A 103,900-nucleotide genomic window follows, 5' to 3' on the forward strand; every position below is an offset into this window, starting at 1 on the left:
CTAAGTAATGTAAGAGTATATAACAACCTAGAAAAAAAGTATAAAAAATTAAGTTATTATATTATCTATACTATATTATAAAGCAGATTTCTCTGTCTAAAATTTTAAGTTTCAACATTCACTTTCCAAAATGCCCCTTTTATAAATTTTATATTACCAAACACCATTTCTCTCTCCTCAAATCTCAACCAATCATCTTTTTTCTCTCTGCTCCATAAATCATTTACTCCTTCAATTCATTCAAAATCTTTTATCTCACAAACCGTACATCAATAAATTATAAAAAATTATATGGGTGTTCTTAAAATTTCATGCTCTTTAATTGGAGATGTCATTCGATATACTTTCGACGAATTTTTAAATCTGAGGGCGGAACCCGTACGGTTAAGGCCTTTGGGTATCACACTTTATGACTTATCACCCCACCATCTCACCGCTGCAACGCGCGGGTACTTATTCTCGTTTTTTTAAATGGAGTTTTTTACTTTACTTCATTTTGTGAAAATATTATTAATAACTTATTAATTTAAAAAATTAAAATATAACAATTGACGTAATTTATAAAAGTTTTTGACAGATATTATGATATATTATGTATAAAGAATCAATAGAACAATAAATTTAAAAGATATGAATCCACTCTTCATTACAGGATATAGAAAAAGTATTTTATTTTTTAAAGTGTTGAAAAATATGTAATAATTTCACTTAGCACCCCGTAAAATATTTTTACCTATATTACCCACTTAACATTAATGATTAAATTACACTATCAATCATTTATCTTTGTAAAATATCTACATTAACCATTTATGTCACTTATCTACACCACTCAACGACTCATCTACCACCAACAATCGTCCTCACCATCACTCCGTCGCCACCACAACTACTGCCACATTGCACCGGTAATGTGCTAGTTACGAAAAAAAAAGCATTTTCAACAAAGATGCTAATAACATTACTTAATTGAATCTTGTCTCTCAAATTAGGTGAGAGACAAGATTCATATTGATTATAGCATTCTTAATACCTTTCTAAGACCGGATATTAATATTAGCCCCATGCAACGTCATATTCATAGACAGATCTAGTTATAGGCAGTGTGGGCAAATACTTCTAACCCAATTTTGGTACAATGTATTTTTTTAAAAGTATATTTGAAATTTTGTTATATAGAAAAAGTAAATATACTTAATACTTACAACGTGTATAACTAACGTTCTAAATTTACCTCATCCAAATAACTTGTCTTTCCTATTCATATCACCAAAATTTCCTTTCAATACTAACTACTAAGCCAAAACAAATACCTTCCAACATCACTAAAGTTAATATTAATCTCAGACCTACCATTTAAATAAGAGAAAAAGAAAAACAGAAGCTACATGATGTTCATACAATACAAACCACCCCAATACGAGTCCAATAGTAGTCGCACACTAGCATTGGCTGGAATATACTATTCCAATACGATGACATGTATTGGACATTGGGAACCCTCTTACGTTGTGGTAATCACAGGTGTTGCTTTCTTTTTCTTTTTATTTGTTTGAAAAATAGTCTTAATAGGTACGATCACAATCAACCGAAAACCCTAACTATTTTCTCTTTGGCGTCAAACTACCTTCGGGAATTCGCTAATAAACCTAAACCCTTTTTAAATCCTCCGTCAAGAAGTCTCATTAGTCCACGAAGTGAAAGGCATAGTTTGGTGCACAATCAATATATATAAACAGATAACATTTTCGTTGTAGTGATTATTTTTTTTTACGGGTTTTGTTAAACATAACCCTTAGGACTTCAGTTAAGATGCATTAAATAGTTGTATACTTACAATAAAATTTAAATGGTGGATTTTTGATATGAAAAGTATAAATTTTTATGGATGTCAAATATAACCCTAAAAGTTGCATTTAACATTTTCTTTTACTTTTACTCTCTAAACGGTTCGAATATATATTGAACTAGAGTGGTGTCCGCGCGTTGCAGCGGCAACGGTCTATGACGCTTTAGACACCGTAACGGTTTATAGCGTTCAGTTTGCTTTCATGAGATGCGTCAATGCAGGATCTAACCATATATATCGTTCTAAAAATAAGTCGCGTATTAGGTGCAAAAAATAATGAAGTGCAAACACTAACCATGAAAAATAACTGTTGGTGCATTTCCGGGTGACAACATCATTATAGAAGTTTGTCTAGAGTCTATTGAATATGTACTTGCAATAAACGTTAAGTTTTCGCGTATAATAAAGTCAACCTCGAATTGGTCAACACGTTGACTTGGTCGAGCTCGATCTAGTCAAGCTCGAGTTGGGCTCGGTCCATGAAATTCGAGGTCCGTCAAGTCCATTAAGTTTTAGTATAAATAGAGATTAAACCTTATGTTTAAGGTTAATCTTCCAGTCGTTTTGTTTTTCATATTTTAGTATGTAATATAGATTAAAGTAAGTAAAGGTTCGTTCCACGGAGACTAATAAGAGCTAGCGAGTTTTAAGTAATTTAGAAAGAGTTTGGTTTTTAAAGACACCACGTCATCTTGATTTTAAATTGAAAGTTAGTTAGATTGAAAGAGTTAGAAATTCCGTAGAATTTATCGAAAAGAGATTTGTTTTAAATCAAATAGGATGAGAAGATCATCCACTTCGACTCCATGATACACATTATTTAGGTTGCATATATTTAAAGAACCAATTCAATTATGTTGATTTTATAACCGAGAACTAACAAAGACTCACCCCGTACCCGTCAAGTTCGTTACTTTATAAAATTCCCTTAATTAACTAGTTCCATTACTAAGACCGGTACCCCAAGACGCCTTTTATAACTTGCCTAGCCAATCAATTGTTTTGGGTATTTAGATAACAATTGTGTCTATTGATTGTACCCAACCATTAACCCGTTTACCCTTATTAACTATCAATTACTTCCTACCGTACCCGTCATGGAAACAATTGCTTCTAACCAAGCAATCAAAATAACTTCTACACAACCTAGTTACCACTAAAGTTATGCAAAAACTATCCGCAATTGAGAGTTAAATACAAAGAATTAATAAGCTAAATTTACGACACAACGTTAAATCAAATCAACTTGAGTTCAAAAGATTTATGCAACCATTATTCAATGTATCACTTCATCTCAGTGGATGACGAATTATTTAGCTACTCATAATCAAAAACAAAGTACAAAGAGTAAAAATATAGAAGAACATATTATACCAATGTGTAGAAAACAAGTAAACGCTAAGAAAATCAACAACCGAATGCCTTGAAGCTCACGAACAACCCCTAGACCTTGATGGACGAAAAAGCTGCTGAGAATAACCCCAAAGAACCCTAAAGTCGACTAGAAGTGATTGTGTGTCGAATGGGAGGGTTATGGTCTTGTATTTATAGAGTTTGCTAGAGGTCTTCACAAACCGACCTACAGGTGCGACGCACCAAGCTTCAGGTGCGGCGCACCTGGCCTTGCTACCAAAATTGAGTCTGCCCGATATGCAACGCACCACAGGGTTGGTGCGTCGCACCTCCCTGCTTTCCAACAGCTTCCAACTTTCTGAATAGAAAATGCTCCGCACCTCTTTACATGGTGCGACGCACCTGCCCTGTTTTCAGCCAAAACTTGTAGTTTTCATTCCGTCTTTACTCGTATACGTCCACGAACCATCCTAATGCATCTTCTAGTCTTCCAAAAGCTTTTTCTAACCATTTTACCTGTTCTAAGCCTGAAATCACTAACAACACCATCAAAGCATCGAATATACATATAATTTACACATAATTAAGCTTAAAACGTCTTAGAAATGATATGGGAATATGCATATAAATGGACATATCAGTTTCGACAATGATAAAGGTGGTTACATTTGGTTTTTGGTCCAATCAAGCTTCATACGCTCCATTCAAGCTCGAATAAGTCAAGCCAAGCTCGACCGGGTCGAGCTCGACCCCTCCTAGCTCGACCTAGACCTTACTCCAAGCTCCAAGCTCGACCAAGACCAGTCAAGCTCGACCAAGACTAGTCAAGCTCGACCAAATTCTAGTCAAGCTCGACCAAATTCTAGTCAAGCTCGACCAAATTCTAGTCAAGCTCGACCAAGACTAGTCAAACTCGAAATAATTTTGTTTTGACCATAACTTTCAAGCCGTAACTCCGTTTTTGACGATTCAAGCGGCCATGAATTCGTAAATGAGTTTATTTTCCAATGGTTATGGGAACATCACTTGAACTCGACCAGGTCGAGCTCGACCTCAAGCTTGACCTCGACCTCCTACTAGCTCGACCAACCTTCTGATATTTTGTGTTCGAAGGTTCGTGCACTATATATATACGTATCTTTTGTTCGAGTAAAATACGTTTTAGAATTTTCAATCTTGATTACGTTTAGGTTCTGAACTTGTCTAAATATTGAACTTGTAAACTCTTTTGAGTTTAGGTTTGATATCTATTAATCGAGTTTTGGACTTGTAAACTTGATCAACTTTGGATTCTAATTTATCACTTTTCGAATTGTCAAGAACTTGTAAATTTGATTTAGTTTTGGTCTATGCTTGTTGGTATATTTAACTTGTAAACTCTTTGAGTTTTGGTTCGAATTCTGTAATAAAGCAATAGACTTGAAAACTTGATCAACTTTAGGTTCTAAATTTAGACAACTCGAATCAATGATGGCTCGAGTTCTATCCTTTATAGAAGATTCTAAGAAATCTTAGAAGGAATTCAAGACCATGCCAAAAAGGTTGTTCTGACAAGGATCTACTGGGTTATCTCTTGATTGTATATATAAACGACCGTGTCATGATGTTGTTATGGCAATGAGCTACTGTGTTATCTCTGAATTGCATATGTGAACAACCGAGGGATGAAGATGAGAATGAGAGACATATTGTAACAAAAAACAAACATATAGGCTGTTTTAAGAATTTTGTAGAGAAAAAGGGGGGGATAAAAATTCAAACCTTCCATGTTTTCTATGCAAAATTCTTGGGTGTTCGTAGCAATGAAGATCATGGTGTTTCGTCAGGGTTTAGTCATGGCATCTTTCTGGTTTTGAATCCGTGTGACATGTGTCCGACCTAATTTTTGGATCAAAGGCGCCTGATTTAAGATTAGGTGATTCAAATGAATCAGATGAAGATTGAAGACCGTGTTTGAAAATCCAAGTAAACTGTTCATGATCTTTGCTTAACATGTGTTTGGGATTTTGTCGAAAAGCTTTTGTGATAAAGTTAATCCTTTGTAGCCGAGTAATTGAAAATCAAACCTTTATTTAATGCCAATGATGTAGAGATGATTAATCCGGTGACTAGTGAAGAGGTTGCAGATTAAGTGGTTCTCTATGTATTTTGGAGATGCTTACCTTGAGAGGGAGATTTGATATGAAAGACTTTAGGTGATTGGTGGATTCATGAAGATACAAGACAAAGTCAGACACTATTGGTTGAAGACATGGATCTTGTGAGTGTTGCATATCTGAAATTCAAGTTACAGAATTTCTTATCATTGTGAGAGCTGATTAAATTCGATTCTGATTGTTGGAGATTCAACTTCTTTAACGTATGTCGGTTAAGCTTGAAGATCAAAATAGATTGAGCGATGTTATTCTGCACAATATTTGGAGTGATGATATCCGAATTGCATGAGGAGGCAATGATGTCTGTATTACTTTGAAGTGATGATGTTTGGCGTGATAATATTGCTTGGAGCTTAATTTGGATGTTATTGTTCAGGGGGAGAATTACAATTTGAGTATTGGATTTGTTAATTGTCATTAGGATACAAAGATTTTGCAGTTTGGAGATCAAGTCTTACCAAAAGAATACATAATATTATTAGTTAATGAAAATTTGTTGATTGCATATTTTTTAACTAATGATTGTCATAAGTGATAGCAGTAGTCAAGGAGTGCTTGATTGGGCATTTTCTGTTACTATTTCCATGCCTTACAAGTGAAGACTTTGAAGATCGATGAAAACTTCTAAATGCTGATGTCAAGGGGGAGTCTGTTGGTGCATTCCCGGGTGACAACATCATTATAGAAATTTGTCTTGAGTCTATTGAATATGTACTTGCAATAAACGTTAAGTTTTCGCGTATAATAAAGTGAACCTCGAATTGGTCAACACGTTGACTTGGTCGAGCTCGAGTTGGGCTCGGTCCATGAAATTCGAGGTTCGTCAAGTCCATTAAGTTTTAGTATAAATAGAGATTAAACCTTATGTTTAAGGTTAATCTTCCAGTCGTTTTGTTTTTCATATTTTCGTATTCTGAACCTGGTATTTTACTTGTAATTGCATTTACTGAAGTAATATACGGTTCAAGTTTATATTCACATTTGTGTTCTTGTTGTTGATTGCTAGTATATAAGATTTTCCGCACTTATACATTAGATACATAATCTTGTTTGATCCGGTGGCAAAGGGACTTTCAATAACCACTTACAATTGTAGGGGAGGAGATCAAGACAATTAAAAAAATAAATAGTCAAAGATTAAAACTTAATATGAATATACAAAGGACATAATTGGTTCGTAATTTTGTGAGTTATAAAAAGGTAACTATTGTTTAAACATTTTGTAATATAATTTATGATAATTAAGATATTTTTTCTTATCCGTAACAATACCTTCAACAATAGTTTTAGAGTTAATGAGGATTTTATAACAATAGGAGTTTTAGGTAATTGTGGGGTTTTTTTATTAAGGGTAATTTCGGAATTTCAGGGATAAGGTGTGTGAAGGTAGTTTAAATGTAAAGGGTATATTAGGTAATTTAAAGGTATAGAGTTAAATAGAGGAGGGATAGTTTGTTTATATAGGTAGTATAAATTAAATAGACCTTAGTCTTTTATTCGAAAGACGTAAAGGCCTCTACAATCCGAAAAACAGAATAACAAAGTTTGGGTTAACTGAATACTAGGTAGTTTTTATTGTAAAGAAATGCTATGATTGCGTTTTTACAACTGAATAATATAAAGTTTTCAATAATGCAAATAGTACTTTACTAGGAGTTAGGACCACACAACTCTTTAAAAAGGTTTTCAATATATAGGAAAATTGTTGTGTCAAGTGGAACTTTACTAATTACTAGATAGAAGCAAAGTCTATACGTATATTTATATTTATATACGAACACGTCACCCATGCAATGCAGTGGTGGTTATGACAGCGACGATGTGGTAGTGATGGAGACTGTTGATTGTAGATGAAACGTTAAGCAGTGTAGATAATTGATATAAACAGTTAATGGTAAGATTCTAAAATATAAAGGATTAATAATGTAATTTAATAATTAATGTTAAGAGGTAGTGTAGGTGAAAATATTTTAAAGGTGTTAAGTGAAAATATTACATTTTTTCATCACTTTCCAAAAGTAAAGTACTATTGTTTTTTTTTTAATAATATACAATAGTATAGAAGTATATATATAGATTATATGAATAAGTTAGTATATATTTCATTTTTTCAATTTTTTAGCTTATATTTCATTTACCAGAAAAGGTACTCTGTAATCCTTTTACTTCTTTTTCTTTTTCTTAGGTAAATGGTTTCCTCTCCCAAAAAAAAACTATCATATAAAGTCAGGCACATATTATTTTGCTTCAAATATGCTATAACATATTAGATAATGTAACATTAAATTGGACATATGCTATGAAGGGAAAAACATGTGCACAACATTTAATTAAATTGGTGAAAAGGACCAAGAAAACGAGGTGTGCACTTTATTAGTTAACCTTCTTTAGATTTCTTATAGTCATAGGAGCTTATATATTTTTGAACACTAAAGTACTTAAATTCATAATAATTACATTAATGTTTATGATCTTTTAAATATTATACATACATATATTTATTTGTTGTATTAGCAATTAAACTAAGAAAATAAGATGTAACTAATAACGAATTTTTAATGACGGAGAGTAGAAGGCTCACATGCATAAATTGCATAAATATATATAAAATCACTACATATATAAACTAAATAAATCAAATAAAATAGTAGGAGTTTTGCCGATATGCGAAATGATGGAGTGCGGGTGGGACCTTTTGTGAGGCGCGTTACTGTGTCGGTGATGCCTTTACTTCCTTTGTGAGCATTGCCAACGTGTCATATGCCAAAAGCCTATCCATTAGGGTAGAGGAGCGTCTCGCTACCCCTCCCTTCCCTGATTTTTCTTCTTTTCCTCGCCTAAAATTAGGAATGTCTCACCACTCCTCCCTCTCCTCATCCTTTTCTATTTAATTTAATTTCTATTTATATTTAATAGCTAAAATTTTTATTTAATAAATTAAAACTAGTCCAATATTAAAATAAAACAAGAAAATAAAACACCAAACTACAAACTTAAACGAAACGATAACAAAATACATAAATAAACTAGCGATCGAGACCCATGATGAATGTACGATGAATATGGTCAATGAGATCCATCTAAAGATCTTCGTGAACGTTTGAGTCATGTATCTCTGCTAGTCGAGTATCTGATGGCTGTGGCGTAACCGGGGAATCTGGAAACCTGGAATATAGTCAGGACATAATGCGACTCAATACGATTGTCTATGTTTGTATACTTTCTTGAAGGGGAGGCAGTATCGCGAACATCTTGTTCAATCGCATTATGCGCCATTGTGAAGGGATTAATATATCGTTCCGTCTCATCGGATGAACTCGAATCCGATTGGATATTTGGGAGTGTTGGGTGTAACACCCATCATTTAAAAACATGGATTTCCAAAAAACTTTCGCCTAACAACGTCAAAAAAGCGGAATTAAACTTTAAAAGTCTAAACCAGCAAAATCTGTTTGGTTTTATATATTAATTGGTGTTACCAGCCATATCATCAAAACAATTAAACAACCGACAACATTATCAACACAAGTCATTATTATCTAACATAAAACAAATGTCTAAGGCGAGTTGCACTATGGCTAAACTATAGCCAGCTTCAAGATCATCTACCCATGCCTCACATCTTCTCACATCTACCTGCTCACTGTTGTTAGACCTGAGGGCACAACACATTTTAAAAGAGCAACTGTTAGCTGACGAATTAGCTAAGTAAGATAACACATAGTTTATAAATCGTTTGTCCATTTAAAACATTATATAAAAGTCATATTAAGTCGTGAAGGCACATATCATCAAATATATCATCTCACATACATATCATACCATCGACATCTTTCATATCAGGATGGGTCATCCTAAATGTGCCTAGTCATCTTTTGCATCTCCACATATCACATCTAAACATCTTTATAATTGTGACATAAGTCACGCATCTCATATAACATTTGCATCTTTATAAGTGCGACATAAGTCACACCCGACTGGATGGACAAACCTTACGGCTGTACATCATTGTCGTTAAGGAATGACAAGCCAATCCCGGAGTAATCCGTATGTTCAAGACAAGTGGGGCGGGTCAGACCTCCCGTATTACTCTTCACATCTTTGACCATGTTGCAAGGAGCCACCCAAGCAACCACATCTACGCACTTAGCCGGGCAATGGCAAGTATGGGTTAAGCTTAACAGTTTCATCTAAAATTACGAGCTCGGTTTCACATCTCATATAGTTTAGGTGTTCATATTACCTAAACATTATCACATATGCTTCTTAACGTTTGGGCCCTTAAACGTGCACGTGTCATGACAACTTAATAAGTCTAGTGAACTAGATAAACAAGCCATGTAGTCATGCACATTTTACATATCATCAACCTATAACACATTTCAGTTCATCTCAAGACATTACATAGCATATCATTACATCACATACATTGTTACATCACGTACATCATCATATATCATTATATATCGTATATCATTACAACATTGCATATCATCTATCATCTCAGATCGTACATCATTTCATATCATCTTTCGTATCATATTATATATTTTTCATTTCATATCATCTATCATCTCATCGTTGCAAATCATCTATCATCTCATATCATATATCATTTCATATCATATCATCTATTAAGCATACATAGAATCTCATATCAGTACATATTATCGGGGTAGCATTTCAGGCTTGAATATGCATCTACATAGCCCATATCACCTCCGTATAATCTTGAATACCCATAAGCAAACAAGATACCATTAGGGGAAGTTATTATATGAAAACTATGTTTTTATTGAACCCTCAGCGTGTCAAAGTAGTGTATCTTACCTCGTTGAAGAGCACAACAAATGATAACGTAAGTTATCGAGCTTTGCAAGTATTTTCGACTACCTATAATCAACATAGGACCGATTTATGAGTATAACGAGGCTAGACTGGCCTACGGTCTAAATACGTGTCGCATACCCTTTAATTTCCATCATTCCAGATAATAGTCCATTTTTGACTATTACCCCTGGTAAGTTGTTTCTTTTTGTCTACTTCAAGACTATTATCCCAGGTAGTTAGTGTCTTTTTGTCTATTCTCAACTTTTGTCTATTTCTAGACTATTACCCCAGGTCAGTGTTGTAAATCTCGGCCGAGATATCGGATCAAATATCGGAATCGGCCAGTCCAGGAGACGGGGATGGCTAGGATCGGTCAAATATCAAGTCAACGCTGGTCAACGTTAAAACTCATTAGATCGGGTCAGATATCGGAATATCGGTCAAATATCGGGTCAAAGTAAAAAAAAAAATTTGTTTTTAAAAAAATAAAATAAAATCTATATTCTCAGAATATATCATATATTTATATTTATATCTATTTATATTTCTCAGAGTTTATGAGTTTTTAATATATATTTAAACTTTTATTAGATATATTTCCATAAATTATTATTATTATTCACTATTCACCCAATCCGATATCTTCCCTATATCCCCCCGATTTTTCAAAATCTCCTGACTCCCTACCTCGCCGATCCGATCCCGATTCCCGAGTTCTACAACCTTGCCCCAGGTAGTTAGTCTCTTTCTGTCATTTTTTTTTCCAAAAATGGGTTTTACACCAAAAAGAAGACTCTTTTAAGACCTTAATGATGAAATGAAATCATTGATTAACTCCTACTTGATTTACATCACAATAACAAACGTTTTAGGTTACCGAATCGACAAAACGGACGATTTTCAATAGATTAACACACCCTATGGTCCAGATCTGATATGACACCCATAATGACTCCATTATATCATAAAAATATTAGTAACAACAAGATTATACCTTCCGGAATCTCCAACACACCAATAGATTGCAATAACGGTTACCGGGTAACCCGAAATCAACGATTCTAGCAACGAAAAGCATATAATCGATCAAGACCAGGTATGAACAAATTGAATAGATGGAAATGATTAAAAATCAGTAATGATTGCAATCTATACCTTGAAAATGATTAGAAGATTGAAATATAAGCCCTAGATCTCTCCGAATCGACCTGAAATCGATGGAATTGAACAAGGAATTGATTGTGGCACAAGAGGGCGGTTAGGGTTCAAAGAGAAAATGATAATATCAGTAGTTAGAGGCTAATGACCATCTTCTACACCCTAATCCCGTTTTTTAGTTTAACCCTATGTCAAAACTAGTTCCTAAGCCTCCAAATGACTCATATTTAGCTCAAAACACCTATAGAGAATAGTTACAACTCGTTAAACACTTCAAGCACCTATAAAGGCACATAAATACACCTTAAACACATTAGTATATCAATCACTAAGGCATTAAAGCCTTAGACATATAGCACATTAAACACTTCTAAGCATTAAATCTCCCAGAGACTTAACGGACACACAGTGTTGACTTAACGACTCAAGTTAACCGTTAATTAAAAAGTTTGGGATGTTACATTGGGCCGTTTTCAAAAATATAGGATTTTTGAAGAAAGGATTCATAATTGTTTTATGATAAATATATGTGTATATATGATGGGAAAAAGGAATATAAGGTTGTCCGACACCTAAGCTTAGGTGTGGAACCCCTCACATACTAATATTTTATTATTTATTGTTTAATGAATAAATGCATGGGCCCCCATGATTTTTATGGATTAAAAAAATACAATATGTGAGTGTTCCACACCTAAGCTTAGATACCTGACAACCTTATATTCTAATCCCCCATATATGATAATATGTGTGTGTTGCTGCTGCTCTGTTTGAAGAAAAAAAAAAAGAACAGAATGAATGAACCAAAAAAGAAAAGAGAAAGAAGAAAGAAAAGAAGAAGGAAGGACGATGTAGTTGTTGCATTATGGGTCTCTATTGTTTCTTTTCTTTTCTTTTTTTTAATCGGGTAACGGTCAAAAGGAGCGACAACCAAACCGGCATCATGGTCACTAATTCGCTCCCCACCCTACCGATACTCGGGGGTCGGCGCGGTGTTCCATCCGGTACCTATCCAGTATAGATTTCTTCCGTAGGGTGCTCTGCTCACCCTTATTAAAAAAAAACCATTAAAAATACAGTGACAAATTAATTATATATAAATGGGATTTTCCAAACAAATCGCTTAGAACAATGACTAAGCTTTATTTTTTTTAAACAACAAATTAGTTATTAGTTTTTAGTAGTTAACATTTAAGACACGATTATGATATCCAAATGAATAGTATGCGGCATGAACGGAACCTCATTAAGACCAAAGGAGTTGTAGCCCCTCCAAAATTTAGTTTATTATATCTAGTTTTATTTATATATTTATAATTTATATTATAAAATGTAATAAAAACTTAGCTTTAACCACTTAAAATAGATTTTTTTATATTTTATCCCTTTCAATAAAATAGTTCAAGTCTCATCATTGGTAGACGGAACTTAACCACGCATGTATAGGATGGAACTTAGGATTCTTGAACCCCCCCCCCCCCCATCCCAATAACCAACTCCTACAAATGTAAAAAGTAGGATTCGAACAATCGAACCAGTTAATTGAACCCTAACATTTCCATTTAAATCAACGATAAAGTATAAATTTGTATGTAAACATGCTAAATGAAGTGTTTATTAAGTGATTATGTTTTATATATACTTAGCTTATATATTGCTTTATGGGAATTGTTTATAAGAACCTAAATTTTCTTTTTAAATTTAATAGATTTTAGTTTCTTAGTTTCAAGATTAACTAAAATAAATAAGTGATTACTCGTTATTATTTTTGTGAGTCTGATAAAAAAGTAATGGATGATTATTAAACTGTCACCCCCATTAATTGTCATTTGAAGGAAATGTGATGATTTGATAACCATGTTGTTCTAACTTATGTGCAATTGTGCACTAATCATCTACAGTATTTTTTTTCGAAACGTACAGTATCTTTTTTAAGTATGTGTTTCTGACTAATTAGAATATATATTAATCAGTTGTTAATTAGAAGAAAGAAACTGAGGCTATTGACATTGCACGGATTGTTGGTGAGCGGTGGGTGCAGGGCCACAAAGGAACACCACCGTCATTAAAAATGGTTGAGATCCTCTAAAGTTATTTATTTCTTTATTGGTAAAGTTTTTAATTCTAACTCTTGAATTAAAATCAAAGGTTAAGATTCAAAGATGAATCTTGACCTTTGATTTCAATCCAAAGGGGAAATCAACTTTAGAGGATCCATATCCCATTAAAAAATAATGCAGTGTGATGTTGGTGGTTCAACCACTCATTTCCTCCAAGTGTAATTTTCTTTCTTTTTTTTTTTCTTGTCATAGTATTTATAAGGTATAATATGGGGATGAGATTCACTCAACTTACTGAATTTAACTAGTTAAGTTAGAGAGATTATTTACTCTTAACCCTTGATATTATTTCAAGAGTCAAGATGACTTTAATTTGACCCCTCAAGTTATTTTCAATTTGAGAGAATATTCATCAGTATGTAGTATGAGTGGTGAATGAGTAGTGAGTTATTAACGAAAAATGAATTGTGATATGAATGTGAGTAAATGAGATCGCATGAAAGCATAGATTGAAAGTAACTAAAAAATTGTGAGAAATGAGATGATAACACTTTGAGAATCTATGTTCACAACTTAAAGTCAAACATAGTTAAAACGAACCGACATAGTATGTTCTAGCAGTTTTTTCGTTTGCATACGTATACACTAGTCGACCAAATTACACTCACCTAAATTGTGTACTTATTTCTACGTGCTCATTGTGGCATATTAGTCTCAACTTTATAATTTAATTTTGTTCTTTTAAAATATTCGACATGCCATATAATGATTTTTAAAATCTTAATAAAACTTGTTAAAAAAATAACAATAATCAAGTCTAAATTGTATAAATGCTAACTGCCCTTTTCGTCATCAACATGTTATATTGAAGTTTCTTTTGATAGCAAATATCCATAATCCATGTGAGCATTAAATTTAAAAATGTGACAATTCTATATGAGCAACCATCTTGGCTAAGATATGAATTATTGTTTGTACATGGTACAATATACACATGTTTGCTTAAAAGTAGGGCTATTATATATGGTCATAATGAATACATGTCTAATCCAAAAAAGGAACATAAAAAGATTTCATATGGTTTATACCAGAGAATAAAGTGTGATCCGACCCATCACTTTTCCCGACGATGTCGCCCCGGAAAGTCAAATAAGACAAAACTGGCAGCTAACAACCAGCATTAATTACGCTGACTTTTGACCAGACTTTCCGCTGCGACATCGCCGGGGAAAGTAATCTCGAAAACCGCGATTTGAATTAGATCGTCTGTTCTCCCCTTATCACTTCACCTCTTTCTTTCTTCCTTCCTTTACCCCATTTTTCTGTCGACTCCCACCCAAAAAAACCCCAAAACCCTCTCAAAAATCAAAAATTCACCCCATTTTCTTCATTAATTCCAGCCAACTTTCAGCGGCGACTTTGCTTACCACCATCCCCACCTCTCTTTTAAATACCAAACAAATCTCAAACCAAAACCCTATCTTCAAAACCGGCCGTCACTTTTTCGGCGACTTTTTCCGGCGTACGCCAATTTTTGGTATGTATTTTCTGATCATTACCCTTTTTTGTTTGCTTTAATTTGTTTTTTATAGTTTTGGTATATGTTTATGTTTGAATTTTTATAGATTTGTTAGGATTATTAGTATTGTAAATTGATGTGTTAAGATTTGTGGTTTGTAATTGTTGTTATTCTTGTGTTATTGGTACAAATTGTTAGTGTTAATATGTTAGTGTTGTCAAAAATCCTCAATAGTTTAAGAAAAACTTTATTAGAAAAAAATTTGTACAAAAAATAAAGTATTATGTAGAAAAAAGTTAGAAAAGATAGGTAAAAAAGATTATATAGAAAGAAATATTTTGTATGAAAATAAGTATAAAAGTTGATTATATAAGTATAAAAAACAAGTTTTGACAAACTTAAAAAAAATATATAAAAAACAAGGTATAAGAAAATAAAAAAATAAAATAAAATATATATAACTACAGTAATTTATATAAAATATATATTAAAAATGAAGTATAAAAGTATATATAAAAAATAACTATAAAAAGATATATATAAAACTAAGTATAAAAAAGGTATTAAAAATTAATATAAAATACTTGTAGAATATATAACAAAATATAAGTACGGAAAAAAAATATAAAACAAGTTTGAATAAGTATATAAAATTATAACTTTTACGTATAAAAGTAATAAAAAGCTAAGTTGTAATTTATGAAAAATGTATATTAAAAATGAAGTATAAAAAGTATATATATAAACATAACTATAAAAAGATATATATAAAAGTAACTATAAAAATGTTGTAGAAAATGTAACATTTTAAGTACGAAAAAAGAAATATAAAACAAGGTTACACTAATATATAAATTTTAACTTTAAAAATATACGTATAAAAGTAATAAAAACATAAGTTGTGTTTAGTATAAAATGTACTTAAAAAATGAAATATAAAAAGTATATACAAAAATAACTATAACATGATGTATATATATATATATTTTGCTTGTTAAGAAAATATAACAAAATTTAAGTACGGAAAAAAAAAGTTTAAATAAGTATAAGAAATAAGTATAAATAAATATATGAAATTATAAGTATATGAAATTATAACTTTCAAAAAATACGTATAATTGTTGAGTTTAAACAGATGTTGTACATAGTATAAAGAATTATGTGACAATTTACCTTTATCGTATTATTGTATGTATTATTAATATGGGTATTTTTTGTAATTTACAGTATAAATGGCTACAGTTCATGGTGGGGATGGTGGTAACGACTCACCACGTAAATCGTGGGTGCGAAAAATTTGGGGTTGCGCCGGGGACGGTGGTAAGAAATATTGTGTTTATATATATATATAATATATATATATAATTTATGGACTTCATGTGATATGCGGTAAATTTTTTTATTTTGTAGCACCTAAAAAAGGTCGGGGGAAGAACAAGGCACTAAACCTGGAGAAAGAGTTTCAAGAACATGGTCGGCTTGAAGTTGATTTTGACACGAAAAGGTTTAAGACGTGGCACGCAGTGGGGGATTCGGGGTCTATGTTTAAGAGTTATATAGGGACATTGATTCGTGGTAGTGGGGTCCCTATGAATTACGACTCATGGTCGGATGTGCCAACGCAGGATAAGGCGCTCCTAGTTCCAGCCTTAAATGTACAATCTCTATAATATTATATTCTCAAATTGATATTTTGTAAAAACTTGATATATTGCTAACTATTACTTAAAAATTACAGGAACGGTTCAAATTGGATCACTTCATCGATTTGGACCCCAATGATCCCATACGAGGAGCATTTGACAATATGATCAAGGCTGATGCGCAACATATGTATCGGAACTGGAAAAGCGGATTCAAATCAACCCACTTCGATAATAAGGGGGGTTTAGAGAAGATTGCAGAGTTGGAGGGAGCTGTTCCCGAGGGTATGGAGCCGGAGGACTGGTCTGCTTTGTTGCGCTACTACCAGAGAGAGGACCGTGTGAAAAGGGCCAAGACCAACAAGGATAACCGGGCCCTCCAAAAACTTGCAGGGACACACGGTCGGGAGTCGGCATCTCAGTATGCCGACCGATATGCGGTAACTTGTTATGAAATATTTACTTGTGTTTACAAATACATAATCCCTAAATAATTGCTATTTTTATGATAATTTGATGTATGTGCTTACAGCGAGCTAATCAGGGAGTCGAACCTGATCTGGTCGAAATGTATGGCAACAGACACAAGCATGCAGATGGGTCATGGGAACACCCGGCAGCTCAAGCTAATTATGTAAATTTCTCTTTTTAAGTTATTAGTATTACTTATTAGTTTTGTCAACCTTATATATATATATAAGTTATATTTTTAGCATTACTTATCCGTTTTAGTTTTACTTAATTCATTTTATGAACCTTATATATTAGTTAAATTTTTAGTATTACTTATTTATTTTATCAACTTGATATGCTGTTTTAACACGTTTTTCAGGAGAAGCTAAAGAAGAAGAAGGAGGATGCTGAACAAGACCCCATCCCGACACCACATCCAGATCTTTTTCTGGCTACATTTGGAAACCGGTCGGGCCACCGCCGTGGCCTAGGGAGGATCGTTCGGGGTGTGGGAGACATAGAGTATGACTATACTCATTTGACCCAGCCACATGGTACACCTCAGCCATTTGATCTCAACTCCACTCCTCCGCAAGAGCCTTGGTTTGATCACGATACTATATTTAATTGGTCCGGTCCTGCACAGGCTCATGGCTCACAACATGGTCCTACCTCTACCTCTGGCTTGCAGTTTGCTGTACCCTCTCCGTTCTCTGTTGCATCTATAAACTTGGGTAGTGATTATATAGATTTGGGTAATGATGATGATGAGGACAATGATAATTAGCCATTTCATATTACTGTTTGCTTGTTATAAACGGTACTCATTTCAACATGTGTGTTAATTCTTTTTGTGTTTTTCTTATAAATTTATATTTTGCAGTGTTGAGATATAAACATAATATAAATAATATTATCAATTATCGGTTGAGATATTAACATACAAACATATAAACTTTTTAAACCACATAACAAACAATCAAAAAATGAATAATCATCCACAATACAACATTAAATTTTTATTATACCTAACATATATACAACATCTAATGAATTTAGTCATTTATAACAATAGGAGGCCCGGATGAAATCTTTGGGCAGTTTGCATCTATCCATTCTAGATACGCTTGTTCTCGATGTGCGTACATTGATGCCACTGCACGCGCAGCGGGGGTTGCGTAGTAATTCCATTCTGGATTCATGTAAGCTATTGGGTACTCACCTACTAATTCAACTGCAATAAAATGGGATTCTTGACTTACAAGAGCAATAGTTATCGGTTGAGCCAACCGTAATTGATCCAAGCCAGTTTGCATCGGGAACACTGTGCGGGAGTCACGTAGGCTTATGCAATTGATTATTATACCCAGCTTATTGGCCAGGAGGATATGGAAAAAAACTTTACTCATCCAATGGTCTTTAGGTCGCCATTTTTTATAATAAGATGTCCGTAGCGCCTCTAATATGCGTGGGCCCTCGGGCCCATACATTCGCATGTACCCATCGAGGTCAGATTCAAACTCATCGAGCATCTGCGTACGAACCCACTCCGAACCATATCCCTCGTCTAGCCCCAAAGCAACAGCGGTAGCTCGAAATCCACAACTACCATCTCCATCGACATTCTGTGCGCCTACAACCTAAGGTCGAATGTACGCTGGTAACTCTGTTAGTGCCCATACATAATTTTGAGACAGCCTGGCGTTCCTCACTTCCGCAACATACCCAACCTAACTGGCCTCTGACTCTGCCTCTGCCTCTGACTCTGCCTCTGACACCATCATTGGAGAATATACAGGTGCATACGTAGGTTGTGTCGGTGGTGCCCGGAACAAGTCATCAACAAAGTTGGCATACGACTGCTCATACTGGACCCCATAGGTTTGAGACGGGTTCTCGAATGTATATTTTTGTTGGTCCCAATCACATTCGTCACGCAGGGTGCCGAATGTATATACATTTTCGACCCCATAAGATGGGAACAGGTCCCCAAAGAAGTTTTGTGTCTCGTTGACCCCAGAAGATTGGGAGGGCTACCCAAAGAAGTTTCGTGTCTCGGGGACACGACATGATTGAGACGGCTCGTACATACTGTGTCGCGCACCCTGTGGGTCATCTATAAAGTCAGGTGTGCTTGCGAACCGTGATTGGGTGGGCGCATACTCACTTTGTCTGGCGGGCTGGGTGTCTCTGTATGTGGACGCTCCGGAGTAAGGGTCGGTGAAGGGAGGAGTCATGGGGAGCTCTTCAGGCCTTAGTCGGCTAGTCTTGGATTTCCGAAGTGCAGGTGGGTTTTTGTTCAGATCGGGCACCTACACCATTAAGAATTACTTAAAATCAGGTATTTATTAGCTTTTTCTTTAATCAACAATGAAGTATATGATGTAATTGGTCTACCTTTGGCGGCTTTTGTTTCGACCCGACTGGTCTTCCGCATGTACTCTTCTGAATGAGAGGATCTTTCACTTGTGTCTTACCCGGCTTAAACATGTCCTTTATCTTCGACAACCAATGTTTCCGTTGGGCCTTGGGTTGCTCAACCAAGAAATTGGTAAGATTACCTACGACTTCATGTACAGCTTCTACATCGTCTTCGTCTTTTACGTATGTCACCGGTGTTAAGTCAAGCTTTCTCCAAAACGGTTCTATCACATTTGGCTGAATACGAGTCTCTGCATTTTTTGTATATCAATATGTATATGACATTATGTCTTTACGATGAAAAAAAAGGTAATAAAAGATACTAACCACGCTGCATGTACTCGGCAATCTTGCAAGCACATGGTAACCCACAACTAGACTGAACCTTGCACCCGCATTTTTTTAACTGTCTTTGAAGTTGTTTGTCTAAGCGTACGATTTCACCAGCCATGATGTCCAAAGCTTTATGTGAAACCTCTCCCAACAGGTCCTTCATACAGTTGTAGTTATGTTTATACAACAAGGTTCCCTTGCTGTACCCCAGTTGCCCCCTTATTTCTGTCTCTTGACCGATAAGGACAGAATCAACACATTGCAGGATTCTAGTAAACTTGGATTTCCCCCTCAACTCTTCCTTCAGCAGGTGGTGCTCGACCTCGACTCTGTTTGTGGTGTGCTTCTGATAGTTGAGGTGTTCATCGACCTAATATGACACAAAATACTCTCGGTACGGGGACAACCAATTATCGTTCAGGTACTTGTATACGCTAGGGAAAGCTGCCATATTATTCTTTAACTCCTTCTCGTAAGAGTTAAACTCGTCAAGAGTCCGAGATTGATAGACTCTTTTCCACCAGACGTTAAGCCGTTCAATGTCAACTTTTTTCAGCCGCAATGTCGGTTCGCAGTGTTTGGATATGTTTTGCCATATGTGGAACCTACACAACAGATGTTTCGCTCCCGGCATAACAACCTTCAATGCTCTCATCAGGGCCAGCTCTCTGTTAGTTAGAACTACACGAACGGCAAAGCCTTCAACAAGGGTGGACTTGAGACATTGTAACACCCATTGATAATTCGCCTCCTACTCGTTTACGATAAACGCATATGCTAAACTGAAGGTCTTACCCGTTGAAGTCACGCCCACGATCTCAACTAGCGGCATGTTTTAGATGTTGGCCTTATACGTGGAGTCTATTTCAATTACCCAGGGAAATGCGCGACATAGGGTCATTGATGTTGGATGCATGAAAAAGAGGTTCTCCAACCGTCCATTTATACTATTTGTAGTAAACTGGTAAAAGTAATTTTTCTCTTGCAGCAGTGAGAACATAACCTGTGAAAAGTGAACAAGATATAGTAAATATGTCACTTCCAACAACGTAGTACATAATCACCAATTTGATGTTTGTACCTGCATTGGAGTACGCCCTTCTTGGCCCGACCTCCGTCTCGATTTCAGAAAGTTTTTAATGTCTCCTCTTCGAGTCAGGTTTCCCGGAAATTCAAGTTTGAGGTTTAGCAGGATCTGACGTGGGTACAAACCGCGATCCGATTGGTTTCCCACATATTCCTTTTCTTCATCCGTCATCCGTCTCGCGTATGCATTCCCATGCAGATCGGTAGTTGGATGATGATTGTGTCTCCAGTCCTTTACAGTTACCCTCCAACCACCATCATACCCGGGCTGGCCTTCCAAAGTAAAGGGACAGCCTATCTTGTTGGTCCGTTTGGGTGGCCCAAGTGACCTCTTATCGGGTTGTCCACTGTGGTGACATATTAGTGTCACTTTATTGACCACCTTTAACTTGTTTTTGTTCGACCGCCGTATGACTAGAACATAACCCAACCCCATTGATGGTCTTTAAGCCCACTCCGTCAGTTCTTCGACAGAAGCGAACACTTCCTCGGTTTCTAAGTCTCCAGCTTCGCAGTCAAATTCCCCGTCCGCATCAGGGCTCTCAAACACATCATCCGGCACTTCAATACGTACATTTTCTGGGTCTGCTCAAATATCCTCCAAACTATCCATCTGAAACAATTCAAGTAAAACAAGTCAACATCTATTTCAGTCGGGATACCCTTCAACTCTTGCTTTGTTTACATTAAGTCCAAAATACACAATGATTCACAATTGAATTTTCATATTTTAATATAACTATCGTTAATGATTTACTATCGTCATTTATTAAAAAAAACCACCAACATAACTGATTGATTTAATTTAATTGAAAAAACAATCATTCATAAATGAAAATTAGTACTATCATATATAAATTGGCTCCATAATGACTAGGATTGAAATAATTTCGATTTACAGGTAACATTAATCATATTTTGGCTGGAAGCGAAGTAAAAAATGACTCCATTATAATAAAGATTGAAAATACAACAAAGTAAACATAAATTCGATTTATTGTTATTTAAAAGTATTTAACTTAGAAGGGATGTTTTTTAATGAGTTGGTGTAGCTAGTTGGCTAGACATAATATTTATATCTATATCCATAATATATATATGTTTACGTAAGATAGATACATGTTTACGTAAGATAGATATATAAAGGTAGAAAAGAGTATGGAAATATATTACTAATAATATATATATATGTATTATTAATAGTTTTATACTATATATAAACATTTATATTATAAGTGTATGTACGGATATATTTTGTAAAAATGAAACCATTTATACTATATATAAACATTTATATTATAAGTGTATAATAAACATTTATATTATAAGATAGATACATACCTGAAGATTAAGACTTGCAGGAAGAAGCGAATGTTGTAAAAATGTTGTAACTTTTTATATTAATGTATCCTGAAAACGAAAGCGAATGTTGTTTTGAATAAGCCTTTATATACTGAAAATGAAAACGAAAACGAAAGCGAATGTTGAAAATGATCAATAGAAAACGAAAGCGAATGTTGAAAATGAAAGGGAAGAAGTCTTTATATATTGAAAATACAATGTTTTATCTGCAGTGTTGTTTTGTCTTTATGGGACTATCTGCGGCGACATCGACAACGACATTTCCTGTCGACTGTTACATTCGATGTGACTTTTGTCTTATTAAACTTTCCGCAACGACTTGTCCTGATCAGAATACCCTTTTTTGAGGTTGACTTACCCTCTGCCTACTGCTTGGTTTCCAAGTCCATCTTTATCCCTATTAAAAGTTGGAATTCCTTGTATTCAAGAATCAAAATGAAATTTCTACTGCCACTTGTCGTGATTTCGACTCATTCTGACTTTTTCATTATGCCTCCAAATGGGGTTCACATTACAATGATAAAGTATTTTCTCAATTAATTGAAATAATTTATAACAATGTATGTTTTATCAAACTGTATATTAAACAATAAAATATATATACTCGTCGTAAATGGCTAAAAATTATTATAACTTTCTTACCATCGTTTCTCGATTAAGCGATAAACAAACTGGCCAGTTTCGTTGATTGTGAACAATACAACGAACCCGACTCTAAAATTAATCAGAGAAGTTCTGTAGTAGCAAAAGTGAACTTAATTTATCTTTATCAACCCAAATAGTATATGATAAATTGAAAATACAAGAAAAAACGTCCGTGACTATGACTTATATGTAGATCAAAGGCGGAATCAAGATTTGATATTAAAGGGGTCGCGGGGTTCATTGATCGATTGGAAAGAGCTAGAAGCGGTACCAGAAAAAAAATCCCGAAGGGAGCAAAAATAAAAAATCCGTGAAAAATATATATAGAAGGGGTCAAAATGTTAAAAACCTATATGAATTTTTTAAAAATCAATGAAAAATTTAAAAATACATGACAAAATCTAAATTTTGAGAGGGGCATTTGCCCCCTTTGCCCTCATGTGGTACCGCCACTAGAAAGAGCCAAAAAAAAAATAAAAATAGCTAATTTAGTTTATGAAATGAAAATAAACAGAAGTAGTAAATCGTTTTGGTTAGAGGGGACCAGACACTTGTTAGCCCTCCTACCAGCTCCCTCAATGTAGAGGCATGTTTTTGGAGTTTTATCCATTTTGTAGAATGTAATATTAACCAAGGTGTCATTTTAATTTTTTAACATACAGACAATTTAGGGTACGAAAGAGTATGTCCAGACATACCATGATTAATGTTTATGTTGTTGACTCCTTAACGTGTAGCAAGTACGGGTCGAAATCATTGGGAGACAACAAATTATAAAGAATGACATATTGACGTTACATCCCATATTAATTAGTTTTCGAATACATGTCTTCTAATCGACATGATTATATTTTCAACATAAAAGGTTCGTATGCTACCTTAATTTTACTTTAATTTATACCTATACTATTAGCAAACTTTTGTCACTAAAACAGATAAAATAACGACTAGCCAGATACAGGGGCGGTACTAAAGGGGGGCAAGGGGGTCCAATGCCCCACTCCATATTTAAATTTTGTCATGTATTTTTAAATTTTTCATAAAATTTTAAAAATTTTCTATAGGTTTTTAACATTTTGCCCCCTTTTAGATTTATTTTTCATAAGTTTTCTAAGTTTGTCCCCTTTAAAATTTTTTCCTGATACTGCCTCTGGCCAGATATAAGATTTAATGGATTCATGCGATTTCTTAATTTTAATTATACGACTAGATCGTATGGAACATGTGTAACCGATTTTTGTTTTTAGAACAAAGAACATAATATATTATTAAAATGAGCCTCTAACAAGACTCTGAAGAGCCCAAAACAAGAAGTCCAGAGTAATCGATTCTTACTCAAGAGTTTTTAAACAACAACAAATGATAAATTTATCAAAACAAACAACAAAACATTACAAGATATCATGTATTATGACATTTGATCTACATGATCGGTAAATAAATCATTGAGGGTGTTTTTTTTTTTTTAAATTTCTTTTTTTGCTTATACATGTGGTGTATGTGTTAGTAAATTCTTGTAACTCTGAACGGAAAAGTCGATGATTCAATATGAATATATTACGTGTATTAATCATTGATTATTATTATTATTATTATTATTATTATTATTATTATTATTATTATTATTATTATTATTATTATTACATGCGTGCATGTACTAATTAATGTACTATTCAAGTTGATTATCGTTAAATTTTGATTCCCTTCTTTGTATAACGAAAAAAGGATGGCTTTAAAAGAGACACCCTTTATTGTTGAAAGCACAACTTAAGACATGTGTTACCCACTCAAAATACAATCTTTATTATGCAAAATCACTAGAAAAGATAGAGAATTTGTAGAATTAAATGTAAGTTTGATGAAATTGTCTTCCTTCAGAAATATATTATGACATTTTGTCCTCTGATCAAATGTAGATCCTCCATAAAGAATGAATGATTAACATTTCTCTATAGTCTTAAAAATTATATCAAGTACAATATTGATTGCATATATAATATATTATCCTAAATGTTTGTAAAGAGACATATGAGCCATGTATAAATTTAATGAACAATGTAAACATTGTATTTGATTTTGATAGAGTAAAGTCGGTAAAGAAGAAAAAGACAAAAAAAAAAAAAAAAGGGAAGGAAAATAAAAGAGGAAAGGCACAAAAATTCTGGAAAGAAAATGGCCGAGTTGTCTTGGGATCAAAAGTCAATAGAATCCATCCATGATCCCATACAATGATTTCTTCTCTATTAATACTATTTTAAATTTAAATAATCTTACAAATAATAATATTGTAAGCCAAATTGCATAAAACTTATATATAACATTTAATTTATTTTTGGAAATAACTAATTATTGCTAGTACCTTTGTGAAGCTACCATTGATAGTGTAAAATTTGTAACAATGGTACTTGCATGTTACTAATTAGAAAAAAGAATTCGTGATTTGTTGATATGTTGATTTCATTATCAATAGCTCAAGTTATAAATAATGAATAATAAGATCTGCAATTTAAATTTTAAGAAATATACCTATTTGTTTTTATAAAGCATGTTTTTTCTTAACCTTAAAAATGAAACTAAAAAACAAAACTAAAACAAAATAAGTTAATAATTAGATAATTAGCTATAGAAATTGAAAGTTTTGATTAAGTATATAATTAAACTAGTAAATTACATTTAACGTGTAGCAGTACGTTAGCAATTTTCAGTAGTGAAAATTTTAAAGGTTTAAAGGAAATATCTATATTATCTATATTATATTATAAAACAGATCTCTCCTTATTTACATTTTAAAGTTTCAATATTTATTTTCACAAAATGCTCATATTTCAATTCTGTATTTATCTAACACTTTTTTTCTCTCCTCAAATTTCAACCAATCATTTGTTTTCTCTCTCCTCCATAAATCATTTATTCCTCCAATTCATAAAATCTTTTATCTCAAAAACCGTACACCGACAAATTATATAAATTATATGGGTGTTCTTAAAATTTCATGCTCTTTCATTAGAGATGTCATTCGATATACTTTCGACGGATTTTTAAATCTGAGGGCGGATCCCGTACGGCTAAGGCATTTGACTATCACACTCTATGACCTATCACCTCCATCATCTCACCGCCGCAACGCGTGGGTACTTGCTCTCGTATTATAAATCAAAAAGTTTCTATCTAAATTTTAAGTTTCAACATTTACTTTCTCAAAATGTTTCCTATCAATTATATATTTACTTAAAATAACTATATTACTTTTTTTCTCTACCAATCATTTTTTCTCTCTCTCCTCTATAAATCATTTATTCCTTTAATTCATTCAAAATCTTTTATCTCAAAAACCGTAGATCGATAAATCATAAAAACTATATGGGTGTTCTTAGGGTGGACGGAGTGGAGTAGGCACCGGACCGGTACCAGGCCGGTTCCTGATGGCATACCGCGCCGACCCCCCGGTACCGGATGGGTGGGGAGGAGCCTGGGCACAGTGGTGCCGGTTTTGCTGCTGCTTCTTGTGACCGTTGGCTGCTTTTCCAATGTGTTTTTTTTTTACTGAAACCAGATCGATGGATATATATATATACTATATATATTATATATATATATATATATATTAAGTTGCAGGCTTTGTAGTTTGGAGAAGACAAAGTCAAAGAAACAAACATATATTTTCAATTTCAACCCTGAAACTTTTAACTATTTACTAGAATGGTCCAAAGTGTGTTCTTTTTTTGTTTTCTATACATTAAATTATTATTATTATTATTTATATTATTAATATTTTGATTGGTTTATAAAATTAATTACAGAAAAAATTAATTACAGTTATAAAAAGAAATATTAGTTTTATATTAAAGTTTTTTTTTTAAAAAAAGAAAAGAAATATTAGTTTTTGAAATACAAAGTAAATTAAATAGAAAAAAGGTGGGGAGGGGAGGAGAGGGGTGGCGAGGTGCTCCTAGCATTAGGGGAGGGGAGGAGAAGAAAAATCGGGGAGGGGAGGGAAGGAGTGGGCAAGCTCTCCCCCCACCCTTAAAATTTCATGTTATTTCATTAAAGATGTCATTCGATATAGTTTCGAAAAATTTCAAAACACAAGGGCAGAGCCCTACGTTTAAGGCATTTGGCTATTACACTCTATAACCTATGACCTGCTATTAGGGGTGAGCAAAAACTGATCCGGAAAACCAAAAACCGACAAACCCGAACCGAAAAAACCAAAAACCGAACAAAATCCATTGGTTTGTTTTCGTTTTCTAAAATTCGAATGGATTGGTTCGGGTTTCGGTTTCATATGTTAAAAAACAGATCAAAAACCGAACCGAACCAAAACTAATATACTTTTATGTATTCTATATTTCTATCATATTACATTTATATTTATTACTTAAATTTTATAAATGTGTTAATATTATTTAAATTTTTTTGTCTTTTTAGTGTACAAATCTGTATAAATTATATATTTTAGATGAAAACGTACAATAAAAGCAATTTGTTTTATAAAAGTTATACCAATTTTAACACCTAAAGAATATAACTAGTTAATAAAAAACATCTCTATATTTTAGTTTCTATATTATATTTTTTTTCTTAAAAATTGAAACTTAAATTTATAACATAATAAACAAAAAAAGTAAAAAAAAATAATTATAAAAAAACCGAAACCGATCCAAACCGAACCGGAAAACCGACAAAACTGAACCGAACAAAAACCAAGTCCAATGGTTTTTGTTTTCTAAAAACTGAATGTATCGGTTCGGGTTTTGGTTTTAGGCAAAAACCGACCCATACTCACCTTATCTCCTATGACCTATCACACTCTATGACCTATCACCCCATCTTCTCTCCACCGCAACGCGTGAGTATTTGCTCTCGTTTTATATAATGATGATTATCACAAAAGTCCACATTTCAAAGTTCAAACTATTGATTCTAAATATGGATTATAAACTATTTTTTTTTTTTTTAATGTTTCAAAAGATATATATCATGTAAATAAATTTCAGTTTGATTCATGAACGGTGTTGGAGCAAGTGTTAGGATTGTAGTGATTAACTATGTACAACTTTATACTTCCGAGAATTCATGTTCCGTTACATGAGATCTCCTAATCCTAACTCCTAAGTAAGTATCTTTGGAGTGAATCGAAATATTACTGAAAACTACAACAAACAAATTAAAAAAAACACACACACAAAAAAAAAACCAACCCGCACTAGGCTGCTATATAGAATAACTTGTCATCTTCAGACAACCCGAACATAGAAAGCCTTTTTTGGTTTACAGCCCGTCTTATAGTTATTAGACGTTAGTACGTTACGAATAATCTATGAGTAAGTTATATGGCTCGAAGTTGAATACGTTAGTATTTGTATAGCTTGTAAAATCACAATATAAGCTTTGATCGACTAATCCACGAGTCCACCGTCATACAAAAGTTGAATCATCTATATATATCTATATATAATTAAAAGTTCCATCATGATAGTGAAAAAATTAGATTATCTATCTATTTAATATATATAGTTTAGTGTAGATGTATGTTGGTATTGATAATTTGGTACCCCAAATTAAATATCTAAATAAATATAAATTAGAAGTATTAATATGGGCTAAGTATATATAGCTTAAGTCGTAAAAAAAAATGACACTAATGTATTAAGAGAAGGATATAATACTAATTGAATGGTTTGTTATAACGCGTATGCTAATTAAAACGATATCACTAACTAGCTTATTTTTGATAATTAAATTATTAGTGTCATAGAACATGAAATTTAAAAACTAACGTGAATATGTATAGCGTTGGTTAAGAAAGATATTAGACAGCATATAAGGAATTTAGAATTATGGACTTTAAAAACAAATGAAGTAATGTTAAATAAATATGGAATGAATTGAATCAAAAGTTACTAAGGGATATGTATGTATGAATCAATAACTGTTAAGATAATAATAATTATTATTAGTGAAAAGAAAGAATTCAAATCGATTGGGTGTAGGTTACGACTACATGTATTCCAAATTTATGAAGCCAAATAAATATACTTTGTAACTACAATCATAAGTTCTATACAAATATTAAATCTTCTTTTAGTTTTTCTCATCTTGCACGGCTTGCGGCAGTAGACAAATTGAGCACAAAGGCAATTTGTGTTAATAAAGTGAAACTAAATATTTAATCAAAATTGGAAAAACTTGGTCATATAAATCAAAGAGACGATCAAATTAGATAAAATCAAATCCTCTATTACTCAGCTACAATTTATTTTATAGGGTCAGATTTTGTTCCCTTTTATTCATCCATCAAACCCAACCTTAAGATATATATAAATACACATCGATCATAAGTTTTCAGCACATCTTCACCATTCGAAACAGAAACTACACCATCGTACGTCCCACTCTTCCGTTGACCGCAAATCCTTGATATATTGATCAGAAAGTTAGAAACAAGAGTCTATGTTTAGATCATGGGTCAGAAAGTTCGTAGCTAGATCTGCTTCGGGTTAAGCTATCACCCTTGAGTTGTTTCTTGTTCGTTTAGAGATCTATTCGAGTTCATTTACGAGGCCCATCTTTCATCCATCGAGATCAACTCATTTAAATATCTACCTTGTGTTTATATAATAGATATAAAAAGTATACTAATAATGTACGTATGTTTTGTGGTAATCGATCTATAATATTGATACAAATTCGCGAAACAGAAAACAAAAACTTTTCGATGATGGCATAAAACAAAAGTTCTTCTTTCAATTTAAGTATAATAAGACACAAGACGTTATATAGAAATGGATCGAGAAAAACTTGATCAATAGCTAAACGATTAATCATATTACTGTTAGTTTTCGATGTTGCAAAATAATGACAACCTTTGTAACGAGTTTTCCGCATACGTACATACAAGTAAGAAAGCCAGTCAACCATATGACAAACTTTATCATTTTAATATATGTTTTAAACAAGTTATGGTTATTAACCATATTAAAGAAAATAAAACCTATAAATCTAAATAACTAATTCTTATAGAATTTCTTAAAGTATATTGATTTTAGTTAAAATTATTTTAATGTAGATTTTGTTTGCTAATCTTGGTGGAGTACACCGACTTTTGAAAGTTTAGACCTTTATTAAGGTACGGATATTCTAAAGGTAATTAGGAGTTTTTCGGTCCAATATTTTCTTTCAAGACTTTTATTTGTTATATATGTATATATTATTGTACGGATATTGTAGTTGGTCTTAGGATCCTTCCGGTAAAATCTTTTCTCTCAAAACTTTATTTGATTAAATGTGTATTTATTTTTTATAAAAGTTGCTTGTTATTTGAAAAATTAGTTGTTTGTTATCCTTTGTATAAATATTGTGATATCCCTGACTTTTGACGTACTAACGAGGTTGCCTTCAGAAATATTTATTTGGGAATCATAATATTTTATTCTTTATAGTTGTATCAAAACCATCTCTTCAAACCCGATTTGAGTATGGTCCCGAAAAGATGCGTTTGGTATATTACATTTGGTGCGATGATTTGTACACTAATATGTCCCTTCAATATTCGTTGGCCGAAATAATAATACAGTCGCTTATTATAAATCATATTAATTGGCCCCAAAAGATTAATACGGTCGCATTTTGTGATTTATGATATGTCCCTCAAATATTCACTGGCCACGGAAATTAATACAGTCGCATACTATGAATCATATTGATTGGTCCGAAAATTTAAAAGTGACTCTATTGAAATTTTGCAAGAATTGGGTGGATGGAGATGTGGTTTTAAGTTAATATTTTAGAATGTCTCGAAATATATGTAATTATTATTTATTTGTCCGAAAACTAAGTTTGTCATTTGATATATTTAAGTATATATATATATATATATATTTATATAAGTCGATCAAAATGGTTTCTTAAGATATGCATATAAGAGTAACCTATCCATGGAGGTCCCATGGGCGCGTTATTGTGACACCGATGAAGTGGCACCGGCCGTAGCGGTGTATTTGATTTGATCTACGACGTCTCCTTTTGATTACCGGGTAGTGGTATGCGCACTTTGATATTTTGATAGGAGGCGTATGGATCGGTCCTAGGCATTTTGTAAGTTTGACGGTTTGCGTTTTCGTAGTGTCATACGAAGCGTTCGAACCTTTGACAAGTAATTTTGTTTGACTCTTATGTGCATTATTTTATGGAACTTGGTTTTATAGTCTAATTTGATTTGTTAATGTATAAGGTATTTGTGAACTATGCGTATGTGTACTTTGATTTGAAATAAGTTTGTTAAGGTAATAAGTTCGTTCTTTTAATATACGTCTCTGCATTTGATATTATATTTCAGCTTTTGTCATATCCGTTTACTGGGCTTTTTGCTCAGCCGTATTCCTTTTTCTTTCTTATACGGCAGGTTATCAGAAGGGCTTTGAGATCGAGAAAGTGTGTAGATAGAAGTGGATTTAGCACCCCTGGCTTTAGAGTTGTATTTCAAGCTTTAGAAGTATTTATTTTAGTTTATCAGGTTGACTTTAGTTTGATTTTGAATAAGATTAACGCCTTTTTGCCTTTTAATTCTTTTGATATCATTTTGTATTGTTTAGAAAATTTCAAATTATCATAAGAAAAAACCGCTAAATAAAAGAAACGTACAAAATAACCCTTGAAACCCGGCCGTGCAACGCACGGACCTTCACTCTAGTATAACATATTAATTAATTTAAACGTAATAAACCATATAAATAAACTGGATTAACAATTACATAAATATTTTTCAAGTGGACCATATATAATCATATTATACTAATAATATTATTGAGAGATCCTACGTTAAAGCTGAGTTGTCAATTGCATCATTAGAAGCCAACAGTTGACTCATGAACGATGTTGTCTACGCGGTTTCATACTTTGTTTCTTCTGCAACTTTTTCTCTTCTTACTTTATATCATATCATGTATTTTTGTAATGTAGTTCAGTCAACTGTTATGATAGTTTCATTTTAATTGGTCCCAATTCTCCTCAAGACCTCAAATATATATGTATCGATTGTTCATGGTTGGCTATTCTTTGACTTTTATTTGACATTCGATGTCGATATCTTGATGCAACTGTGACTCTCATATAAAAATAATCTCTCATTTTGTGAAGTTGATACGTATAAATCTAATTGGTCAAAAGTGAAATGTGACAGTCCATCCAAAGATAACATTTAACTTTGATACAAAGACCGAAAAAATCTGCTGTGATTATACGGCTCTAAAGCCTCTAATGTATCTTAATAAGGTCAAGATAAATGGGTGAAACAATTATTATTACTATAAACTGTTGGAATAAACATGATTCGATTCGAGTGATAAAACATCCTCAATCGTCCTGTGGAACCTGTAAGAACATTAAAGCATAATTGCTATTGATTTCGGGTTCCCATAACAAGGTGATTGAGTAATAATGTGATGATAAATTCGGCTGAAACATGATGCACGAATTTAGAGAGGAGAGACACACGAATTTGTGTGGGATTATGTGTGTATGATTAACCTTAACTTAGGGATAATTACCCTCTATTTATAATGAGAGTAATTACACATTCAACCCTTTAGTATTTATACATTCAACCCTTCTGGTGTTTAATGTGTGTACCATTAGTCCTCTTAGTTACAATCACTTAATGGGAAACCCTATACTACGTCTCTAAGAGTAAATACGCCTATCATATATTTACTTAGACATAGGGATTTCAGTTATTGTCAATTATCATATCAGGAATGATACATGATCAGTGACGATCACACTAACGTGGTTCCAACATAAACAAGACTATACTTTCACATCGTAGAGTGTTTCATTTCATTACATGATCATCAGACCGTAGGTAATCACCCCTCAAAGATCACGTTTTTGTCTTTTTGGGTTGGAATTTTCTGATGTTCAAAATGAACGCTAAAATTTTCGTGAAAGTAAAATTCTAAGTGTGGGCCTTTTTATGTATCTACGCTTCACAATCTCGACACATCGAACAAAAAGTTCGACCAAAGTCTGCCTTTGTCAAAAAGGAAAAATCTCAACCTAATTCCACTTCGGCTTTGAGCCTAAAATCAATCTAATGACAAAGAAAACGTGTTCCTGGAAGGAGACAGGTTCTACATTGAAATGGGCAACACACTTGACTACTTGACTGGTTTATCAAGACAGACCAATTCTCGCAATATGCTTCTTAATCATTTGTAATAACCCAAAGGGTTTTGGGTTGAAGCTCACAATATGGTTTAAATCACTTCATAAGACATGGGCTATTTTCATCCTAAAAAAGGAGTCTTTTCTTTGCTTTTGTGATTGAAAACTTAGTCAACAACAATTATACCCACCCTTGGTTACTCTTTCTTTTGGGTAAGAAAATGAGGCCAGCAGGACTAGAACCCCTTAAGGTTACTTACAAACAGGTGATAATCAATGAGATCGATCCTGCTCAAACCCCTTAAGGTTACTTACAAATACGTGATAACCAATTAGATCTGTTGAAAAATGATTTTAATTTTCATTCTTAGCTTTAGTAGTAATAGAAAGTGTTCAGGTCAATAATGATTAGTTAGCTGTGTTGATATTGGAAGTTGCATATAACGGAGTTGATATCTATAAAGGATACATTACAAAGCTGGCGTCGTCAAGTCAATTAAGAGGGTAGTTGGATGTGTTATAAAACTGACCATCACAACTTGAAGTTTCAATAATCAATTTAGCAGTGTCCAGAAGGTATGTTTTCAGATAGCCAAGATCATTGAAATTTAAGAAGCAATAAAGAGTTGCTTTCAAAGGCAACTTATTTAACAGAACAAATGTAGAACTTCCTACACCTAAAACATACACCCTGTCACCATCTAACTTGGCCTCATATAAAGTAAGAAATAGAAGACATTAATCTCAAGAACTGGTCAGGAAATATATAGTTGGCTCATTAGATTATGGTTGTCATAATCCCTGAAAGCTTTAATATAGGATACACACTAGGATGAATGAGAAAAAGTAGCAGCATTATATGATAAAAGCTTGATAGTAATTTATAAAAATGAGTATACATTAAAAACCTGAATTAGGTCCTTTCAGTAGTGGACTCTACAAACCTACCCGAACTATCTGGTTTTCTCTTAAATCTTGCAATAAAAAACATACCAAATGTTTCACTCATAGGTTATATCTCACATTCCATTTGCCATTAGCATCAGCACTAAATGTCCAATTGTTTTCCCTGAACTGTACATATGGAACCTGCAAACACAAATTTAGTAAAGAAATGAGTTTTCCAAGATGTAACAAGCTGCAAAGGAGCTTTGACATATTGCAAGATCTAATTATATTACGAATCCTATTACGAGGCAGTACGAAGATATGCATACGTTAAAAGGGTGAGAGGTAAAGGTGGCAAACTGAGCCCATTTACTTGACAACAGGTTGTTTTGGGTTATAAGTTTCACATGCAACTGGTTATATAGTTTTAAAACTGCCAAAAATGCAAAGTGCCAAGCGGGTCAAACGGGGTGAAACTGATCCACGGTGTTTGCAATTGTTTTCAACCTCTTAAATCACTTTAGTCAAGCGAATTAGATGCCACTGTGAAAACGTATTTTAAGTCTTATCTAATAACTAGATATATAACTAACAGAAAAATAATTTAAAGGGGTCAATCAAACCCAACTTGTTTTGATCTGCATGAAAGGCTAACAAACATGCCAAACCCTCCATTTTGCCACCTCTGATAACTAGTGCATCTGACTCATGTGATGTGAAGCAACAAAGCATTAATGATCAATACCTTGTCCACAATTTCATAGCCAACTTTAATTCTTAAGTCTTGGTCTTTCTGAAAATCTAGAATGTTCCAAACCAATTCAGCTGCTCCACTTGGTGTTGGCTGTCAGAAATACAGGAGAGTATAAGAGAACCAAAAGTCCAAAACAATATCTAGAAAAATCCCTTCATGGTAAGTTAAACAATTGCGTCATAGTTTATTTATAGGGATTATGACAAAACACTTCTATTTAAAGATGACAACAATCCTCCCAAAACAGTACTACCAAACACCAACCTGCTTAAACTCTTTGTCCAGATTGCAACGTCCCTTAACTACGAAGTTGACAAAACGTTCCGGTGTTAGTGGAAATGCTTTTTTCCCACGCACAGTATAATGAAGCTTTTCCCGTCTATCATACTGTAGCCCGGCTCCAATCTTCGCTGACAGCTATAAACAGTGCATATAATGATCAAGATCCAGAAAACATAAATTAGGTAAGTAATAAAAATACAATTTCATGTCAAAGTTAGTTAAGTTCAGCAGACATAAAACAAGGTAAGATGTCGCACTTCAGGGGGAAAGTATCTCAAGAGTGCACTGAAGAAAGTCGGATATCCGACCTTTGTATCGAGTTCTCCATTAATCTGCAAAAGGGCAACAAACTATAAGAATATATACTAATCTTACGATAATGACCGTCAAAGTTTGAGCTGAAACAGTTATATGCTAAATAGTCGGCTGATATGCACTGATAATAGATAAAAAAAAATCAAGGAAGTTTCAAAAAATGTATCTGGAATTCTGGATGACTAATTAGCTAATAATAAACAAATACATGTCATGAATATAAAGACAATATATCAATTTGTTAGCACCTAAGTGTACTCAGAGTCTCAGATTACCTGACCTTCAACAATTTAAATCAGCATTCAACCCCAAATATGTTTACTACTTCAGGTTGCAATCCAGCCAGATATCAAGGTCCATCTATTCTATACATCTGATAAAGCATTCACTTTGGGGATACCCAAAATTTTAAGGCAATGGTCTTGAAATTAAAAATGGAGAATCCAAACCCCATCATCTGCTAAAAAATTTCAGTTCCTGGATCTCACAGGCCTATAACCGAATGCTATTATTCTTCCCACTTACTATTTAAAGAAACCCACAGCTAAATATATAGACACTAACACATGATGAGATGGGTCCAAGGGCCTGCTGCAAGCCTCACAAATACTAGATCCCGTTATTCACAATAAATAAACCCTACTAAAAGTTCCAAAAAAAAAACTTCTACCATAGAAGTGCTCAAATATCAAAAGACTAAATGTCTATACGAAAGCTAGAAGTAAGCTAAAAATAACTGGAGTGCAAATGTGCAATAGTTCACACAATGTCAATAGCAAACAAGCAATCATCAACATTGTTGAGCGTGATTTAAGTCATTAGACCATGTGGAGACACAGGTAACATATGATAATAATTTATAGATAATTGAATGACTAATAAGTACCACCTTGAATTTTGTTTACGCATAAGGCACTTTGCATTATGCATGAATCCTTCATGTAGATAGACGGGCAGTGTTACTATAACGATTTATATATATTTGACTAATCAGTACCATTGCAGATTTTAATTTGCGTATAAAACACTATATATTATGGAAAAATCCTTAATATTTGCAAAACATAAACATTTTTTATATTCTTACAGGTTATATTCATTAGTATTAGGTTTATTATATTTATTTCATATACTTTGTATACTTGTATTGTAGTAACATTAACATCACATGGTTATTAACATAACTATATTGATATTTGTGAAGCAGATATTTAAAATTAATCATAAATATAAATATATAATTTTAATAATTGTCTAGTCAATTAATAGATGTAAATGTAGTTTTTATAATGTGAAACAAAAAAGAAACACATCACATTTAAACATATTAGTGCCAACTTCTCAAGGTTAATAAAAGTCTACTAAAAATGGTTATAAACTAATAAGCTTGGTTTTAAAATACAAAGACGCACATAAGCGACAAGGTCCATTTCAGAAGCGCATAGTGCAAAAGAGGCGAGCTTTTTGTACACAAGGTGCACACTTATGAAATAAAATTTATAAACTACGAGTATTTATATAGTATTTATAACACAGAAAATACCAAAACACCATCATTAAGAGCCTCGTATTAGTCCAGCTTTGATCATATTTGGTTGTTTGTAAAGAAACCCCCAAAAGATTGTTGGCATCGTTGAGGAAGAAGAGAGAAGAGATAAATCTTGTTGAGAAAGAAATGGAAAAAAATTTACTTATTAAGGAAAAAACTCATGTTGTGTACAAAAAGCTCTAAGGCTTGCGCCTAGGTGACGCTTAAGTCCAAAAAGCGAGTCCTTTTTGTACACCCTGCGCCTTAGGTACCAAAAAGCTCAAAAGCTTGCGCCTAGCGCTTAAGCGCGCCTATGGTGCAGTTTTTATAACCAAGTAAATAAGTTCAAAATGAGTATAAACTAATAAGTCAAAGTGTGAAAATGATAAAATGAAACACGCATTTGCATTAATTTGCCCTGATAATAACAAAATGAAGAATAACAAACTGTTATCTCTACACCCAAACTAAATCAAAAGAGAAAACTACAAAGATATTTCTTACCCTAAGCAACAGACCATTACATAGCGTATTGAAAATTACATTGCGTTTTAAATGTTTCCAAGATCAGAGAACACATTTGAAGATAAAGTTTATTAAAATATAAAAAGTTAGTTTTTCTTTTTTAAGAAACATGGGGTCATTATTAATTTTGAAATTTTCTTTGGTTAGGAGAAAGAATAAGAAGTTTGTTTCTATATTAATTGAAACAAAATGGGGAAATCATTAATTGTTTGAGGACAGGGATTCCAAACCACTCTTTCCCCTTCGAAAGAGCGTTGTTGAAGCTACGTTTATCTATACTATATTATAAAGCAATTTTCCTCTATATTTTAACATTGAACTTTAATTTTCAATATTGATTTTAAGTTTCAACATTACTTCCCCAAAATGTCCATCCTATCTATTCTATATTTACCTAGAATAACTATAATACCCTTTCTATCTCTTCAAATCTGAACTAATCATTTTTTTTCTCTCTCCTCCATAAATCATTTTATTCTTCTAATTCATTAAAAATCTTTTATCTCAAAAACCTTACATCGATAAACTATAAATTATATGGGCGTTAAAATTTCATGCTCTTTCATTAGAGTGGTCATTTGATATACTTTCGACGAATTTTTAAATCCGAGGGCGGAGCCCTACCGGGAGATCACCCCATCACCTCCATCACCGCCGCAACGCGCGTGTACCGTTCTCGAGATCTTTAACGGAGCAAAATAAGTTCAATTACAATCATATACGAGCTTATTCAAGCTCTCAAGCGTAACTAGAAAACTGGTGCTTTTTTCTTCTTCCAAATAATAACCAAACAATACTCAGAGCATCAAGCTATAGCAATAATAAACACTCGAGTTTACGCTCCTACAATAATAAATACTATTAAACGAGCCGAGTCCAGGTTTCCTCCAGTTAACATCCGTAATTAATTTGAATATTTAACAGCTTGATGTTAAATTAATTACCTAAAAGTTGGAATATATAGGGATGTAAAATGTTACAGAAATGATACAGTAAACCCTATTACAATATACAACTATAATTCATATATAAAAATGTAGGATAATAATTATAACTATATTTATATTAAAAGATAAAAAAAAAAAAAAAAAAAAAAAGAAAAAGAAAAAAAGAGAATAGTAGGTAGGTACCTGAAGGCGAGTGTTGGAATCGATACGGAAGTGTTGTTTGGCGTGAATTTTAAGGGCGGAGGTATCGCCGCCGCCGAGGTATCTACCGATGGTTGGTTGTGACTTTTTGTTGCCGCCGCTGCCGCGGTTGATTGAATTCACTCTCAATGCGGTGGAGTCTCCGCCGTATCGAAGCGATGTCTCCATTTTCGAAAGAAAAAAATTGATGGATTGAGTAGTGTAAAATTTTTTAAGTAAAACCCTAAAGACAAAAAAATATACCAAGTTTTATTATCTTTTCTTATCTAGTGTATTCTTTTTTCTTTTCCAAAAACATCTCCTCTTATATATAAATAGAAAAGAAAATTATTTTTAAAAAACTAATTTACTTTTTTAAAAAAATTCAACATGGCAAGCTTGGTTTTTCCTACACTTATACAATGACATCATTATTATGTTTTTTTTAAATCATACCTATCAATTAAAATAAAATAAAAATTACTGAACTTAATTCTCTACCTCTATTTTTTTCGATTAATCAATCCTCATAATTTATCAAGAACTTTGATTCTATTTAACAAGATAACAAGATCAAACAATTAATTGGTTATTAAAATTGGGTGAAGATTGATTGGAAACAGATGTTACATACATACATATTTATTTATGTTTTTTAAGTATATCTTTATTCATAATGGGGAGAAAATACTTTGCAAAAAAGGTAATGTTTATTGAAACTTTAATCGATATTCCATCCTTGCATATTTATGTTCCATTTTTTTGGTTTATTGTTAATCATAATTCAGGAATCATGGTTTGCAACCTATTTGATGAAATGTCATACATCGTTAAATTTTGGTCTTTATGTCAAATAAGTGGATAATACTTTATTGGATGGTTTTTTAGGTTCTTTCTCTATCTTATATGCCAATAAAACAAGAAGTTTTACTGAATCCTAAAATCCATGTACTCAACTTTATTCAGGTGATTCCATAAACTTGTAATTTATTTTACATTACTAATGTATGATTTTTACAGCATCTTGTATTGCTGAGAGCCAATACATGTGTTCATCCACTTCCACTTCTACAAGAATGCCACAACATGTGAACAAGCCTATTCTCTTTCTTAGGTAGTCTATTGGTAGTCTTTTGATTTTGAGATCATTTGCATCAATTAATACGGAGTATAAATTATACAACAATGCATAAGAATGTCGTTTGGGCTTCTGCTATTTTTTCTATATGTTCAATATTATGTCAGATTTAGATATACATATGATTTTAAACTAGAAAAATTTTATGATTATTACAGTTCCAAAAGATAAAGACTGGGCTTCACACAAGTGAAGTTATCCACAATCCTAGTCGAAGTCAACAGGATTATTTATGGTCACCATACTGGTTAAGTCACGTTCCTTTACCCCAATCCTTTCACACAAACTTTATTAAAAAGTGTAATCGAAGAAAATTATTATCTCTTATGTATATATAAAAAACAAAAGAAATGAAAGTAATTATACTACTTAACCTTTATATTTTCATATAAACTAGTTTTTTATTTATTAGTATACTACTTTGCTTGTAAAACTTATCCAAGTTTTAAATTTTCTTATACTATATATATATATATATATATATATATATATAGATAGATAGGGGATGAGAATATAAGACTGTTATGTACCTAAGGTTAGATGTGAGACACTCACATATTAAATTTTTAAACCATAAAAATTATGGGGGCCCATACATTTATTCATTAAACAATAAATAATAAAATTTTAGTATGTGATGGGTTCCATACCTAAGCTTAGGTGTCGGACAACCTTATATACCCTTTTTCCATATATATATATATATATACTAATAAACTAAAACAGGATTAAGATATTCTTGAAACGGCATGTGGCGTAATCATTGATAGACACATGTCCTTTTAATTAATTTATTTTATCAAATTAGTTTTTTTTATTTGTATATAAATTCAATTTTCTTATTAAACTTGGACATAAACTCTAACTCTTAGCTTATTAATAAAAAAGACATTATAAACTTATTTGACTAATCGTTTCTCGTTAATAAATTGTCTCTTTTTCTTTCTCAATTATTCAAGTCATATTCTTATATTATTGTTTATTATTATCTAGCTTCGATCATCGGTTATTTTAACCACAATTGATTTCATACTTCCGAATCATATATGAGGCATATTCAAAAAATTTTATCATACAATCTATATAACTACCGTATATCGTACGAGTATTAGGACTAGTATATATATATATTAATTAGTCCAATGGTACATAGTCTAAGAATCCAATATTAAGGAATCTTGATGAATTCAGGTTTTAAAGGTCCACATGAAGTTCAATGGTCAAGAATTGGACAAACACAAGTGTGGTTAATCAGAAACAAACCTAGTCGAGGTTAACGCTGGTTTAAATCACGTATTCTAATGCCCCAATTCCTCCAAGCAAACGGTCTATATGAAATTCAAAGGATGAAAATTGGGTTTGACACAAGTGAAGTTAACCACAATCCTAGTCAAAGTTACCAGGATTATTTAGGGTCACCACACTGGTTAAGTCACGTTCTTTTACCTCAATCCTTTCACACAAGCTTTATTAAAAAGTGTAACTGAAGAATATACATATATTTTTTCTATTTTACCAAACATAGTTCAAGATTACAGTAGATAAACATGGTAGTAAACATAGAAAGACAAATAACCAATAAGGGGAATATATCACTGCATCCATAAAATCTGCAAGTCAATCCATCTTTTTGAACACCAATCTAGATTATTTCTTGTTGAACTTCTTACCACCACTTCTTCCTTTGCTTTTCCCAAGAGTTGCACTGACATTTCCCTTCTTACGACCACCTCCTTTAATATTCTTCTCAAGATTTGCAGTGACATTACCCTTGGCACGTCTATATCTCTAATTTGAACAAGCTTCTTCTTCTTGCGTCCATCACATGTTCGTAGGTGATTCGTAGCAGTGGAGCTCATCTCCTCCCTAAATTCACAACCGTTTCACACAACTATTTCCTTATGTGTTACTGGACCCTTAAAGGTCAATCCTTTGAAAAGTTTAGCGGCCTCCTTCACGTACTTCAACCAGGCAGCGTAGGTCTCACCGATCTTCACACGCAAATTAATAGAAGAATATTATTATCTCTTATGTAAATTTATATATATAAAAACCGAAAGAAACGAAAGTAACACTACTTAACCTTGATATTTTCATATAAAACTAGTTTTTATTTGTCAGTACACTACTTTGCTCGTAAGAGTTGCGGAAGAATAGCTAAGCCATCTTACGGACATTACATATTAATAATTTTTTTTTCTTTCTAATGATTTTGATTTTAGAAGCAAAAAATGTGCCTCAATCCCCAATTTATAATCCGATTGTCACTATCTGATTATTAAACTAATAATTGACAAATCGAACCTTTTAATGGAAGGAAATGAAGTACGATTAAAGAAAAGTATTTACACAAGAACTTTACCCCCAACACAAAGACTTGAACCTCACTATCTGAGCATTATAACTTGACTCAATGGTGACTAGTAACTTAAAAGATAAATTGCATGAACTTCCTCTTGAAATCATGTAGCCATAGACTATGAAAGTCAACCTAATATTAAATTTAAAGAAGCACCAAACTAGCTAATCCTGCAACGGGTTACGACTCTACTTCTTAATACAACTAAAATAGTCCCAATCTAACTTTGTAGTAACTAGAATAGGGGTTGATCCCCTCACAATCAACCTCTAAAAATAGATATAAAAAAATTAAGAAAAACACTCGTAATGTTATCATGAGAACAAATGGATTGTAATAAAACATCATGAAACTTTACACAAAGTTAAATGGTTTATAAACGAACTTAACGAACTTTACACTCGTAATGCACCACCACTTAATCTGTTCGATATCCCTTTAAATTATTTTGCACCTGATTTTTACGGAACCGGTGAACCGGCACGAAACATCTCTCCTTATCCGATGCAAGACTTCTCTCCTTATCCAAGTTCTTCCCAACGGCCAGTTACAAATATGGGAAATGACGAAGGAGAAGACGAAGAAGAAGAAGGAGAAGAGGAAGAACCACGACAACAACAACAATATGCGGAGCCGCGAAGAAGTCGTCGAGTTCGTACCAATCGTCCAGGATGTGGAATGGGGGGGTCAAAGATAGATTATATTATGTATTTTTTTTGTTTTTATTAATAAATATTTGCAATTTTTTTAATGTTTTTATTAACGAATATCTGTTTTTCATAATGTTGTTTAATCGATATTTTATAAAAAAGAACAAGGTCAATATAAAACTTACATTAAAATAATACATATTCAAAATAACGATATAAAACTTAGATAATAATAATACATAAATTTAGATAAGAATAATACATATTCAAAATACTACATAAACATTTTAACCGAAACCGTCTTCAGCTTGCAATTTATAATATGTCGCGAAGTCGATTTTTTTGTCAATCTAACTTTAGCAATTTCTTAAGTTTAGAAGTTATTTCGTCGATACTTGGAACTTGGTAATGTTGTATCAAGATATTCGTTATGCATTTCTTCACTTATAATGATTCCGTTGCCCCTTTTCCTTATTTTTTTGATTTTCTTCTTATGCTCGAGCTTTCTTTGTTCCATAAGAAGCTTACAATCATTAATTTTGTGGTAAAGTTCATACCCGTCGTCTATATCCTCTTTACATTGCGCTTTCAATGCATGAAATGTTACCGTAGGTGGTGACGATGAGTAAGATGACGATGAAGAAGCCATAAGTTTTGTTTAAATAAACAAATGCTTAAAAGATGTGTATGTTACAAATGCTATATATAAACACCCGAATTATATATATATATATATATATATTATATTCGAAACCGGTAATCGAAATACCGGTTTCGAAATCGGTGCTTTGGTCAACTATAGTGGTCATCATTCGTAATGTGGCTTGTCACATCACTCTGCAAATGTGTGAAACCGGTAATCGAAATACTGGCTTCAAATGTACTTTTCCTGAAACTGATAATTCAAATACCGGTTTCGAGCCAAATATTCGAACCTGGTAATTGCATTACCGGTTTACCCGGTTGTATATTCTTTTTTTTCGAAAACTTGTTTGATAAAACACCCTTGAAAAACGACTGTTAAAATTTTTTTTTCCCATTTATAGCCGACTGGGCTACTGTTTACATAATATAGGTGGGTTTGGCTTTATAAGGATACGAGACATAATCGTTCGATTAAGTGTAAAAATGTAACGACCAAACTCCGTGTATGATAATATAAAAGTTATAAGATTTTTTTATTTTTATTTATATTTTTTTTACCCAGGTGTGCCACATGCTTATATACATGTGTCACATTTTTGAGTTAAAACCAGAATAGAAGCAAATATGTGCCACATATCCTGATTTTCAGTTTTCCATGTGCCACATCCATAGTGTATGTGCCACACAAATGACCCAAATCCGAACAGAACCTAAAATGTGTCACATACATTTTTTGTACGTGCCACATATTTGGGCCGAACAACAAAAAGACCCAATTTGACACTTGACTCAAATTGTAATCTTTCCAAACACAATTCTAAGCTTCATAACACTACATTTCAAATTTCAAACAAGTATTTGACATGAAATATGATAATTACAACCATTGTTCGACCAAAAGAATCAATGTACAACGAAACGGGTCGCTTACCCGAGTCATTGACCTACTAGATGCTTACAATACCATATACAATCCAAATAGCTAAAAACTTGACCTTATCACAGGTTTTATACCAAGATAGACCTGTTTTGACCAAAAATAACATGTATCAAGAGCCAAAAGGTACCAAAGGGATGTTCTACCCAATTACCCAAGATGCCAACCTTTGAGATGACAAAAGACTTCACTTGAACTTCACTCTACAACCTCCTTGCTCTTGCTACTACCAACTCCTATAAGAGAGTTAAACACTAAAATGTAAGCTACGCTTAGTGAATGCATACACATACAATCATAATCATGTCATTTCAACTTTGTGCATCAAGCACCATATAAGCCTTGCAAGCTAGCCTTTTCATACAAATCAAACAACATACATTCATTTTCAACATGGCCATGGATATTTTTGGCTAGTAGGAATTTACCCACCTACTAGCTCTTACATACAACATGACTAGTAGGAATTTACCCACCTACTAGTTCTTACAAACAATCAACTATGGGTCATAGGAATTTACCCACCTATGACCTCAATAACAAGAATATGATTATATGCATATACACTCACCTCAAACTTGGCTACTTGACACAATAAGGCTACAAGTTCAACAATTCAATCTTCAATACCTATTCAAGAATAAACACATATCATCTATGAGCTCCATGACTCAATTGCCTTACATGTAACTACTTGCATTTCTCAATTCTAACATCATGGTGTTTGGCTACTCAACACTTTTCCAACAAAATTCCAAATTCTCATAATAAAGCTTTATTTCTTAATCACTAGCCAAACACCATAAAACATAAGATTCTTACCATGGGGAATTTTCATTAACAACATCTCTTTCAATCAAATTATCCATTTATAAATCAAATTTAGTTAGGGTTTTACTTGAAAATCTCCAATAACAAAAACCCCCAATTCTAAAGCTAAGAATCCTAAATTTCAATAACAATTAAAACTAAGATTAAGGAAATAAATACCTCAAGAGTGAAAGACAAAGGATTAGGGTTCTCAAAATCACAATTCTTCCCCTTTTTCTTCCTAGAATTTTCGGCCACCACCACCTCCAATCAAACCCTCAATTTCAATTTCTAAGCTAAATGGTGATGATTATTGTTATTGTTCAAGGATTAAGATTTTTTAATTTATGATTGAAGATTCAATTGCATGTACTTTGGAAGAATTGAGAAAATAAGATATTTAGGTGAAGAGTAGAATTTTGAAGTGGGAAACTATGAGTCATAAGGAAGATTTGGTTGGCTTATTTCATGATAGCCACGTCCCATTCTAATTTTTGTGGGTAAAATACCCGCTAGCCACTAAAGTTCCAACTAAATTAACCCCTTATCTCAAAACAAAATACTATGAAATTAATTTAATGCCAAAACTATGAAAATGGTTAATTTTCTTTTACCTTAAAATATTGGGGTGTCACAAAAAAGTTGTAAATTTTATATCAAAAGTTAACCTTTCTATACATATTTATAAAATAAATTGTCTTCCCTCCTTAAAATTTTAAGAAATTAATATGTTTAATTTAACCCCATCTTAATATATTCTTATTTTCATTTTATAGTTGAAAACCTCAAAATACCCTTGTGACTTATTCATAATGTTATTAGAAGAAATCTCAACCACTTATTTTTATTTTCTCTCCTCATATCTCAATCAGTAATTTTTTTTTCTCTCTTCCATTAATCATATTATTCTTCTAATTCATTCAAATTTATCTCAAAAACCATACATTGATAAGTTATAAAAATTATATGGATGTTTTTAAAGTTTCATTTTCTTTCATTAGATAGGTCATTCTATATACTTTCGACGGCTTTTTAAATCCAAGGGCGGAACCCGTACAGCTAAGACATTTGACTATCACACTCTATGACCTATCACATCTTATGACCTATCACCCCACCATCTCACCGTTGCAACGTGCGGGGACTTTCTCTCGTAAATTTTTATGGTAAGTATATAACTAGTTTAAGCAGCTTAACTAAAATTCAGAGAAAAAACTCGTTAGTTTTCTACATTACTTGTGTTTAGAAGGTGGGAGGTAATATGTATGATTAGGGAATATGAAATCTTTATAAAAGGTTTCTTTTAACTTATTATTATCAAAGATACGTATTGATCGTATTGTAAACAATTAATCCGTAGCATCCTATTTAACAGGCCGGATTAGCAAAAACCTTTTGAACTTAATGATAAACCCTAAAACAAGAACATCAGCAACATTATTCGACATGACAGATGATGATGATCGACAACAACCTCATAAAGCAGCAAATAAATCAATATCAATGCCAACCGAAATCATGGAAGAGATCCTGTTAAGACTTCCTGTCAAATCCATTCTCCGATTCAGAATAGTTTCGAAACAATGGCACTCTTTCATATCCCATCCATCCTTCATCAAACTCCACTTCACTCTCTCCACATCCAAAAACCTCCACACCTCCCTATTGATTGCTGGTTTCGACTGGACAAGCAAACGACAGTTTCTCGGTACTGCCCCTCATAACGGTGGACCTGTCATGGCATTTTGGAACGATTATCGTATTTTTATTAATTCAAAACCCCAACATCTCAATGGTTTAGTCTTATTTACTACCAACGGATTCATTCCCAATACTAATCACCCTTATATTTTTAATCCTAGCACGCGTAAATCTTACAAGCTGCCTGTCCCAATTAGAACTGATTATAAGGATGTTGAAACCTTGTACTTTTTTGGTTTTGACGAGTCCATAAACGAGCATAAAATTTTGAATATCACGATTTTTTTATCCCTACTTACCTACAACTACTGATCCTGAGTTTATGATTTTTTCTTTGTCAAATTATTCGTGGAGAAAGATTGATGTGGAACAGCTTCCTGTTGATATGACTATGGCGATGTATTGCAACCCTGGCTTCATGAGTAGTAGTGTTTGTGTTAATAGTGTAATACATCTGATGTTCAAAAGTGGATCTAATGCAATCTTAGCATTTGACTTGAAAACGGAGGCGTTTTCTACAATTAACCTTCCATTTGACTTCAATTCAGACGATAATTTGACAAAGGAATCCCTCATAAACATCAATGGCTTGTTAGGAGTTGTTTGTGTCAATAAAAGCAAGGAATTACATATCCGGATATTACAAGACAATGAAAATCGTAATTGGGTTAGAGAAACTGTTCCTTTATCCGAGCCATTATGGAATAGTACTTTGGGTTGCCCTTACCCATTAGGTTCTACGAATTTGGAAGAGATCGTGTGTTCCTGAATAACGTTGTCTGACAATGTGATGAGTTTACGTGTCTATGACGTGAAGATTCTGTATTAACTTGGTAAAATTTACTCTTGGTGATAGATTTCTACATTCCAACAGTAACAAAGTAGAATTTAATCAAGTTATAAGTCATGTTGAAAGCATGTTTACCTTTAAGAGAGGAATAAAGTGAGGACTTATTAGTGTGCAATGATCAACTGATTATCCCTTAAGAAGGATACTAAATGTTTTGTTTGATTAGATATAGCATGTTTTAAGAAAGATAGTACTGATTAGTCTTGATTCTTATATCATGTTTTTTTTATTTGAATATATATTATTTAATGAAATTATATAAGATGATCTTCTTGTAAGCATGTGTATATCTGAACTAAGATAATCTGCATCTCCGGAGTTTAAAGTCTATTTATGGTTTTTTTTCGAGCCATTGTGGAATTTTCTCATGAGACTCCACCACTGTCGTTGTGTGTTTTAGCATAAATAAAATTTTCTCATAACCTGCATCTGTGGAGTTTTATAAACGAAGAAAGAATAACATGACACAATAGATAAAATTTTCCCAAAGGATAAACCAGTAGAAGCCTGCCCGCGTTTTGGAATATGGAACACAACTAAATTATCATTGATAGTGTGCCATCGGTGCCACTAGGGTAATCCAGGTCATAATGGGTTCAGATTGAATGATTCTTTTTCAAGTAACCATCAATAATGATTGTGTTACTTACAAGAATGATCTAAACTATTGAATAAAATGATTTCGAATGTTGGATATGCATTGAAATGGACTTCTAATATAAAGTGTGACAAGTCAACCCAACCGACCCATTACCTAAACTGCTCCAACTGGTTCCTATTGCCACATTCAAAATCCCATGAAATCTCCTGACTAACATCAATCTACTGAACAATCAACCATTGCATGATTCAGATGAGATGTAAAAATGCATATTAGGCTAACAGAGCATCATACCTTGGATAATATATGTGCCGCTTGAGGAGAAGATAGTAGGAAAGTCAAAAGGGGCTTACATTCTTTGAATTTTTAGAAACATCTTGCAATAATAGGAGACACTTTTAAAAGCCATTCTTTTAAAAGATTAAGAGTAAAATAGTAAATTGTACCGATTTATGGCTTCTAGTCTTCATATCATAAATAGGTACTGATCACATCCTTAGACAACTTTCTTAAGAAAAACACAATCTCGTCAATATTATTAACATAATAACGTAATCAGATGGATAAGCGCATTCTGTTTCTGTTTATGACTCAAAGAGCTTTACGGTTCTTCTAACGCCAACACGATTGTCATAATCTTGTAATATCCTAAAATGCATTTGGTTGGTTTCTATAACACGATCATGAGAAAAAAAATCCCTACAGCCCGTTCATTTTGATAATGTAAGGCTGATTCAGTTTCATCATCCTAGTGCCAGTGCTAGTAAACCAAGTGGTACACCATTTGGAATAGCCTCTAAAAGTCTCTGAATGCTAGGAATAATTATGAGTTTCAACCGTCTTATAAATAACACTGCTAACACAAACACTACATATGGGTCCTTAGTACTACTTCTTCCCACTAATAAGATCAACCAAAAGCTTCAAAAAATAAACAAAGAATAAAACATAAGTACAAGTTCAATGTTGATGGAACCCAAAGAAGTAACTACGAGGAACAAACTTGATATCCGTAGTAGGAACGGGGAGTTTGAAAGCCTTAAAGAAATCTGTTTCTAACAAATCGATAGAAAGAGAAAAAGACTAACCTGTTTAGATGTTGGGCAGAAGTGGTTAACTCACTATCAGTACAAGAAGCGTTGTCGAGTGTGACTAGAAGAGTGATGAGTCCACCATCTTGAAGTGTGGATAAAAAGTGTTGTTTGTTAGTGGCTGAACCATAGCTGCAGACGAACAAGGAAGTGTGGCAGCCATGGATGGTGGTGCACATGAAGTGAAATTGGAGGATGAAGGATGAGAAATACGAGATAGCCATTGTCTGGATACTGATTGGAAGTCTTGAAAAGATCTCTCGAGTGATTTCATCCAGGAATAATGAAATATTTCTTTCAATATAGGCTAACTCAGACCTTAAAAATTAAGCAGAACAAGATGAAAATGAAACGGAGATTAATGACTTGTATATAGTTTAAACCTTGCAAGTTTCCAATGAACTTGTTATATTCATACAGCTTCTCACCAAGATTATGCAGAACTGCATTTATGTTATTAGAAGCCAAAGATAATGGTATGATAAATATGAATGTATAAAGGCTCAACAAAGAAATGACCTGATGAAACTACAAATTCAGACAGAAAAATTAAAAAAATAAAAAAACTGAAACTGGAGAATTAGCCCAGATCACATTTTATTTTAAAGTGGCATCAAAACAGGGATGGATTGGGTAAGGACTAGGGAGTCAAGATGGGTCAGGTTTGTCTTGAATCAGTTGATCATCAAATTTAACCACCTTCCAATTTTCCAACATAAAAAAGGATACATAAATTATGCCAGTAAAATGATGTCAACCATTTTACTTACACGATAATTAAAAACAATTTTCATAATAGTTAATCAAAGAAAATAAAAGCAGTATTCAAAGCATAGAAGCTTAATATAGTAAAATACGATTATACGATAAACAGAACGGTAGTTAACATCAGAAATCCTAAAACCATCTTAAGACCACCAGTACATGCGATAAAAAAATAAAGTAAAAACCTGACTGCATAGAAAAAAAAAGAGCATTTCCAAGAGCTTTCATCCGAGATAGACATTACCCAATGGAGCTACTTATCATGAAATTCATGGTTCATTCTTCTCTTAACGGCAAAACGCTTTCAACATAACTCCTAATTTGCTGAAACCACACTGAATTTGAATGCAGGAACTCATAAACCAGATTAAAATTTACTAGTTTGAAACTTTTAGTTTTCATGTCAAGGATAAACGCATTGACCATATCCCCAGACAGCCTACGGCAAGAAGAAACATAACTATGCACATCATAATACTGTATTCGCCTGAAAAAATCTAAATCAAACCAAGATTCAGGAACCATAACGGTTTCTCTAACCCAAACACGGTTTACATAGTCTTGTAAAAACCATATATGTATTTTGTTGGTTTCCATCACGAGATCATGACAAACAACTCCAAGTAGTCCCTTATCTATTATTAAAAAAGGAGAGTTGCCCTTCCGAGTATCCCTGCCGTGCCTGGTGAAACGTGTAGTTAATTCACGTGGAATAGCACCCTGAGGAAGGTTAATAATGGAAAACTTTTCGGTTGTCAAGTGAAACGCCAAGATTTGATAACTTGCATTAAGCATGAAATACATGACACTATTAACACAAACACTATGTTTGATACGACGAATTATATGTGGACGAGGAAAAAGCTCCTCCAAATCCACAGGAATCTGTCTCCAAGAACCAGTCGACAAAGAGAATATCATAAACCCGATAGCTATGGGGTGTCGAATACTACTATAGCAGGTACACAAAATATTATGCTCATTACTAAACTCATCAAACCCAAAAAAGTAAATCGGAAAGTCACGATTAGGGGGAGGAGGGACTTTAAAAACCTTACGAGTGGCCGGGTTTATAACGAAACCGGAACTTCCATATATAGGAACATTTCTAGAAGTGAAAAAAACTAACCCATTGAGATGTTCAGCATCACTGTCATCATAGTGACTATCATGGAGTGTGATGAGATGAGTGACGGGCCCACCATCAAGAGGTGCCGTCAGAAAGTGTCGTTCCTGGGTGAGTTTGTCAAAAGCGGATATGAAAAAGGATGTGCGGTCGTGGGTGGCGAGAGAGCGATTGAAATGCAATTTGGGGAAACAAGGATCATGGGAAATGAGGGATAGCCAATGTTTGGATACAGATCTAAATTGGAGAATGGGTTTGATTGGGAGTCTTGAAATGATTTCTTGTATGATTTCATTTGGGAATGAAAATCTTTTATAGGCTGATTCATTGTCATCTTCTTGTGTTAGGGTTTCCATATCCATTAACTTGGGGGAGACAGACAGTGAGACAGGCAAAGGCATGTGGTGGCTGTAATGTAGGGTTTTTCTCTATTTTGAGTTAGGGTTTCCGACCACCTTTTTACTAACCCGACCATCCCTTTGGCAGTGACCCCTTTAGCAACTTTAGCAACGATATCGCTACCAAAGGTAAGTGTCTGAAAAAGTAGTGTTTGTACACTATTTTTTCCGGCCGATCAAAAGACTTGTGTAATATTATATATATATATATATATTATTTTTTTTGAAGAAAACAAAAACTAACATAAAAAAACTGAAAATAAATATAATAAATAATAATAACAATAACATATAAATACTTGAATATCGTTGCTAAAGACACATCGGAATGGTCGTCAGAAAGGGTCATCGAAATGGTCACTAACTCAATGAAAGGATATAAGAAAGGTTTTTTTGTTTAATAAAAATAAATTGATGGTGGGGTTTAGGGTTGATAAAGAGATAGTAAAAATTGGTTGGTAGGACCATTTATTATAATTTGTTTTAATCAATGAACCTTTTAACAGGGATATCGCTGCTAAAGGTTGGAGTTAAAAGTCAAAAGTTCAGTAAAAACACCTAACAGTCTTGTTTTTCGTACAGCACCTTTAGCAGCGATATCGCTACTAAAAGGGGTGGTCGGGATAACAAAAATAAATGGTCGGAATAGAATCCTCGATTTTGTGGGATGGTATAGCTTCAATATGCATATTATTCTAAAAATTTCATTAGCACTTTCAAACCATCACAAAGGGGAAGTGATAATCGTACCACATTTTTTTATGCATTTACCACACTGTACATATTTTATAACATACCGTATAAATATGTAATGCATCACAGTGGTAAATTAATCAAGTTCTTAGGTACGAATATCACTTCCCATTACAAAGCCCTACCACAAACACCATTTCTTTGGTCGTAATTCGTAAATAGTAGCCGGCAAAACCCCAAGTAAAAATAGTATTTCGAATATTGTTTAAGACGAGGAGTTGAAGTTCTCAATCAAGTTTGACAAAGATGGTTGAGCACCTGAATTTATAATCCTGTTCCATACACATGAAATCAAATTTACCCTATCCAGCCTTTCATAAGATATGAAGGTAAGATGCAAGCGGTTTTACGTTTATCAAAGGTAGAAAAACGGTTCTTACAACTTTATATACAATGCAATAGAAAATTTGGTTGGTAGGTCACGAGTTCTTTTTTCCCATCATGCTTGCAAATAACAAGTGTTCTCGTACATACTAACATAAACATAGGGGTAAAATTAGTGTTGGTAGCCCGTAGCTGCACACATCCTACAGATCAACTTAATTACCCTGATAACTATAGAAAGTCTCATTGCTAAACTGAAACCATTCTTTGGTTATGCTATAGCAATGTGGTTATCCTGTAATTGACACCAACATGGAAGGGATAAACAGATAATCAAAAAATGTAATACCTTCAAACCTGTTGAATCATCAAGTAGGACAACAATATCACTATAAAGATAGAGTCTTCTGATGTATGGAAGTCCCCAAAGTCATATAATGTAATGACATAATTATAAATCTTAATATATATGAAGTTGGCTTCGCAATGTTTTTCAAAGAGAAAAATCTAGGTTCGTAAACTACTCAATTAAGGTCATCATAATGAGCAAAACATCTCCAAAATCCGTGAGAACTATCAATTCTATCAGCTGATACTACTTGATGAGTAACAAAGAAAAAATCTGAACAGAACCTACATCACGGGCTAGATATTTTCAACAAACTCAAGAAGATCATCCACTTCTTGTTTCAAGGCTGAGATCTTCTGCTGGATTGAAGCCACACGATTTTCAATATCTCGTCCCCCGGATTTCTTCTCATAAGATTCCACCACTGTCGTGTGTTTTAGCATAATCTTTTCTTGTAAATCTCTCTCCTTGACAACCAACTCCTCCACCTATGCACCAGAAAAGAAAGCTGATCATTTTTTTAGAAAAAAAAGGGGAAGAAAGAATAAGATGATACATGTTCATAAAATTAACAGAACAAAAAACTTTTCCCAAGAAAGATGAACCAATAGAAGCCTGCCCGCACTTTGGAATATAACACATAGCTAAATTATTATTGCTAGTGTGCCAACGACACCACTAGAGTGATAGGCTACAACAGGTTCAGTCGTTCAGATTGGAATGGGTCTTTTTCAAGTGGTCGTCAATAAGAGCTGATCCCGTTGAGTTGACCCAGTTTCAGATTAGAAGTCTTATTTTTTCAAATAATGAATGAATTACTTATAACAATTTAAACTATTGGCTAAAATGATTTAAGATCTTGTATGCATTGAAATGTAATTCTGACATGAAGTGTAACAAGTCGACCCAACCGACCCATTTGGACCCATTACCCAACTTGATTGACTGGCTCCTATTGCCATATCCAATATATGCTCCTGACTAACTATCTACTTAGCAATCAACATCTATGCTCCTGACTATCTACTTAGCAATCAACCATTGCATGATCCAGATGAGATGTATAAACGTAAATTAGGCTAACAGAGCATCATACCTTAGGTAATATATGTGCAGCTTGTGGAGAAGATTGAAGGAAAGCCAAAAGGGGCTTGGATTCTTTAGAAAGATCTTTCAACAAACTGTCAGCAGATTTCCGGACTGCTTTACAAGCTTGGACGTCACCTGTCCTAGAGAGTGCTCGTAACGAAGCTTCTAGCTTATCATGGATTGATAGGCACCGATTTATAACATCTTGGAGTTGCTGAATAGTTCCCAGAACCTGGAATCCAAAATCCAGAGAATTCATACAAAACAACTGTAATGTAAGTATGCAAACTGGATGTAGATCACAGGTGGCAATATCAACCCATTTAATTATGAATATGTCAACTTGCCGACGTTTAATCTTTAACAGGAAAGTGAGTTAACATATAAATAAATAAATAATTACCAAATCAAGAAACAGGTCGAAACTTAGCCAAAGTGTTTTTAATGCAAACACCTCTCTAAATTGTTTTATTCGAGAAATTCAATTCCTATTGTAATCACATAATTTCTTACTTTATATTTATCAGCTACCATAGTACTTATTTATACAAAGTAATTTGGATAAAAGTATTTTTGGTCGACCAAAACTTACCCATTCTGAACTATACTAATTTGCTACTTCTAATACAGTGTTCACGTACCTCATCCCATTGCAGTTTCGCCAGATATGAAGGAGAAGACTTTGAGATGGTAAAGTCAGCATGCATATAGATGATGCATGCAACAAATAGGGAGAAAAACCCAAATATCAACATCAATGGTTCTGAAAGTAATGAAAGGTTACTGAACCTATAGTGAACCTGAAAAGAGAAGGGCAAAAAAGTTAACTTTTCAGATATGAAACTGATCATCCTGTGGATTTAGTTGATTAAGTGTCTGGATACACTTGATAGTTGATACCGATTTTAATCATCCAACTAATTAAGGGACCAGAATACATTCAGTTTTATAGTGACTGCAACAGAACTAATCATCCAAGGGAAACTAAGAAGTACTTGTTATATGTAATAAGAACTCGGATGACTATTTAATATTAGTAATAAATAGCTCATAGAGAGTATTTTTATACTTTTTTAAGATAATATAAACAATTAGGTTTTAGAACTAGATACTTCACAAACAACATAAAACGATATTTTGAAAACAGGACCAGACAATGAACTGGGCAATCAGTATTTAACCGGTCGAACCGGTCCAATCTAGGTTGAACCAGCTACCATAGGAAGTATACATTACCATAACAATAACAAACTACCTTTAACTTTAACCCACCATTAGTTCAATAATATATTATTAAGTTATAACATTAATCATTCAAACATAATCGAATTTTAGCACAAAAAGTTAAACATGTCCAACACTAATATATAAAAGAATTACACTCAAATAAGGTTTTGTTCCTTTTATCTAACTAGTTACCAAAAAGTAACAAAAATAATAAAATAATTGACCAACTTTAACCGGTTTAAACCCGGTCAAAACCCGTTCCGGTTCCCCCAGGTTTGGTCCGGTTCGATCCGGTTCCTTACTAGCTCGAAAACCACCACATATGAACGGCCATTTTACAAACCTTTAATAAAAATGAGGTCTTTTATAAAGCTAGAATTTGTCAAAACACCGGGATCATCTAACTATCACAACTTCAAAGTTCAAACAACAAAAGCGCATCCAAATACTATCAGGTGAAACAAGTTCTATAACAACTAATTATCTGATTCTGGGCACCCAATACTGCATAATCAGTTTCAAAAAGAAAACTGAAACAACCTCTTAAATTCAAACATGATTTATGTAGGAATACCTGGAAATACTGGTTATGCTCTGGGACGACATTCACCTTCTCTACTACAATTGTGGGTCTACCAGCAATATCCAAGTGAGAATATTTTGTCTGAAAGAAGAAAACCATAAAGTCAACATATCATTTTAGTGGAAGCCTGCTAATATCTGGTTGCAGTACCTCTTGAGACTGTTTTACAGGGAAAGGAACTGAAACAGATAGATCTTTTGATCCTTCAGGCAGAACAACCTGCAATTCAAAAGAATATGAACCAACTAAGAAAAATGTAAGAAGGCTTAAAGTTAAACTTGAGCTTTCCAAAATACCTTTACAGTGAGGTTTTCAACGAGCACATCATTCATAGGTGAACCGAAAGTGAAATTAAGGAAACGGGTTCCCCCTGACTGAAACAAGTAGTCTTGAAGAGGCAAACCATACCCAATTGTGAATGAAGTTTTCCAACCACCAACCATAGGATACCGGGGTTCAATTTCGAGTAGTGTCTGTAAATTCATACAATACTTGGTAAGAAATTATATCCGTGGTGGTAAATGTGGCGAGTCAGGCAGGTTAGAAAACAGGTCAAAACAAGTAACTTTTGTACTGGTCAGGTTGGTCTAGATTGACTCCGATCCCTTTGTGTCCAGCCTTATATATACTTTTTTGTTGTAAGCTGGAGGTCTTTTTGGAAACTGTCTCTCTACCCGTGGGTAGGGGTGACTATCCAAGTCTCACCTCCCCATAACCCACATATACCAGTGGGAATGGGTATAGTTGTTGAAATATGATTGGAAACATTTTATTACATCAAGGATAACCTAATTACTTTAAAAATGCTTTGGTAGGTTTCAAACACTCTGGGAACTTTTGAAAAGTTTGACACATTTGACATGTTTCCTTTTTAGACAATCACATTTACTTTACCGGTCTGACCCGTTAGTATAAAACATATGAAATTGCCACCTTTAAAGAAAAGAATAGAACTGCCATTAATTTTCAATGAACATAATACCTTGCTTGAATCACCATATACATTAGATGTTGAAATATTTCCAATGGCATCCCTGTAATAAATAGAATGGGCTCTTGGGGGTAACATGGCAATAAGATTTCTGAATGCTGATGCCCCGTGCACATTCGGTCTGGTCTGGAAGTCCAGCCTAAGTAGAAAAATGGCATTGGCAAAGTCAAGCTTCAAGTCACCAAAAGAAATGTTGGAATATATGTTTTGACAGTGATTATGCATAATCAAAATCAGAAAATCAGTTGTAAAATAATCGGCTGTAGAAGATGGCATTTGGATAAGTTTTTACTGTCTGGATGTGGTAATGATAAGTAAATTCAGTTTTTAACAATAAACAAAACTGACATTCTTGAGAAAATAGATACATGACGATTGATTTGTGAGATAGAACTATGGAAGCGAAGTATCCTAAATTAGGTAATTTTATTTTACCCTTTACTAATCAATTTAATTACAGCTAGTAATCAGAAAACAAATATGTTTAGCCTAACACTAAATACTAAAATAATTATATAATCAATTGAAATCAAAAATACAAAGATCCCCATATAAAATAAAAAACAAATCACAAAATGTAATGTATTACCGTGAAAATTCACCAATGCTTTGGGCACCACCATGTATAAGGTTATAATGTTCAGTCACTTGTACATTTCCCCAATGCGAGATCTCTATTTCTCGCACCAACTCTTTTGCCACCGCAAATGGCTTATTACTTGGAAAGTGAACAATTACTGGCAAATATGACATGGCTGGAAGATTCTCAGAAGGACCATATTTGATATCCGATCCAGAAAACTTGGCGTTTTCAATCTTGGTATACGATTCTACACTTTCACTAGGCAGTTTGACGACAAGTGTTTGGTATTTAACGTTATAAGGTGAGGTAAAATGTGCGGTATCTTGGAACAAAAAGAGCTGAGGTTCAGCTTGAGTGATTTTCTCGGGAAATGGTCGTAACATATGAGTAAAAACCGCCAAAGCATCTATGTTCAAACTTTCTCCTTTACCCAGGGCCTTGGGCAGAGATGCAACATACCAAACCAGTGACGGTGGTGAATCAGCGGGCTGCTTAACTTCAAGGGGTAGATTTGTAGCAGAACCTCTATTTTTCCCTTTTCCTTCTGTACTAACAGCCACAAAAAGTGCCAAATTATCTGCTTGGTGTGAGGGGAAGGTGAAAGAGAACTCTGAAACCGGATCAGGACCAGTGTTTTCTACCTGCAAGGAATAGATAAAGCAGGTGTCAATATATAAAGGGTGGTACTAGAGATTCAGCCAAATTTTGACTTTCGGAATGAACACGCACCCTCAAGGTCAACGTCATCCGCACAATCTGCGAAGTCAAATCAATCTGCAATAACGGATGAGATGCTATCAGTCATTAGTTGCCATAAATAATATGGTAAAGTTATAGCAATAATTACAGCTCGTCTATTTGGCAGGTGGATTATTTACATAATTAATGATTCACATTCGGATATTCTCAATCTTATACCCTTGAAAACACATACACATAACGGATCAGGTGAGATCTGCCTGAGATCAAAATTTCAACTAGATCTTTAAGCATTCTAAATTAGTTGTTTTGGAACATACATATAAGATATTCCAGGTGATGTGAAGATTAATTTCGCATAATACATTAATACACACAAACAAAATCCACGAAAATAGAACTGCAAAGGTTTTGCTCACACTTATTCCACAGATGGTTAAACCTTCACATCGTCGACTTTACAAAACTATCACAATGAAAATTTTGAACATTATTTGTTTTAATGGACCAGACCGAATTTCACATCATCTAGAGTTTGTTATTGTGACTTTTGATCTTTTTTCTGTAATCTGAAAAAGAGAAATGATCTCACCTAAACACAACTATATGCTGTTTCTAAGGTGAAAGGTTAAAACAAACAAAAACCACAAGGTCGAGAACTACAAATTATAAGATCCTAAGAGCTTAAATGCCTAAAGACGGTGCTCAAGTCAGACATGCGATCTCCTGTGATCTTGGTACAGTCACATGGGGAAAAGTTATTAAGGTTCAAAATAGAACCAAGAAAGAGTTGAAAGCCACAAACTTTCCTTTAACAGATATGTAAGTGGATACGTTCATATGCATTCACATCATTTTTCCATATGCGAATGTACTTTATCACATTCAGATTAACACATAACTTTGTAGTTCTCGCAATTAACAACCTTTCGACTCTTATATATACATAAATGCATGTATATCTATATGTAACAGAAATTCAACTAATCGCCAGACTTTACAAACTTACATAATAATTCACATAAAAACATATCAGCAGAGGTTCAAACGAAAGTAAAACGGAAACAAAAGATTTACGATGTCTAATGATGTGAACCGATAAAGTCACCTAAGCGTTCTTTTTTATAAAAAAGACGAAACCTTTCGTTGTTTTTTACTTTCATTTTAACCTCCACCAACATTCGCACGTAAACGCATAAACTTACACGTAATTTTGCTTATTCTCGCGATCGTCGCTTTTGTTATACGAAACTAATGGTATAATCATATTTCTAACAAACTACTACTAAAATGCAAATAACAAGTTGAGCAAAAACGACTATAATCACACATAAATAAATAATAATCAAAATTACAAATCTTTATATTACTATAATTAGCTGAATACAACAAATTTAATTATAATAAATAAATAAATAAAAATTTACCCGGCGATCAAGCTTAGAGATGAGCAGATCGGAAAGCGCAGGTGCGAAATGTATGGCAAATATTAGTATTACAAGCAGATTAATTTTAAATTTAATCATTATTATTAATTAAAATAAAATTATATTTGAATGTAAATTAGGGTTTATGATGATTGATACAAAATTAGAAGAGACTGAAGTGTTTAATGTGCAGTAGAGGGAGACAAGAATGATAAAAAGTCTATGAGTGTTTTAAAGTGCGCCTTAAAGTGCGTAGTTTAGCTCTCAGCTGTTATAATGCGCTACTTAACTCGGTATGCAAAGTTTTCCCCCTTTTCAATCCCATATACCTTTAAAATACCCAAAATACCTTTAATTTTTAATACATTCTTAACTCACATACTAAATCTATCCAATATATCCCTAATTACACTCATATTTATTCAAACCATCTATCTTCTTTATTAATTAATTTAAATATTTCCACATAATATTCTTAATAAAGTTATTTACAAAAGATATATCCCTTAATCATAAAATAAATACATTACCATTTACGTCAATTACTTTTAGATTAATATCTACATCGTTACTATCACCGCCATTAGCACCACCCGTTGCCGCCAACACCGCCGCATTACGCAGGTACCACTGGCGGAACCACTGGGGAGGGCTTCCAAGATTTTAGTTTAATATAGTAAATGCCTTTAATGTTTTTAGGGTATTTTTTAATTTCAAAAAGAGTCCGTCCTTTTTAATTCCTCTCAGCAAGTTCTAGTAACCAAACTATCAGATGTATGAAGAACAAAGAGTTATTAGAAGACAAAACGTCAGGGCCCACTTTGTTGTTATTTTGGGTTTTTTATTATGTGTATGTATTATGTATTAAGGGGGGGAGTGGTCACCCTTCCCCCAACACTAACCAATAAAATTTTGTCACCTCATTTTTTTCTTTTCTTCCCCAAATCACTGGCGCCACTTTCTCCCATCTTCCCCCATCTCCACCTCATCATTTCTTTTTCATTTATTTTTAATACATCAAATCTAAAACTATATAAAAATAAAACATATATATACATATATAGATATAATTAATAATAAACAAACTAAAACTACAGAGCTAAAATGTAATTAACATAATACAAATATAGTTACAAATTTATATACTCACAAACTTCAGGGACTTAAATGTAATTAACATAAAAATAAAAAATTAATTAAAAAAAAAAGAAAGGAACGAGGATTGTGCTTCTTCTTTTTCCAAAATTGATACATATACATATAGATAATACTATATATCTATATCTCTTCCACTATTTAAAAAATAAAAAAATTCATATCCACCACAGCCAATCACAGCCTCCTTCTCTCTTACCCTCTTTCTCTCTCTTCTCTTCCCCCCATCGGGGTTCTTCCCCGGTTTTCTTCCTCTCTCTCCTACGGTTAACCACCGGCGGCGGTGTGCCCGCGCGGCCCCGCTTCCCTGCACCCCCTTCCCCGCGACCACTCCCTTCCCCCTAATGGTCCTTCATATTATATCTAAAGTCATATAACTCCTTATAGTTTTAAGTAGTAACATTTTGGCTTAGAGCTGATGATAGTGTGAAAGGTTATTTGACTTGGTGGCATTCACGGTCGTTTTCAGGTGGCCCTCCTAATATAAAAGTTCACGTTCCGCTACGGGCGGGTACCCATCTCGTATCAAACAAACTATCCTCTCCTTTTTAACTCTCTACCTTTAAAATACCCAAAATACCATAATTTTAAACACATTCTCAACTCACACACTAAATCTACCCACTATATCCCTAAAATATTTTAGAACCATATTTATCCAAACTATCTATCTCCTTTATTAATTAATTTAAATATTTCCACCTACTATCTCTATAATATTCTTAATAAAATTTTTTACAAAAGATACATTTCTTAACCATAAAATAACTACACTACCATTTACGTCAATTATTTTTAGATTAATAACCATATCGTTATAACCACCACCATTAGCACTACCCGTTGCCGCTACCGCCGCCGTATTGTGCGGGTACCATCTCGTTTTCTTATAAATAAATACTCTAATAGACTAGTTTTTTACTACCACTAAATTCATGCTGATCACAGGCCACATGAACGATTCTAATTATAATGAAAAATTAATCACAAAACAATAAAATGAGTAGTTATATTTATTAAAATCAATATTAAGGAATACTTGAAAGAAATTTATGCTTAGAAGTCCCGTTGTTTTTACTAGTGGGGATGTGAAATGTGAGTATTAAATAGGTAATTGAACTTGAGAATGTGTATTATGTGACAGTTATATAGAGGATAAAGATGTAATTTTATATATATAATCTTGTAGTTATACTCTCTAATCCATGCGAATCATCTCATAATCGGAAAGAAAAATCTAGAACAAAAGAGCCTTATACCCCTCCACCCCCCCCCCACCCCAATCATTCATTTTTCATTTCCTTTCCACACTACAAAACTCATGGGGGTTAAGTGTTACATTTTATTAATGGAAAATGATTTATCCTCCTAACAAATTAGCTTAAAAATCCCCCTAATCTGGATACCACTAATTCTCTTTCCTAATTTCACCCCTTGGTTTTACACATGTCCTCATCTAAAAGTTAGGATGATTTTTAGGCTATTATATTAGGAGGATTATGATATGAACCAGACCCGAAAATAGCAACAGAATGATAATACCATAACTGATAACAATAAAACAGAAAATAAAGAAAGAACAAGACAAGATAATCTGGATTAATGCCCAGCGGCCCTAAGTTCCTAAGAACAATTAATTATATTTCTCCATACTATACACGGTGGCCTAATGGCCTTATCTAAGAAAGCTAACATGTCGCCCTAACTTGTACCCAAAGTAATTACCAATTATAATTAAATAACTATTGTAACTTGACACTTAACCACCCTAGACTTTATTTACTTTCTTTCTGCTTCCTGATACGTATCATTACTCCCGCCCCCCAAAACACCTTGTCCTCAAGGTGTTGATTGGAAGCCTTGCCAATAGTAATTTCCAGATCCCATATTTTGATGTGTAGTGCTGCTTTTTGTAGATTCAAGGAATGCAATAAAATAGAAACCACAATAAGTTGCAACGGACATCCAAAGATAGCATCACTTCTTTTCTCGAATTTTAACTCAAACGTGGTTGTAGTCTGTTGATGAGAAACTGATCCCTTCCAAACATCAAAATAGTCAGATTGAACCATCATGAAAGGCTTATCTGCCATCTTCTCTGGCTGCTTGTTGATGTCTTTCATTTTGGTATGATTCAGCTCCTTACTTTTTCTAAGAAGAGCTATCTTATGTTCTGAATCTACTTCCTTCAATGTCAATATCCCTGTACTGAACCTGCCATCCATACTCTCTGGATCAATTAATTTTTCCTTCTCAACCTCTTCATCCTTTTTTTGCAGTTTTTCTTCAGCCACTGTTGGTTTAATAGAAACATCATTAAATTGATTTTCATCTTCTTCATACTATGCATTCTCTACACGACCAGTAGGGGCTAATGTTGGCACAACTTTGGTGGAGAAAGTTGGCTGGCATGCCAGCCGCATCTCTTCCCTAAATTCCCTCACACATATCAAGGCCTGAATATATTAACCGATACGGCAGCCACCTTTTGCTGGAAATCAACATCAATATCAACAATCATATAAGCCATAATACCCACAAATTGCAAGATCAATGCTCTGATACCAATTGATATGAACCAGACCCGGAAATAGCAACAGAATGATAATACCAGAACTGATACTAATAAAACAAAAAATAAAGAAAGAACAAGACAAGATAATCTGGATTAATGCCCAGCGGCCCTAAGTTCCTAAAAACAATTAATTATATTTCTCCATACTAAACATGGTGGCCTAATGGCCTTATCTAAGCAAGCTAACATGTCGCTCTAACTTACCCAAAGTAATTACCAATTATAATTAAATAACTATTGTAACTTGACACTTAACCACCCTAGACTTTCTTTACTTTCTTTCTGCTTCCTAATACGTATCAGATTAATCATTTTTCTTTATTAATTAATTGTGTATTCTCCAACTTAGGGTTGTGTCCTATTTAAATAAGGCTTGTAACCACCGTGTTTAGTCATTGGAGATTTTGTTGGGGAATTCAATGATATAACGAACAAAACTGGATACAATACAATATTTGAAGGCATGTAATCGCTTTCAGATTAAATCAATTTGGCGGTTCACAAAACTATTCAATCGGATACAATCAAAGATTAAGAATTTTCTCTGTGTGTGTATTTGAGAGAAAAGAACCAAAAGAGAGGAAGAAAAAGAACACGACCATTAATCGCAACAACGGGTATAATATCTAATTTGGCTCATTGACTGCCTTTTTGGTGGTTAATTACATAGGTTTCAAAGTTGTCAATTTTAGTCCCTCAAATTTCAAAAATTAAATGTTTGGAGAGTTTTTCACTATAACAACTTAGCTCAACCCCAGCCAGCTTGGACCCCGCTAGGGTCTTCCGCCACTTGGACCCACTCCAAGGGGCGCTGTCTTTGGACCCCCGTACCTTCGCCCCTAAGGTCATAATAAATTTAGATAGTCGTGCACTCCGCACCTCCAAGCCCAAATGATGTAAAACAAGTTAATCCAATTACGCTAAAATATCCAACAAATTATTTACGTTCTATGAACTAGGAGTTGCTGGACTAAAACTAGTTGCGGAGCTTGCTAAGGCTCCAACTCCGTATTTATCTTCTATCTATCTAATAAATTTGGTCTGTACCATATCATTCCCATAGCTAAACACTTGTCATTATACCAATAAGACAACCATTCAAATAATTGTATACTACTAATTGATAAGGGTAAATTACACTTTTAGTCTCTAAAGTTGACACATTTTGCATTTCGTGTTCTCAAAGTTTTTGTCAATACATAGATTGCATCTTGATGCATATATAACTGGTCCTAGAGATTATATGGAGAAACAGTCAAACCAGGATGCATTAGTAAGTATTAGTTATGTTTTACGTACATATAAAATTGTTGAATACATAAAAGAATAATACATGAAGATAAATAAGGAGTTCATTTTATGGAAATAAAATAACCACCCATTAAACCCATGTATACGCCATTAACTGCAGTTTGCAGACTCAATCAGCTGAACACTGAATTACTTCCAATTGATCATGATCGTTTTGGTGACGTGAGTCGTTTAAGAACTCTGCAACTGAATACAACTGCATCCTGCAGGTCCTATTAGTTCATTAACTTAGATTATAAACTAAAAAGTAGAGTGGATGTATACAAAAAGAGAATCTCCTCAATTTATGCTTGCAAACTACACTAATTCGAAAAGTTGAAATGGATGGTTTAAAAATTCGAAGCACCTCATGAGAAGTTGCCGATTGTTGCTGGTGCAGGAAACTTTGCTAGTATAAACTGTAAGTAACATACACACATGATAGGAGTTCCTTGATATCATCTAGGAGCTATCCGAGTCCAAATTTTGTGGTCGTGAATTCATTAAATTCTCGGAGAGTTTATTTTCCAATTCGATCTGCCATGAAAAAGTCAAAGGAAAGCCAAAAATATTGATGCAAGTTGAACCGATTATTGTGATCGATTTCAAATTAATGCAAGTTCAACAGATTATAGTGATTTCAGATTTGACTGTAGTGATTATGATACTAATGTTCTCAATTTGGATAATAGAGTTAGAAGAAGCTGTAAGAATTCATCTCTGACTCTAAATAAACAGATTATGTGATTCCAAGTCTCAAAAATAACTTTTAAACTGCATATTCAAGACCGCAAATATCAGTTTAATGATATATGTAATAATAATAATAAATAAAATTTGGGATCCATCAGCTTATTCAGATACAGAGCTAAGATTGACTTTTAAAGTCAAAACACTGACTTTTGACTCCAAAAGATCCCTGCTTTTTTTCATAATACAAGAATTTAGAAATACGTTAAACTGCATAAGATTATATCTAATGACCAAACAGTTTGTAGCCTAGTGGTATGTTTGTTGTTCCCATCAACCGAAAGATTGTGGGTTCAACTCTATAGTATTATGAGTGGTGTTGATATTTTCCTTTCGAAAAAAGGATTATATTTAATGAAAGATGTTGACTTGAGCTTGCTAATCTTTTCATTTCAATTTCGACATGAAAGGTAGCACATTTGACGCTAGATGTAAAATGATATTAATAACCAAGAACGCAATGGAGGCAATGAAAGAACAGGAAAAGTAGTTGGGGTATGACCCGATCGGAAATGATATTAATAACCAAGAATAGTGTCTGCTAGGTTGGACTCAAATGTCCGAGCCTCCAACAGCTACCGAGTAGTAAGCATTAGTAAGCTTTGAAAACACTCTAATTTCACATCAATTCTCGAAATGAAGACCTCTGAATATCATCAGACAACCATTTAGAGAATATATGAAAACTTCACAAAGCAAATAAAATACAATACCTGTTTGATGAATGTTGTGAAATCATTGATTCGATACAGATCAATTTCAAAAGCATGGAAGTCTCTTATCGATAGCCCAAAGTTCATTGCTGATCATCATCCATCCGAAGTTATAAACGGTATCATTTATTGGCTTGCCTGCGTATGGGATGAAGAGGCTCATAATAAATACGAATATCCCAGGCTGGTTATTTCATTTGATTTGACAACCGAAGAGTTTGAAGAAATATACTTGCCAGATAATTTAGTAAAGTCCGTTATCTACCTAGCTAAGCGAAGTGAGTCTCTTGTTGTGATTGAATATTGCTGGGATAGGGACCCACGAGACTGTGGTGTATGGGTGCTGAATCCTCCAAACTCGTTTACAAAACTATGCTCTGTTATTAAGGCTGTACCAAGGGCTGGTTCTTTTTCTCTAGATATACTAGCGCTTTGGAAGAATGGCGATCCTATCTTGATAAATACGTATGGTCGTTCTGTATACACACTTGAACTATATGAACCATATTCAGAGTGCTTTATTGATCGTGGGTTTCATAGTGAAAAATATCGCAAAAGATGGATGACCTCCTACACAGAATCACTGCTTCTACGTGATCATCAGTCCGCCGATTCTATCGTTGATCAGGAATAAAGTCTTCATTCATCCTATATCTATTCAAGTACTTTGCGATATTCATATAGATTAATTTCCGTTATCTGTAACGAAGAATTCAATTCAGTTAGTATAAATTCAACCTCAATGATATTCAATCTTACAGTTTTATGAACATTATACACATCTTCATAATATATATAGATAGTCATGTAGAGGTTGATGTTGATCAATGATTTTCGAAGGTCTATACTTAGTCTTGTAAAATAACAAGATGATTGGCTGATGTTTAGTACGGGTATTGATGTCTACAATTTAGTTCAACTTTCATAAATTTATTATGTATGTTTTTTAACGAACAATTTGTTATCAAATGATATTTTGGTCACTGATTCCTTCATCGAAGGATTGGCATCGGAGTCTTTCGATGATGGTTTGGTTTGGGGAGACCCTGGTTGGGCAAACACCGGGTTTTACCGTTAGTTCGTCGTTATACATACGAATGGGCGGGTTAATGAGTTTCCCGGATCATGGGACTAACAGATCTGGGCTCCGTCTGGCCAACTCGCACTAATCTTTAACCATCCGATTACCTCGGACGGGGTTCTGGCTGTAATTTGTTTAGTTGGCCATTTAAAATAAGGATATGTTGGCCTACCATATATCAAAAATGAAATAAAATTTTAACATTACTCAATATAGAAATGGAAAAATATAAAAATATGTACTAGTTAACAAGAAGTGTGAAACAACTTGAGTTTGGAACAATGTACCTTCTTCTAAACATAATCACAGATACTAAGTACTAACACCATTGATTTGATGTTAACATGTTGCGTTTTTCTAGTAAACAGATTAATCATATTTAACAAAAGAAAAGCAGAATTCGAAATAAGCTAGATGGCCGATCAAAGCAAATTGGGAGTGTTTGACGACTTTTTTTTGTCTTGTGGGATGTCTACGCTAGCAACAATGTGAGCGGTTTGGCTAGGAGAATCTGTTTTGGCCGCCGTGTTTGGAGGAGCACCATGTGCTTGAGAGTTTCCTGATGGAGAGCTTAGACTTAAACTCTTGGGAAGGTGACCGGATTGTCCCTTGGTACTTTCCTTTCTCTTCACTGCATGTTTGTGCCAGTGCTTGAGCGCTTTTGATGTTTGATCATCAAATATAGACCTCTTCATTTTCGACCCCATCTACATTCCAAAAAAAACGACATACATATAAAATTGCTTATATGGTACTCCAGAAATAAGTTATTCGTAGCTGTTTTTGAACGAGATAGCACTTCAAAGTACCTGAGTAACAAGGGAGTAGAGTGGTAGGATGCCATAGCTGCATAAGATTTGTACTGCAATTCTGTCGAATAGAAGACTAAAAGGTAAAACTTCTTGAACAATTTGTTATGGGTCGAATATTATGAACCCATAACACATAGTGGATCCAGGCCAAGTAGAGACCGGAAACAAGAAACTTTGATGTCCAACTTTGTTAAGAAATACAGTAACTACAGAACTTACCCAATCAAAACTCTACCATATTGAAGAAGAGGTTTTTCATGAAAGCAGGAGTCGAGTCCAAATTCATACTGTAAACATACAATAAGACATCATACAATTACTAACCGTTAATTGTATATGGTGTGTACGTATATATAATAAAGATTTAAGAATATGCAAAATAAATCGTTACCCATATCCAGAAGAAGTGAGTTATCTCAAATGAGTTCTGAAAAAAAAAAAAAAATCAAAAGTTATCAAATTATAAAAGTTACTAATAGTTTTATCACAATTCACAAAGTAGTTGCTGTGGAAATCCTGTCATTACATATTGGTCACAACGGTTATCATTTTGCTGAAATGATACGACAATCCAATTAAATCTAACGAAAATGATGGAGATTCAAACATTAGCATATGACATGTTACAACTATTTAAAACCGTTTGAACATGCCTAATGCATAATACTTACCATGAAGAGTGTGAGCTGAATAAAATACAGGATTAACGTTGGGTCCCTAAACCAAAAGTGTTTATCAGTGACTTGCACGAGAGGAATGCCTTGTATTACAGATTGTCTTTCTTGAATTTCAATAGCCATCTGTGCTATAATCCCTTGAAGCTTTGTTCCAACTGCTAAGATTATCTTTAACAAAAACTTACTGTTAGTTATCCTTCTTTCCTAAAATGAAAAATGATATAGGGTCTAAGTAAATTGCCAGTTGGCTTAAGAGATTCAAACTGATATATGAAATAGTCCTTACAACGACTGGAAATAGAGAGAGCCAAATCATAGCATGAGTTCCTGATTATGAACAATGAAAGGTCAGCCAAGGGTTCTTTAGTAATATGCACATGGATAAGTACAAAATAGCGTGGCAAATTCGATTCACTTAATTCTGGTTGGGCCGATCCACTTTGTGCTCTCTAATGGGCCAAATGTATACACTGGAAAATTAGCTACAAATGAAATGGGTCAAATGACCCAAATGTCTTGAAAGTCGCGGGAAGTGTTAATTGCATATACCTTCTAAACCATTTTATTCAACAAACTGTATTAAAACTAAAATTATACGGAATTTTGTAAAATTGCTAATAAAAATAGTTGTGTTTTCTGGTCGTAAAGTGTTTTGGGTCAGACCTACCCGCACCAAACTCTACCCATTTTATTCAACAAGCTGTATTAATACTAAAGTTATATAATTTTTGTAACCACATTTAAGATGTCAATTGTTAATGAAAAGTGTTTTGGGTCAGACCTACCCGCACCAAAGGTTACCCATTTTGACATTTTACCCAACTTGTCCCATTTGCCACTTCAAGTAAAAGAACAAGGAGGACTTCCAGTAAACAAGTACAAAACTTAACCTTCAACATTGGCAAACAGATAGAGGACCGCAGTAGACCATAAAAGCGGGCTGAAAGTGTCATCAAAAACGGCCAAAATAGATTAAAATTTATACGCCTAAATTATAAGCCATCCATACATATTAAATAATAACAGCAATATGTATGAAACTAATTACCTGATTCCCACTATGAGTTTGAAATCATCTTCAAGTGACCTCTTGATATATTTTTGAAAGTTAAATTGACTGCCAGGAGCTAAATGAACCTTTATGTGAGAATTAAAAGTAAGTCAATACATATAGAATTGACCAAATTTGTGGCACATCGATGAAGAAAATCACGTTGGGAGTGGTAGAACTCACAGAAATGAACCCATGGCGCATGGTCAAGTAATCTGATCTACCAACAGAAGTAAAGAATTGCCGAAAGAAACAAATCTGAAATGAATGATATGCTTATTATTATCAGCACTCTAATTTACATATAAGAAGAAAAATATAGATGCATGATAACTAGTAATTTGGTTTCCTTACAACGTAGAAGATTATTGGCAATCCTGAACGAGTGGCGTGACCTTTGACAAAAGACGATTCTTTTGTAAGCCGAAACCTAGAAGGATCTGCAAATAAACATTATGAAGACAAGGATCTCCAAATCAGAATGAAACAAAACTTTAGTTCAAAAAGTTGTTGGCGACGGTGGCAATTACGACCCACTTACTAATGAACAGGTTGATGTGGGTTGTGGTTTATCTCAAATCGGTCAAGCCTGAGCAGTTAACGAAAAGGGGACATGCCAAATGGATTTAACTAGTTGGAAGCCATGCACAGTTTCTTCATGATGCATGCAACTTGCTATAATTTTATATCCAATATTTTATTATAGTATGTATCATTTTTGTGACCATAATTGACGCATCTGTTAATTATTAAGATTTTTTTATAAAAAAGGGATGAAAAGAAGTAGTAGCGGGTCAACCTAATCCAGCCAGATTGGCCTATTTAAAGTTTACTTAGGAATTCAGGAATGACCCGTTTCAATCTAAACCCATCCTTGTGTATTACCCAACCCGACTGATTTGCATATCTTTCTCTATGACATAGGACTTACCGTGTGCAGTAGCTTGTTGTTGCAAGATATCTTTTTCCCAGCTTTTCCACTCACGGATCTGCATCGAAGAAAGATGTAGACTATGAACAACAGCTAATGCTAATTCAGGTTTTTTTGAGATTTGAGTATGTCACCTTTGCTCTCCCAGCAATCATAGTGAGGGCACTATAAATAACATGAAATACTGCCAAAAAGAAAATAAATATGTGGAGTTGATGCAATCCTTCAACAGTTATAAGTGCCTCATATCCCTGATTAAATTAACCACAGCCAAATTAGTTTAAACGGATATATTCTTGAGCATAACTAACAAATATTATGAATAACTACTCTTAAACGATCTTACAGGCTTGCATTCTTTTGGTGGACCGTCTCCTCCTAAACGTCTATGATCATACCATAAGAGCCTGCGACGACGGGTATCTATTTCAATGTCATCGTCATCAGCTGGTGGTTGATCATCTGGTTTTTTCTTGCAAGGCAAGAAATCTTTAGTAAGAGCCTTTGAAACACAAATCGAAGCAATGTAGTTCTGACAAAATGTCAGAAGCAGTGATATAAATCCGAGGATCATAAGTTCTGCATGGTATATGATCAAACATAAACATCAGTACAAAAAAATATAGATGTGTCTTTTAATTATACAACCTAAAGATGGCAAATTGACCCGTTTGGGTGACATGGGTAACAGGTCAAAATGGGTTGGTCGGGCCATCCCACAAATGCCCTTTGGAAATATTCAAAACAATTTTCTGTATATACATATTTAGAATGTTCGAAAGATATGAATACATGTTTAGCTATTTCTAACATTTCTGACCCGTTTGACCATCATTTCCTGCTCCTTTCTTTTATGTCTCTGACCCGTTATCAATCAAATACAATAAAAATTGACTTCTTTCCGCAACAAGCATATTCTTACCTGTCTTGATCTTCTCCAGCGCTTCAAGTAGCCCGATTTTATGTCTTTCTTTTAAATACTAAAACAAAACAATGTACACAAAATGTATGTCAACACAAAACCAAAGATATATAACAATCACATGCAACCATTATAGATTATAATGAAATATATATTAAAAATCAATTACATGTCCAATATGATGAAGCATTTTCTCCAACATTATCGATAGTACGACAATGATTGCACAAACCATAGCCACGGACCATGTGGCCGTTTCATCTAAGCCTCTTCCTCCTCCAGCCATCTGTTAACGTAAATTCACGCAACCACGTCCTTATTCAGATCTTTCTTAAAACAAATTGTAATTTTTTCTTTACCATCATTTGCTTATATATAAAAACAAAAGTAACCCATCAACATTATTATAGATATATTTCAATGTCTGCAATATGATAGAAAACAATGAAACAGATGTTGGAATGTTTTCTTTTTTGTTTGAAAAGAAAAATGTTTGATTTCTTTTACTGGTCCTAACAGAAATGGACCGGATTCTGTACGGACAGATAATAAATTGTATATTTTAGGAGTCAAAATGTTGTAAAAAAAATATTTACCCATAATTGTAAAAAAAAAAAATTATTAGTTGAAAGATACCAACAAAAACCAATTAACCAGAGTGTTAATAGGGAATTCTGTTACATGAACAAAAATGTTGGCCACAGATATGTTTTAAGTCACTAATCACTATACTAAACCTTCTATTTTTTGAAAAACAAAAAGTTAAAAAATTACGCCGCTGCCGGGGATCGAACCCGGGTCACCCGCGTGACAGGCGGGAATACTTACCACTATACTACAACGACTTGATGTTTATTATCTAACTACTTTATATTGTTATTCATATATTTTGTCTTTTAACAAACAATTCAAAGTACCAACCAATTTCTGTGAAACAGAAGAATCCCCAGATTCTTAGCTCTTAGTTAATTAATTGAGTTGTCAACTTCAGCACATAAGATAACGAAACACTTTACTTGGAAATTGCGAATCGAATGCCTTTCATTTGCTTTGTGTTTCGTTGGAACAAAGTAGATCTAGACTCTAGTGAACGATTGATAATTACTTTTGTTTGCTATACGTTTGGAAGTCTTTGTGTGTTTAGTCAATAACTTATTAGACCTCCAATTTTGCACTTGATTCACTATTGACCATGACAGTACTCACGGTAAATAAAGACGTAAGCAATGACCTAAGATAGCAATAACTTTTAAAATGGCCGACAAAGAATGATCAGCTTTAATAAATGTTATTCGTCTTTATATATTAATTAAGTTATTATTTTGTCCGTTGTAATTCTTTGATGATATAATTATATGATGTAATTAGGGACTTCTTAGAATATTTCATGATTGATATGTTTATTTTACAGATTACTTAATATATTTTATGATTCATATGTTTGTGTTTTCATGCGTCTATAATAAACAATTTACTGTATATAGCTGTAAAAATATATATATATATATATATATTTTGGTAGACAAATGTGTAAAGGAGTGCACTTGCAATGTGATGCAGCAAGATCGGAAATGAGCTTTTAACTTGTAATGTTAGGCTGCCGATGATTCCAGAACACCGTTTTCAAATGAAGTACATTTGGTGGTGTTCAAGTTTCATGTCTTCTAACCCACAGAGTAAATTGACACAAACCTAAACATCAAAAAGCTTGTAAAGAAAATGGTACAAAAACACAATCTGAATGTAAACTGCACAATATCAATAAATTAACAAAGACAAAATTTTCTGAAAAAAGATTCGAGAAACAAATCTACACAAGTTCACGAAAACAAATCTGATAATACAATGTCATTGTAATCTAGGTGTCTGGCTTTGCTCACTTGGAACAAACACCGGTAGCTGCCCTCCTCTCTGTGTTCTACCTTGCTGGTAATAACTCCCTGTGGCCGACCCCCTCCCACCACCAGCAACCCCACCGGTCCTACCATTACCAACAAGGGGCCCACCAAAAAATATTGACTGGCCCGTATAGGTAAGCTCTGCCCCTGAAGCCTGAGAGGAAGTTCCACCCATGCTTCTAGTTGTTGAAGCAGAGACGAACCGACCGGCTTCTTGATCCCAGTACACTGAGGAAGATCTTGTATTTTCACCAACACCCAAGTTGTTTCTCCTTGGAGGAGGTGCTGCCGCCTGTGGGATCTCAATAGGCTCATTGTTGCCTGACCATGGAGAGTGATTTGCAGAGGACTGGTACATGGGGTTAAAATGATCTCTACCCGGCAATGGGCTGGTGCTCATGTTACTAACACTATGATTGCAACTTTCAAGATCCTCCCTGCTAGCCCGACTAGGCGGATATGAGCTTTTCGAATGACTCCTTTTGTGATGGATACTGTTTGGACTGCTTCTACCACTCACATTGCTACTAGATAAATGATCAGGATCATACTGATTGTATTTAGATCCCACTGGACGTAGAACAGAGGATGAAGCTCGGGCTTTGGCACCTGCTTTGATTGCTTCGTTTGAATCTAGTTTTGCAAGCTTCCAGGCACTGAGCTTGACAGGACGTTGAGGTAACTTTTTACCCTTTTCTGGTGGCTGGACTGCATCTGGATCAACGGTGGATGGCAGCCGCCCTGGTTCTAGATGAGGGATCACTTCATCCTATGTCAACATAACAATGAAACATGCTTTAGGAAATTGAAGAGGTCGCAATATGGTAAGGGTCAAAGCGCTATTTTTGTATGAGCCATGCGATCAGGTTGACCTGAAACACTTTTTGTTTATCTTTTTTTTTCACTGTTTTACAAAAAACGAGTCAGATTATATACATAATCAGTACAAAATTTTGAATAACAATGATTTAGAAGGTTTTATGCATTTAAAACACACTTTGAGCCAACAGCTTTAACCCATTTCCTTTGTAGCAAAACTTTAACCCAGTCAAACCATTCACCAGTAAATAGGTAATCATCACCATTTGCACCGAGATAATACTTCAACGTGATTCTACTTAAAGTTGTAAAAATCACTTTGGATGGTGTTAGATATTTGCCAAATAAAGGTATTTAGGTAACTACCGTAACTTTAACATCGTATAAATATATGTTGAAAGTATCGAACTAATTACTCAAGAATAACTATTCGAAATCTATAAAATAAGATAATCATGAACAGAAGTAGGTTACCCTAACACCAGAAACTGATGATAACAATAGTCAAGTAGGTAACCAAGCCGAGTTGGGAATAGTGGGAAATGAAAGAAGACGCATCATTCACATAAGCAAACAATTTACCAGCATCCACATGGCACATTTATGATGCTTACTAACGGCTAAGAAGTTCTTTTTCTTTTCCATAATAAATTTGCAAAACAGACGCTCTTATAAAAAGGATACCTGTTGATCCATAAAGATCCTGGGAGGGGTGCACCAAGCCCCTTTGTTGTGCAAGCTCAACCCATGGGAACTTCGTCCACTCATGGCAGTCACAGCGGAGCTTGTGGGAGAAGACTGCAGGCTTTGTTGATCCATCCCATCTAGTGACGGTCCTGGAGGTTCACTTTGGGTCCTCATTGCAACTACAAACTCATATGTTGTGATCCCCTGAAATGAAAGATACATATATATTCTTATTTGTACATATATATACACACAGAGTGGCTATCAAATGAGAACCAAATTAAAATGATAACAAATGAGAACACTTAAAAACTACATTTTGATGCATTAAAAGTCCATAAAACTGACATAGTGCATAACTAATTATCATTATTTAAGTGTTTAACAACACATTGATCCGTCAAAATCGAAAAAATTACGTTTTTTGTTGGATGCATCATTTTGATGAATATGCATCCAAGATGGATGCAAAAAACCAAAAACGTGATTTTTTCGATTTTGACGGATCAATGTGTTGTTAAACACTTAAATAATGATAATTAGTTATGCACTGTGTCAGTTTTATAGACTTTTAATGCATCAAAATGATGTTTTTAAGTGTTCTCACCGGAGTGTTACCCTATACACACACACACACACACACACATATATATATAATAGATAGAGAGAGAGAGAGAGAGAGAGAGAGAGAACCTTCCGTATGAGGATTATGTGAAAAAAGAAGAGTTCTCCTAGTGGGATGGTGGCCAGCAACGAAACAGCCGTACATATAGCCTGAAATAAGGGTGCAAGAAGAGAAAATAAGTGAAAGCAAGCAAACTAAGTAGAAGCAGCAAGACAGCAGTGGGTTCGGTAATTTAGGCCAAAGCACTCAATTGTTAATACAGATTGGGTTGTTGATCCGGAAACACTGTTTGTCCACTTTATATACATTTTAATAACTTGTTAATGCATTAAATATGGTTATAAGATTAATTATTAATTAGATAACAATAGAAATATTTTGATAAACTATTAATACGTCAACTAAAGAGATAAATGAGATTGCATGCTTAAAAAGTAAAAGCACTTATGAGACCTGTTCAGGTTCCTTTTGTAGCTAAATAACTAGTTCCCCAGTTTAATAAGTTAATTGGTACATTGTTAACTCTAAAATAAGATAACAGTTTTCATTTACAGACATCCCTGAAAGTTGTTGATTTCTACTTTTGGCAAATTATCAAAGTTCAAACAGCATAATAGTCCATCACCACCATTACGAAATGCTGACTACAGCGTTTACTCCACTAAGTTCCCGTATTTTCTGAAAATTGGATTTGTAACTTATACATTTGATTAACATTTAAACGAAGATATTTTGAAGGATTAGATAGAACATCATGTGATTATAGCAAATGACGTAGTAGCCCTACAAAAAGAATGCACATACCACCACAGTTGCAAATGGAGGTCTACTAAATCCATCTCCAAGTCTATCGGTAATCTGATTTTCTGTAGCCTTTTTATCAACAAAACATCTAACAAGAACCGCAATCCCAACCCCACATTCAAAAGTAAGCTGAAAAAGAATCACAATGCAATATTTGAATAACGAGCTTCGCTCATAAAGGATACTAAATATGTAAATATAAATGCAGTAGCTGATAATAGAACAAAATGAAAAGAAAAGGTACACCTAGTAAATTTTAGATATCAGAAAAACTTTCAAAACAGAAAACTTACCCAAACAAGGCTTACAGCCATTAGGCACACGAATGTAAAGTAGTTCTTCCTTCCAACACAATTGTTCAACCACTACACAAGAAGAAATGGTAAGAAAACAATTTCAGTTTAAAAAGTAAACCTTACGAACTTGAAGCTACAAAGGACACAACATATTGCTTCATCTGTACCATGTGAATCACAATAGTTGACCAAGTTTTATGTTCATTCTATATTATTTGTGTGTGTGTTTGTGTGTGTGTGTGGGTGGTTTGGGGGGTGGGGGAGGGGGGCAACAGTTGCTACCCATGGATGACAAGTTTTATCCTTTCCGTGTAATCGTGTTTGGACCTTACCCGACAATGATGATCAAACCCGTCAACACATTTGTCACAGCTTCTGCAGTGTTTGCTATACTTGCGCACCTATATGAAATAAAAAACAAAATTCATGACAACATATCTATTTATAGCATGATGTGAAATGTGATTATGCATAAGATCTATGTATAATTCATCACCATGACAATCAAGATGGCTTGAGAAACAGAATATATCCGTAAGTCATATCATAAGAAGTTTATTATCATAGAAGACTAAGATTACCAATTCTCCAAAGCTCTTTATATTATAATTCTCAAAGGCTCACAAGTATGATCTAACAAAGTAAACTCGTCTAAAGAGAGTAAAAAAGTTTAAATTAACAGGAGAAGAGGTCCATACCTCTGCATTGCATAATGTACAGAATAAAGCTTCTTCGTCTCCTCCTAATTGCATATCTTCATCATTTCGACAATCCTCTTTGACAATACAACCACAAAATAATCCACCCAATTTTGAACAGCAGCCTGGTTTCCCGTTCTCATATATTCCACCATTTTGAAACTCCGCCTTACTATGATCTCCAACAGAAGATGCATTTCCTGGTGTTCGAATAGAAATTAACTTCGGAGATACCTTGGCATTTTTAGATAAATGTTTGATATGATAGGCAGGGGTTGGAAAACATGAGGGTTTAGCAACAAGTCAAAATGGGTAAATTATAAGCAAAGGGGAAAGCTAGTCAGGTATGGATTGCAAAATATTAAAGTCTTGTTTTTAGAACAATTTAAAACATTTTCAGGCATTTGAACTGTTCGGCTTGTTTGTCCATCGTCTAACATATACAACTCTGGTTGACCTGTTTTCATATATATGTCCATGAGGTATTCACAGTTTCCTAACTAATTGGGTTATTTGTAACTTAGTCTAGATATTTGGATTAGGGTTAAGAGCGCCGGAATGCAATAAACTATGACCAAAAAGTTATAGTGTGCACGAACCAACGTTTTTTTATATTCTATGTAGGGAAAATGGCTAAACATGCTATAGTGGATGAAAAGCGTTTTTGGGCTTACGTGGCACCAGTCACCTCCATGTATACATTCCATACTCATACACATCACATATATATGGTCAACCAAAAAAAATATAAATAGATAGATACAGATCCGGCCAGCAATCATATGAAACCTTTTCCAATACCAAAACAAATCAGACCAAACCCACCAAAATATTGACTAACAGGCCATCCCACCAAAACCTTTTCCAAAATCAAATCTAAATCTAAAAATCTAACCAAACCCAATACTAAAACAAATCAGATCATATTCAAGGAGGTTGGTAGATACCGGTGGTGGTGGTGGTGGTGGTGGTGGAGTGCATCAATGGTGAGTGATTGTGACGGTGGTGGACTAGCGGTGGTGGTGGTGTGATTGTGACGGTGGCTGAGCGGGATGTTGGAGATGTTTTGGTGGTGGACCATCGTTGGTGGTGGCTGAGCGCGACGGCGACGAAGTTGAGGAAAAACGATCCGGCGGTTTGCCATGGATAGGTGCTGCTGCTGCTACTCCTGTTTCTTTTCTTCCTCTAATTCTCTCATTGTTATGTGTTGTTGTTGCTACTGTAGCAGTGATGAAAAACCTGACCCCTACCACCATGAACAATAATAGACGCCTGCCATCGCCACCGCAATGAGAAACCCAACACCACCATAATCGTCGCCGCCTCCTGAAAAAACCCACTTTTTTTTGTTCAAAACCACCGGCCACCCCCTTTAATTGCTTCAAAACTGACGATGGATTTTATGTATCTATTAATTTGATTTATTACATATTGTATGAGTTGAATCTATTATTGATTATTATGTGTGTGATTGTGTTATTTATAATGTTGAATTTGAGTGCTATTTATGGTTTTTATGTGTTGAATTTGAGTGCCATCATAGGTTAGGTTTAGATGTATTATCTGGATTTGGGGTTAGTTGATTGATGATGATGATTATATATGTGGGTGTAATGTGTGTAAGTGTGTGTATCTGTGTGTGGTGATGAATATATATATGTAATGTGTAAAATAAAGTATTTTTTAGATTTGTCTAATAAATTAAATTCACATAAAAGCCACATAAGCGGTCAACAAGATAAATTTAAAGGTGGTAACCGGTTACCTTTATATCAAGTCAGTTTTGAATGCTATAAAACTTTTTAGCAGGTTTCCACCATACAATAAAAAAAACGTTAGTTCGTGCACACTATAACTTTTTGGTCATAGCTATATAATCAATTTCGGTGAAATTTTAGTGGTTTTCGGTGGTGGGACATTATTTCGGTATTGAATTTCGGTTTAGATATCGTTTCTGAAATTTTCAGTGGTTTTGACCGAAATACCACCGAAATTTCCGAAATTTGACCGGTGAATTCTGTTTCAGCACTTCCAGGTTTTATCTTTTACTCTTATTTATGTATATATATAAATATTATATATATAATATTAGAATTACCGAAATACCACCGAAAAAAACGATATTTCGTATACCAGTCCGTGACCGAAACACCGAAATTTATGTCCTTGACTACTTAGGGTCATAGTTTATTGCATTCCGGCGCTCTTAACCCTTTGGATTACTTTTATTTTCCGAGCTTTATGCCTCTTCTAAAGTAGGAGTTTGTTTATTTTTATAACATTCTTACTAATACCAACATAAATGTGAATATTGTCAGGGGTTTTGATTACTTTTAGGTATAAGATGCAACAGGGGCAGGTCAAGTAGGAAAAGTAACTAGTCAAACTTGATATATCTTAGTATGGATCAGGGTAGGTTGAAACGACAACAATTGTCACTTCTTTTTGACTTGTCGAGTTATGAACCATTAAAGTACTATATATGATTACAAAGACTAAAATTCATTTGATAAACTAAATTTATAAAACGCAGCAATTTTTTGGAGATTGTAGGCAATCAAATAGTAACATACACTTGGGGCAACTGACTAGTTTGACCTATTTGGCAGAAAGGTTTAATTTCTACCCTTTTGAAGTGTTGGATATGAAATATAGTGTAGCCAATTCATGACCCATAATAGGTCAATGGCTCAGCATTGACGGCTCTATTTTTATAGGACAAACAAAGTACCTCTACCAATAACATATTTATGCAAAGTTATGTCGTAAACAAAAAAAAACTAAGGGAAGTATACTGTATACCCAAATACATTCACTAACCAGGAACTTCAGTGCCGTTATGTGATCTATAAGGTGACGCCCTATTGGGTTCAATCAATATGCCGGGATCAGCAGGATCAATAGCTGTGCATCTTACATAAAGAATGAATACAGATAAAGCCTGAAACATACGTGGCAACATTAAGTATTAGAAACAGCATACTTAACTCATAGATAACAATTGAAAACCAAAAAAGGCCATTTACCAAGAAGGAATAAACGCCAATGGCAATATGTTCGTATATATCCTTTCCCAGAAAAGGCGAAAAGAATGCATAGAAGGCAACTGACAACAAGAAGAATACTGTAATAGCCACAACCTGCAAATTTTATATAACAAGCAAGTCAACCTCAAAAGCAAATATATGAAACACGATCATCACAAATCCATAAACTAGTTGTGGGTTATCAAAATGACGGTTTGCAGCTACAACTGATTTTGGACATCAAATGGTAAGTATAGTGGTAATTTTAGTATTCACATTGCATAGTAATAAATGATCATCTAATTACTGTATTTTCAAGTCATAACAAATCGCTCTCTCGCGGCTCTCATTGGTGGTTACGCAATTCGAATCATCTCGAGTTAAAAAAAAAATACTCCTACAACTGATTGAGCTAAATATACATAAAAATATAACGACTTTTTCGTTTTCTAAATCATACATTCACTTTCATCACACATGTAACTAGCAAATAACAATGATTTCTCATCATGCTTACCAGATATATATATTATATATATATATATATATATATATATATATATATATATTACTAATTCAACCCACATTACAAATAATAATAAACACAAATAACAGATCCAACTAGCAAAATTTAACACAAAAACATATCTCAAAATATATGTATATATATATTATAAAAATATATATGTAAAAACCTGGAATGTATGAGCAGGAAGTTCCCATCCATGTCTCCTAGCCATGATCAATTAAATAAAAATAAATAATTTTTTTTAAAAGAAACACACACACTATATACTGTGTGTAATCAATGTTCAATTCCAGTCCTTCATTCCAAAAACTACTCTAGTAAAAAAATGTGATCATAAGTTAAAATCAGATAACCCGACCCGAATTAGATAATCAGAAATAATGAAAAAAAAAAATAACTAGGGTTTGATAAATCGTGGGAATGTGAGTTGTTTATAAGTGGAAAAGAAAAAAACTGTATGATATATATATATATATATGGTATAGATATAGATATAGTAGATATGATAGATACAACAACTGCCTAACAGAAAGTAGTAATTTCAGTGTTGAGGGAGTTATGACAGTTCATGCTCAGAGTGCTTGCTTCTGTTTTTTTATTTTTTCATTCGTTGGGTATTATTATTTTTTGACTGACTTATTGACCACAGTTATTTTCTTGAGTGGGAATTGTGTGGACCAAGTCTTTTTTACACCCACAGTAAAATTGTAGTCGTTTTCTTTGACCCTATACGTATGGCCGGCAAAATATCTTACTTTTATCTTTTTTGGAATTTTTATTTTTTAACTAGCTAATTAACCCGAGTTCAACCCGGACTAATTTAGTTAATATTTTATTATAAAATAAAGATTTTTTCTATCAGTATCTTAATTTTAATCTTAATCTTAATATATACTATAAGACAGTTGAACTAATGACTTATTAACCAGTTAAATCGTTCAATTTTATCAAATTGACTCTCGTTTATGTCATCATTTAGATAAACTATAAATTAAAAATTCTAATAATAATTATCCTTATATTTAATTTATTTTAAGTTACAATTGTCAATCAAATAAAGAGTTCTAATTGTTATCAAAGAAAGTAAAAACAATCATAATTGTTATCTAATTATCATAAGACAGGTGATTGAAAATGATCTCGCATCATGACAACATACGTATACCTGAATGTCAAATACAAGATCACAAGTATAGTTATATTTTAATTCTTAATTATATTTTCATAATAATATTACATTATAAGTATAACTGGTTTTAAAAACTTCTATGATAGGGAAATTATTTTAGCATGTGTCTTGTGGAATACCTATGTCAAAATATTCCATCAATATGACTCAACTAATAATGACAGTGACGAACATGCAATTATTGTACTACAACTTGCACACTATAAAACTTAGAAACGTATATCTTCAAAATTGTAAGATTTTATAAATTAAATGTATGAAGATCTAATATTGATAATATCGTAAACCACGTGTCCAGTGTTGGATATGGGTCTAAAATCTAGTTTGAATTATCAAATAGTTGAATGAAACAATACAACCTTGAGATTATATGCATTGATTTTAGAAGGGTTTCATAAGTCAAAAAACAAAACAAAACAAAAAAAGTTTAAATAAGTTAGAGCAAGATAAAGTTTTAAAACATGTATGGTGGTCATGTAAAACTATAAGATTTAATAGCTTCACATAGTAATATTTGGAACACTTAATTGTGGAAATTTTGCAATAAAACTTCCTAGTCCGTATAAAATATGGGATTTAAGGATATTTTTAAGCCATTAAATGATAGGGATTTCTTATCTAACTTTATTGTATTTATTTATTAAAATTGGAATTATGACATTTATTTATTGATATTGGGATTATTACATCATTAAACAAATATAGAAATCCACAAAGGAGCTTAGGCCATGCCAAATCGCCAAATTTCTTAAAATACATTCTAAAAAGAAGGGTGTAGGGTGTAGGGAGTGCCCCAGGAGGGAATAAGTACCGGATCAGTACCTAAAGAAACACCGCCTCGTAATATTGGTACCGGTAAGGTGGAGAGCATTTTGTGAACCGTGGTGTCGTTTTTCTTCCTTCTTCTTTCTTTTTTTTCTTCCTTTATTTCTTTTTTTCTTCCTTTCTTCCTTTCCTCCTTTCTTATTTATATATGTTTTCACATCTTTTCTTCATCAAAAACAACACAAAAACCTCCATATTCATATATAGGTAAAAGGTAATGTAAAAACACTATAATTATATATATGATCAAACAACATTTTTGAAATTTTTTTTTACATAGTCCAAGTTTACCAATCACTACATGGTACATACAGTTGCTCTTATTAAATAAACATTTAATAGAATAAAATGAATATAAATTTTTGATAGGTAGTCTAATTAAATATAACATTGAATGGACTGAAAGGACGTCTTCTTTTGATGATGTTGTTGTTTCTTGTCACCCAATAAACAACAAAGATAAAGTTATATAAAGAAATATCTCCATAACCCTAACCTAAGAAACACACAAAACAAAACACCAAAAATAAACACTCAAATCTCATTTTCTCTTTAGTTTTACCAACAACACACAAACATCATTTCACTCAAATCACTCACTAAATCATTATATTTTACTAGTCTTTTACTCCTAACAGCAAAAACACATCTATCCTTGAGGTAATATATCAAAAACTCAAACTTTTTGCCTTATGTTTACGTCTTACGAAACTTTGTTAAACAAAAAAACAAACAAACTTTAATCATCAAGCTTGAAATTTTTATGTTCAATAGTTCTAAAAACATTAGTTATAGCTAAATCTGAAGTTCTATACGTTTTCGTAAACAAAGTCTATGTCTTTTAAAGATTTTGTAACTTTTGTTAAACTTACTTTCTTACCAAATGAGTCTCGTATATCTACACATATTTCAAAAACACTAAATGATTTTCAAGAAAAATGTTTTGAGAGTTTTTAGGATAAAACACACAAATCTGGTCAAGAATACTCGGATATGGAAAACATTCAAATGGTTAAAAACACTCAAATGGTTAGAAACACTCAACAGGTGGTCAGAAACACTCAAATACTCAGGTGGTCATAAACACTCAAATGATCAGAAACACTCAAATGATCTTGATTTTCAAAGTTAGTCAATATTACTCTAAGTTCGAAAAGAAAGAAAATCAAAAACTCCTAGACATTGATTAAGTCAAGCTTGCAAACATTTAACTACATAAGTTAACAATGAAACGTTGTCTAAAGTTAAGTTAAATGATATTCGAAAGACATAAACGGTTAAATATATAATCGTATTATTCAATGACATAAATATGTAGATTCATTTATGTGGTTAGGTTGGCTGTCAAGCATACATCCTACATATTTTGCGCATACTTGTGTATTCATTTTAGCAGGCTATCAGGTGAGTTTTCGTAGCCCTTTTTACTTATGTTTTGGGTGAAAGAAATACAAAATGTGTTTTCATAATGTAATAACTGCTTTTATTATTACTCGGTGGCTATTGGACTACTTTACGATATTGTATACATTCTTTGATATAAAGTCAAAAGAAACAAAAATCAAAATGAATTATGATGTCGAGTTTGATACATAAGATTTTTATTTAAGGAAACTTTTAAAAATAGTTCTCTTTTATTTAGTACATAAGAGATAAGAGAAGAGACATTGTAATCTCATTAAAAGCGAGCCCAATGAACAGTGTCACGTGCCACGTGGCGCTGTTCTATTGGTCTACCTGTACCCCGCGTTTTTATCTAGATTTTGCCATATCGGATTCCGTTAAGGTTATTTTTTGTTCGGTTTTTCTTGGTTTCCTACATAGTTTTTTTTGCTTTTGTGTTTTCTTTTTATTGGTCCACCTATACCCCGCGTTTTTTCGAATTTTGCCATATCGGATCCCGTTAAGGTTATTTTTCTTACGGTTTTTGTTGGTTTATTACATAGTTTTTTTGCTTTTGTGTTTTCTTTTTATTGGTTCATCGTATACCCCCATCACTATTTAGATTTTGCCATTTTGGATCCCGTTTGGGGTTTTTTCTTGGTGTTAATCATAGTTTTTTGGCTTTTGTGTTATGAATTAATATATTGAAAACTTTTACTCAACATTTTATTTATCCTTTGTTATTTCTATTTTCGTTAAGGTTATTTATCTTTTGGTTTTTCTTGGTTTTTTTGATACCTTTTTTTTTGCTTATATGATCTCTTTTGTTGGTTCATCATATATCCTGCATCACTATTTAGATTCTGACATTACGGATCCCATTTGGAGTTTTTTCTTTGGGTTTTTTTTTGCATGGTTATCAATAGTAACCATGCTTATTAAAACTTGACACGTGGCATCGGTTATAAAGTGACACATCGCACGTTTCTTATAGTTTGGTTTTTGCCACATTGCATCCTGTTCGGATTTTGTCACGTCTTTTTCTTTTTTAGTTTTGTTTTTTCTTTTCGGATTTTTTATTACGGGTTACTTCTTTTGTTTTTTCCACACTTTTTATTTGTAATTCAACCTTATTGTGATACACCCCGTACCACTACTTGCATTTTGCTATATCGCATCCACTTGATATCTGAATTAATATATTGATATTTTTGTCATATCACATCCCGTTCAGGTTTCTACTACGGGTTACGTATTGGTTTCTTGTATACTTTTAAACAAACATATTAATAACAAAATTATTTCTAATTAAGCGGTCGAAAATTCACGGCACATATACTAAAATAACGAACCGTTTTAACGAATGAATTGAGACCCTGCAACGCGGAGTCCAAAATTTTCTAGTTATAATCATATAGAAGACAACAATTAAGATTTGGTATAAGTTAAAAAAGACATTGATAAAAACTTTGGATTGTCAAATATGAAATACGAGTACATATTAGTATTGGTTTGGTTTGAATGATAGGGAGAAAAAAACATCTCATTTTGTTAGATCATTGTTAACAACGTTCCTTACCCTCGGTTTTATCGACTAAAAAAACCAGAAAATATTAGTCTTATATCACATTAACCCCCACGCAAATTCTTTTCTTTCTCACACACACACACAAAGCGGTGATCTGAAATTCAAATAATTATAAAAAGAAAGAAGCCATGAGTAGTGCATCAGCAGCATTATCAAATTCATTGGTTTTACCTAATCAAAATGCATCTGGTATTCTTCTTCCTACTTCTTCTTCTTCATTTAATTTATTTCCATATTTTTCAATCTTATTATTATTTTTTAATAAAAAATCATTACTGTACTGTGTGATTATATTCAATTTGTAGCAGTTATATTATTTTTCTTTTTGCTATAAGTTGTAAAACCTTAGAAATTAGGAAATGTTTAATGTGGGTTTGGCTTATTATGTTTTGGAATTTTGCTTATTTGTGAAAACAAGCATATATCACCTTTTTATTTAGTTGGTTTTCAAACACTATTCTTTTCTTTAAAAAAAAAATTTTTTTTTTTACCCTTCGGTTCGTCGACCTACATGAGAGAAGTAAATCGCGTAAAACTGTGGTTAAAGGGATATGGGTTCGGGTTTTGAATCGCTATTTGCTGAATGTCTGCTATGCTACCATCGTAGGGATATTTCTCCGAGTTTTAGTGTTTTGGAAATGTCAAAGGCAATTTGAAACACATTTGGTATGTTCGGAAAATTTAGCTGGCCCTGGATTTAGGGGTCAGGGCTTTTAACTAAAAGCCGCATCAGATGCAAAAGACTTTCGTGATTTTTGTAAACCATCATCATTTCTAAGTATATGTGATTTTAGTGAACTCGTGACTAAGCTATAACGTATGTAACATTAAACCTTTGTCACATCACTCATATATATTGTTGATTTCGTTATATGGGTAAACTATTATTGTATCTGTATGTATTCAAGTTATATGCTGCTGTTAGTTATCAGTTAGTACACATTTATGTATGTATGTAAATTCATAGGTTAAACTGTTAGGATCAGTTTAGATCATGCAGGATTAGCTTAGATCTGTTAGCACAGATGTACGCATGTATCAGGGTTAGTTTACTAAATTTATAGGATGATTTTAAATAGACATAATAAAATGTCGATGGTCATTGAACACACAGTGAGTATCACATGTGATAATCGGCGAAATGTATCTACTATTAAGTCAAATGCATTTCATTTGAGGAAAAGTAGTTGATTACATACTGTATATTTTATGTTTTTAAATTGTGGGTATATGTGGAATATATCCTAGGCAATGTCTTTTCCAAACTTGAACTATAACATACTGTCCGGTGGGATTGGTTATTGTTAGATTCAAATGATATTAAGTCATATAGAACCGTCAAATCTCCATGGAAGTAAATTGTATTGTTTCAATTTTACATAATCTACTAATATAATGCTCCTAATGCTATTTTGTATAATAGTTCCAACAACTTGGTTATTAGTTATAATCGTGACCTCTATTGCTGTCACCCTAAACTTCCCAAAATCTGAAATTTTTGTCTAATGATTGGTTGGTATGATGCCATTTCATGCCATTTCTGGTACAACAGTTCTATTGGCCAACCTACATGGATATGCATACCTTGAAAAGAAAATTGTATCATTGTAAATAAAAACTAGTATTCTGAATATTCATTGGTTATAGTGCATATCTTGGTGAAAATCTTGGATCTGCTACTGATTGTCTTTGTGATGCCTTGTGTGTTGTAACAATCTACATGAGTTGATGCCTTTACAAGTTGTGCAATATTTTTGAATGTAATAACTGAAACTACATTGTGGAAGCAACCTTCATTTCTGCTTGAGAATCTTACTTTTCAGTTTGATCTTGATGTTGTGATGTCCTGGTAGGTTCCTCTCTGAAGTCGCTTGACCAAAGTACCACATTGTTGTTCGGACAAAGTCGTGTTGGTAATTTACAATTACGCACCTCTAAGAGAACTCTTTCTGTTCAAGCAAGATACAGGTAATTGTCATGAGATACATGGTTTTAAAACATGTATGGATATCAGTCAAATGTCTAAATTACCGATTACAAAGTAGAGGGACCTTTTGAACGATAAGTAATGTCACAATGCTTTTATATAGATAGTATCGTTAAATAACTCTTTGGACTTCAAGATTTACCAAAAGTAAGTCATGTTGCTATTAATATTTGTTAAAGGGATATCCCAAGGTTGACTTTTTTTAGTATTTTATGGTTACCATGTTTCTGACCATAAGTTTTCGCTGTGACCAAGTGAACCAACACAATATTGGATCTCGGGTTCTGTGCAGCAATCTTCAGTTTCTTTTTCTCTAAAGTCTAAATATCTTCTTTAATCTTTAGTTTGTTCAAATGGTTCTTTTTAATTGTTACTGATTTTCAAGTTGATACAAATTGCATTTTGAGTCGTTCTGAACCCTCTACAGTTGCATATATTTGGAGAAGAAAGTTCAATGTTTATTATTGTTTTCTTCTCTCTACAACTCTTATGTATTACCATTTTGAATCATAAGCATGTTGGTAATATTTCTTAAATATTGCTTTATTTATTTCTAGTGATGATGGAAGATCGAGCAGCGGCAGTGCCTTTGTTGGTGGATTCCTTCTTGGAGGATTAATTGTTGGCACACTTGGTTGTGTGTATGCACCTCAGGTTTCATTACTATACTTAGCAGTCACAATTATACTAGAGGTTGCAAAATGGGTGGGTTGGGTGGTGGGTTTGGGTCGAAACATTTTTTTTAATGTGTTGAAATGGCTCAGGTGTGTTTGTGCTTGCCCCACAAACATGTTTTGTATAATTTTTTTTAATGTGTGAAACATGTTGCAAACAGTATGTTAACAATAATATATCTTCTTCATAATATGAGACGATGTAGGAGGCTGTAATCATCAAGAATACACCTTTGGCAACTTTAACCGCTTAACTCATCTCCCTTTGAGCTAAAGTTTTTGATTTGATCCATATTGATAAACGATAACTAAAATCAACTTCTTTTTATTTTACCCAAAATCAACTTGTTTACAAGTAACTTGGCCGAAATTGACATGCCCAATATATACAAATATACATACAAAGATAGTTCACTCCTTTACATAGTTACTTACAGGATCATTTTGATTTTTAACCAGATTAGCAGGGCACTAGCTGGAACTGACAAAAAGGAGTTGCTCAAGAAGCTGCCAGCTTTCATTTACGATGAAGAAAAAGCTTTGGAGGTAGACAATCTTCATTCGTATTTCTGTTGCTAGTTCATTATCCAGAAAAATTATATTGGTTCTTCAAATGTGGAACTATCTTTTACAATGTACTAATTTGATTTCGTTTTCATTCAGAAAACACGCAAAAAACTGGCGGAGAAGATAGCACAGCTGAATGATGCTATTGATGATGTATCTTCTCAGTTGAAATCAGACGATGAGGGGTTAAACTCTAATGATGCTATTGTTCCAGAAAAGTCCCAGTCCGTTGCTTGAAATTTCATGGTTTTGTCATCAAAGATCTTCAATACCTGTACGCAAGATTCGTTCTAAGAAATAATAGGGTCAACCTTTTATGTTCTCTCTTGTGTTTTTGACTTCCAACATATGTGGCTATAAATTTGTCTATGCGAACCTTCATCTTTTTATAATTACAATACGTGTTTCGTTTTCTTCCCGTGATAAGATCGAATGCCTGACCTTGGTTCATTTCGAGATTACCTTTTTACATTCTTCAAAATTTTAATCTTTCCATATGACTGTAATGGTGGTAAATGACCTGAAGAAATGCTATAACTTGTAGTACTTGTACTTTACAATAACATATGCATGCTTTTTCAACTCATTGATTGGTGGTGTCTAAAATAACTAGGACCCACCATTGATACACGTGGTCCACGTGGATGCCATGTCGATATAATATCCTCTTTGCCAAGTATTTTTGTGGTAAATTGTCTTTCAACCTTGCAAAGTATCATTTTATCTTATCCTTTTAAACATTTAAATGTCTCACTTCCTATGTTTTATGTTTTTCTTTATAAGTATCATCACATTAACAACACAACTTGTGTAATATTACTTGTATGACAATATAAACAATGGTACAAACTAATTCAGGACTTTCTAATGCTCGAGTATAATATAATCACCTTCCGTTATGATTTTTTTTTTAATCGTTTATAAAAGAGCATATGACATGATTAACTCGGAGAAACCCAGATAACAGAAGCTTAATGTCTAGATTAGTCAACTAAAACTACAATTACCAAAAAAGAATAAAGTTGCAAAAAGGATGATATTGTGGTTGAGATGTTTGGGAGGTGGATATTGGAAGCATATTATCATCATCTTATCTATTTCTTCCTCCACACATTTCTTCACCATATTTTCAACCCCATAATCCTAAGAAGCAAAAAAATGTATCTATGTATGTATGTATGTATTCAAACAAAACTGTATCTATATAAAAAGAAACAAAGCAATAGACCTCTGAGTTTCTAGTTGCACTCTGTAGCCATGGCTTCCAATGCAGCTCTTGCTTCCACAAGAATCCCAACCATCACCAGGCTTCCCTCCAAATCATCAATCTCAACCTCTTTTCCATCCCAATGTTCCACTAAGGTCTTTCTTTCTTTCTTTCTCTTATTTATATTATTTTTCTTCTTTAATATCGTTAAAACGGTTTGTCGATGGACTTGAACCTGTAACGTTTAGGTGATATGTTCACCAGATAAAGTACTTCGTACACCTAAGTTACGTTGTGATGTATTTGTCTAATGACTATTAGCTTTAGTTTTAGTACATTTTACAAAACTTTGGTGTCACAAGTAATTTATTTCGTGACAGGGCTATTGGTTATCTGTTAATTAACTAATCCAATCCATCTCATAGTTTTGAATTTGATTTTGGGTTGTTTCCAGAGATCAGAAGTAGCCGAATTCTCTGGACTACGATCAAGTGGGAGTGTGACATTCGCTAAGTATGTCAAGGACTCATCCTTCTTTGATGCTGTCTCTGCCCAATTTACCACCAAGGTTTACTTTTCTTCTCTGTTGCTTGGCATATCGTTTTACATTATCGATTAATTTAGTTTGTACTAGCTTGTTTGAGGACCAGGTTATTGAAAATGTAGTATCTAATTATCATATATAGCATAGGTTACATCAAAAAGTAAACTTAAACATCCTTGGAATATTGATTCCAAAAGTTTCATTAAAAGCCATAACAAGGTTCATGAACACAAATCTGACCCTGACAAACGAACAAGATGCTTATGAGTTATATAAAGTTTTCGAGATCCAAACATGTATATGTAACCTTCAAATACTTGCTTTGTATCTTGATAGGTCAATTAAAGTTTCAAAAAAGAAGCATCTAATTTATAAGTTGATCAACACCCTTGAACTTTAGGATACTTTTTGTTTATAGATTCTTGAAGAGAAAGTTAGATTGATGGGTGTGGTTATTTTATATACCTGTTTACCAAAATTTGTTTCAACTTTCAAGTGAACACATGATTGTATAGTTTGGTTAGCATCTTTTGAAATAGTTCAATGCCTTTCACAAAAGCTTTTGATAAGGATACATTTATATGAAAATATCATGAAGATCTGAATTAAAATGAACTCTGTGAATCAGGCTGCAGTATCAGGAGCTGTTAAGGTAGAGACAGTTGCAAAATTGAAGGTAGCAATCAATGGATTTGGACGTATTGGCCGAAACTTTCTCAGGTGCTGGCATGGACGCGTAGACTCCCCACTAGAAGTCGTGGTGGTCAATGACAGCGGTGGTGTCAAGAATGTAAGTGAATATTACCACAGTTAATGTAAAGGGTATAAGTTTTTGCAAGCTTGATTACAAGGTTTCACATTTTGGTATATGTGCAGGCTTCTCACTTGCTTAAGTATGACTCTATGTTGGGTACCTTCAAAGCTGATGTTAAGATTGTCGATAATGAGACAATCAGTGTTGATGGTAAGCCGATCAAGGTTGTTTCTAGCCGAGACCCTCTTAAGCTCCCATGGGCTGAACTTGGTATTGACATTGTTATTGAGGTATTTCCAATCTTACTTTGTTCGTACATTGTATGCAGTATTATTTAAAATGGGTTCAGTCAAAATGATAATTATTAAATTGGGTCAGAATGGTTTGGGTGGAGCACCGGTTACAGATCAAAACACAAGAGATTATATTTCAACTAATGAATTTCATATATAAATTTAGAAACTTTTCTTGAGGATGAATTGTATGTGATGACTAGGGAACCGGGGTGTTTGTGGACGGGCCAGGTGCTGGCAAGCACATCCAAGCCGGTGCTAAGAAAGTCATCATCACTGCACCCGCCAAAGGTGCTGATATTCCAACATATGTCATTGGTGTTAATGAGACAGAGTATGAGCATGATGTTGCCAACATCATGAGGTCCGTTTCTATGCAATTTGTTATCCGAAGTTTATACATATGGCATTCATGAATTAAATTAGTGACATATTATTGTATTCAGCAATGCTTCTTGCACTACCAACTGCTTGGCTCCTTTCGCAAAGGTCTTGGATGAAGAATTCGGTAAGCATATGTTTCGTTTTATGTCTTCAAATTGGAAATCTGAAATTACTTTAATGAACTTCTAAACATGATGCATTGACGGTTTTTTGACTTTTCGAATGCCTGATAAGATTTGTTACATATAACCTGATATGCATCTATGTAGAACTTTTCGACTGTAAAAGCTAAACCTTTTCTGTTTATCTGAAGGTATCGTGAAGGGAACAATGACCACAACTCACTCCTACACCGGAGACCAGGTACATAGTAGTTTTTATATTTTCTTGTTCAATTAAAATTGTTGCATTTTCGTAAGTTATGCATATCCTTGCAATGAAACTTTTGTTTTTTTATAAAGAGATTAGGGAATCATAATTGATTTTGATACTTACACACTGTTGTGTGGTACAGAGGTTATTGGATGCTTCACACAGGGACTTAAGGAGGGCTAGAGCCGCGGCATTAAACATAGTCCCAACAAGCACTGGTGCGGCCAAGGCTGTGTCGTTGGTCTTGCCCCAACTCAAGGGCAAGTTGAACGGCATTGCACTTCGTGTCCCTACCCCTAATGTGTCTGTCGTCGACCTTGTGATCAATGTGGCTAAAAAGGGCCTCACCGCGGAAGACGTTAATGCGGCTTTCCGGAAAGCGGCCGATGGTCCAATGAAAGGAATCTTGGCTGTTTGCGACGAGCCACTAGTGTCAGTTGACTTTAGGTGCTCCGATGTTTCGACAAGTATTGACTCGTCGTTGACCATGGTCATGGGTGATGATATGGTTAAGGTTGTCGCTTGGTATGACAATGAATGGGGATATAGGTATGCTCTTAACTATATTTCGTTTCGTTTTTGTTAGTTGGATAACATGTCAAAAAAAAAAGAGAGATTTTCATTTCTATGGACTAAAACATCGTTGTCCATATCTTAAAATAGTGTGTCAAATATGATTACAAAGTTAACATTTTTTTCCTGTTATCGTAGTCAACGTGTGGTCGACTTGGCACATCTAGTGGCGGAAAAATGGCCAGGGGCTGCCGTAGCTGGAAGCGGAGACGCATTGGAGGATTTTTGCAAGACGAACCCATCCGAAGAAGAGTGCAAAGTTTATGAAGCTTAATTCTTTTGTTGTATGTATAATACTTTCACTCTTTAGAGCATCGTCGTTATGTAACATCATGGTGATTTATCTTTGTATGATTGACATTCGAACGACCTCGAAATTTTATTTCAAATTTTAATTTCGTGGTAACGAAAACGATATATACTTATATATTCGAGAATAATTGAAAAGCTCATTTTATTGTTCACTTGATATACGTGGTTGGTTTATTTTGTTTTGAAAAACTTTTTTTTTTCTTTTTTTTTTTTGGTTGCATACTTGCATCATGTTTCTGAATTGTTACTAGGGGGACGGAGTGGATGAATTTATGGGCAATTTATGCCTTGAAACCGCCGGCTACACCACCGCCACATACGAATTTATGGGCTAACGGCATGGAGAGTGGCATATATTGCCGTTGGTGATAGATGGAGAGAGAAAGAAAGAGGAGCGGGGTAGGTGGGGTCCAGGCGTGAAAAAAAACAAATCCCTTTTTCCATATTTTATCTATATCTATATATACATATATACATCTATTAATTTAAACTCAAACAAAAATATATATCTCTTCAAACCCAAAACCTTTTCACCAAAAGAATATCTTCAAGTTCTTCCGATGAACTTATCATTCCCCCTCCGTTTCCTCAATTATATACCGGTAGTATGTTTAATTTTTTTCAAAACACGATCAACGAAATAAAAGAACTTGAAGACTCGGAAAGCTCTCGTGAAAGCTGAACCTATATCGATCGCGAGAGAGAAGCCGCGCATAGCAAACTCATGCGCGACTACTTCGGCGAAAACCCAAAGTTTGGGGAGCGTTGGTTTCACCATCGCTACCGTATGAGCCAACGTTTGTTTTTGAAGATTGTTGCCGACATTGAAGCTACTTTCCCGTATTTTCGAGATGGAGTAGACGCGAGGGGAAGAAAGAGTTTCTCGCCAATTGAAAAATGCACGTCAGCAATTAAACTACTTTCAACGGGTGAACCGGCAGACAACTATGATGATTATCTATGTATGGCCGAAAGAACAAGCCGGGAAGCTCTCAAGTATTTTTGTGACGCGGTTATTCATTTGTACAAGCGGGGGTATTTGCGCAAGCCGACATCCCACGATGTCGCCTTGTTGTACAATGCGCATGAGGCGTGACACCATCTGCCCGATATGCTCGGTAGCCTTGATTGTACGCATATTGTATGGGGGAATTGTCATAGGGGCTTGAAAGGGCAATACATGCAAGGGGATCACAAAGTGCCGACTATCATGATTGAAGCTGTTGCGTCACAAGATTTATGGATTTGGCATTCGTTTTTTGGTCCCCCCGGATCAAACAACGACATTAATGTGTTGAATCGGTCGCCGCTGTATGATACCACTAGAAATGGAACGGCTCCGAACACGTCATTCACTTTACGCGGCCGCTTGTACAGACGTAGGTATTTGCTTACTGATGGAATATATCCTAAGCGGTCTACGTTTGTAAAAATGTATCCGCATCCAGTTGATCCAAAGGAAGTGAAATTCAAGCGAGTGCAGGAGGCGGCGAGAAAAGATGTAGAACGGGCTTTTGGGGTGCTTAAGGGAAAATGGAAGATTTTGGAACGTCCAATCCGGATTATGGATAAGGAAAAGATAGGGAAAGTCGTCGACACATGTTGTATATTGCATAACATGATCATAAAGGACGACGGGAGGGCTATCTCACCGGTTCATATAATGGATCCACCGGTGCCTGTAGCTTACGATCCTAGAGTTCTACGGGAGTTACATGACGAAAACGTCCATCATCGTCTTTGGTATGATTTAACGGAGCATGTATCGACGGTGGATTTGGCATACCTCGATGACCCAGCAGCTCAACCACCACCGATCGAGGATTTGATTTTCTTTTATGTAGTTTATTTAGTTTTAAAAAAAATGTTGCATCGTATTTTTCTTTTACTAGTTTATGTAATGTTATGTTTTTAAAATATTAAATAAAATGTTATGTATTATTGTTAAATTGTTTAAGTTAAAAAAAAAAAAGAAAAAAGAAAAAAAATAATTTGGGAGGGTTGAGAATTTATCGACCGCCAGTAAAAAGGGTTGGGAGAGTTGGAAGGTTAAATTGAGTTGTAAGGATTTTATTGGTGGAATTTGGGAGGTATCATAAATTCATTCATCTCCCCCCCCCCCCCCCCCCCCCCAATAGCTAACTTATCGTTTAACATTCAATATCGTCATCTTCAGGTTTAAAGTCTTCATACTTTAAGATATGTAGATAAATTTTATTCCTAGTTAAGTTAAAGAGTCTATTGTCATGTTTCACCACCAAACGTAGAACAAGACCTCTAGTCTTATTAGGCATGAAGACTCTTAATTTATGTTTCAAGAGGCAAGAGTTTCAACACTTGATCTATGTCTTAAAAACAAGACTCTTAATTTATGTCTCAAAAACTTAATTTATACCCAGTAAATTTATCACATAACTCAACGTATTACGAAATATGATTAATATACACTGTTATGGCCATTGAGAGATAAACAGTGAGAGTATGAAACCGTCCAAAATAAAATGGGAGGAAAAAAAAAGAGGAAAAAGACGATTTTCTTAGAAAAAAAAATATCAAATGAGTAAGTAAAATTATAAATTTAATTTATAAGTAACAAAATAAAACGATTAATTAATAAATAAAACGTCATTTAGCATGAATTCGTTTGACATAGAATATACTACCTCTATAACAAATGAACAAACAAATGAAAATCTTCATGTTTGTTCCTTCTCACTTGCTCGTTGTTTTGTAAGAGCAATCTATTTGACTTTATGAACAATTAATATTAATTATCTACTTTTATGTTAATAAATAGGAAAATGCTAAATGAAGCCCTTATGGTTTCATTTAACGTGTATAAAAAGTTGTATGTTTCCATATCAAAAGTTCGCCCTTTGATTTTTATAGTAATTATACAACTATTTAATTCACCTTAACAAAAGTTTTAAGATTTTGTTTAACAAACCCTAATAAATATTTTATATATTTAATAGCTTAAAACATTTGGTATTTAATAACTACCGTAAAAAAATCATCAAAATTTTATTTGTGTTTCTTAAAGAATATTATACTTTTTCTGAACATGAATATTATACAAGAATCTATCGACAAAAAGAAACGTAGCCGCAATAACTCATAACACACTCATTTATCATCTAACACGTGTACTTTGGATACTGCAACGTATACACTACACACCATCTTTTACCGTCTATTATTAACGAGAATCGTTAACGGACCTACTCTCTTATAAACAGAAGTCAAGACGCCGTTAACTAATCATCACTAATATCTAACGGCTGGGATCCTTTTGCAAATTAGGCAATCATGGATCAGGTCAACTACCAATTGTTACTTGACACGTGCTCCCGCCTGACATCCGCCCATCAGTTTATTTCCCTATAGATCCTTACAATTTGGATATTTTTCATAAAGGACCTCATTTGACTTTAGTAGAAAAAAAAAAGATGGTCATTCACATTGATATGAGAAAATGATGTTGTTCTTCTAGAAGACGCTACACTCGTTTTTGTTGATTATTTTCTTTGACTATATCTTTGTTCATAAATATGGATATGAAATATTATAATGTATGCTTTCTATATAACAAGTTGATATTTATAATTAATTAAATAGGTTTTGCGACTAAATGGTTGACTTTGTGTATTATTATTATCCGTTCTTTATAATCCAAAAAATAGAAAAACGTGATTAGTGTACAAAAAGTTTTAGAACTATTATTTTGATAAAAGCAATATTCTTCTTCTCAAAGGTAAAGCTTCATTTTGCTACAACACACATGTAAAATCATAAATTTTTGTTAACTATGTAAAATCTTTACCTAATACGAGCATGGTATCCGCGCAATGCAACGGCGAGCCGGCAATGACAGTAGTGGCGGCATGTATTGGTGTAGGTAAAATTATTTGATTTGAAGGGGTTAGTGGAGATATTTTATAATATAATGAACTAATGGTGTAATTTAATATTATGGGTCATTGGGTTGATGATGATTTAATTCATTAAGGGTATTATGGTCAATTCGTATGTTCTATTTATGTAAACTTTCAACATAAAGGTTATAATTTTTATATAGTAGTATAGATATAAACTCTTGTCATTTAATTTTAGAATCCAAAATGATATATGTATAAATTACATCTTGGATAGTTGGATGTATTCAGGTATGAATACCTTAAGTTTGTAAAGATGAGTTTTATCTAAACTCATTTGAGAAATAAATTAAATTATTAAAATAGTGAACGAAAGAACTTAAATGAGAGGTCTATTAAGTTCCTAATAAGTTTTTCTAAATATTTTTAAAAAAAAATATATTTGTGCTTTATTATGTTTTTGTAAAAAAGTTTTTAATACTAAACTAGTCATATACTCGTATAAGACATGATTTAAACTAAAGAACTATCGCATATCGAATACGTTGAACTTTGAACATATGAAATACAATAAAACTTTACATAGGGACCCAAATATACATTCCCATAAACAACAAGGTCTTAAATGAAACGTGAAACAACTTTTTTTTAACATACAAACAAGTAGTTGTCCTTTATTTTCATCTCCAAACACTTTGATCATCCTCCCTCCTTCCTCTCTATCTCTCTCTATACATACATCTTTCTATCTCTATAATTCTCTTTTCTGATTTCTATTTCAATACGTTTTCGTTAGCAATTTTGATTCATTTTTTTAATTTATTTATATTTATATATATACATCAGAAATACACGATCCGTGTTTGTATATATTTATATATCTATCTATATAGATATATTCATATTTAATCTATTATATATCAATTTGATATGATATGATCCATTGCTGTTGTTGTTGAAATACACTAATTAATATATATATATATATATATATATATTTTCTGTTGCGATATTTTTGGGGAGAAAGTTTGTTATTGGTATAGATATTTAATTTTTGTATGTAAGAAAAAGGAAATAATAATAATATTAATTATAATAATGGCTGCGGGGACTGAATTTTATGTGATGTTAGAAAGTGGTTTTAATAATAATAATAATAACAATAACAATATAGATAGTAATAATAATAATAATAATAATAATAATAATAATAATATTGTTGTTGGAGAAGAAGAAGAAGATGATGATGTTGAAATGTTACGAAATTCGGACCAATTGAAACAAATGGGGACAAGGAAACCTCCTAGGCATTTGTCCGGTGGTGGTGTTCGACATAGTATAAGCACTGCAATGCTTCTACAATCCGCTAATCCGGTATAATTATATTCAAAGTATATCATCATTGATTAAATGTTTTGTTGTTTGAAGTGAATTATTTGTCGTTTCGTGGAATTGTTATGTTAGGGATAAGTGTTTAGAAATGTGATTGACTTGTCATGTTTGTATTGTGCTAACAAACTTGTGAATCATTGATATTGTATGTTTCTAGTGATGTATTTATTAGGTAATAATTGGTATTGGTATTTTTGCTGATATGACAGGCATATAAGTTGTCACGTCATATGTTTACTAGTTGTAGGAATTTGAGATACATTAATTGGTAAATAGTTTGATAGGTACAAAAGTATGTTCTAGAGTTGGATACGTACTTTAGCAAAACGTAACAAGTTGGATACTTTAAGAAAAATTTAGCCTATTAGTTCAATGGACGTTAAGAAATAGTTAGCCGATTAGTTTAATGGATTCTAACTATATCTGAGTCGATATGCCCCTTGTACTTAATTAGCTGATGCCATAGTTAGCCTATTAATTAGAAGGAGCTAACTTTATATGCAAGGCAATATGTCTACTTGTATTAAGCTAGCTCATGCCACATGATCACCAATTTAAATCCAACCAATGATATTACCTGCAATGTGGAAGGAAAAACAATATGCAGGATGTGATAACCTAGGCTAATCCTACATTGCCTATGGAGATGAGAGATCATGAGTTCATAGAAAAGTCGTGGCCTTACTTAATACAACACGTTTGGGGGCCATAACATATCACATGAGCAGAATCAATGAGAGCTCTGCAGTTAAGCATGATCAAGTGAGAATAGTAGTAGGATAGAGACTCATGGGAAGTTCTGATGTGGTCTGCAAAAAAAACTAATTCGTGAATGGAAATGTTGTTGGTCGTGGTTGGCGAGGTGTCACAAGAAGTGGGGTAATATGAGTAGTTGAATCTAAGATAGTGAATACGTGACACTATTGGGTACTAGCCACCACAGTGTATGCACAATTGCACATATGAATACACATGTAAGTTAGAATATTTTTTTATACAAACCATTGGGTAATAGCCCAGTGGCCACCAGCCGCCACTTTCCAAGGGAAGTCTTGGGTTCAAGTCTTGCCAAAGGCAAACTTGAGATAATCAGGGGATTATTAAGTGGTTGAGAATTACCTGGACACTAGCCTGATTGGGGGATTAGTGGATACCAAATGGTACATGGACCAGGGGGTTTCCATCCAACTACCCTTTTTTATATTTTTTTATGCAATCTCATGCAAGTGTTTCATGTAGAGTAAAAGAAATGGTTGTAAGTGACTTGCCCATTATTTACCAACAATTTCATAAGGTAGCTGACACCTTTAGGACAATTACACAATTTTTATAGTATTTGACTAGTGCTGATTATTAGGAAGCACAGAATAATTAAAGATTTATAAGTAGTTCTACTTTAGCCTTTGATTATCATTTTATGAAATCTTATTAATCAAATAATTCCTTTAATAACCGGATTGTTACTTTTCTAGGACTTAGGCTTCGGAGTTGTTACCATGAAGCCTGTGACGGATGGAAAATCTGAATTTGTCCCCATGATCCGATCGGGTAGTTGTGCAGAAAAAGGCCCAAAGCAATATATGGAGGACGAACATATATGTATAGACAACCTTGTTGAATATTTGGATGCAAGAGAAAGTTTCCCTTCCCCTGGAGCTTTCTATGGGGTTTGTGCGTCTTACTTGTCTTTTGAAGTTACTTAATTGAAAGTTTATTTTTTGATCTAAAAATTATGAATTCATGCTAACAGGTTTTTGATGGACATGGTGGTACTGATGCGGCAACCTATGTTAGACAGAACATATTAAACTTCATTGTTGAAGACTCTCAATTCCCAGTTTGTTTGGAGAAGTCGATACATAATGCTTTTGTGAAAGCTGATCATGCATTTGCTGACAACACATCTCTTGACATCTCATCGGGGACCACTGCTTTAACTGCCCTTGTATTTGGAAGGTATGTGAACTTGCTTGTGGCTTAGCTGTGGACCTGTGGTTGCATAATGGATGGGTTGGACAATGGGTCAAACTAGATATATTTTTTTTTAAAGTTAATAACTCAAAACAGGACAATTGTTAGACATGGTTTCACACAATATTTAATCTAATTACATTGGATAAAGAGATTAGTTGATGACGTGCATTAACAATAACCTTTGGGCTGCTTTCACCCATTTCATTCTGTTTAGTTGATTCCTTTTTATTTTTACTCATTTGACCCACTAAGGATAATGTGTGTCAACCCATTTTATAGGTAACGGGTTTAAGTAGTCGCCTGAAGTTTTCAGGCTTAAGATTTCAGAATCATCTTAGAGTCACACTGTATTAGTATGTACGTGTATACATGTGTGTATCCTTTTTGTTTGTATAAGAGGTGAGATTTAGAGCAGCCAGTAAGGTTATGTCTTTGTGATCTTACCATCACAGGTTTGGGTTATGGAGACAGTTTCTTTGCAAATTGCAAGGTCCCTAACATTCACTTGGTGAACGGAGATGGCTTCTTATTGCTATTCCTATGACATTGTCAATGGAAAATTTTGACTTTCAGGGTTGATTTCAAATGGTGACAGCAATCCGTAATTTGACTTTGTAACTCATTGACCCTATGTATAAGATTGGCAAAGGTAGCAAATTGGAGATTAATGTCAAATTGGGTAACCTTTTAGTGTTGATCTGTCAAAAGTTTTGCCTATTATTGTTTAATTGTAATAAGTAATGTATAAAATATGATTATAAGATTTTATTATAAAAAATGATCTGTCTTTCAAATTAAAGAATTCATTTTGGATGACTTTGACTTTCAACTCATTTAACCCATGTCTTTTTGAGCCATTTTTTAGTTCTTCTTTGACCCATTAGAGAATCATATTTTAGTTAAATAAAATATTAGTTTTGCAATGTTTCTTTGTTGAATTGGTATTTAGTTTATGGTCTTTGTCTCCTACAGAATGATCGTAGTGGCAAATGCTGGTGATTGTCGAGCCGTATTAGGAAAACGAGGTAGGGCGATCGAACTATCAAAAGACCACAAACCCAATTGTCCATCTGAGAGACTAAGAATAGAACAGCTCGGTGGAGCTATATACGATGGTTACCTAAACGGTCAGTTATCAGTGGCTAGGGCTCTGGGCGATTGGCACATGAAAGGCCCCAAAGGCTCCACCAGCCCCTTAAGTGCTGAGCCAGAGCTGCAACAAATCCTATTGACCGAAGATGATGAGTTTCTAATTATTGGATGTGATGGTCTCTGGGACGTTATGAGCAGCCAATGTGCAGTGTCAATAACCAGAAAAGAATTGATGGTTCATAATGATCCAGAAAGATGCTCAAGAGAACTGGTTCGTGAAGCTCTAAAAAGGAATACTTGTGATAACTTAACTGTGATTGTCATCTGTTTTTCGTCTGATCCCCCTCCAAGGATTGAGATACCTCAAACACGAGTCAGGAGGAGTATATCAGCAGAAGGCCTAAATTTTCTCAAAGGCGTATTGGATGGTAACACATGATAGGTTGGTAGAAAAATATTTGAGCTCGATTCGTGTAAGAATTTATTGTTATTTTTTCTTTTTTGGGTATTAATTTGCTAAATTATGTACATTGTTGTTGTATTGATGGATAGGACTCTTTAAACTGTTAACCCATTGTTAATATTCCATGGTTTGTTCTAAATTTACATGATTAGTGATTTTTTTGTACATTAGCTTATCTGAATTATGGGAAAAACTTCTGTCATATGTGCATAATTGTAACACAAGTATCATGATATTGATGTTGATTGCATTAGAATACTCTGGTATGGATCAGATTTTATACCCTCGTCATAGTGTCATGCCATAGGAAAAGGAACGCCTCATCAAAGAAAGGAAAAGGTTTCAAACCTTGCATCGCTTAACAAACAACATGGATCACATCCTGTTGTACTCGTCCAAGAGCTTTTGCTCAACGGTCATCAGGAACTGGGATAGAGCCCCTGGATGTGTATACATCATGGGTTCGAGTCTTGCAAGCAGGGGGGTTTTTCCCAATTATTTGGGTTTCCTCCTGAAAGATATTGAGGGATGATCGCGTGGCTACCACTGATTGCAAAAGGTGGTGCCGTGAGTGATCCTAATTGCATTTAAAAAAAAACATCTTTGTTGTACTCTTGGCTTTTAAGTCAAACTAATACACTTAAGATGGTACCTTGTGAGTGCTTTTAATGTTGTAAATACTTCATTTAATACATTTAAGCTATATACTTTCGTATTTGTGTTTTCAATGTAGGTTATGTATTTCAAATGATTGAAATTTGCCTTTCCAACAGAAAAAAAAATTAATGACGTTTTCAATATCAACATACTTGTTAGCAGACAAATATAAAAAAATTAATGACATTTCCATATAAGATTAGTCCACATCGTTAATCCACATAAGCTATTTCTTGTTGATATTGGAACAAAGTTTGAACTTATGTTGTATACAATATTGATGAGGAAAACATGTATATGTGATTGGACAACAGTTTAGAAACGACGGGATCATTTGTAAAGTTGTTGTGAATTCATGTGTGAGTTTTATATGGTTCTAGCTGACTACAACTACGAGTGTTGTGTACTTGTATTCTATTTTTTTTTTGGGAAAATCTTGAGTGCCAAAGTGGTTTTACGAAAATAAAAATAAAAAGACTTCTGTTAACATTAGTTTTTTAAAATTAATAAGTAGGTTTTATACACTTCCATACTACAACCAAAAAGAGATTTTTATGGTTCCAGAGCTATCTACAGAGATTTTTATGTATATTAGCATGGTACTTGCATAATCCGGCGGCAATGGTAGAGAATGCGGTCTAGTGGTGTTGGTGATGGTACTATTGGTGGCGGTGGCGGTGGCGGTGTCAAATGGTATAGGGTGTAATTGTAATACTGAAAATGTTTTAGAAGATAAGGAATTAAAGAGTTAAAGTGTTAATTATTAAATTAAATGTTTAAAGTGTATTAACAAATTTGGTATTTTATAAAAACTATTTCTATAGTGTGTGTTTATTTAGGGTAATCTAGTAATTCCATATGTAACTATTTTTAAAAATAAGGGGTGTGATAACTTTTATAAAGGAT

The 103,900-nt window shown here is 33.7% G+C and overlaps 11 protein-coding genes and 1 non-coding gene across 13 annotated transcripts; 6 read left to right on the forward strand and 6 right to left on the reverse strand.

Annotated features, from left to right (window-relative positions):
* Nucleotides 1–33,868: 33,868 nt before the first annotated feature.
* Nucleotides 33,869–38,696, reverse strand: LOC122588868 (outer envelope pore protein 21B, chloroplastic-like). The gene is made up of 5 exons (XM_043761084.1): nucleotides 38,458–38,696; nucleotides 35,217–35,291; nucleotides 34,942–35,094; nucleotides 34,669–34,767; nucleotides 33,869–34,124 (listed from the first exon to the last, which is right to left on the reverse strand). Exons 1-5 carry the CDS (start codon nucleotides 38,641–38,643, stop codon nucleotides 34,041–34,043), a joined length of 597 nt encoding a protein of 198 aa, XP_043617019.1. The 5' UTR covers nucleotides 38,644–38,696; the 3' UTR covers nucleotides 33,869–34,040.
* A 7,743-nt stretch (nucleotides 38,697–46,439) lies between these two features.
* Nucleotides 46,440–47,463, forward strand: LOC122586757 (F-box/kelch-repeat protein At3g06240-like). Its single transcript, XM_043758745.1, has 2 exons — nucleotides 46,440–46,918; nucleotides 47,049–47,463. The coding sequence occupies exons 1-2, from the start codon at nucleotides 46,440–46,442 to the stop codon at nucleotides 47,461–47,463; spliced, it is 894 nt and encodes a 297-aa protein (XP_043614680.1).
* Nucleotides 47,464–50,082: 2,619 nt separating this feature from the next.
* On the reverse strand, nucleotides 50,083–51,652 carry LOC122589350 (putative F-box protein At3g23960). The gene has a single exon (XM_043761637.1). It carries the CDS (start codon nucleotides 51,526–51,528, stop codon nucleotides 50,278–50,280), a length of 1,251 nt encoding a protein of 416 aa, XP_043617572.1. The 5' UTR covers nucleotides 51,529–51,652; the 3' UTR covers nucleotides 50,083–50,277.
* A 1,385-nt stretch (nucleotides 51,653–53,037) lies between these two features.
* On the reverse strand, nucleotides 53,038–59,742 carry LOC122589456 (dolichyl-diphosphooligosaccharide--protein glycosyltransferase subunit 1A). The gene is made up of 10 exons (XM_043761749.1): nucleotides 59,551–59,742; nucleotides 58,154–58,198; nucleotides 57,431–58,065; nucleotides 56,833–56,980; nucleotides 56,147–56,323; nucleotides 56,001–56,069; nucleotides 55,842–55,931; nucleotides 54,682–54,840; nucleotides 54,048–54,272; nucleotides 53,038–53,439 (listed from the first exon to the last, which is right to left on the reverse strand). The coding sequence occupies exons 1-10, from the start codon at nucleotides 59,647–59,649 to the stop codon at nucleotides 53,248–53,250; spliced, it is 1,839 nt and encodes a 612-aa protein (XP_043617684.1). The 5' UTR covers nucleotides 59,650–59,742; the 3' UTR covers nucleotides 53,038–53,247.
* A 7,684-nt stretch (nucleotides 59,743–67,426) lies between these two features.
* On the reverse strand, nucleotides 67,427–71,993 carry LOC122587445 (MLO-like protein 9). The gene is made up of 15 exons (XM_043759617.1): nucleotides 71,677–71,993; nucleotides 71,508–71,565; nucleotides 70,932–71,164; nucleotides 70,720–70,836; nucleotides 70,586–70,643; nucleotides 70,009–70,094; nucleotides 69,838–69,912; nucleotides 69,652–69,740; nucleotides 69,494–69,543; nucleotides 68,890–68,930; nucleotides 68,598–68,771; nucleotides 68,318–68,353; nucleotides 68,146–68,213; nucleotides 67,924–67,984; nucleotides 67,427–67,821 (listed from the first exon to the last, which is right to left on the reverse strand). The coding sequence occupies exons 1-15, from the start codon at nucleotides 71,791–71,793 to the stop codon at nucleotides 67,537–67,539; spliced, it is 1,548 nt and encodes a 515-aa protein (XP_043615552.1). The 5' UTR covers nucleotides 71,794–71,993; the 3' UTR covers nucleotides 67,427–67,536.
* Nucleotides 71,994–72,280: 287 nt separating this feature from the next.
* On the reverse strand, nucleotides 72,281–72,352 carry TRNAD-GUC. Its single transcript has one exon. It is a non-coding gene; the product is annotated as a tRNA-Asp (tRNA).
* An 893-nt stretch (nucleotides 72,353–73,245) lies between these two features.
* On the reverse strand, nucleotides 73,246–81,463 carry LOC122587444 (protein S-acyltransferase 21-like). The gene is made up of 10 exons (XM_043759616.1): nucleotides 81,056–81,463; nucleotides 80,361–80,474; nucleotides 80,155–80,275; nucleotides 77,335–77,534; nucleotides 76,969–77,037; nucleotides 76,634–76,705; nucleotides 76,341–76,469; nucleotides 75,605–75,685; nucleotides 74,909–75,115; nucleotides 73,246–74,174 (listed from the first exon to the last, which is right to left on the reverse strand). The coding sequence occupies exons 1-10, from the start codon at nucleotides 81,098–81,100 to the stop codon at nucleotides 73,356–73,358; spliced, it is 1,857 nt and encodes a 618-aa protein (XP_043615551.1). The 5' UTR covers nucleotides 81,101–81,463; the 3' UTR covers nucleotides 73,246–73,355.
* Nucleotides 81,464–85,856: 4,393 nt separating this feature from the next.
* Nucleotides 85,857–89,528, forward strand: LOC122589112. Its single transcript, XM_043761356.1, has 5 exons — nucleotides 85,857–86,063; nucleotides 87,728–87,842; nucleotides 88,419–88,515; nucleotides 88,995–89,081; nucleotides 89,199–89,528. The coding sequence occupies exons 1-5, from the start codon at nucleotides 86,003–86,005 to the stop codon at nucleotides 89,337–89,339; spliced, it is 501 nt and encodes a 166-aa protein (XP_043617291.1). The 5' UTR covers nucleotides 85,857–86,002; the 3' UTR covers nucleotides 89,340–89,528.
* A 738-nt stretch (nucleotides 89,529–90,266) lies between these two features.
* LOC122590218 (glyceraldehyde-3-phosphate dehydrogenase B, chloroplastic) lies at nucleotides 90,267–93,693 on the forward strand. The gene is made up of 9 exons (XM_043762552.1): nucleotides 90,267–90,464; nucleotides 90,764–90,877; nucleotides 91,482–91,643; nucleotides 91,730–91,897; nucleotides 92,104–92,264; nucleotides 92,347–92,408; nucleotides 92,598–92,647; nucleotides 92,799–93,205; nucleotides 93,368–93,693. Exons 1-9 carry the CDS (start codon nucleotides 90,360–90,362, stop codon nucleotides 93,501–93,503), a joined length of 1,365 nt encoding a protein of 454 aa, XP_043618487.1. The 5' UTR covers nucleotides 90,267–90,359; the 3' UTR covers nucleotides 93,504–93,693.
* Nucleotides 93,694–94,265: 572 nt separating this feature from the next.
* On the forward strand, nucleotides 94,266–94,637 carry LOC122586758. Its single transcript, XM_043758746.1, has one exon. It carries the CDS (start codon nucleotides 94,266–94,268, stop codon nucleotides 94,635–94,637), a length of 372 nt encoding a protein of 123 aa, XP_043614681.1.
* An 84-nt stretch (nucleotides 94,638–94,721) lies between these two features.
* LOC122586760 (protein ALP1-like) lies at nucleotides 94,722–95,723 on the forward strand. The gene is made up of 2 exons (XM_043758748.1): nucleotides 94,722–95,381; nucleotides 95,718–95,723. Exons 1-2 carry the CDS (start codon nucleotides 94,722–94,724, stop codon nucleotides 95,721–95,723), a joined length of 666 nt encoding a protein of 221 aa, XP_043614683.1.
* Nucleotides 95,724–98,439: 2,716 nt separating this feature from the next.
* On the forward strand, nucleotides 98,440–102,502 carry LOC122588414 (probable protein phosphatase 2C 27). 2 transcript variants are annotated; one of them, XM_043760524.1, is made up of 5 exons: nucleotides 98,440–98,593; nucleotides 98,657–98,790; nucleotides 100,281–100,475; nucleotides 100,559–100,764; nucleotides 101,755–102,502. In XM_043760524.1, the coding sequence occupies exons 1-5, from the start codon at nucleotides 98,515–98,517 to the stop codon at nucleotides 102,311–102,313; spliced, it is 1,173 nt and encodes a 390-aa protein (XP_043616459.1). In that variant the 5' UTR covers nucleotides 98,440–98,514; the 3' UTR covers nucleotides 102,314–102,502. The 2 variants fall into 2 exon arrangements, with proteins under 2 accessions (XP_043616459.1, XP_043616458.1); XM_043760523.1 differs by lacking the exon at nucleotides 98,440–98,593 and having other exon boundaries at nucleotides 98,606–98,790.
* The last annotated feature ends 1,398 nt before the right edge of the window (nucleotides 102,503–103,900 follow it).

The sequence above is a fragment of the Erigeron canadensis genome, chromosome 2, assembly GCF_010389155.1.
Source record: "Erigeron canadensis isolate Cc75 chromosome 2, C_canadensis_v1, whole genome shotgun sequence".
NCBI lineage: Eukaryota > Viridiplantae > Streptophyta > Magnoliopsida > Asterales > Asteraceae > Erigeron > Erigeron canadensis.

Bases quoted from the DNA above. Each gene is read 5' to 3' on its own strand.
- LOC122588868 (XM_043761084.1), bottom strand. From the start codon at position 38,643: ATGGAGACATCGCTTCGATACGGCGGAGACTCCACCGCATTGAGAGTG. The intron at 35,292-38,457 runs GTACCTACCTAC...GCCCTTTTGCAG, and splicing joins ATTCCAACACTCGCCTTCAG to ATTAATGGAGAACTCGATAC. The intron at 35,095-35,216 runs GTGCGACATCTT...CACTGTTTATAG, and splicing joins TGAGATACTTTCCCCCTGAA to CTGTCAGCGAAGATTGGAGC.
- LOC122586757 (XM_043758745.1), top strand. From the start codon at position 46,440: ATGACAGATGATGATGATCGACAACAACCTCATAAAGCAGCAAATAAA. The intron at 46,919-47,048 runs GTACTTTTTTGG...TTATTCGTGGAG, and splicing joins TATAAGGATGTTGAAACCTT to AAAGATTGATGTGGAACAGC.
- LOC122589350 (XM_043761637.1), bottom strand. From the start codon at position 51,528: ATGCCTTTGCCTGTCTCACTGTCTGTCTCCCCCAAGTTAATGGATATG.
- LOC122589456 (XM_043761749.1), bottom strand. From the start codon at position 59,649: ATGATTAAATTTAAAATTAATCTGCTTGTAATACTAATATTTGCCATA. The intron at 56,070-56,146 runs GTATTTTGGAAA...TTTGAATTGCAG, and splicing joins TTGAAAACCTCACTGTAAAG to GTTGTTCTGCCTGAAGGATC. The intron at 53,440-54,047 runs GTATGATGCTCT...TCTGGTGCATAG, and splicing joins CTGCACATATATTACCTAAG to GTGGAGGAGTTGGTTGTCAA.
- LOC122587445 (XM_043759617.1), bottom strand. From the start codon at position 71,793: ATGGCTGGAGGAGGAAGAGGCTTAGATGAAACGGCCACATGGTCCGTG. The intron at 69,913-70,008 runs GTAAGGAAACCA...CATTCATTTCAG, and splicing joins TGCCAATAATCTTCTACGTT to ATTTGTTTCTTTCGGCAATT. The intron at 68,772-68,889 runs GTAAGGACTATT...TTTTTGTTAAAG, and splicing joins TCTCTCTATTTCCAGTCGTT to ATAATCTTAGCAGTTGGAAC.
- LOC122587444 (XM_043759616.1), bottom strand. From the start codon at position 81,100: ATGGCTAGGAGACATGGATGGGAACTTCCTGCTCATACATTCCAG. The intron at 80,276-80,360 runs GTAAATGGCCTT...CGTATGTTTCAG, and splicing joins TTGGCGTTTATTCCTTCTTG to GCTTTATCTGTATTCATTCT. The intron at 75,686-76,340 runs GTATGTGCATTC...CCCTTATTTCAG, and splicing joins CTCCATTTGCAACTGTGGTG to GCTATATGTACGGCTGTTTC.
- LOC122589112 (XM_043761356.1), top strand. From the start codon at position 86,003: ATGAGTAGTGCATCAGCAGCATTATCAAATTCATTGGTTTTACCTAAT. The intron at 86,064-87,727 runs GTATTCTTCTTC...ATGTCCTGGTAG, and splicing joins ACCTAATCAAAATGCATCTG to GTTCCTCTCTGAAGTCGCTT. The intron at 89,082-89,198 runs GTAGACAATCTT...GTTTTCATTCAG, and splicing joins ATGAAGAAAAAGCTTTGGAG to AAAACACGCAAAAAACTGGC.
- LOC122590218 (XM_043762552.1), top strand. From the start codon at position 90,360: ATGGCTTCCAATGCAGCTCTTGCTTCCACAAGAATCCCAACCATCACC. The intron at 90,465-90,763 runs GTCTTTCTTTCT...GGTTGTTTCCAG, and splicing joins CATCCCAATGTTCCACTAAG to AGATCAGAAGTAGCCGAATT. The intron at 91,898-92,103 runs GTATTTCCAATC...TGTGATGACTAG, and splicing joins GTATTGACATTGTTATTGAG to GGAACCGGGGTGTTTGTGGA.
- LOC122586758 (XM_043758746.1), top strand. From the start codon at position 94,266: ATGCGCGACTACTTCGGCGAAAACCCAAAGTTTGGGGAGCGTTGGTTT.
- LOC122586760 (XM_043758748.1), top strand. From the start codon at position 94,722: ATGCAAGGGGATCACAAAGTGCCGACTATCATGATTGAAGCTGTTGCG.
- LOC122588414 (XM_043760524.1), top strand. From the start codon at position 98,515: ATGGCTGCGGGGACTGAATTTTATGTGATGTTAGAAAGTGGTTTTAAT. The intron at 98,791-100,280 runs GTATAATTATAT...TTACTTTTCTAG, and splicing joins TTCTACAATCCGCTAATCCG to GACTTAGGCTTCGGAGTTGT. The intron at 100,765-101,754 runs GTATGTGAACTT...TGTCTCCTACAG, and splicing joins ACTGCCCTTGTATTTGGAAG to AATGATCGTAGTGGCAAATG.